The 144,179-nt window shown below is 41.2% G+C and overlaps 1 long non-coding RNA gene across 1 annotated transcript; it reads right to left on the bottom strand.

Moving 5' to 3' along the window:
* Window positions 1-28,256: 28,256 nt before the first annotated feature.
* LOC140211372 (uncharacterized) lies at window positions 28,257-126,786 on the bottom strand. The gene is made up of 3 exons (XR_011889438.1): window positions 126,715-126,786; window positions 125,315-125,474; window positions 28,257-28,368 (listed from the first exon to the last, which is right to left on the bottom strand). It is a non-coding gene; the product is annotated as an uncharacterized lncRNA (long non-coding RNA).
* Window positions 126,787-144,179: the final 17,393 nt, after the last annotated feature.

The raw sequence follows: 144,179 nt of genomic DNA, 5'->3' as shown, positions 1-144,179 counted from the left end.
CCCTTTACTCCACTGTAATACTGATTCATCTGACTTCAGCTTCTCCTTCTCAAATTTCAGGGTGAATTCCATCATATTCTGATCCCTTGTCCCTAAGTGTTCTTCTACTTTAAGCTTTCTGATTAATTCTGGTTCATTGCACAACACCCAATCCAGAGTAGCTGATCCAAGTGGGCTCAACCACAAGTTGCTCTAAAAAGCCATCTTGTAGGCACTCTAGAAATTCCACCTCCTGGAATCCAGTACCAACCTGGCTTTCCCAATATACCAGCATATTTAAATCCCCCATGACTATTGTAATATTTCCTTTTTGGCATGCATTTTCTATCTCCCAATGGAATTTGTAGACCATATCCTTACAACCATTTGGGGGTCTGTATAGAACTCCCATCAGGGTCATTTTACTCTTGCAGTTCCTTAGCTCTATCCACAATTATTCAACAACTTCCAACCCTATATTACCTCTTTCTAATGATATGATTTAATTTTTTACCAATATACCAATGCCGCCTCCTCTGCCATCTTGCCTGACCTTTTGTTATAATGTGTATCAAAGTATTATATGTACATTAGATACATTATGTGTCTCATGGACATTAAGCTCCCAGCTATAATCTTCTTTCAGCCATGGTTTTGTGATGCCTACAACATCATACCTGCCAATCTGCAACAGTGCTGCAAGTTCATCTACCTTATTCCATATACTGCACGCATTCAAATACAACACCTTTAGTCCTGCATTCACCCTTTTCAATTTTGTCCAACTTTACGTTGCAACTGATCCTGTTGACTGCAATTTTGCCCCATCAACAGCCTCTCCTCACTACACAAAGGGCCTGTTCTTGCTTCTAATTCATGTACTTGTGGTGGACCCTATATAATAGCAGAATGGCTCTGTGCTGCCTCTCCCTGTGCTTTCTGAACAGTTGGCATCAGTTACTGAACCCTTGCAAGAAGTGCACTTGGCCTTCTGAGGGTCATGGGGGACACATCTGAAAGTCAGAGCGTCCGGGGCCATGGACCCCAGAGATGGGCCGTCCTGGGATGGAGAGGTGTGTGCGCGAGAGAGAGAGTGTGTATGTGTGTGTGAGTGTGTGTGTGTGTGTGTGTGTGTGTGTGTGAGAGAGTGTGTGTATGTGTGTATGAGTGTGTGTGTGTGTGTGTGTGTGTGTGTGTGTGCATGTGTGTGAGTGTGTGTGTGAGAGTGTGAGTGTGAGTGTGTGTGTGAGAGTGTGTGTATGTGTGTGTGTGGGGGGGGGCAAGGATGGAAAAGGGGCTTATTTTGCTCTGGTTGCTATGCTTTGTTGCTGTGGTTGTTTCCTGTGTTGTTCCACCAGGCATTTTGGGCACGTTATGTCGGCATTAGGATGTGTTGGCAATACTTGCGGGCAGCCCCCAGCACATCCTCTACTATATTGGTCATTGATGCAACTAACACATTTCACTGAATGTTTAATGTTTCAATGGACATGTGATAAATCTTTACATCTTTAATTTTTTTTTCACTAAGGATTCGGTGAACCTCTGGAATCCTCACCCTGAGGGAACATCAGTCAATGATTATGTTGAAAACAAATATTGATGGATTGTTAAATAATAAAAGAGAGAAGGGCTATGGGGAAAAGGCAATAAAACTGCCTTTGAGGTAGAGCAGAGGTTCCCATCGTGGGTCCCTAGACCCCTTGGTTAATGGTAGAGGTCCACTGCATAAAAAAGTTAGGAACCCCTTCGGTAGAGGATAAGCTGTAATTTTGCTGAATGTTGGAGGAAGCTACAGGGGATAAATGAGAACACTCCTATTCCTTATGATCTTATACCTTGACTTCTCTCTATGCAGGTAAAGTCACGTAGAAATTTAACTTCTTCGCCTTAAGAACATACGACTGACCAGCAGACGATCTCTGCCATGTCTTCAGATTTGCTGCTCACTCCTGTTATGTTAAGACTGCTGCCTCTTTAGGCGACACTTCACCTGCGAGTCTGTAAGGGTCATCTACTGTATCTGGTGCTCCTGGTGTGGCCCGCTGTATATTGATGAGGCCCGGCGTAGATTGGGAGACCACTTCATCGAGCGCCTTTTGCTTGGAAAAAAAGTCACAAAAAGCAGGATCACCCGGTGGCCACCAATTTCAATTCTTCCCATTCCCATTCGACCCTAACAGTCCATGGCCTCCTCCACTACCTCGATGAGGCCAAACTCAGGTTGGAGGAGCAACACCTTATATTCCATCTGAGAAGCCTCCAACCTGATGTCATGAACATCAATTTCTTGAATTTCCCTATTCTCCATTCCTGTTTTCCTCTCTCACCTTATCCCCTTGCCTGTCCATCACCTCCCTCCGCTGCTTCCCCCACTTTCCTTTCTTCCACAGTCTTCTGTCTTCTCCTATCAAATTCCCCCTTCTCCAGCTCTTTCACCAATTAACTTCCCAGCTCTTTACCTTAACTTCCTCCTGTCCTTGTTTCGCCTATCCACTGCCATCTTGTATAGTACTTCTTCCTCCCCTCCCCAACCTTCTTAGTCTGATGCCTTCTCCTTTCCTTTCCAGTCCAGATGAAGGGACTTGGTCTGAAACGTCGACTGTTTACTCTTTTCCATAGATGCCGCTGAGTTTCTCCAGTATTCTGTGTGTGTTGCATCTTTAGATACCTTGCCACTTGTTCTTGTTACTGTTATTGAGAAGCCTTCATGGGCAGTCTCTGTAGGACCATAGTAGCTATGGTCGCATGAAGATGTAGAGGTTATCGTGACACTATTAGCTTGGGGATTTGGAGTTTTGAGTTCAATTCCCGTGCCCTCTGTGAGGAATTTGTACATTCTCCCCATGACAGCAGTTTCCTACTGGGTGCTCTGCTTTCCTGTCCAAAGACATACTGTTTGGTAGGTTAATTGCTCATTCTAAATGAGGCTAGTGTTAAATAGGTGGGTTGCTAGGTAGTACGGCTCATTGAGCTAGAAAGGACTGTTCCCTGCTGTTTTCCTAAATAAAATTAAAGAAAATAAACAATGGCTATTTAAAGCTTCTGAAATTTGTATGGATCTATTCAGCATCTCACTGTACAGTCAACCAGACCCTACAGGAGTAAACCACATTATAACATTTGGTAATTCAGCATTCAGTTGGTGGGAAGTGCATTGGGGAAAATACCATTTCAAACCATTGGTCCACAATCATCCTACAATAAGAAATCCTTCCTGGAGATTTCAACTGGTTCGTTACAAATTATCGATCAAAATGACTATGTCGAGGAAGAATACAGACCTGGGTTCTTTGCATGAGTAAATAAAACAACTGCATTGTGTTGTTCCTTCTCTAAGAGTCTCTATGTCACAGATTGAAAGCAATGGAATTTGTGAGAGCATTTGTGAAAAGTGCTGTCTTGTGCAGGAAAACGTCTCATCACATTGAGCAGATCCAATTGCTTTAAGATGAGTGAAATGCAATGCTTCTATCACTGAAACTTTATTACTTCTGCTCTTCTGTCCATCTTGAAATGGTCATTTGGATCAATTTCAGTGTGATTTACTCCAGGTAAAATAGCTTTTAAATTGCACAGCACTTAAAAAAAAACAACTGCAACTTCAGCGTTCTAATCTTTTACCACAACAGAAATAAAGACCTTAAATGTCACTTAAATGTCATCAGATTTCTGAACTGTCAATGATCTATGAACACTACCTCATTATCCTTTTCTTTTGCACTATTTATTTATTTATTTATTTATTATCTAATTCATAGAACATTTATAGAAAAATGAAGGGCTTTGTAGAAGGGATGGGGTAGATTGATCTTAGAGTAGGCTACATCATGGGTCATAGTACTTGTACTATGCTGTAATGATCTATGTTCTATAGTAATTCTACAGTACAGTGCAGAAGTTTTAGGCACATATAATAGCTAGGATGACTAAAACATTTGCATAGTACTATATTTGTCAAAGTGGACTGGAAAGTGAGTTTATAGATCTGGTGAGAGCAAAGGATGTTGGGAATGGTGGGGGTGGAGCACAGTGGGAGGGTGTGGGGAAAGTGGCAGAAACAGAGTGCCAGGGCAGAGGGTGGCACAGGTGCAGACACACCCAGCCCTGAGACACCAGACAAAGTCATTTGATTCCAATTGGTTTATTGATCATTACAGAATGTCTCCCTGGTGCTTCCCATTCCCTTCACTATCCCTTCCCCTTTTCCCAACCTCTCCCTGCCCTCTTCCCATTCTCAGTCCACATTAGAGACCCATATCAGAAGCAGGCTTATAATCACTCATATATGACATGAAATCAGCTTTTTTTTTCAGCTGCTGTACAGTGCAATACATAAATTTACTACAGTACTATGAAGAAGTCTTAGACACCTTAGTTATATACCGTACATGTGCCTAAGATTTTTGCATACTACTGTACATCTTTGTACTGCACTGCTGCTGCAAAACAACAAATTTCATGACATATAACACAGTGATAATAAACCCGGTTCTGAAATTTTGGATACGGAGGCCACCTTGTTCTCCTTTTGAATAAAATTTTTAAATGTTATGATATGTCAAAGTACGTACTGTTTTCACAAGCACATGTGTACAGTATTGCAGTTGGCTGTCAGATCTTTAGCTAAATGTCTTTCAACAGTAGCTGTCAAATGAAATGAGCAATGACATAATACTGGCCTGTACCTGTCTAAAACCCATTGACATGTACCTGTCTAAAACCTATTGACATGTACCTGTCCAAAACCATTGACATGTACCCGTCCAAAATGCATTGATGTGTACCTGTCTGAAACCCATTGACATGTACCTGCCCAAAACCCATTGACGTGTACCTGTTCAAAACCCATTGACGTGTACCTGTCTAAAACCCATTGAGGTGTACCTATCTAAAACCCATTGATGGGTACCTGTCTAAAACCCATTGACGTGTACCTGTCTAAAATCCATTGACGTGTACCTGCCCAAAACCCATTGACGTATACCTATTCAAAACCCATTGACGTGTACCTGTCCAAAGCCCATTGATGTGTACCTGTCTAAAACCCACTGACGTGTACCTGCCCAAAACCCATTGACGTATACCTATCCAAAACCCATTGATGTGTACCTGTCTAAAACCCACTGACGTGTACCTGCCCAAAACCCATTGACGTATACCTATCCAAAACCCATTGATGTGTACCAGTCTAAAACCCACTGACATGTACCTGTCCAAAACCCATTGACGTGTATCTGTCTAAAACCCATTGATGTCTACCTGTCTAAAACCCATTGACATGTACCTGTCCAAAACCCATTAATGTGTGCCTGTCTAAAACCCATTGACATGTACCTGTCTAAAACCCGTTGAGCACCCAGTACTTGTTCAGTTCCATCAGATCCATGAAAAATATACTAGGTAGCAGCACATATAAACATAATATCTTGTCCAAGTTTTAAGAAACTTGTGGGGAAAGAGAAATTGAACTTTTCTGAAATTATCTTTTTTGGGTGTTACAAAAACTCTTTACAAATTAAGTTAACAGAATTGATTTAATTTGAACTATTTGTCTTATTTTGCACATTGGTTGTTTGTCAATCTCTGTTTATGTGTAGATTTTCATAAACTTCCACTGTATTTTTTTCCCTGTAAATATTTGCAAGAGAATGAATCTCAAGTAGTTTATGACAACATATCTATACTTTGATAATAAATTTACTTCGAACTTTGATTGGTCCCAAAAGTAAGTCTATTCTGCTCACACATTACTAAAGCAAAATGTGCCGGGCACAGCCTCAGAATATGATGTCCTTTCAGAACAGAGATGAAGAGGAATGTGCCTTGTGTGAAAAAGGTTAGATGATGTACAGTGAACATTTGACATTAATATGCAGAGCAGACATATCTTAATACTAATCAACTCAATACTTTTACTGGACATCATTCTGAAGATTCCCTCCATTCTTGCTGAACCTTACATAACGATAAGGCACTTCACGGGAAGTTATCAGATAATTTTAAAAAGTTTTAAAGCCAGATAAAGAAACATTAAGCAAATGATCAAAAGATGTAGATTTTAGGGAACACCAAAGGGGGGAAGGACGATGGAGAGATTTAGTCCGGGTTTTCCAGATATTTGAGACCTTGGTAAGACATTCCAGTTCTGGGGTGATTTAAATTGTGAATGAGCAGGAGGCTGAAAGAGATGCTTAGTTATATCAGAGGGATAAGGAACTTAGGGCTTGAAAACAAGAATAAAAGACCATAAGACAATAAGAGATAGAAGCAGAATTAGGTCTATCAGCCCATCAAGTCTGTTTTGCTATTCCATCATGGCTGATTTATTTTCCTTCTCAACCCCATTCTCCTGCCTTCTCCGTAATCTTTGATATTCTTACTAATCCTATCAATCTCCACTTTAAATATACCCAGTGACTTGGCCTCCACTGTCATCTATGGCAATGAATTCCATAAATTCACCACTCTCTGACTAAATAAATTCCTCCTCATATCTATTCTAAAGGAAAGCCCTTCTATACAGAGGCTGTGCCCTCTTTAAAAATCTATGCTCTACTTCTCCAGGAGATAATATAGATCACCAAGCATGGGGACAAAGATATAGATATGGTTATACACCAATCATAGACGTCCAGACTTGATATAAGTTTGAACACAGGTAAGAACTGGAGATTTGGATTACCTCAGAATTTTGGTTGTCCAACATATCCAACAGTGACAGGAGATCTGTGCAAAAGAGTTTTTAAAGTGGAAAAGTCCTTGCACTGGGGCAGTTCTACTCTCTCAGGCTCAGAAATCCAGTTCCAGTGATACGAGCAAACATCACAAACTGGTGTTTTCTTTGTTTGCAGTAGATGATCATGACCTCTGTGCCTTGTCGTGCCCTTCGCTCTCCACAAAGCTTTGCACAACCGCCTTCCTGGACATTGAATCTCACTGCTGATCTGGTCTGCCCAGTCTGCCAGAGATGACTTCACCTGCTGGGACAGGCATGTCCCCATTTCACCAGGGTATGAGACCCACCAACTACCTTCACATGGTCAAGGTGGTACACCTGTCAAAGTGGTGTACCGGGGAGTGGCCACTATCACATGCAGACATGCATGGTGAGAGCTGAGTGTCCTGGCGACCAAACATTTTAATACCGTTCCCGTTCTGACGTGTCAATCCATGGCCTCCTCTAGTGCCTCAGGGTGGAGGAGTAACACCTTATATTTGGCTGGGTACCCTCCAACCTGATGGGATGAATATCAATTTCTCCTTCCAGTGAACAAAAATAGGCCCCCCACCCCATTCCGCACCTTTTACTTTTTCTCACCTGCCTATCCTTCCCCCTCCCCTTTCTCCTATGGCTCACTCTCCCTTCCTACCAGATTCTTTCTTCTCCAGCCCTTAAATTTCCCACACACCTGGTTGCACCACTTGTGAAGGGGCTTGTCATGTCCACTGTGGGGCAGTTCAGTCACCTTTGGTCCCCACCTTCCTACCACCCTCATTCCCCTCCCCCCTAATTCAGGCATCGCATCCTTTCCCTCTCAGTCCTGGAGAAGGGTCTCGGCCCGAAACGTCAATTATTCACTCTTTTCCTCGGAGACTGCCTGGCCTGCTGAGTTCCTCCAGCATTTCATGCATGTTGCTTTCGATTTCCAGTATCTGCAGATTTTCTTGCATTTGCATAATAATTTTAGTTGTTTTGAGGGTAGAGAAAGGCAGCTGGTTAGGCAGATCTGTCTCTGCTGGTGAACAGAGGGCGAAAGACTGTCCCATTGATATGTTAAAAAGGATATGTAAGTGAACAGGGAGGGAGCTTTGTACAGTGTGAAGATACAGAGAGAAGTAGAACTGCACAAGTAGATGAGTGGAGTGCAACATAAGGAAATAGTCACAGATGAGATACCAATATGTGCATCTTAAGCAGAATGAAAGGCATGTCATGTGTTATTTAAAGGGATTATTAATAATTTCCAGTTTTGTTGTTCATTTATTTGCTCTGCTGTTCCTACAACTGAATAAAGGTTCTGGCACTTTCAATAATTGCATTAACTTTCAAAATTCTATAAGGAATGGCTTTTCAATGGGATGTGGATGTTGGCCAGTATTTACAGTCCATGCCCTGCTTCCTCCCAATCAAATAACTTAGCAGACAGTTGAGTAAACCTTATTGCAATGGGTCAACGGCAGCACATAGGCGAGACTACAGAATCAGGTTTATTAACACTGGCATATGTCATGATATTTGTTAAGTCAGTGGCAGCAGTACAATGCAATATATGATAACATAGAAAGAAAAAAATAAATAAGTAAATTAATTACAGTAAGTACATATTTGTATATATTCTAAAATGAAGAAAGGAAAGGCAGCAGGTCCTGATGAATTAGTAATAGAACAAATTATCACCCTTGAAGATTATGGAATTGAAAAACTTACTGATTTAATCAATGACATTTTTGAGACTGGAATAATACCAGAAGAGATGAAAAAATCAGTACTTATCACTCCTCCTAAGAAACCTGGAGCAATAAAATGTGAATTACATAGGATCATAAGTTTAATGAGTCATATCACCAAGATACTTCTAAGAATTTTAATGACAAGAGCTAAAAGTAAGATACAAGCTGAAAGAGGCAAAGAACAATGTGGTTTTGTGAAAGACAAAGGTACAAGAAACGCAATATTGATGTTAAGGATACTATCAGAATGAGCTATTTAAGTGCAAAAAGATTTGTTTGTTTGTTTAATCGACTACACAAAAGCATTTGATAAAGTGAAGCACAATAAGTTATTTGAAATATTACAGAAAACTCAAATCTAGATTCGAAAGACCTCCGCTTAATCAGAAATCTGTACTGGGAACAAACTGCCTCTGTAAGAATAGATGGAGAAGTGAGTCAGTTTACGAAAATCAAGAGAGGCGTTAGACAAGGGTGTGTTTTCTCCGCTGATTTATTTAATGTGTACAGTGAAACAATATTACAAAAAAATAAGAGACATCTTGGGAATCAAAGTTGGCGGTGAAAACATCAATAATTTCAGATATGCAGATGACACTGTGTTAATTGCAAGTACGGAGGAAGAACTACAAAACTTAATTGATATAATTGTTGAAGTGCAAAACTGGGTCTATTTATCAATTGCAAAAAGACAGAATGTATGGTGATATCCAAAAAGAAGGAGAATCCTATCTGCAGGCTGAGAATAAATGGAGAAGACATAAAACAAGTTCAGAACTCTTGCTACTTAGGAAGCTGGGTGACATCAGATGGCAGGTGCGACCTGGACATCAAAAGAAGAATAGGGATGGCAAAAGACACCTTTACAAGAATGAAGATTATACTGACCAATACTAAACTAGGCATGACAATCCAACTCAGAGGACTGAAATGTTACGTTTATCCAGTTATGTTATATGGCTCAGAATGTTGGACAATATCTAGTAACATGAGGATACGAATTGAAGCAACAGAGATGTGGTTTTTGAGGAGGATGCAAAGAATATCATGGACAAAACGAATATCTAATGAGGATGTCATGAACAGAGCAAACACAAAAAGAGAAATCATGTATGAAATCATGAAAAGGTAACGTAACTTCATTGGACATGTGATTAGGAAAGAAGAGTTAGAATGCACGGTAATTATGGGAAAGATTGAAGGGAAGAAAGCAAGAGGAAGACAAAGACAAATGATGATGGAGACAGCAGCCAGAGAACTGGAAATGAACACCAATGAATTGATCCACTTGACCCGAAACAGGAGTGTGTGGGCCATGGCAGTCAAAGCTCAAACTGGGCATGGTACCTGATGATGGTGATGATGATATATTTGTAAATTAAATAGTCAGATAAAAATATTGCAAAACAGAAATAATATATTAAAAAGAGTGAGATAGTGTTCATGGGCTCAATGTCCATTTAGGAATCAGATGGCAGAGGGGAAGAAGCTGTTCCTGAGTTTCTGAGTGTGTGCCTTTAGGTTCCTGTACCTCTTTCTTGACAATAACAATGAGAAGAGGGAATATCCTGCATGATGGGTGTCCTTTCTCAGGCACCACTCCCTGAAAGTGTCTTGGATACTCTGGATACCCAAGATGGAGCTGACTAATTTTACAACTTCCTGTAGCTTCCTTCTGTCCTGTGCAGTAGCTTCCACCCTAATCCAGACAGTGATGAAGGATATCAGAATGCCCTCCATGATACACCTATAGAAGTTTTTGAGTGTTTTAATTGACAAGTCAAATCTCTTCAAAACTCCTAATGAAATATAGCCACTGTCTTGTCTTCTTTATAGCTGCATCAACATGTTAGAACCAAATTAGATCTTCAGAGATATTGACAGTCAGGAAGTTGAAATTGCTCACTCTCTCCACTTCTGATCCCTCTACGAGGATTCGCTCATTTTCCCTCATCTAACCCTTCCTGAAGTCCACAATCAGCTCTTTCATCTTACTGACATTGAATGCAAGGTTGTTGCAGCGACACCACTCATCTAGCTGGTATATCTTGCTCCTGTATGCCCTCTCATCTCCGTCTGAGATTCTACCAACAATGGTTGTATCATCAGCAAATTTATAGATGGTATTTGAGCTATACCTAGCCACACAGTCATGGGTTTAGAGACAGTAGAGCAGTGGGCTAAACATACACCCCTGAGGTGCGCCAGTGGTGACCATCAGCGAGGAGGAGATATTATTACCAATCTGTACTGACATTTAGGAAGTCGAGGATCCAATTGCAGAGGGAGGTACAGATGACCATGTTCTGTAGCTTATTGATCAGGACTGTGGGAATGATGGTGTCAAACGCTGAGCTATAGTCAATCAACAGCATCCTGACATGGGTGTCTGTATTGTCCAAGTTACTTAAGGCCGTGTGAAGAGCCTTTGAAATTGCGTCTGCCGTAGACTGATTGTGGCGATAGGCAAATTACAGTTGATCCAGGTCCTTGCTGAGGCAGGAATTGCTTCTTGCCTTGACCAACCTGTCAATACATTTCATCACTGTAGATGTGAGTGTCACTGGACGATAGTCATTAGAGTAGTTCACACTATCCTTCTTAGGCACTGGTAAAACTGTTGCCTTTCTGAAGCAAGTAGGAACTTCTGACTGGAGCAGTGGGAGGTTGAAAAAGCCCTTGCATATTCTCGCCAGTTGGCTGGCACAAGTTTTCAGAGCCTTATCTGGTACTCCATTGGGGGCCACCTCGCAAGTGTTCACCCTCCTGAATGACAGCCTGACATCAGCCTCTGTGATAGAGATCACATGGTCTCAGGGGGCAGCAGGGAGCTTCAGAGCTGTAGTTATATTATCTCTTTCAGAGCAGGCACGGAAGGCATTAAGCTCATCTGGCAGTGAAGCATCGTTGCCATTCATGCTATTGGGTTTTGCTTTATAGGAAGTAATGGCCTGAAAACCCAGCCAGAGTTGTTGTGCATCCGATGTTGCCTCCAACCTCGCTTGGATTTTTTTCTTCGCTCTTGAAATCGCCCTCTGAAAATCATACCTAGTTTTCTTGTTCAGACCTGATCTAGCCCTCAGCAGACGAAGAACCTCTTAGTTCATCCAGAGCTTTTGGTCTGGGAATTTACAGCCAGTTTTCTGAGGTACACACTCATGTAAACAGGTTTTAATGAAGTCAGTAACAACTGGGGCATACTCATCCCGATTCGAAGACAAATCGATGAATACGGCCCAGGGATTTGTAAAAATAACTTCGGAATAGCATGTTTTACAAAGTTCAAAGTCCAAAGTCAATTTATTATCAAAATACATATATATCACCATATACAATCCCAAGATTCATTTTCTTGCAGGTGTTCACAGTAAATACAAGAAACATAATAGAATTAATGAAAGACCACACCCAACAGGATGGACAGACAATGAAGTGTACAAATACAAAAAGAAAGAGAGAAAGAAAAAAAATAAAAGATAGACAGACAGACAAGCGATAAATATCAAGAATCTGAGATGAAGAGACCTCAAAAGTGAGGCCATAGCTGGTGGGAACAGTTCAACGATGGGACAAGTTATCCCCATTGGTTCAAGAGCCTGATGGTTGAGGGATAATAACTGTTCCTGAAGCTGGTGGTGTGGGCCCTGAGGCTCTTGTACTTTCTTCCTTCTGGCAGCAGCAAGAATCAAGTTCTAAATTGGGCCTGGGTGGTGAGGGTTGTTGATAATGGGTGCTGCATTCCTGCAACAGCGCTGGGTGTAGGTGTTCTCAATGGTGGCCAATCCTGAGATGGACTGGGCCATATCCACTATTGTTTGTAAGCTCTTCTATTCAGTGGCATTGGTGTGTCCATTTTGGAGCCATATCCACCAGTCAATATGCTCTCCACCACACATCATTGGAAGCTTGTCAAAGCATGAGATGACATTCCAAATCTTCATAAACTTCCAGGTAGATGAGCTGCTGTGCTTTTCTCATAATGCCACTTACGTGCTGGATACAGGACAAATCCTTTGAAATGAAAACACTGAGGAACAGTAAGGGAGGGAGGAGAAGATGGTGGTGCGACACAGTGCGCGCGGCCTCTCCGGTGAATGATATCATATCTATAAGTAGGATGCCGTGCACAATTCTGATTTGATGGAGACAGACGTGAGAAGCACGGAGGAACATCTGGAGAAACTTCTGAAATGTCTGGTTCGATGCCGCTGCCACTGTGCGATCAAGAATCTCCAGAGGGGAAGGCCACAAATCCTTGGCTTTGCTGGTGGCCGGGGATGGGGTCGAAGCACTCGGCAGAGATGGTGCTCGGTGTTCGGTGTCAGAGGGCTGGTCGGATGCTCAAAGTTTTCGGACGGACTCAGAGTCGGACTGTGGTCGGGTGCTTCCAGGATGCTGCATCGGCAAGTTTGCGGTGCTGGAAGCTCATGGCAGGAAGGGTTTTCTTCCTTCAACCGTCTGTGTGAGATGTTGGGACTTTCGAGAGACTTTGAGACTTTTTTTTACCGCGCCCATAGTCTGTTCTTCATCAAATTATCCTATTGCTTGCACTGTTGTAACTATATGTTATAATTATGTGGTTTTTGTCAGTTCTTCAGTCTTGGTCTGTCCTGTGTTTCTGTGATATCACACTGGAGGAACATTGTATCATTTCTTAATACATGTATTACTAAATGACAATAAAAGAGGACTGCGTGTCCTCATAATCTAATCTAATCTAATTTAAAGTTGCTAACCTCTGATCTCCTGGTGACAACTGGCTCATGGTCTTCCGGTTTCCTCCTCCAGAAGTTAATAATCAACTCCTTGGTCTTGTGAGAGGTTGTTGGTGTGGCATCACTCGGCTACAATCTCCCTTCTATTTGCTGATTCAGCACCACCTTTGATTTGGCCCACGACAGTGGTGTGATCCGAAAGCATAAACATGGCATTGGAGTTGAGCTTAGCCTCACATTCATAAGCATATAGTGAGTAGAGGAGAGGGTTAAGCACATAACTTTGTGGTGCACCTGTGGTAATGGCCATTGCGCAGGTACTTAAGTATTCTTTTATTAACTTCAAGACTGTTCATGAACCAGTTGCTCTCAGACAGGGTACTTCTGTTTGCATTAGATTGGAACACAGCGTTGCTGGTGAATATGCCCAGGAGACCAAGAGTAGACCAAGCTGTGAAAGATCATAAACACAAGAAATTCTGCAGTTGCTGGAAATCCAAAGCAAAACAGACAAATTGCTGGAGGAACTCAACAGGTCAGGCAGCATCCATGGAAGTGAACAGTTGACGTTTCTGGCCAAGACCCTTCTTCAAGCCCAGTCATAATTCTACTAAATATAGAACAGGTAGAAATGACAACTCCTGATTTTATTTCCTATCTCCTCATTAACAATTAGTACATGTGTGCATATATGTCCTTCTTCAGTCAGCTCTTGTCTCTCTCATCTTTTTCTGGGGAGGGAATTGTATCACTGAGCATTGGGCAAAACATTTGGATGATGTATACAGAACTGAGATAGCTCTAGTAATAATATGCTTGAAATAGTAACACTGACTGTAACGGTTTTAGTGCTAAGGGATTCAATAGGGCAGAATTTATTAAGTGTATCCAAGGAAGTTTCTTCAAGCAATATGTAGACAGCCCACTATAAAGGGGACAGCACTCAAACGTGTCTTGGGAAATGGGGTTGACAAAGTTGGGAACACTTTTGGACCAGTGCCTAATTCTATTACTTTTTAAATAGCTATGAAAGTAGATGGGACTGGTTCACAAGTTAAAGTTCTAAATTGAGGCAAGGCTAATTTTGATGATAGTAGTCAGAGTCACAAAGGTTGGATGGGAGAGACTTTTGAAAGGCAAAAGGACATTTGGCAAGTGGGAGGCTTTTAAAAGTGAGATAGAGATATGTCAAGACAAATATGTTCCTGTTAGCATGAAGGGCAGTAAGTTGAGGAGGGATATTGAGACTGATTGGGAAAAAGAAGGCATATGTCAGGTATGAAGGGTGGCAGGGTGGAGATCCATCTCTATTAAAGGAGGTATAAAACAGTCCTTCCCTCTGCTAGCCTGCAGGTCACTCTTGGGCAAGGTGTAGCACAAATTTAGCTGCTGATCAAGGTCACGTGAAGTCATGGGAGCAAGTGGTGGCTGGTCGTACGAGCAGCTGGTGCATATCTCAACTCCTGATTATGAGACCACTGACACCAACTGGACAATCTCTGAAGAGTATTGATAATGGCTGAGGTCACCTGTTTTGTAAAGAGACAGCCCAGAAGAAGGCAATGGCAAACCAATTCTGTAGAAAAATTTGCCAAGAATGATCATGGTCAAGATCATGAATGCCTACATCATATGACATGACACATAATGATGACGATGACAATGATGTCAGGAATACGCACCTGGGATCAATTGAGTCCCTTGAGATGTATAAGGAATATTGAAGTATATTTTAGTAGGAATTCGAGAAAGCAAAAATAAGAATAAGAATTCTAACAGATTCAGTAAGTATATTAAGGGAAAAAAGGTAACTGGGAGAGAATAGGTCCTCTTAAGTATCAACATAGTTATCTACATGTCGACATCGTAGTAGTAGCATCTACATGTGGAGCCACAGAAGATGTGGAAGGCCTTAAATGAATATTTATCATCTGTATTTACCATGAAGATTATTGAAAAGAAGGAATTCAGAGAACAGTGATATCATGAAACATATCAACAGTTCAAAAGAGGTGACATTGGCAGTTTTGAGGCACATAAAGGTAGATAAATCTTTGTGCCTATTCAAGTGTATCCTAGGATTTTGTGGAAAGCAAAGAAAGACATTCCTGGAGCCTTGGCAGAGATTCTGGTACCTTCCTTAGGTACTGAAGGACTGGAGGGTGGGTAAAATTATGTCTTCATTCGAAGAAGGGCTGCAAAGACAGGCTGGGGAACTACAGGCTGTTGAGCTGAACAGTGGTGGTAACTGGAGGAGATTCAAAGAGTCAGAATCAATCTGCATTTTGGAAGGCAAGGACTGATTAGGGACAGTCAGTACGACTCTGTGTGTGGGTTTTTGTGTCTCACAAATTTAATTTGATTTTGTTTTGAAGAGGTGACCAGGAGGATTGACAAGGGCAGGACAGTGGATAAACTAGGTCTGGAAGGTTAGATCTTGTGGGATTTAGGGTGAGCTAGCCAATTAGATATACAGCTGGATTGGTGGAAGGAGCCAGGGGGAAGTGAAGGATTGTTTTTCAGACTGGAGGCCTGTGACTACTAATGTGCCTCGGGGATCGTTGCTGGTTTCCCTGTTGTTTGAATCAGAATCAGGTTTAAGGCATTGACATATGCCTTGAAATTTGTTCAATACATTAAAGTTACCGTAAGTTAAAATAAACAAATAAATGATGTAAAGGTGGAATAGCAGGGTAAATGTTTATGGACCATTCAGAAATCTGATATCATACTTATATTGATAACTTTAATTCCCTACCAGAATAATAAATTTAGCTTTAAGGTAGAATGTGAACCATTACTTAACATTTTAACTTGTTAAGATTTGAGTGCTACAGTGAGTACTTTGTGCATCTAACAGCAGGCAGATGAGAACATATGAAGAATAACACCCATTGATCCATCTGCCTCCCCATAATATGGACCAATGAACACTTTACAATAACTCCTTGATGTTTTCCGCTAAAAGCACTCTCCAGAGTTACTGCAGTTCAAATATACTAAACTCAGAATTCATTAAAGTTTAATGTATTTGAAACAAATAAGAAAGAAAACACAGGATATCTGGATGAGAGGTAATATCTACTTTCTTAGAGGATGAGACCACATTAAATCCACTGCTGACTATTATTGCCAATAGTTTATGTACCATCACAGCATTAGCACCTTCTACAGAGGGTCTGTCTTAAAGTGATTGCACTTATTAATACAGTTCTCAGGAGATTAAGTGTTTGCATTATTTCTTCTATAGAGTCACAGCATACAAACAATGATTGCACAAAGATGGACTGATAAAAGAAATTGTATTTGCATGCAATTATGTCTTTTCCTGAATTTTAAAACCTCAAACTTTTCTTAATTCTGATAGAAGGCTATCAGCCTGAAACAGTTGTTTCTCCAGGGCAAGGACTCCTCCCGCTACCACCACTGCTTAGGAGATACACAAGCCTTTGGTCCCACACTAATTTTTTTTTAGATTATTTAGATTATGAGGACGCTCAGTCCTCGTTTATTGTCATGTAGAAATGCATGCATTAAGAAATGATACAATGTTCCTCCAGAGTGATATCACGAAAAAAAACAGGACAAACCAAAGACTAACACTGACAAGACCACATAATTATAACATATAGTTACAGCAGTGCAAAGCAATACCATAATTTGATGAAGAGCAGACCATGGGCATGGTAAAAAAAAGTCTCAAACTTCCGACTGACTCCTGATAGTCCCCGATAGCAGGCGGCAAAAGGGAGAAACTCTCCCTGCCATAAACCTCCAGGCACCGACAACTGCCGATGCATTGGAAGCACCTGACCACAGCCAACTCCTTGTCCGTCCGAAAACTTCGAGCCTCCAACCAGCCCTCTGACACCAAGCACTGAGCACCATCTCTGCCCAGTGCTTTGACTCCGTCTCGGCTGCCAAGCAACAGGCAAAGCCGAGGACTTGGGGCCTTCCCCTCCAGAAATTCTGGATCGCACAGTAGCAGCGGCAGCGAACCAGGCATTTCAGAAGTTTCTCCAGTGTTCCTCTGCTTCTCACGTCTGTCTCCAACAAATCAGGATTGTGCACAGCACCCTACTTGATAGATTACAGATATCATTCACCGGAGTGGCCGCTGCGCACTGTGTCGCGCCACCATCTTCTCCTCTTCCTCCTCACTCCTAACTCTTGAATGCCCTGACACTGCAGCACTAGCTCAATACACCTCTCACTTCTCACGTTCCAGCCACTGCCCATGTTCCACTTCCCCCACACCCATAATCTCTTCTGTTTTATAAGAAACAGATGGTTTAAACATGCCCATTATGTCAGCCAATAGTCCCTCAACAAAATTAAATTTAATGGAATGTTCGCTTTCATATATAGATGACTGGAGCAGAAAACGTCACTGTTACATCTACACACTGTAGTGGTCAGGCAATAGTGGAGTGCTGTGAACAGCTTTGGGCATCCCAGTGCCTCAGATATATTGACTTTAGAGGGACTGAAACATTAATTTACAAAATGATACCCAAATTGCAAAGGTTGAACTACAACAATAAGATACCCCAGGGGTCCCCAACTTTTTTTGCACCGCTGACTGGGACCGGTTTAATATTGTCAATATTCTTGCGGACCGGCCGACCGGAGGGGGGTGGAGGAGGGAGGGGAAGGTTGCCAACGGAGAAGAGTAGCAGTCAAATACGTTGTGTTTACCCCGAGAAAGACTACCATGACCATGAAGCCTTGCACAGGCACCAGTGCGCAAGCGTGTACATGCTGGTTTTTTTCTACAAACCGTTTTTGGTGATTCTGTTCGGTGAAACTACACTGTACATACATTATTTCTACTTTATATAGGCTGTGTACTTATCATATCATTCCTGCTTCTACTATATGTTAGTGTTATTTTAGCGGAAGTTAGAGAAGTCGATGTTCATGCCACCTTATGCCCCACCTCCCCCTCGTACCCCATCTGTTATTTATTTTTATACACACATTCTTTCTCTCACTCTCCTTTTTCTCCCTCTGTTCCTCTGAATATACCCCTTGCCCATCCTCTGTTCCCCCCTCCCCCCCTTGTCTTTCTTCCCGGACCTCCTGTCCCATGATCCTCTCGTATCCCCTTTTGCCAATCACCTGTCCAGCTCTTGGCTCCATCCCTCCCCCTCCTGTCTTCTCCTATCATTTTGGATCTCCCCCTCCCCCTCCCACTTTCAAATCTCTTACTCACTCTTCCTTCAGTTAGTCCTGACGAAGGGTCTCGGCCTGAAACGTCAACTGCACCTCTTCCTACAGATGCTGCCTGGCCTGCTGCGTTCACCAGCGACTTTGATGTGTGTTGCTTGAATTTCCAGCATCTGCAGAATTCCTGTTGTTTGAGGTGGAATTTAATCTTGAGAAATGTGAGGTGAGGCATTTCGAGAAACTTCATTAGGTCAGGACATACATCGAGGAGTCCATGGATATTTGTGCCCAAGCCCAAGTATTCCTGAAAGCAGCGGCTCAGGGTGTTAAGGATGCATGCACAGCAACACAAGGGACTAGGATGTCCCAGTGAATCGATAGCCTGCCGCCAGGGCAAGGAGTAGTTCACAGGGCACCTTCCTGAGAAGTTCTGTTGCAGAGCGGTCAGATGAGGACTTGGATGAACCAGTTGACAGAAGAATCGATACGTAAATCAATCAGAATCAGGGTGGGGTTTATCATCACTATTCATACGTCATGAAATTTGATGCTTTGACACAGCAGTACAGTACAAGACAAAACTGTTACAAGTCACAGAAACAAATAATGTAAAAGATGAATAATGAGGAAGTATTTGTAGGTTCATGGACCATTCAAAAACCTGATGGCAGAGGGGAAGAATCTGTTCATAAAACACTGAGTGTGGTTATTCTGACTCCTATAGCTCCTCTCCAATGGCAGTAATATGAAGAATGCGTGTCCCAGAGGATGAGGGTCCTTAATGATGAATGTCTCCTACTAAGGCACCATTGCTTGAAGATGTTCTTGATGGTGGGGAGGGTTGTGCCCATGGTGGCGTACACTGAGTCTACAATCCTCTGCAGATCTTCTTGATCCTGTGAATTGTTGGCTCCATGCCAGGTGATGATGTAACCCGTTAGAATGCCCTCCACCCGATACCTGTAGAAATTTACAAGATTCCCGGAGCAATGACAAACCTGGCAGGCGGCTTGCATAAGATATCAACGTGCTCCAGTATGCCCATAGCATTCTTCCGGGCTCGGAGCCCATCCACCTCAGCAGAAGCAGTAGTACGATGTTGACATTTGTGTTCCTCACCTGAGTGCAGCGTGTAATGAATGCATTGTTCTCTATTTAGATTTTTTTTTAGATTATGAGGACATGCAGTCCTCTTTTATTATCATTTAGTAATGCATGCATTAAGAAATGATACAATTTGTTCCTCCAGAATGATATCACAGAAACACATGACAAACCAAGACTAAAAAAAAACTGACAAAAACCACATAATTATAACACATAGTTACAACAGTGCAAAGCAATACCGTAATTTGATGAAGAACAGACCATGGGCACAGTAAAAAAAAGGCCTCAAAGTCTCTCGAAAGTCCCATCATCTCATGCAGACGGTTGAAGGGAGAAACTCTCCCTGCCATGAGCTTCCAGCGCCGCAAACTTGCCAACGCAGCATCCTGGAAGCACCCGACCACAGTCCGACTCTGAGTCTGTCCGAAAACTTTGAGCCTCCGACCAGTCCTCTGACACCGAGCACCATCTCTGCCGAGTGCTTTGACCCCAGCCCCAGCAACAGGCAATAGGCAAAGCCGAGGATGTGGGGCCTTCCCCTCCGGAGATTCTCGATCGCACGGTAGCAGCGGCAGCGAAGCAGGCATTTCAGAAGTTTCTCCAGATGTTCCTCAGTGCTTCTCACGTCTGTCTCCATCAAATCAGGATTGTGCATGGCCCCTATTTAACAAATACGATATCATTTCGGAGCAGCCACGTGCGCTGCATCGCATCGCGCCGCCATCTTCTCCTCCCCTCCAGTGAATATATTACTCCCTTCATTTCCAATGAAGCATGGGAGTAATGTATTAGAGGATCAGAGTACTGCTGCCTGGATGCTAGGCTTCAATATATAAAGGGTCAGTCAGTGTCCTTTTCACTACAGCAGGCGATCTCATCTTGGGGTCCATGGACCCCTTGGTTACTGGTATAAAAAAGGATGGGAACCCCTACACTGTAGTTTAGAAGATGGAGAGGAAACATCATAGAAACCTACAACAATCTAATAGGCCTAGACAGATTACAGACATCCCACCCTGCAAAAACTCATTTCAGGGAGGTAGCACCATCAATTTGCAGGAGACTTCCGGGAGAAGTGGGATGTCTGCAATAGAGTAGCTCCTTAGCAGCTGGCCACTTAGTTTAAATAACGTTAGCTATGCTAATGAACGAATGACACCTGTTAGACTCACCTCAACATGTCTTTTACACTCTTAACCCACCATGGGCAATAGAAAAGTCACTGTTGCAAACAGTGCAGCGAGCAACACTGTCATTATTTTTGACCCCTATTAGGCAGGGGTACACTTTAGTGTAGTCTGGGGTGACGTACGTTTTATATTTTTTTGGAACACTCTGCCATGGCGCGCTCTCGCTCTCGCACTCTCGCTTGCTTTCTCTCTTGTTCTCTCGCGCTCTCTCTCTTGGGCTCTCTCGCTCGCGCACTCTCACTTGCTTTCTCTCTCTCGCTCACTCTCAAAAAAATTGATTTCCGTGATATTGTATATAACTTGCGGGCATCAGGGAGCCGCTATTCATATGCGGGAGACTCCCGGAACTTCCAGGAGAGGTGGGATGTCTGAGATTAGATGTCCCCAATACTGGGAGCCCAGGCCCAAGAGAATAAAAGGGCAAGGGATTAGCCATTTAAGTCTGAAATGAGGAGAAATTTCTTCCTTCAACAAGTAGTGAACCTGTGGCATTCCCTGCAACAGGAAGCAGCTAAGGACACATCATTAAATTTATTCCAGAGGGAACTGACTGTTTCTCCAAGAAGGATATAGGGAGATAATGTAATAGGATACTAAATTTGGCTGATCAACTACAATCATATTAAATGAAAGAACAGGCTAGAATGGCTAAATGCCCTACACTTTTTCCTATTTTCTATGTTTCAATGTTAAGTTTATCAATTTTCTACTACTTGCAGTGTGTGCAAACAGCCTAGAGTGAGTATTTCCAACCCCAATCTATTGGCCTGCTGTTTCATAAGCCCTGCCCAGTTCTATTTTTTATTACAAAATCTGTTAAAAAGTATCAGGGCAATGCTGATTTATATGTAACTGCTAATCAGAACTCTGACATTTGCACAATCTCTTACCCTTAATATAAAGGGGAACACAATGATTTTCAGATAAAAGAGCAATGAAATGTTGTTTACAGAGTGCATCTCAATACCTGAAATGGAAATATTCATTAAGCAGGCAAATAGACTTAGACTTATAACATTATATATAAGGTCAACATTTTTAAGCTTTCTCTATTTGTTTTTGAGTGTCTATTTAGTTATGTAAATGCCTGTTCTCTGTCTGACTAAATATTTCAACATTTGCTGACAGTTTAATCCACACTTGATAAACTACACGCATTGCCAAATCACTGATAAATGTAGTAAACTGCAGCATTATAATAATATTAAGGATGAAGAAATTTGCTCTATAAACTGAAAGAGCTAGATTAGCAAGGGAATACGTTCTAATCTTTCTGCCCCTCTGCTTATCTGTGCTGGCTTCTAATTACTCAAATGACCCGGTTTATTTACTGTTGAACACACGCTTGCATAAGAATTGTATCAATGGAAACATGGAGATACATAGTCATAAAGAAATTCTGAAATTGTGATAGGCTTTAAATTTTAAAAAAGAATGAGGAATTATTGATGAAATCAAATACATCATGACCAGTAAGTCTTAAGTTGCTGTATATAAAGGAATGAGATTGAAACAAATTGTGCAATAAACAATTTAAAAATAAAATTAGGAAGAACTGTTTAAAAGCATGTTAAATTTTTTTTGTCTTGTGCGGTAAATACATTGTATCGTTGATTTGAGTACAAATTTTACCAAGACTGTACAATTTCAGATTAAGTGAGTTGAGAAAAGTGGGAAGGGAGCAAAAATTATTCCTTATCTTATCACAGGGAATCATGCTCCTTGTAGGCTTTCCAGACAATGTAACTTTTGAAATCTCTTTATATCTAATAGAAAACTTATGAGTTTAACTATAATCAAATGGGTTGTGTAAAGAATCTGATGGATAATCTAAAGAAAAAAAACACTTCGTAGTTTTGTAGCTGTGATCTGCAATGAGGAAAGATTCAAACAGCTAAATTACTATAATGAAAACATTGCAAAGTTGTTTACTGAACTGCTTGGAATTGGAACTTCAATATCTGTGAGGAACATGTAAGTGAAATTAAATAAGCTTTACTTCTTATTCAGCAGTGGTTGAGGCACTAAGGCCTAGGAAATGACAGAATGAAGACAGTCCTAATTACAATATGGGATATGGTTAGTATGGCTGCCTTAGATGATGGATCTACAACTCTGGGACATCTTTAGTCTACAGAATTTTGATTGGTTATCAGTAAAACTCTTCTGCCAGCCACCAAAGTAGCATCATCCACAAGTGAATGAATGAATGAATTTATGAGATCCAGCACGGTAACAAGCCCGTGTTGTCCAAATACACCAATGTGACCTATTAACCTACTAACCTGCACAGCTTTCAATGTGGGAGAAAACCTGAGTAAACCCACACAGTCATGAGTAGAATACACAATCTCCTCACAGACAAAGACAGGAACTGAACCCTGGTCACTGGTGCTGTAATAGTGAATTGAACCCAGGTCACTAGGTTGTAATAGTGAATTGAACCCAGGTCACCGGTGCTGTAATAGTGAATTGAACCCGGGTCACTGGCAGTTTAATAGTGAATTGAACCCGGATCACTGGTGCTGTGACAGTGAATTGAACCTGGGTCACTGCTGTAATAGTGAATTGAACCCGGGTCACCGGTGCTGTGATAGTGAATTGAACCCAGGTCACTAGGTTGTAATCGTGAATTGAACCCGGGTCACTAGTGCTGTGATAGTGAATTGAACCCGGGTCACCGGTGCTGTGACAGTGAATTGAACTCAGGTCACTGCTGCTGTAATAGCGAATTGAACCCAGGTCACTGGCACTTTAATAGTGAATTGAACCCGGGTCACCGGTGCTGTGATAGTGAATTGAACCCGGGTCACTGGTGCTGTGATAGTGAATTGAACCCGGGTCACTGGCACCTTAATAGTGAATTGAACCCGGGTCACCGGTGCCGTGATAGTGAATTGAACCCAGGTCACCGGCACCTTAATAGTGAATTGAACCCGGGTCACCGGTGCTGTGACAGTGAATTGAACCCGAGTTACTGGCATTTTAATAGTGAATTGAACCCGGGTCACCGGTGCTGTGACAGTGAATTAAACCCGGGTCACCGGGGCTGTGATAGTGAATTGAACCCGGGTCACCGGTGCCGTGATAGTGAATTGAACCCAGGTCACTGCTGTAATAGTGAATTGAACCCGGGTCACCGGTGCTGTAACAGTGAATTGAACCCGGGTCACCGGTGCTGTAACAGTGAATTGAACCCGGGTCACTGGTGCTGTGATAGTGAATTGAACCCAGGTCACTGCTGTAATAGTGAATTGAACCCGGGTCACTGGTGCTGTGATAGTGAATTGAACCCGGGTCACTGGCACTTTAATAGTGAATTGAACCCGGGTCACCGGTGCTGTGACAGTGAATTGAACCCGGGTCACCGGTGCTGTGACAGTGGATTGAACCCGGGTCACCGGGGCTGTGATAGTGAATTGAACCCGGGTCACCGGCACTTTAATAGTGAATTGAACCCGGGTCACCGGGGCTATGATAGTGAATTGAACCCGGGTCACTGGTGCTGTGATAGTGAATTGAACCTGGGTCACTGGCACTTTAATAGTGAATTGAACCCGGGTCACCGGTGCTGTGACAGTGAATTGAACCCGGGTCACTGGTGCTGTGACAGTGAATTAAACCCGGGTCACCGGTGCTGTGACAGTGAATTGAACCCGGGTCACCGGTGCTGTGATAGTGAATTGAACCCGGGTCACTGGTGCTGTGACAGTGAATTAAACCCGGGTCACTGGCACCTTAATAGTGAATTGAACCCAGGTCACCGGGGCTGTGATAGTGAATTGAACCCGGGTCACCGGTGCTGTGATAGTGAATTGAACCCGGGTCACTGGCACTTTAATAGTGAATTGAACCCGGGTCACCGGTGCTGTGATAGTGAATTGAACCCAGGTCACTGCTGTAATAGTGAATTGAACCCAGGTCACCGGTGCTGTAACAGTGAATTGAACCCGGGTCACTGGTGCTGTGATAGTGAATTGAACCCAGGTCACTGCTGTAATAGTGAATTGAACCCGGGTCACCGGTGCTGTGACAGTGAATTGAACCCGGGTCACCGGTGCTGTAATAGTGAATTGAACCCGGGTCACCGGTGCTGTGATAGTGAATTGAACCCGGGTCACCGGTGCTGTGATAGTGAATTGAACCCGGGTCACTGGCACTTTAATAGTGAATTGAACCCGGGTCACCGGTGCCGTGATAGTGAATTGAACCCAGGTCACTGCTGTAATAGTGAATTGAACCCGGGTCACCGGTGCTGTAACAGTGAATTGAACCAGGGTCACTGGTGCTGTGATAGTGAATTGAACCCAGGTCACTGCTGTAATAGTGAATTGAACCCGGGTCACCGGTGCTGTGATAGTGAATTGAACCCGGGTCACTGGCACTTTAATAGTGAATTGAACCCGGGTCACCGGTGCCGTGATAGTGAATTGAACCCAGGTCACTGCTGTAATAGTGAATTGAACCCGGGTCACCGGTGCTGTAACAGTGAATTGAACCCGGGTCACTGGTGCTGTGATAGTGAATTGAACCCGGGTCACTGCTGTAATAGTGAATTGAACCCGGGTCACCGGTGCTGTGACAGTGAATTGAACCCGGGTCACTGCTGTAATAGTGAATTGAACCCGGGTCACCGGTGCTGTGATAGTGAATTGAACCCGGGTCACCGGTGCTGTGATAGTGAATTGAACCCGGTCACTGGCACTTTAATAGTGTTTCACTGATTGCTATGCTACCATATAAGAACTGTTCTTAGTATTAATGGGGACATATAATCCATTGGCATAATAACTTTTTGCCAGTCTTTCAGAGGAAGAAAATCTACAATACTTCACCAGTATGTTAATTGAAATACACTATTATGCATCTTAAATGCCCTATGAAACCGTTTAGCAAGCCTGTCTGTTGTGGGGCAATTTCAGATTGCAATAAATGCTGGCCACGCTGGGAATGTCCAGGTTCCTCCAAAAAGGAATAAATAAAAGAAACAAAAAATGGAAACTCTCCAACGCGGTGTCATCTCTGATGGAGAGATATAATAGAAAGAGAAGTTTACCTAAAAAGGATAACAGGCTGGAAGTACTTCTCTCTAATTGGCAGCTCCTGAGAGACCTGCTGGAAATGTGTTCGTTGTGGGTCATTTTGCTGCTAACTTCCACAACATGGAAGCTGCCAGTGTATCTGACCTCCCACTCTGTTACTGGACTCAGTTCTGAGCACAACGGTAAAGCTCCGATTTTCTGGACTGAAGAGCCAGGGCTAACTGATCACCCCTGTGAATAATTTCAAACGGAACTCACATTATAATCCGCACCTTCTGGGCCAATTACAGTTAGACCTTACCTCTGCTGAACTGTAAGCTGCACTACCTTTCTTCTTCTTTTCTGCACCATTATTTCTTGAATTCATAAAGAGCTAATCAGTGGAACACTTGTACAACAAGATGGACTCTAGACCTCACAATCTGCCTCGTTATGATCTTGCACCTTATTGTCTACCTGTTCTGCATATTCTCTGTAAATGCTACCCTTTGTTCTGCATAATTATGGTTTTACCTTGTTCTACCTCAGTGTACTGTGTAAGGAATTGATCAGTATGATCAGCATGCAGGACAAGCTTTTCACTGTATCTTTGAGCATGTGACAATATTAAACCAATACCAATACCAAAGACTATTGGCTTGAAAGGTTAAATCTATCTCACTTTCCACCGATGCTGCCAACACTGTTGAGTGTTTGCTACATTTCTGCTATTCGGACATCCAGGAGCCTGCAGATTTTTGCTTTCATGTCCTTGTTATTCAGGCATGGTAGCAAGTTGGCTTGCACAACTACTTTAAGAAAATATCAACACCATCAGTCACCCATCGGGGTTGACTTCTCACTGCTGATTTACAGGTTAGGAGTAGTAAATTGTGGGCATGCAAAGTTGGTGCTGGAAGTGTGGTGGCACTTCCAGGCTGCCCAGCACAATCCTCACTGATTTGATTTCATGCAAAAAACATGCTTCACTGTATGTTTCAATGTGCCAAATAAAGCTAATCTTATCTTAAAATCTCAATCTTCTTTATAAGGCCTAGTTGCTGCCCTGACTTTGTAAAATAACAAGGAACCCGTATTTAAGCTGATGGTAGCCAGCCCGCCTTCACCAGTTTTTGTGACTCAATATGGAATTTGCAGAATTATGTTTCAACCCCAATATCACAAAGACTGAAGACAAAAGTCTATTTACCATTGACTCCATCCAAACCTCAGGCAACAGACCGATCATTCTCGGCATCAAGGTTATCCTTGATTCCAAGATCAGCTCAAGTTTGTCTCTTTTGATTACCACTGAAACACTGAAGCAGACCTATCTTATCTCTAACATGAGGAAATCTGCAGATGCTGGAATTTCAAGCAACACACATAAAAGTTGCTGGTGAACGCAGCAGGCCAGGTAGCATCTATTGGAAGAGGTATAGTCGATGTTTCAGGCCGAGACCCTTCGTCAGGACTAACTGAAAGAAGAGCTAGTAAGAGATTTGAAAGTGGGAGGGGGAGGGGGAGGGGGAGATCCAAAATGATAGGAGAAGACAGGAGGGGGAGGGATGGAGCCAAGAGCTGGACAGATGATTGAAAAAAGGGATGTGAGAGGATCATGGGACAGGAGGCCCAGGGAGAAAGAAAAGTGGGAGGGGGGGGAAACCCAGAGGATGGGCAAGGGGTATAGTGAGAGGGACAGAGGAAGAAAAAGGAGAGAGAGAAAAAGAATGTGTGTATATAAATAAATAACGGATGGGGTACGGGGGCGGTGGGGTATTAGTGGAAGTTTGAGAAGTCAATGTTCATGCCATCAGGTTGGAGGCTACCCAGACAGAATATAAGGTGTTGTTCCTCCAACCTGAGTGTGGCTTCATCTTTACAGTAGAGGAGGCCGTGGATAGACATGTCAGAAAGGGAATGGGACTCCCCCTCCCCCTCCCACTTTCAAATCTCTTACTAGCTCTTCTTTCAGTTAGTCCTGATGAAGGGTCTCGGCCCAAAACGTCAACTGTACCTCCTCCAATAGATGCTGCCTGGCCTGCTGCGTTCACCAGCAACTTTTATGTGTGTTGCTATCTTATCTCTATGTATGTTTACTCCTGCACAGTTCTGGTTGGCCTCCCAGATTTAAGTCAGGATTCTGCTGCCAGTGAAACTTCAACTTAAATGAAGCAGAAAATGTATGTGTAGTAAAATTCATACTTGATTACATACAAGTTCACAGTAGAAAAATGAGTAACATAAAAAGAGACAAATAGTAAATTCAGTAATAAAGTGGGCAATATTCTTTGGTGACCATAAAACATGAAGAATTCAGCACATCCATAAGGAGCATGGCCACAAGAAAGCAGAATCCATCATCAAGGACCCCCACCATCCAGCCCATGTTCTCTTCTCACTGCTGCCATTGGGAAAGAGGTACAAGAACCTTAGGTCTCACACAACTAGGTTCAGGAACAGTTTCGACCATCAGGCTCCTGAACCAACATAGTTAACTTCACTCACCTCAACACGGAACTGATTTCACAACCAATGGACTCACGTTCAAGGTCTCTACAACTCATGTTCTCAAATTATATATTATTTATTTCTTTTTTTAAATTTTGTATTTACACAGTTTCTGTTGCTTGCACATTACACGTTGTGTCTTTTGCAAATTGGTTGTTTGTCCATCTTTGTGCATAGATTTTCATTGATTCCCTTGTGTTTCTTTGTATCTACTGTGAATGCCTGCAAAAAAATGAATATCAGGTTAGTATATGGTGACATATACGTACTTAGATATTTTTTTAAGTGCCTAAGATATCGGTGCACTTGGACACAACAGCTTCAATGGGGCCAACCAACGGTGTTATATTCTTAATTAATGTATATTTTATGATTGCAAGACCCTGCTGGACATTAAGAACTTAAAGTACTGCAGGTTTACCACATCAGCGAGTTGCTTGTTGGTGGAGAAAGTGAAGGAGCTGGATTTGGTGCAGACCATCGAGCAGAGCCATCAGAGTCGATGCAGTTTTGTCTCAGCCGCTTTTCTTGTGATCGCAAGACCATGCTGGACATTGGTCATGTGGAATGCTGCAAATCCAATTAGCTGGCTTTTTGGCAAATGGTGGGTGGGGATAGAGAGGGAGAGCTGCATGGCCTTGGTCATAGTGAAGCCTGGACCTCAAGCCGTGATGATGCTTGTTTGCAGCCTTATTTTTGCATTTTAGTTCTCTCAAAATGAATGCTAACATTGCCTTTGCCTTCCTCAATCACCCAATCAACCTGCAAGGTATTCTTTAGGGAATCCTGCACAATGACTCCAAGTCCCCTTGCATCTCAGAGTTTTGAATTTTTTCCCTGTTTATAAGATAGTCTATGCTTTTAACCTTCTACCACAGTGTGTATCAGACACAACCTGACACTGTATTCCATCTGCCACCTTTTTACCCATTCTCCCAATCTGTCTCCGCCCTTCTGTAGTTTCCCTGCTTCCTCAATACAACCTGTCCCTCCACCTATCTTCATACCGTCTGCAAAGTTTGCCACACTTCATTCCTTCATCCAAATCGTTGGCATACAATGTAAAAAGAAGTGGTCCTGACACTAATCCCTGTGGAACAGCGCTGGTCGCCAGCCATCAATCAGAAAAGGCTTCCTTTATTCCCACTTCTGACTTTCACCTATTTTATCATGTGCCTCCAAGTACCCTGAAACCTCATCCTTAACAATTGACTCCTACATCTTCCCAAGCACTGTGGTCAGGCTAACTGGCCTATAATTTCCTTTCTTCTGCCTCTCTCCCTTCTTGAAGAGTGGAGTGACATTTGGATTTTGCAGTCCTCCAAAACTTTGCCAGAATCTCGATTCTTGAAAGATCATTTCTCATTCCTCTACAATCTCTTCAGCTACCACTTTCAGAACCCTGAGGTGTAGTCTATCTGGTCCAGATGACTTATCTACCTTCAGACCTTTCAGCTTTCCATCCACCTACTCCCTAGTAGTAGCAACTGCACTCACTTTTACCCCTTGATACTCTCCAACGTCCAGCATACTGCTAGTGTCTTCCACAGTGAAGACCGATGCAAAATATTTATGCAGTTCATATGCAAATTCCTTGTCCACCAGTATGACCTCTCTAGCATCATTTTCCAGTGTTCTGATATCTACTCTTGCCTCTTTTACTGTTTATGTATCTGCAAATCTTTTGGTATCCTCCTTAATATTTCATCTTTTCACTTGTCATTGCTTTTTAGTTGCCTTCTGTTGATTTTTATAAGTTTCCCAGTCCTCTAACTTCCCATTAATTTTTGCTCCATTATATGCCCTCTCATTTGCTTTTATGTTGGCTTTGACTTACTGTTAGATCATACTCTCTTCTTCGTATTATCCTGGACCTTCCAAATTGCTCCTAGAAACTCCAGCCATTACTGCTTTTCCATCATCTCTGCTAGCGTCCCTTTCCAAACAACTTTGGCCAGTTCCTCTCTCATGCCTTTGTAATTCCCTTTACTGTACCGTAATACTGAAACATTTGACTTTAGCTTCCCTCACTCAAAGTTGCAGGGTGAATTCTATCATATTATGATCACTGCCTCCTAAGGCTCCCTTTACTTTAAGCCCTCTAATCAAATCCAGTTCATAACACAATATCCAATGCAGAATAGCTGATCCACTCGTAGGCTCAATTACGAGCTGCTCTAAAAAGCCATCTTGCAGGCATTCTACAAATAAAGCCCTTTGGGATCCAAAATCAGCACCAACCCAATTTTCCAAATCTACCTGCATATTGAAATCCCCCATGATTATCAGAATATTGCCCTTTTGACACACTTTTTATATCTCCTGTTGTAATTTGTAACCCATATCTTGGCTATTGTTTAGAGGTCTGTATATAACTCCTATCAGGGTCTTTTTACCTTTGCAGTTTCTTAACTCTACCCACAAGGATTCTACATCTTCTGATCCTATGTCTTCGAAGGATTAGGTTTCATTTTTTACTAACAGAGCCGCACCTTCCCCTCTGCCAGCTGCCTGTCCTTTCGATACAATAATATCCTTGGTTGTTACGCTCCCAACTAGGATCTTCTTTCAGCCACAACTCAGTGATGCCCACAACGTCATACCTGCCAGTCTCTAACTGCACTACAAGATCATCGACTTTATTCTGTATACTGCGTGCATTCAAATATAACACCTACAGTACTTTATTTGTCACCCTTTTTGATTGTGTCTCCTTATCACACTGATACCAACTGCCCCATTCCTATTTCTCCAGTTTCCATCCCACTGCTAAATAACTTTAAACCCTCTCTAACAGTTCCAGTAAACCTGCCTGCAAGGATATTGTCTTCCTCCCCTTCCCCTACACTTCCCTAGGTTCAGATGCAACCCATCCTTTTCGTACAGGTCATACCTTCCCCACTAGAGATCCCAGTGATCAAGAAAACTAAAGCTTTGGTCCCTACACCAGTTCCTTAGCCACACATTCATTTTCCTGGAGGTCCTGCTTTACAGCTTTCTACCTTGCTCCTTGAATTCTCTCAATACCTCCTTTCTATCCCTATCTATGTCACTTCTGCCAATATGTACCAAGACTTTGGGCTGTTCACTCTCCCCCTTTAGAATGCTGTGGACCCAGTCTGAGACATCCCAGACTCTGGTACCTGGGAGGTAACATACCAGTCCCTATTGGCATTAGAGGTGTGGTGTGGGCTGGAAGATTACTACCCAGTTCAGAAATGAATCCTTGTTCCCCAACCCTAACTATATCTGGGGATTTAGTAACACACAGGTAGTCTCTGAAAAAACAGAAGCTTTGATTCCTGAATCATTTAAGCAATGCAATGCTTAAATTGCATAACTTGAAGGTTAATTTATTTAAACTTTAAATAAATTGTTGTGTAAATAAGTTGTGGCAGGTTTATGATCAAATGTCACAATAGAGAGTGCCACAGCTACTAGCTATAGTGTGGGGCACTTAAAGCTGTTACTTTAATGTAATTGCTTGATGGGATGGCAATCGGCCTCGGAGTTCCCAACTCATAAATCTTATAATTATTTATGTCCATATCTCCCATTTATTTCATACCATCTAGCACCATTGCAAATTTATGATCAACTTTCCTCTAGATGCTGTGACAAGCACATCAACCACAACTGTATTTTTAAAACAACCAAAAAGGATTTGCATTAAAACTTCCTCTAGAAGGAGATGACTGATAAGCTCATCTTTCTTTCTTCCGGCACTGGAGCCTTAGAGTCGCAATTTCTAATGTTATCCCTTCTGAGAAAGGGTGTTGCACAAAGGAATATAACTATGTGACACATTATACATTGCCAGCTGGTGGTGTAGTGGCATCAGCGCTGGACTTCGGAGCGAAGGCTCCCAAGTTCGAATCCAGCCAGCTCCCTTGCACGCTTTCCATCCATGCTGGGTTGAGCGTCGAGCTAGCAACTCAGCCTCATAAAAATAAGAAAGCCTGCTAAAAAAAACGCCATCATGACGGCGTCCCGATGACTCCACTTGGAGTTAAGGGCTTTCTTCTTTCTTCTTCACATATTGTACATTGATAAGAGCAAGGTTTCTCCTCAAAAAGTGAGCATTCATCCATCTTAAGTACACTGTTGCCACTTGATCAGGTATTTCCTAGATCTGATAAAGTAGCCACTAAGTGTATGTTCGTGGTCTTCTGTTGTTGTAGATCATCCACCTCAAAGTTTGAGGTGTTGTATGTTCAGGGATGCTCTTCTGCACACCACTATTGTAACACATGATTATTTGAGTTACTGTCGCTTTCCTGTCAGCTTGAACCAGTCTGGCCATTCTGACTTCTCTCATTAACAAGGCACTTTCACCCGTAGAACTGCCACTCACTGAATGTTCTTCTTGTTTTTCACACCAGTCTCTGTAAACTCTAGAGACTGCTGTGTGTGAAAATGCCAGGAGATCAGCATTTTCTCAGATACTATGCCATCTGGCACCAACAATCTTTCCACGGTCAGTCACTAAGATCACATTTCTTCCCCATTTTGATGTTTCGTCTGAGCAACAACTGAACCTCTTGACCATTTCTGCATGCTTTTATGCATTGAGTTACTGCCACATGATTGGCTGATTAGATATTTGCATTAATGAAGTGTACAGTTGTATCTAATAAAGTGGCCACTGAGTGTAAGTGCGCAATAGTCTTTATTGGCATGGATGTCATAACATGTAACGTATTTGGTTCCTTGTGTGACTTTCTAATCAAAGTTATGGCATTGAATACAAATTATCAATTTCTTCATTCCAATCAGGGTCTTGATGACATATAGGATGTTAACTTCAGCAATGCATCACATTTCTTGATTATTTTGTATCTATCTCAGCAATACATTATAGAGCTACTGATTAAAAGCCAAGCAGTTTTCTGGCAGGTGGAAATGGACCTGTTAACATTATTTACTCACTCCACCTACAGCCACTAACAAGTCTCAGAGAGGAAGACTATATAATCATTTATCTTTGATGAATAGCCACCCTCAGGGCAAAATAGGCACACTGTAGCATCAGCAGTCCAGCAACAGACATTAATCAAAAATGCTGACTTCTCCACCATCTTCTAATCAGCACTTAAGTTCCATTTTATTTTGCATTTAAATTTGCTCTGATAGGTTTGTGCATCTGTCTAAAAGCAAATTAGTTTTCACCTTCTCGGGATATCCTGATACCCTTGATAGTTAGTGAGGTATGTTTGAAATGTTGTAATTAGGCAAACACACTGCGGTTGACTGTATGGGAATGAGTGGGGTCCTACACCATCAGGATGAGAAACAGCTACTTTCCTACAACCACTACTTCCTGAACTGATCTGTACAACCCTAAACCTACAGTTGACCGCACCTTCCATACCATGGACTTAACTTCATGTCTATTTTTGCACTAAGGTCTTGGTTCTGCCAAGTCTTTTTTCTCTCTTTTCACTGTCTTGGATAAACCATGAATAATTTATATGCAGTGCTGCCTGTATCTCTGTGATGCTGCTAAAAGCTAGCTTTTCATTGTACCCCCACATCACCATACTTGAACACATGACAATAAACTTGATTTGATGTGACCAATTTTAGCAATTTAGATGAATGATGAAAATATACTCCCAATCATTTTCAAATATTGCCATGACATACATTATCTTTACTAGAGAAGACAGAGTATTGCTTTAATTCCATATCCGTGTTGACATCTGAACCAACTAGATAAACAGCCTCTTCAAAGATGACACACATCTTGTCTTTGGAGCTCCTGACTTCAAAGCTTTGCCTTTTATAATTTAAAATGAGCCATCTGCCTTGGCACATTAGAACTAGTCTCAGCTCTGGATCAGAGGACCCTGGGTTTCAGCCTCACTGCAAAGACATGAGCATCTGTACTGGGATCATCAATCCATGACACACTGAACAAGTGCTGCGCCATCTTTCAGATGGGCTGTCAAATTAAAGTCCTGCCTGACTTCTCAGATAAGGTACCAGAGAACTATTCAAAAAGAGAACTGCTGATTTTGCTGATGGGAGTCTCCACTCTACATTAAACCTTCAATTAATTTCACTATAAATATATTAATTGTTGCTGTTTTTTCTCTTTATTAATAGTCTATGTTGCTTCTGGAAAATCACCCACTGGTTTTCTGCATATTACTGTGGTGAAAAACCACTCTTCATAATAACTTCACATTCCGTGTGATGATTTGGGATGCCCTGATATTATTCACTGTGTATCAGATTCCACTCTATTAACATATGATCAGTCTGCGGCTATAGGAACAAAATCCTGCTGATCACTACCTTCATCCCCCAAGTGAAGACTGTCCAAAGGGAGAAACCCTAGCTCACTCAATATTTCCCCATAAGACATGCTCTCTAATCCAGGCAGCAACCTGCTAAATCTCCTCCACACCCTCTGTTAAGACTCCTCATCCTTCCTATAATGAGACGACCAGAACTGAACACAATCTTCCAAGTGTGGTCTAACCAGACTTTTACAGAGCGGGAACATTACCTCGCACTTCTTGAACTCAATCAATATTATCCTTTGAAAATCAGGTGGCACAGGTGTAAGGTGTGATACGGAAAGTTTAAAGGAGATTTGCGAGGCAAGAGTTTTTTTTATGGAGCAGTCGGTTCCTGGAATGCACTTGGCCTGGTAGAAGCAGAGACAGTATCAACGTTCAAAAGGTATTTAGATAGACACATGAACAGGTAGGGAATGTTGAGGTGGAAACTACGTGTAGGCAGATGGGATTGGCTAGTCTGGCATCATGGCTGGACAGATATGGTGGGCCATAAGGCCTGCTCCTTCCTGGTACTGCTCTTTATTCTATGTCACTGCATTGTCCAACTTCTTAGCTACTGCATCCATTTAAATGTCTCTAGCTTGATTCTACAGAAAATGTGAAAAGTCTAATCTTTGGGATACAGCCCTACACAGTTCTCCACTTCTTGGTTTAGGCAACATTCTCCTCAAAAGAAGTGAGGAAAATCATTGGAATTATTTTTAGCATTGCTTGCTATCCATAGCAATCTCCAATAATATAGTCCCATCCATGTAGCTGGTAAGGCCCTATCACTAAGTCTATATACTGCTTGTATTGACATGATGCCATTCTCCTGTCACTGTCAAGCATGTTACATCAAATCAAGCCCCTATCCATCAAAGGATAACAGGGCGTTTTGCTTTTCCCTTCTGTCACTCCCAAGTTCTGATTAAAATTTGATGCAACTTACCTCCCTCTTGTCTTTTGAAATGCTAGTCAGCTCCCACCTCTATCCCCACAGCCCTCCCTACCCTGAGACAAGATAAATGCACGTCCCTTGCAAGGTGCCACTAATCTTTAATTCCAGAGGCGACGTTCAATTTGACAATCCCTAATAGATGGCCTGTCTATCTCAGTCTGCTCTAATGACCACGATTTACCCACAAAATGTCATGAAGTGAGAAAATGGAAACATCACCTCATTAACCTCTGCACTCCTAAAATGATATCCTGTCCACCAGCCGCTTATCTCAATCAACTTCAATTCAGTTCCGCATAAGCTGATTTGCCTAGTCAAAACTGACAGCTACAAAGCGGAAGGCTGGATACCCATATAATAGAACAGAATCAGTCAAGCAAATGAAATTATCTCCCAGAGGGAAATTAATAAATAAGAACAGGATGTGGCACTATCGTTGTTACCATCATGCTCATTAATGAGCAAATTTTTTTTTACATGTTATAGACTGCATGAGTTTCAGCTGTAGTTCAGTTAGCAGTAATCCTGCCGATACAATAGAAAGCTCAGGGTTCAAATTCTGGTCCAGAAACTTGAGTAGAGAAGTCTGGACTTGAGCAGAAGAGTCAAGGCTAGAAAAGTCTTGGCGTCACTGGTAGATAGGGTAGTAAGGAGAAATTTTTGGCAGATGGCTCTCATTCAATCAGGGGATTGAATACAGGACAACACACAAAATATTACAAGAACTCAGGAGGTCAAGCAGCATCCATGGAAATGAACAAACAGTCAACATTTCAGGTCGAGCCCCTTCTTCAGGAATGGAAAGGAAAGGGGAAGATGCCAGAATAAAAAGGTGTGGAGAGGGGAAGGAGGATAGCTAGGTGATAGGTGAAGCTAGGTGGGTAGGAAAAATAAAGGGCTGGAGAGGAAGGAATCTGATAGACGAGGACAGTGGACAATAGGAGGAAAGGAAGGAGGGGGGAACCCGGGGGAGGTTCATTTCCATAGATGCTACCTGATCTACTGAGATCCTCCAGTATTTTGTGTGTGTTTCTTTGGATTTCCAGCATCTGACACCTCCCCTTAGGTGGTTGCAAACAGGTGACACTGCGGCTTGAGGCCTAGTCCTTGCTACCACTGAGGTTACTCAACTCCACTGCTTGCCAATAACCCAATGAATTGGACTTGCAACATTTCATACCACCAATCTCCAACAGGGTCTTGTGATCACAAGAAAAGCGACTAAGGCAGATATTGCAACACAGGTATCCCACCACAGTTTAATTTCATCTCAACTTCCACACCTCTTTTGATTATTTTGGTAAGTTGAATATAGAATAACGTAACTTCCAATAAATTTTTCTGTTGGACTCCTCTCAAAAGTATACTCAGTGGCCATTTTATTAGGTCCAGGAGCGGAACCCGGTGTGGTCTTCTACTACTGTTAGCTATCCACCTCAACGTTCAACATGTTGTACGCTCAGAGATGCCCTTCTGCACACCACTGTTGTAATGTGTGGTTGTTTGAGTTATTGTCCTCTTCCTGTCAGCTTGAATGCATACTGCTCAATTTTTTTTTTGTTTTTCTGCACCATTTTCTGTGAACTCTAGAGATTGTTGTATATGAAATTTCCAGGATATCAACAGTTTCTGAGACACTCAAACCACCCTGTCTGGCATGAATAATCATTTCACAATCAAATTCACTTTGATCTCCTTTCTTCTCCATTCTGATGCTTGGTCTATACAACAATTGAACCTCTTTGCTATGTCTCCATGTTTTTATGGACTGTAAAAACGGACTGTAAAAGCTTTTATAGATATGTAAAAAGGAAAAGACTGGTAAAGACAAATGTAGGTCCCCTGCAGGCAGAAACAGGTGAGTTGATTATGGGGAGCAAGGACATGGCAGACCAATTGAATAATTACTTTGGTTCTGTCTTCACTAAGGAGGACATAAATAATCTTCCAGAAATAGTAGGGGACAGAGGGTCCAGTGAGATGGAGGAACTGAGCGAAATACATGTTAGTAGGGAAGTGGTGTTAGGTAAATTGAAGGGATTGAAGGCAGATAAATCCCCAGGGCCAGATGGTCTGCATCCCAGGGTGCTTAAGGAAGTAGCCCAAGAAATAGTGGATGCATTAGTGATAATTTTTCAAAACTCGTTAGATTCTGGACTAGTTCCTGAGGATTGGAGGGTGGCTAATGTAACTCCACTTTTTAAAAAAGGAGGGAGAGAGAAACCGGGGAATTATAGACCGGTTAGCCTAACGTCGGTGGTGGGGAAACTGCTGGAGTCAGTTATCAAGGATGTGATAACAGCACATTTGGAAAGTGGTGAAATGATCGGACAAAGTCAGCATGGATTTGTGAAAGGAAAATCATGTCTGACGAATCTCATAGAATTTTTTGAGGATGTAACTAGTAGAGTGGATAGGGGAGAACCAATGGATGTGGTATATTTGGATTTTCAGAAGGCTTTTGACAAGGTCCCACACAGGAGATTAGTGTGCAAACTTAAAGCACACGGTATTGGGGGTAAGGTATTGGTATGGGTGGAGAGTTGGTTAGCAGACAGGAAGCAAAGAGTGGGAATAAACGGGACCTTTTCAGAATGGCAGGCGGTGACTAGTGGGGTACCGCAAGGCTCAGTGCTGGGACCCCAGTTGTTTACAATATATATTAATGACTTGGATGAGGGAATTAAATGCAGCATCTCCAAGTTTGCGGATGACACGAAGCTGGGTGGCAGTGTTAGCTGTGAGGAGGATGCTAAGAGGATGCAGGGTGACTTGGATAGGTTGGGTGAGTGGGCAAATTCATGGCAGATGCAATTTAATGTGGATAAATGTGAAGTTATCCACTTTGGTGGCAAAAATAGGAAAACAGATTATTATCTGAATGGTGGCCGATTAGGAAAAGGGGAGGTGCAACGTGACTTGGGTGTCATTATACACCAGTCATTGAAAGTGGGCATGCAGGTACAGCAGGCGGTGAAAAAGGCGAATGGTATGCTGGCATTTATAGCGAGAGGATTTGAGTACAGGAGCAGGGAGGTACTACTGCAGTTGTACAAGGCCTTGGTGAGACCACACCTGGAGTATTGTGTGCAGTTTTGGTCCCCTAATCTGAGGAAAGACATCCTTGCCATAGAGGGAGTACAGAGAAGGTTCACCAGATTGATTCCTGGGATGGCAGGACTTTCATATGAAGAAAGAACGGATGAACTGGGCTTGTACTCGTTGGAATTTAGAAGATTGAGGGGGGATCTGATTGAAACGTATAAGATCCTAAAGGGATTGGACAGGCTAGATGCAGGAAGATTGTTCCCGTTGTTGGGGAAGTCCAGAACAAGGGGTCACAGTTTGAGGATAAAGGGGAAGCCTTTTAGGACCGAGATTAGGAAAAACTTCTTCACACAGAGAGTGGTGAATCTGTGGAATTCTCTGCCACAGGAAACAGTTGAGGCCAGTTCATTGGCTATATTTAAGAGGGAGTTAGATATGGCCCTTGTGGCTACGGGGGTCAGGGGGTATGGAGGGAAGGCTGGGGCGGTGTTCTGAGTTGGATGATCAGCCATGATCATAATAAATGGCGGTGCAGGCTCGAAGGGCCGAATGGCCTACTCCTGCACCTATTTTCTATGTTTCTATGTTTCTATGTTTATCCATTGGGCTGCTACCACATGATTGGCTAATTAGATATTTGCATTAACGAGCAGGTGTACAGTTGTACCTAATAAAGTGGCCACCTAGTGTATATCACAAACAAGAGAAAATCTGCAGATGCTAGAAATCCAAGCAACACGCCTAAAATACTGGAGGAAGTCAGCAGGCCGGCTAGCATCTATGGAAAAAAGTATAGTTGACATTTCCGGGCCTGAAACGTCGAGTGCATTTTCTTCCGTAGATGCTGCTTGGCTTCATGAGTTCCTCCTGCATTTTAAGTGTGTTACTGAGTGTATATGTGTGATGCGGTCCTGAATTACCCCTATGAACTGTGCTTGAATACCCCTATGGACTGTGTTTTGGAAAAGAAAGAGAGAGAGAGAGAGAGAGAGAGAGACAAAGACAGCTCATGGGTTGTTTATACTTTCTTCAAGGACATCACCTGTTTGCATTTCGTACACAGACAAAGGAAGGAGGAGTTATTTGAGTGACAATTGATGCTCAGCACAGGAAGATAAAATAGAAGGTCAGATGATAGACCTCAGACACATGTTCTGGGACACTAAATGAGCTTTGTTGTGCCCGCAGAAAAGTGGGTTTTTGGAGGGTCGATCAGGCAGATCGATCAGTGGCTCTTGCAGTGAAAAGGAAAGGGGTTGACTGGTGGGGAGTTGTCCATGTGTCCACCCTTGCCTGGGGTGATTGCTCCACCACAGAAAACCGGTCCCCTTTGTTGAAGTCACAGTCGGTGACTTTCAAAGGATTTCAGAGGACAACGAGAAGATCGATGGCGTCAGCTCACCTGAAGACTCAAATCTCTCCCTCTTTCTCTCTCCATCACTACTCAACTCAATACCACAAACTGAACTGAACTGAACTTTACTCATTATCGTAAGACTATCTGTTTACCCCTAGACTTGAAGAAGCTTGGTTTTCATATATATTCCACACTTACTTATATATAATCATTGCTAACCTGTTTGATTTATCTACATTTATATTACTGTATTGTGTAGTTACTAATAAATATTATTAGTTAATAGCAATACTGAACTCCAAAGTGTTTTCCATCTCTGCTGGTTCTTTATTCCCGTCACAGGGTACGTGACAAAATGTTATTGCCAATCTTTTCTGTTGATGTGGATCAGTCACCACTTGTGAAGGGAAAATTTACATCTGCATCTCTCCAACACTTTTTTTTGATCAAAATAAAAATGCTGTGATCTACATGCCAAGAATTTTTAAAGGGACTGCATTGTCTCCCTGCTATCATTTAATTTTCCTATGAGAATACAGTGAAAATTAGAATCTCTTTGACATTTAATCTGATTTTCTCAACACAAAAATGAATCCTCCAGGGAATGAATGTCCCTGAACATTCTGATTTCATTAGCCAATTGCAGGTTTCATAGTTTACGCTTCCTTACTTGCACCTTTAACCTAAGACAGACTGATATCATTTTAAAGCCCACAATTCAGGTCTTCTGGGAAATTTTAGACAGAATAATGATACGCCCTTCATAGCCTAATATTTCATGCACTACTTTTAAATATTTTAAGCATATGCTTTCACAAGCATCTTCTTGGTGTGTTCCAGCCATCAGATTTGAAAGCCAGCATTCTCGAAGGAATAAAAATATTTTAAATCCAATTTTGTTTTGTGAATAAAATAATGTGAATATCTTAATATATATTATGTTAAAAAGGCTAGGACAGCCAGTGTAAGAGTTATGCTGTTCATTAAAGTTGAGAGGGAAAAAATATTGCAACCTTAAGATAACGTTAATTGCAGTCAACTTTGAGATTTAATAATATTGTCCAAAATATTATATTAGTAATGAGAAAATGCTGGAAGTACACAGCAGGTTAGGCGCCAACTATGGAGAGGGCAACAGAAGTCAATGTTTTCAAGTCAAAAACTCTGCATGGACATTTTTTTTAATATTTTCATTTACACTGGTTAATTCATTAAGTTGAGGGGCAGGTTGGACAATGCTGCACACAATCAGTGAAATATGTTCTGTTCTGGACAAACTCATCATGACACATTTTGTAATCACAGCATTTAGATGAAGATTAGTTTTATTTGTCACATGTACAGTACTTTGAAACATACAGTCAAATGCGTTATTTGTGTCAATGACGATCACAGTCCGAGGTTGTAGCAGTCGCCACACTTCTGGCACCACCACTGCAAGCCCACAACTTACTAACCTTGTAGTCCATACATCTTTGGAACATGGGAGGAAACAGGGGCATGCGGAGGAAACCCATGTGGTCATGGGGTTTGGGGGGAAATGTAAAAAAAACTCTTTACAGACAGCAATGGGAATTGAACCCAGATTACTAGCGCTGTAAAGCATTACGCTAACCATAGAAGAATGTAAGAGATCAGATGCCAACAGATGTACAGTATTGTACAAAATCCTTAAGCACATATATACAGATAGGGTGCCCAAGACTTTAGCACTTCATACTCCTGAGCTAATGTAAAGCTAAGTACTCTTATTTCTGTGTCCCAACCACCTTCCTACAGTATACGGTACTGTGCAAAGGTCTTAGGTATCCTAGCTATATGGTACATAAGACCATAAGACCTTAAGATATAGGAGCAGAAGTAGACCATTTGCCCCATCGAATCTGCTCCGTCATTCAATCATGGGCTAATCCAATTCTTCCAGTCATCCCCACTCCCCTGCCTTCACCCCATACCCTTTGATGCCCTGGCTAATCAAGAACATATCTATCCCTGCCTTAAATACACCCAATGACTTGGCCCCCACAGCTGCTCGTGGCAACAAATTCCACAGAATTACCACCCTCTGACTAAAGTAATTTCTTCACATCTCTGTTCTAAATGGACATCCTTCAATCCTGAAGTCGTGCCCTCTTGTCCTAGACCCTCCTACCATGGGAAATAACTTTGCCATATCTAATCTGTTCAGGCCTTTTAACATTTGGAATGTTTCTGTGAGATCCCCCCTCATTCTCCTGAACTTCAGGGAATACAGCCCAAGAGCTGCCAGACGTTCCTCATACCCTTTCATTCCTGGAATCATTCTTGTGAATATGTGCCTAAGATTTGTGCACAGTACTTGACATGCCCATATTTTCTGTTATATCACCAACCATATCACCAGTAGCCATCTTTAAATGCTTTGTTACTGATGAAGCAAATGCAGAAGTGTTGTAAATGACACAGAAGACTGGTGCCAACCTCCTCTGCTATTAATACTGCTGCCTTTTAAGTGAACAATGCAATATAGTTTTCTGCTCTATTAAAGTGTATCAGCCATCTGACTGAAATATTATTAAACAAGGTCAACACTTGCTCTACTAAGTACCATCAGATGTGTAAAAGGTTGGTCAGTTTGACAGCACTACTCAATATCCCTAAGCACAGAGAACATCACTGATACATCGTGTGGGCTTCCAGCCTGTAGCCTGCGACACTCCCACTTCCTTCTCTACATCTGTGCGCCATGACGTACTTCATGCAATCTCCTCAGGCTGCACTGATGTCTACAAAGATTGATGAGATTAATAAGGAATTCTGAGAGATGATGATTTGCCCAAAGCCATCGACAGCATTGGGAACTTTATGCCTTTGGCATATGTATAGATCATGTTGCTTTCTGAGAGGTTGTGCAGATTCGGTATCTTATCTAAAACTTTGACAAACTTTCATGGATACTAAGTGGAGAGTATCCTAACCGGTTGCATCATGGCCTGGTATGGAAACTCCAATGGCCTTAAATGGAAGAGTCTACAAAAAGTAATGGTTACAGCCATCACAGGAAAATCTCTCCCCACTATTGAGCACAGCCATATGGAGTGCTGCCATAAGAAAGCAGCAGCCATCATCAAAGACCTCCACCATCCAGGTCATGCTCCTTTCTAGCTGCTGCCATTGGGAATGAGGTACAGGAGCCTTAGGTCAGGAAGTTAGTACCCTTCAACCACAGGGCACCTGAATCAGTGTGGATAACTTTGCTCACCTCAACACTGAACTGATTCTACAACCTATGGACACACATTCAAAAACTCCACAACTCATGATCTTAATATTTTTTTTGTATTTACACAGTTTGTCGTTTGCATATTGGTTGTTTGACCATCTTTGTGTGAAGTTTTTCATTGATTCTATTCTGTTTCTTTATACTTACTGTGAATGCTAGCAAGAAAATGAATCTCAGGGTACTATATGGTGACATATACATACTTTGCTAAGAGATTTACTTTAAACTTTGAACTTAGTTTGAACATAGAACATAAAATAGTACAGCACAGTACAGGCCCTTCGGCCCACAATGTTGCGCTGACCCTCAAACCCTACCTCCCATATAACCCCCCACCTTAAATGCTTCCATACACCTGTCTAGTAGTCTCTTAAATTTCACTAGTGTATCTGCCTCCATCACTGACTCAGGCAGTCCATTCCACGCACCAACCACTCTCTGAGTAAAAAACCTTCCTCTAATATCCCCCTTGAACTTCCCACCCCTTACCTTAAAGCTATGTCCTTTTGTATTGAGCAGTGGTGCCCTGGGGAAGAGGCACTGGCTGTCCACTCTATCTATTCCTCTTAATATCTTATATACCTCTATCATGTCTCCTCTCATCTTCCTTCTCTCCAAAGAGTAAAGCCCTAGCTCCCTTAATCCCTGATCATAATCCATACTCTCTAAACCAGGCAGCATCCTGGTAAATCTCCTCTGTACCCTTTCCAATACTTCCACATCCTTCTTATAGTGAGGTGACCAGAACTGGACACAGTACTCCAAGTGTGGCCTAACCAGAGTTTTATAGAGCTGCATCATTACCTCGCGACTCTTAAACTCCATCCCTCGACTTATGAAAGCTAACACCCCATAAGCTTTCTTAACTACCCTTTCTACCTGTGAGGTAATTTTCAGGGATCTGTGGACATGTACCCCCAGATCCCTTTGCTCCTCCACACTACCAAGTATCCTGCCATTTACTTTGTACTCTGCCTTGGAGTTTGTCCTTCCAAAGTGTACCACCTCACACTTCTCGGGGTTGAACTCCATCTGCCACTTGTCAGCCCACTTCTGCATCCTATCAATGTCTCTCTGCAATCTTTGACAATCCTCTACACTATCTACAACACCACCAACCTTTGTGTCGTCTGCAAACCTGCCAACCCACCCTTCTACCCCCACATCCAGGTCGTTAATAAAAATCACGAAAAGTAGAGGTCCCAGAACCGATCCTTGTGTTCCACTAGTCACAACCCTCCAATCCGAATGTACTCCCTCCACTACGACCCTCTGCCTTCTGCAGGCAAGCCAATTCTGAATCCACCTGGCCAAACTTCCCCGGATCCCATGCCTTCTGACTTTCTGAATAAGCCTACCGTGTGGAACCTTGTCAAATGCCTTACTAAAATCCATGTAGATCACATCCACTGCACTACCCTCATCTATATGCCTGCTCACCTCCTCAAAGAACTCTATTAGGCTTGTTAGACACGATCTGGCCTTCACAAAGCCATGCTGACTGTCCCTGATCAGACCATGATTCTCTAAATGCCCATAGATCCTATCTTTAAGAACCTTTTCCAACAGCTTTCCCACCACAGACGTAAGGCTCACTGGTCTATAATTACCCGAACTATCCCTACTACCTTTGTTGAACAAGGGGACAACATTCGCTTCCCTCCAATCCTCTGGTACCCGCCAGAGGCTCAGCAATCTCTTCCCTCGCCTCGTGGAGCAGCCTAGGGAATATTCCATCAGGCCCCGGGGACTTACCTGTCCTAATGTATTTTAACAACTCCAACACCTCCTCTCCCTTAATATCAACATGCTCCAGAATATCAACCTCACTCATATTGTCCTCACCGTCATCAAGTTCCCTCTCACTGCTGAATACCGAAGAGAAGTATTAGTTGAGGACCTCGCTCACTTCCACAGAATTCAGGCATATCTTCCCACCTTTATCTCTAATCAGTCCTACTTTCATTCCTGCCATCCTTTTGTTCTTCAAATAATTGAAGAATGCCTTGGGGTTTTCCTTTACCCTACTCGCCAAGGCCTTCTCATGCCCCCTTCTTGCTCTCCTCAGCCCCTTCTTAAGCTCCTTTCTTGCTACCCTATATTCCTCAATAGACCCATCTGATCCTTGCTTCCTAAACCTCATGTATGCTGCCTTCTTCCACCTGACTAGATTTTCCAGCTCACTTGTCAACCATGGTTCCTTCACCCTACCATTCTTTATCTTCCTCACCAGGACAAACTTATCCCTAGTATCCAGCAAGAGATCCCTAAACCTTGACCACATGTCCATAGTACATTTCCCTGCAAAAACATTATCCCAATTCACACCCACAAATTCTAGCCTTATAGCCCCATAATTTGTCCATAAATGTTTCATCATAACGTTTGTGCACATGAGAAAACTTCCAACAGAGTCAGAGCACTGCAGCATGGAAACGGGACCTTGAGCCTTCCAGTTCATGCCGAAGTATTATTCTGCCTAGTTCCCTCGATCTGCACCTGGATGAGATGGTGCAACCAAATAGTTTAATGAAACGTTGCATGTGCCTGAGTGGAGAGCGAAAGACCAGGTGAGAGCAGATTCTGCTTTGAATTGGGAAAGGCCGTCGGCTTTGCCTTTCTCTGCTGTTTTCTAAGCCACATCCTTAAAGAGCAGCCATATACACCATTTTAAGGGGTTACCAAGAGGGATCACCACAGGCCTATGGTCACAAACCTTTCAGTCTTACATTCTGTGCTTATATACCACCCTCTGCTACCACAGAGAATGGGGATGTCCCTTCCATTAAATACTGATCACCTAGCATCTATTACGGGTAGCTGTGGTTCGAATACGTTCAATCAGGTCTGTTGCTTGTAGGCTTGTTTCACTCTGCCCACCGTTTATCATGTCTTTCACTCTCTGCCACAAGTCCATCAGAGTAATGTCATTTTCAGTTAGATCTAATCCTTCTTTGTACCACTCATGATAAATACTTGATGCTGCGTCTGCGCATTTGAAAATCTGCATCTGTATCAAAATATTTTACTTGAAAATATGAAGTCTTTTAAAAAAACCTTTTAATGTGATATTTTCTCCTGCTCCTTGATCTACATTATGCTCTTTGTCCTGCAGTCCAATCATTCCTATGTATGTACTCTCCCTCAATCATACTTTAAACAAAGACACCTGGCAAATTGCATGAACACCACCCGTCCCCACCTGTCACTGTCCTTTCTCTGTGCTCCTTCAGCAATAATGTAGTGATGTCTGTTTCTGATGGGGATTACCTACCTTGATGAGGATAGAAGATATCATGAGGCTACAGATTCCAGTGGAATGCAATTCAGCTGTTGCCAAAGGTCTTCAGCACCTCACAGATAGATATTTGAGTTTCACGATCCATGTTTGATTTCTCCTTCCAGTTGAAAAAATCCCTCCCCCTCCCCTCTTCTTCTATTCCCCACTATGGTCTCTTACCTTCCTCTGTGTCCCCTCCTCCTTCCCTTTCTCCTGCGGTCCACTCTCCTCTCCGATCAGATTCCTTCCTCTCCAGCCACTTTAACTTTCCTACCCTCCTGGTTTCACCTATCACCTTCAACCCATCCTCCTTCCCCTCTCCAACCACCTTATTCTGGCATCTCCCCCTTTGCTTTCCAGTCCTGAAGAAGGGTCTCGGCCTGAAGCGCCGAGTGTTTATTCATGTCAATAGACGCTGTCGGACCTGCTGAGTTCCTTCAGCATTTTGTGTGTGTTGCTTTGGATTTCCAGCAGCTGAAGACTTTATGTTTATGTTTTGATTTGCTTTATTGATGATCACTTATGAAGTTGAGCTGGATGTTGCTGAGACTCCGTGGCATTTATTTTTGGAAATTGACCCTTGGATTTTTCATAGGGATCTAATGATTCCAGTGGTGATTGTAGACTGTAGTGTAGTGGAAGGCAAATTCCATTTATTAATTATATTTTCTTTTCTGGTTTCAGTTCTTTAAAATATTTATGAGGTAAATAATAATGCATCTATAATGTTTGGAACACCATACAAGTGAATTGTACTTTAAGAACAGCTACATTTTTGTCTATAAAGTTTGCATTCTGCTTTATGTATATTAGTGGATTCAGATGGGTAGTGTTTTTATGGAAGAAAATACCATGGAATTAGTGTGTGTGTGTGTGTGTGTGTGTGTGTGTGTGTGTGTGTGTTGCTCTGGATTTTCAACATCTGCAGAACGTCTAGTGTTTGTGACCAGGGAAATGGTGTCTAACACATCAATATAACTCTTGTAGACTGTAGATCAAAGTTCAAAAGTTCAACATTCAACATACATTTATTATCAAAGTGTGTATAAATTATGCAACCTTTAGATTTATTTTCCTTATGGGCAGCCACAAGACAAGCAACCCGAAAGAACCCATTAAAAAAAAGAGCAACTAAGCACCCAATGCACAGAGAGAAATAAACACAAATCGTGCCAACAGTAAAAGCAAGCAACATCATTCAGAATGCAAGTGAGTCCACAGACATGAAGCCCATCTGACATAATACTTTTATTCAGAACAGAATTGTATTGACGTGTTAAACACCAGCACCATGTCTTTTCTCTCATGAAAAATATCCAAATCCACTGAAATACATAATAATACAAGAATGTAAATTATCTGGACAAGAATGAAGTCTTCATTGAAGTACAAGCTTTTTCATCTGTATGGTGTCCCAGATATCCTGACATAATTTTATTTGAGGTACACAGAAATTTATAGAAAATAATTTGAAATGTTACCAGGACTAAATGAGTTTACAAAATGACATTATTGCTTAAATACATTTTATCAACTTCATGCAGAGAACAGATGTGCACCTTTCAACAACAATCCCTGCAATACAAGTTAAAATTGGCTAGGTGCAAATGTTTTTCACTCACAGGTTGAGGCACCTTTAAATATTCATATTTCATACTCAATATTCATATTTTGCTTCATTCCACATTCAGTTCTCTGCTTTCCATTTTGCTGCACATAAGTAAAAGTAAATGCCATTTTTGTCCAAAGCAATTTTGATCAAGCACGATATGGACAGTTTTACTTACTGCAGTATTCCCCGCTCCCCCAAGTGTTCTTTAAAACAAATAGGAGCTGGGAATCCAGCTTCCAATATCATTGAACAGTTCAATGGCTGCAGAGTGTACTTTGATACATCAGTTTGTGGGATATGCTGGATATGTTTTAGATTAATGAATGTGCTTTGAAGATGGTAATTATGTATTGTTATCTACATTTGTTTGTTTTGCACAGTAATTTCTGAGCATATTTTTGTTCTGGATGATTGGACAAACTAATGGACTGAAATTGATTGACAAAACAACATGGAACTATTAACGAGAGAAAGTCTGCAGATGCTGGAAATCCAAAGCAACACACTCAAAATGCTGGAGGAACCCAGCAGGTCAGGCAGCATCTATGGACGTGAATAAACAGTCGACGTTTCAGAGTGCGACCCTTCCTTGGGGCCGGAAAGGAAGGGGGAAGGTGCCAGAATAAAAAGATGGTGGAAGGGGAAGGAGGGTAGCTAGAAGGTGATAGGTGAAGCCAGGTGGGTGGGGAAGGTCAAGGGCTGGAGAAGAAGGAATCTGATAGAGAGGAGAGCAGATCACAGGAGAAAGGGAAGGAGGGGAACCAGGAGGACATGATAGACAGGTGAGAAGAGGGGTAAAAGGCCAGGGTGGGGAATAGAAGAAGAGGAGAGGGGAGGGACAGTTTTTTACTAGAAGAGGAATTGACATGGATGCCATTAGGTTGGAGGCTACCCATATAAATAGATAGATAGATATACTTTATTGATCCCAAGGGAAATTGGGTTTCGTTACAGCTGCACCAACCAAGAATAGGGCATAAATATAGCAATACTAAAACCACAAACAATCAAACAACAATATGCAAACTATGCCAGATGGAAATAAGTCCAGGATCAGCCTATTGGCTCAGGGTGTCTGACCCTCCACAGGAGGAGCTGCAAAGTTCGATGGCCACAGGCAGGAACAACCTCCCGTGACGCCCAGTGTTGTATCTCGGTGGAATATGGCCGGAGTCCAACAGCAAAAAGTTCAATACCCGGTCTACAAACACGTTCCTCGATTGTAATATGACCAGGATTGCACCATCCATTGTTAACCAGAACAGTAAGCCCCAACTCCTTTATGCTTACTGCTCTCAGTGCACTTCCGGTCAGCCCGAACGGTCTGGAAGCCGTCCATGGAGAAGTTTTGATCGGGTATGTCCTCGTGCAGCCTCGTTCCGGTGAAACACATAACACTGCACTCCCGAAATGTTCTCTGATGTCTGGCTAGCGCCGTCAACTCGTCCATTTTATTACCCACCGAACTCCTCTTCTCCGTAAGTCTCTGTTGTCTCGACCCAGTCCTTTTTCCTCGACTTTGTGATCCCCCTCTGCATCCTCTGTGTGTTTTCCTCCAGATTTCAGCAGGGGTGTCCGCCACTCTGCTCGCTAAACCGGCCGGCATAAGCGAAATTAGCTGATCCTTGGAATAAACAATGCGACCATACTGCTGCCCCGCTAATGAGACGTGTCGGAATGTAACTATTTCCAGCACTAAAAACCCAAATGAAAAGGCCAGGGTGGGGAATAGAAGAAGAGGAGAGGGGGAGGGACCGTTTTTTACTGGAAGGAGAAATTGACATGGATGCCATTAGGTTGGAGGCTACCCATATGAAATGCAAGGTGTTGCTACTTCACGCTGAGGCTGGTCTCATCTTGACACAAGGGGAGGCCATGGAATGACATGTCGGAATGGGAGTGGGAATCGAACTTAAAATGTTTGGCCACCAGAAAGTTCCTCTTTTGGCAGATGGAGCAGAGGAGCTTGACCATGAAGCAGTCCCCCAATTTACGACGGTTCTCACCAGTGAAACTATTTACATGAAGAACAGCTTCAGTCAAAACATGAACCCAGAAAAAAATATCTTTGCTGATACATAATCACATACAAAAAATGCCAGACTTATAACTTGATGGCCCAGTGAACTTTTGTCTCAAGTCTACCTTTCTAGGTCTTCAAGAATTTTTGAAGGCTTCACACTGTTCCTATATCAATGATGTCACAAGGATCATTTTTATATATACTTCTTATTGTAATGTATAATATTTGTTATTTATTCCACTCTACTGCTGCTGCGAACAACAAATTTCACAGCATATGCCAGTGATGTTGAACCTGATTCTGATCACATATAAAAGTTGCTCGTGGAACACAGCAGGCCAGGCAGCATCTATAGGAAGAGGTACAGTCGACGTTTCGGGCCAAGACCCTTCGTCCTGATGAAGGATAACTTGATGTGGATAAATTGTGCCTTAGCTGAAAGATCTGGCCAAACTTAATTCTTTCAATCCCAACACTGAAATTTTCAAATAATTTTGACTCAGGTACCTTACCAAATTAATATATTAAAATAAATCAAAAAAGCAAAAATATTGAGGCCACTAGAATCTGAAATAAAGGCAAAATACTATTACGGAATGAACAGCCCTTTTGAAATGTGAAAGACATTTCAAAAGGGGAGGGTGGGGGGGAAGAAGTTTAAGGTGATAGGATTAGGCAGAAGTGGCAGTGATAAGTGAGTAAACTGGTATAGCTGATGTTAAAAATCAGGAGAACTTCACAGAAAATGGGAGAGTCTTTTATTTAGGAAGGTTATAGTTTTGACTTGTGTTTAATAAATCAAATTACATGCAGGAAATCATAAGAATGTGCACACCTAGGAATGTGTAAAATTCTGAGAGGCAGAGATCCAGAACTGGATGACATAGACTTAGGGAGAGAGGGGAATGATTTAGCAGGAACCTGAGGGCCAAATTCATCAGGGTATATTCATGTAAGCATATGGAACGAGCTGCTAGAAGTGGTTGAAGCAGGTATAATAGTATAATTTAACGGCATTTGGATAGGTACATAGGGCCAGGGCCTAGGGGAATATGGGCCGAAGACAGGAAATTAGGACTAGCTGGGTGGGCAGCATGCCTTCTGGGCCTAGTGGCCTGTATATGTGCTGTACTGCTTTATGACTCTTTAGGAATACTGACCTACGAAAGGTAGTGGATTCATCCCAGTACATCACGGGTAAAGCCCTCCCAACCTTTGAGCACAGCGACATGAAACACTGTCATAGGAAGGCGACATCTATCATCAGAAATCCCTACCACCCAGGCCTTGCTTTGTTCTCTGCCATCAGGTAGAAGGTACAGGAGCCTCAGGACTCACACCATTAGGTTTAAGAACAGTTACTAACCCTCAACCAACAGGCTTTTGAATAAATGGGGATAACTACACTCACTTGCTCCATCATTGAAATGTTCCCACAACTAATGATCTCACTTTAAGGGCTCATTATCTTGTGTTCTCGTTATGTATTGCTATTTATTTATATTTGCATTTGCACCATCTGTTGTCTTCTGCACCCTGGTTGATTTGTTATGGTTGCTATTCTATAGATAATTTATTTTACAGGACCCAGGCTGTAAAAATAGGGGACAAGCTCTCCTCTACAATCACTCTGAGCACCGGTGCCCCACAAAGCTGTGTACTCAGCCCCCTGCTGTACTCACTGTACACCTATGATTGTGTAGCCAAGTTTCCATCGAACTCAATATATAAGTTTGCTGATGACACAACAATTGTAGGCCGAATCTTAGGTAATGATGAGTTTGAGTACAGAGAGGAAATTAAGAACCTGGTGGCATGGTGCGAAGGCAATAACCTATCCCTCAACGTCAGCAAGACGAAGGAATTGGTTGTTGACTTCAGAAGGAGTACCAGACCGCACGACCCAATTTACATTGGTGGTGCGCAAGTGGAACAGGTCAAAAGCTTTAAGTTCCTCGGGGTCAATATCACAAATGACCTGACTTGGTCCAACCAAGCAGAGTTCACTGCCAAGAAGGCCCACCAACGCCTTTACTTCCTGAGAAAACTAAAGAAGTTTGGTCGTCCCCTAAAACCCTCACTAATTTTTATAGATGCACCATAGAAAGCATTCTTCCAGGCTGCATCACAACCTGGTATGGAAGTTGTCCTGTCCAGGACCAAAAGAAGCTGCAGAAGATCATGAACACGGCACAGCACATCACACAAACCAATCTTCCGTCCGTGGACTCACTTTACACCGCACGCTGTCGGAGCAGTGCTGCCAGGATAATCAAGGACAAGACTCACCCAGCCAACACACTTTTCGTCCCTCTTCCCTCCGGGAGAGGGTTCGGGAGCTTGAAGACTCATACGGCCAGATTTGGGAACAGCTTCTTTCCAACTGTGATAAGACTGCTGAATGGATCCTGACCCGGATCTGGGCCGTACCCTCTAAATATCCGGACCTGCCTCTCGGTTTTTTTGCACCACCTTACTTCCCATTTTTCTATTTATGATTTATAATTTAAATTTTTAATATTTACTAATTTTAACTATTTTTAATATTTAATATTCATAATCCAGGGAGTGTGAAGCGCAGAATCAAATATCGCTGTGATGATTGTACATTCTCATACAAATTGTTTGGCGACAATAAAGTATAAAGTATAAAGTAGATTTGCTGAGTCTGCCCACAAAAAAATGAATCTCAGAGTTGTATATGATGACATACATGTACTTTAAAGTACAATTTTCTTTGAACTTTGAAAAACTATTCAAAATGAAGAATTCAGCAAAGCCCCGAACACCTCGAGTCTTCATGATGAAACTTTGTTGGGGTCCACGATCAGGCAGTGGAAGAAGTGTACAAAAATCCAGCTGCTAATACTCACCCATCCTGTCAAGCACCATCTATCTACACGACTCATGACAGAGTCTCTCAGTCTTACAGTGGCCTCATCTATCACCCAGAACTAACAGTGAAAGCAAGTCATCCCCAACCCCAAGGGACTTTCCAGGAAGAGCATACAGAACACCTAGAACCACTCAATGATATTAAATATACAATTATGTCAGATGATATGATTTAACACCAGACACGTGAGCACACAGGGCATTTCTAAAGCAACACAGGATTAAAATATCTGCTAATTTGCCTTAACAGAATTCAGTTTATTATCACTATCATACGGTATGTCATGAAACTTGTTGTTTTGCAACAGCAGTACAGTGCAATACACAAAAAAATACTTGAAGTTACAATAAGGACTAAAAAATAAATTGGTGTTAAAACAGAGCAAAGTGGTGAGATAGTGTTCATAGGATCATGGACCATGCAGAAATCTGATGGTGAAAGGGAAGAAGCTGTTCTTAAAATGTTGAGTGTGTGCCTTCAGGCTCCTGTACGTCCTCCCTGGTGGAGACAATGAGAAGAGGACATGTCCTGGGTGGTAGGAGTCCTTAATGATGGATGCCACTTTTTCAAGGCATCACCTTTTGTCAAGATGTTCTCAATGGTGGGGAAGCTAGTGCCCATGATAGAACTGCCCGAGTTTACAACCCTCTGATGCTTTTTCCAATCCTGTTTGTTAGCCCCTCCACACCAGATTACCATATTTCTCCTTAAGATTTCATGAGCCAGTTTACATCTATTTAAATGAATTATTGCTTCATATCATATGTATATATTCAGACACATGAACTCTGTGATATGCTTATATATATAAAACCATAATAAGCAGCATCTATATGTTTATTAATGGGTCTAGGTGCAAACACTTACTGAGCATAGAATCAGTTTTACCTTAAACATTATGAAATAAAGCCCAAAGACTGAACTTTGCACCATTAAAATTGTGAGCCTTGCTCACAATTCATGTCTCTGGATAAAGTCACTTCCGATGTGCTATAAGTACAGAGCTAACAATGATGATCAATGTTAATTTTAAACAGCATAAATGTCATCTGCAGGCATTTTCTGATGATTCAGCAACAGTCAGGGGTATAAAGGAAGGACCCTGTGGAGGACTTTGTCGAATGGTGCAAGCGGAATCGTCTGCAGCTCAACATTAGTAAGACGAAGGAGATGGTTTTGGACCTTAGGGTGACCAAGTTTGCACTGCTTCCTGATGGTGAGGACGTGGATGTGGTGAGGACCTACAACTACATGGGGGTGCACCTGAATGACAGACTTGAGTGGAGCACCAACACAGAGGGTGTGCACAAGAAGGGCCAGAGTCGCCTCTACTTCCTGAGGAGACTGAGGTCCTTTGGAGTATGCAGGCCTCTCCTTCACATGTTCTACCAGTCTGTTGTCACCAGTGCAATCTTCTATGCACTGGAGCAATGGCATCAACTCGGGTGATGCTGACAGGCTCAATAAACTGATTAGAAAGGGTGGCTCTGTTATAGGAGTTAAACTGGAGGCTGTGGTAGAACAAACGACCCTACAGAAAATTCTGGCAATTCTGGACGTTTCTCATCCTCTGCATGCCATCTTGGCTGAACAAAGGAGTACTTTCAGTAATAAACTAAAGCAACTACACTGCTCCAAAGAACACTACATGAGGTCATTCTTGTCCTCAGCCATTAGGCTCTAAAATGAGTCAACCTATAGCTGGGAAGTGATGACCCCTCCTGTTAGACTCTTTAAAATAACTTATTTTTACTAATTCTTCTTACTTCTCTTCCAGTATTGTATATCTGTGAACTTGTAATGCTACTCTGACACTGTAATTTCCTTTGGGATCAATAAAGTACCCATCTATCTATCTAAAGTAACACTCAGATATACCCAAAGGGTATGCTAAGTGCCAGTTTCAACGCACAATTTGGATACAATTAAAGAGACTACCTTTGGACCCTTATATAGCAAATCCATTTCAATCAACATTTCTATGTTATGAGGATTTTATTCGGCAGTCCATCCATGGCCCCATATCAAATCTCACATGACAACTCCATTTCCAGCTCTTTCTATGACTCTTTCCTTGAAGAAAACCCTGTCGAATTACCTTCAGCATATAACTTGAAGCAACAGGAGGTCCCTATACACTAGACCACCGATATACTAAAATATTAGATTAGATTACATAGAAACATAGAGTAGGCCATTCGGCCCTTCGAGCCTGCACCACCATTCAGTATGATCATGGCTGATCATCCAACTCAGAACCCTGTACCAGCCTTCCCTCCATACCCCCTGATCCCTTTAGCCACAAGGGCCATATCTAATTCCCTCTTAAATATAGCCAATGAACTGGCCTCAACTGTTTCCTGTGGCAGGGAATTCCACAGATTCACCACTCTCTGTGTGAAGAAGTTTTTCCTAATCTCGGTCCTAAAAGGCTTCCCCTTTATCCTCAAACTGTGACCCCCCTTTTTGGATATCCTCAAACTGTGACCCTTCGTTCGTTGAGGACACTCAGTCCTCGTTTATTGTCATTTAGAAATGCATGCATTAAGAAATGATACAATGTTCCTCCAGAGTGATATCACAAAAAAAAAGACAACCAAAGACTAACACTGACAAGACCACATAATTATAACATATAATTACAGCAGTGCAAAGCAATGCCATAATTTGATGAAGAGCAGACCATGGGCACGGTAAAAATGTCTCAAAGTTCCGATCGACTTCCGATAGTCCCAATAGCAGGCGGCAAAAGGGAGAAGCTCTCCCTGCCATAAACCTCTAGGTGCCGACAACTGCTCATGCATTGAAAGCACCCGACCACAGCCGACTCTGAGTCCGTCGGAAAACTTTGAGCCTCCGACCAGCCCTCCGACACCGAGCACCGAGCACCATCCCTGCCGAGTGCTTCGACCCCGCCCCGGCCGCCAGGCAACAAGCAAAGCCGAGGACTTGGGGCCTTCCCCTCCGGATACTTTGGATCACACAGTAGTAGCGGCCGCGAAGAAGGCATTTCAGAAGTTTCTCCAGATGTTCCTCCGTTCTCTCACGTCTGTCTCCATCAAATCAGGATTGTGCACGGCACCCTACTTGACAGATAACAGATATTCATCACCGGAGTGGCCACTGTGTGCTGCATCGTGCCACCATCTTCTCCTCCAAATATAATACTAAGATAAGGAATGACTACTGTTCCATGCCCAGACTGCATTTCAGCTGGCTCTCCTTCTCCTACCTGCATACAGGCAGAGGCTAAAGAACAAAGCTCCAGAGATTAGGACAACAAAGAGGCTCCAATGGAGTAGCTAGGGGATTGCTTCGAGCTGGTGGACTGGGCTATTTCAAGGAATGAATACAGCACAGACTTCATAAAAACAGTCGTAAACAGGTGTGCCCCCACAAAATCATTCAGTGTTTTGCCCAACCAGAAGCCCTGGATGAATCATGAGATCTGCAGTTTGCTGAGAGACATTCAAGTCTGGTGACCAAGCCAAGAAAGTTACAAGAGGTCCAGGTATGATCTCCAGAAAGCCATTTCGTGAATGAAATGGTAATTCTGGACTAAACTTGAATCAACAAAGGATGCTCGGCAGTTGTAGAGGGCTTGAATGCTATCACTTCTTATAAAGTTAAATCAAGTGACAACAGGGCTTTGCTTCCAGATGAACTCAAATGCCTTCTATGCTTGCTTTGACTGTCAAAACATGGAGGAGCCATCACTGACTCCCTCAGACCCTGATGATCCTGTGATTTCAGTCTCTGAGGCTGACATGTGATCTGCCTTCAGGAGGATGAACCCTCACAAAGTATTCGGCCCAGGCAGGGTCCTGGCCAAGTACTAAAGGCCTGAGCTGATCAACTGGCTGGAGTTTTCACTGAGATCTTTAATCTCTCTCTTTGGCAGTATGAGGTTCCCTTCTGCTTCAAACAGATTTCACTTATACCAGTGCCTAAGGATGTGCTGACCTGCCTCAATGACTATTATCCAGTAGCACTTACATCCACAGTGATGAAGTGTTTTGAGAGGTTGGTGATGACACAGATAAACTCCAGCCTGAGAAGCAACTTGGACCCGCTCCAACTTGCCTACAGCAGCAACAGGTCCACAGCAGATCCCACCCCACTGGTTCTTCACTCCATCATGGAACATCTGGACAGCAAAGATGCATACAACAGGGTGCTCTTTATTGATTACAGCTCAGCATTTAATACCATCATCCCCTCAAAACTAATCGATAAGCTTCATCACCTTGGCCTCAATACCTCCTTGTGCAATTGGATCCTCAATTTCCTCACTTTCATACCCCAGTCAGTTCGGATTGGCAACGGCATCTCCTCCATGATCTCCATCAGCACAGGTGCACCACTAGGCTGTTGCTTAGCCCCCTGCTCTACTCGCTTTACACTTGTGACCGTGAGGCTAAGTACAGCTTCAGCACCATATTGAAATCTGCTGACAACACCGCTGTCATAGACTGAATCAAAGGTGTGACAAAGCAGCATATAGGAGGGGGATTGAAAATCTGGCTGTGTGGTGCCATCACAATAACCTCTTAATGTCAGCATGACCAAGGAACTGATTATTGACCTCAAGAGGAGGAAAACAGAGGTCCATGAGTCAGTCCTCATCAGCAGATCAGAGGTGGAGAGCGTCAGCAACTTTACATTCCTCAGTGTTATTATTTCAAAGGATCTGTGCTGGACCCAGAGCATGTAAGTGCAATTACAAAGAAAACATGGCAGTTCCTCTACTTCCCTAGGAGTTTGCAAAGATTCAGCATGGCATCTAAAACTTTGACAAACTCCTATAGACATGTAGTGGAGAGTATATTGACTGGCTGCATCACAACCTTGTATGGAAACACCAATAACCTTGAATGGAAAATCCTACAATAAGTAGTGGATATGGCCCAGTCCATCATGGATAAAGTCTGAGTATATCTACACAAAGCATTGCTGCAGGAAAGCAGCATCCATCATTAGGGATCCTCACCACCCAGGACATGCCCTCTTCTCGCTGCTGCCGTCAGGTAGGAAGTACAGGAGTCTCAGGACTCACACCACCAGGTTCAGGAACAGTTATTACCCCTCAACCATCAGGCTCTTGAATCAAAGGGCATAACTTCTCTCAACTTCACTTGCCCCATCACTGAACTGTTCCCACAGCCTGTGAACTCATTTTCAAGGACTCTCCATCTCATGTTCTCAATATTTATTGCTTAATTATTTATATTATTTTTCTTTCTTTTTGTATCTGCACAGTTTGTTGTCTCTTGCAGACTGGTTGAATGCCCAAGTTGGTGCGGTCTTTCATTGATTCTATAATGGTTATTATTCTGTTATGGATTTATTGAGTATGCTCGCAAATAAATGAATCTCAGAGTATTAGATGATGACATTTATGTACTTTGATGATAAATTTACTTTGAACTTTGAAAAACAGCAGTTCCGTCTACCTGCCGGTTTGTGCAACTCTGCAAGTTATTGGAGAGCCCTTTTTAGGAACGTTTCAGGAACAGCTTCTTCCCCTCCGCCATCAGATTTCTGGATGGTCCATGAACACTACCTCACTATTCCTCTTTTGCACTATTTATCTACTTATTGAAACTTAGATGATTTTTTAATGTTTCCACTGTAGTTCTACTGCAAAATATATATCAATGTAATAAACCTGATTCTGATCATCTCACATAGCAGTGCTTCTCATGTTCTCTTCCATTTTAACAGTTCTCAGCAGTCACCAGGAAACCTAAGGTATGTTAAGTCTTATGTCTGTTACGCTTCATGCACTGCACAAATCCTACCGAGAACGTGGTAAAAATACCATCACGCAGACACAGAAGTCTATTTTCTGCACATCCTTCAAAACACAGAGATTCTGGCAGTCACAACAGACTACTAAAAGTTGAGTTATTTTATACAGATTTTTTTTCCTTCAGCATCCCAGCTTGTTGCAGTTAAAGAATTCTGGTTTAATTCCAGGCTCCATCCCGGGCTTTAATTAAGCTGGTTGTGCACCAGACTGTGAGGAAAGGAAAACAAGCTCTCCAGGGTGCAGAGAAGTCCTGTTGCTCTTCATTTTACCTTACAGGTCACAACTAAAGCCAGATACATGTTATGCACTATGCTCTGTACGACGAGCTAGACCATTGTTTCAGCAATCTCCTCTGCGGAACTAGTGAAACTTATGACCCTACAATTTACTCTAAATCAGAACAAATGTACAATGGTCATTGGCGCATAAACCCTTACCCCTGGAAGCTTTAGGTGAGGTCAAGCACAAGACCCCATGGAACTTGTTAGATTGTTTAAGCTAGGAAATGCGAAGGCATCTACAGTGCTTGATTGGTGATGAGCACTAATGACTGCTGTACTGACCATTGCTTTATCCACTCTGCACGCAATGGCCACTTTGTTAGGTACTTCTTATACCTAATAAAGTGACACTGAGTATATGTTCCTGGTCTTCTGCTGCTGTAATCCATCCACTTCCTGGCTCGACATGTGCATCCAAAGATGCTCTTCTGCACACCATTGTTGTAGTGCATGCTTCTCTGAGTTACTGTTACTTTCCTGTCAGCTTTAGTCAGTCTGGCCGTTCTGCTCTGACCTCTCTCATTAACAAGGCATTTTCACTGTTCATTAGATTTTTTTTTGTTTTTTTGCACCATTCTCTGTAAACTCAAGAGACTGTTGTGTGTGAAAATCCCAGGAGAACAGCAGTTTCCAAGGTACTCAAATCATCTCATCTGGCACAAGCAATTATTCCATGGTCAAAGTCACTTGGATCGCACTTCTTCAGCATTCTGACGTTTGGTCTGAATAACAACCGAACATCCTGACCATGTCCAGCTGTTTTTACGCCTTGAGCTGCTGCCACATGATTGGCTGCCAAGATTAGTGGGCAGGTATACAGGTGTACTTAATACAGTGGCCATTGAGTGCATGATCTCTATGGATTTGGCCCCACAATATCACATTTGACCGAAGCAAGGAGTTAAATGTCAAAATTCTCAAAGACCTCACTAAGCTGCCTCTTTCCAGTGTCTCACAAACAGCTTGTTGCCCCCCCCCCCCATGTGTCCAGACCCTGTGGGCTGTTGTAGAATCTGGTCTGTTTGATGTAAACGATTGAGATCAAGAAAGTACATAGCAAGTAATGTAAGGCAAACCTGGACTGCAAGCTCCATCATCCTTCAATCAGTTCCTCAATGGAGATAAGTGAGATTTCGGAATCCACCAGCAGATTTTAGTAATGTCACAATGTGATCAACTATGAGTTATCTTGTGGTTGTCTACTATAATGCAAAACATCACATGGATTCTCCCTAATTGTCGCATCCAGGTGGATGAAGAACTTCTCCCCAAACCTCTGGGTGATTTCCACAAATACAGTGGACATCATCTTCTCCATGCAACAACTCTGAAGCACCAATCATCATTTTATTTACCTCACTAAACTATCCACCAACTGGGAGGGCAAATCTTCAAATACACACGTGTGCCTAAGACCTTAACACAGTACTGTAGTAATTTTTAATATTGCACTGTACTGCAGCCACAAAAGAAAACAAATTTCATGACACGTGTGAGCGATGATGATAAAACTAGTTCTGATATGGGTCTCTATTGTGGACTGAGAGTGGAAAAGGGGCAGGGAGAGGGGAATCAGGATTGGGAAAAGGGGAAGGAAGAGCGAAAGCAGCGGGAAGCACCAGAGAGACATTCTGTATTGGACAATAAACCAATTGTTTGGAGGCCTGGTGTCTCGGAGATGACTCTGCAACTGCACCACCTCCAGCCCCGGCACTCCTTCTCTGCCATCTGTCCCACACCCTTGCCGCACAGCACACCACCCTCACCATTCCTAACATTCTTTGCTCCCACCAGACTTACAAACTTGCGTTTTGCTTCACGTTGACAAATACAGTACTGTACTGTGCAAAGGTCTTGGGCACCATAGCCATATGAGTATGCCTAAGACTTTTGCACAGTGCTGTACAACTGTAAACGAAGGAAAACATGCTAAGGATCTGCACAATAAGGGGCAGCACGATAGAGCAATTAACTCCAGTCTCCGGGTTCAGTCCTGACCTCTAGTGCTGTTTCTGTGGGAGTTGTCTTTTCTTTTCCTTTGATGGTCCACTTTCCTCCCTCAACCCAAGAGCATGTGGGTTGGACATGGCAAACTGTCCCTGATGAGTAGATCAGTGGTAGAATCTGAGGGAAGTTAACAGGAATGTGGACAGAAATAAATTGTATTCACGTCCCCTCTGTCCATCAGATTTCTGAACGGTACACGGACACAACCTTAATAAATCCTCCTTTGCACTATTTATTTTTATTGTAACTTCTATAGTAATTTGTTATGCCTGAACTGTACTGCTGTCACAAAACAACAGATTTCACCACTTACACCAGTGACAATAAACCCGATTCTGATTAATGTAAATGAGCATGTAACACTTTATAGTGCCAGCAACCTGTGTTCAATTCCTGTCACTGCCTGGGTGCTCTGGTTTCCTCACACATACTATGGGTATGTCTTTGGAATGTAAGTTGTGGGCATGCTATGTTGGCACTGGAATTACGGCGGCACTTGCAGATTGTCCTCAGTGCATCCTTGGAATGTGGTGGCTGTTGATGCAAGCGCCATACATCACTATATATTTCAATGTACATCTGACAAATAAAGCTAATGACTTCAGTTCTTTTGAATCCGTGGGCTCCAATATTAAATGGATAACAAACACAAGATTCTGGAGGAACTCAGCAGGTCAAGCAGCATCTATGGAGAGGAATGAAGAGTCAATGCTGTGGGTCAAGACTCTTCATCAGGATTTCTGATGCTGAGATGACAAATTTTAGAAAACACAATGTATACTTGAATGTACGTAGTCCTGGAAGTCCTAAAGAAGGGTCATGGCCTGAAATGTCGACTCTTTACTCTTTGCCTCAGATGCTGCCTGACCTATTGAGTTCCTCAAGTGTTTTGTGTGTTTTGAACTTAAATTAACACTACCTACGACAGAAGGAGAAAGAGGAATAACAGACGTGAAGAATTTACACGACAATCAGATAAACATCCAAGGATATATTTCCATTAATGAAAACAGGATTCAGCACTCTACGTGAGCAAATGCAGTTCTGATGAGAAGTACACACCACTAAACTGAAATGAAAGCACTACCCAGAAAAATGAAGAAGTTATCACTACAGAAGAAAAAGTTAACCAAAGGAAGGTGAATTGCCAGAAGGACCCCCTCCTGTTTCTGGGAAGAGGTCTCCAACTCTAAGCCAGGTGTTCAATGCTTCCTTGGCAACATCTAGTCTGCTCAGGTCATGAAGATGTCTTCCATGGAGGGTCATGCTCAATGGTGGTGCAGCTCCTGTATCTTCTTCCTGATGGCTGCAGTGAGGAGAGAGCATGGCCTGGGTGTTAGGGATCCCTTATCGTCCATGCTTCCTTCCCGAGGGCAGGGAGGAAGAGAAAAACATTTTTTTTTTTCTGTTAGCTCAAGCTTTGAAAAATGCACCTGTCAGAAATCTGGAAGATCAGGGAGCAAACCAATTTATCAATAATTACTCTTGCTAAAACTGACAATTGCAAATTGGATGAGGTAAATTTTGCAAACATGAGAATCTACACTTAACAAGAGAGAGAAGTCTATAACATATTACAATAGGTAGTTCAGAACTCAGCAAGTTTACACCTGCTGGTTAAAGCACACTTGGAAGATTCAGTTCAGTTCTGGTCAACTAATTATAGGAAGAATGTGGAAGCTTTAGAGAGAGTGCAGAGGAGATGTAGCAGGATGCTCCCTGGATTAGAGAGTATGTCCTTTGCAGATAGGTTGAGCTCTTAGGAATGAAGGAGGATGAGAGGTAACTTGATAGAGTTGTTCAAGATGATAAGAGGCATAGATTGACTGGATATCTAGAGATCTTTCCTAGGATGGAAATGGCTAATACAAGGAGGCATAGTTTGAAGGTGACTGGAGAAAAGTAAAGGGAAGATGTCAGAGGTAAGTTATTTACAGAGGGAGTGGTGAGTATGTGGAACACCCTGCCAGGGTATTGATAGAGGCAGATACATTAATTAGGGGCATTTAAGAAAGTCATAGATAGGAACCTGGATGACAGAAAAATGGAAGGCTATGTAGGATGGAAGCGTTAGATTGATCTTCGAGTAAGTTAAAGAGTTGGCATATCATTGTGGGCTGAGGAGCCTGCATTGTGCTGTAATGTTCGATGTTCTATGTCCCAAATATGTGCTGTGGAGAATATGCCATATCTACTCTCCAGAGCAACTGGAATTAATAACAACTGGAGCAACTACTAATAATATTAGCTATCAAATATGCTTTGTTCCCATGAAAGCCACCACACAGTTATGAAATCTATAATGATGCGGAATGATTTCCAGAGTCTTAAAGGACATCTGTAACCTAATGGTTCAACATGTGTGGTTCGTGAAGAAGAGAATGGACTTGGCAATGATTCCTCACAAGTTTTAAACAGACTCCTAACACTCACCATATTGGCACTCACACAAAAGATGACCACTTGGTTAGGTGCCATAGAGACAAATTGAAACCATTATTAATGTATAACATGACTACCAACATAGCAGAAGACAATGAGATTAATTTCTTTTTTCCCCAGCAGGTACAGTCTATCTGCAAGTTAAATGGATGAGAAATCAACTGGAATCTGTTATGGATTTATAAACATCCAAGTTTGATTTACCTCCGCATGTTACTCCCCTCTACGCTGATTCAATGCTGAGCCCCAAGTGGAGTGGGGAGAGAATGAGACGACTGAAAAATCAACAGGAGAAAATAAATCTCATCTGTATATTAACTTAACTGACTTGTCACTGCTATCTGACACTGTCTAAATACCATCAACAGAGAACCAAAAAAAAATGCTGCAGGGACATGCTGATCTGGTAAAGAGTATTAAGTATGACACAGCGAAGAGGCTTTCTTTTGTAAGTTACTTCAGAAGAAAGTCCATTTATCTGAGCTTTTATGTTGAAAATGCCCAGATGCTTGTTTATGAGCTAGTTTATCATATTGTAATTTTACTTACAGTAGTTCAAAATACCGCTGAAATAAAATTTAGACGTAAAGAAATAACAAGGGAAATCGATCTCCATGGTTTTTAAACAGAGCTAGCATTCACTTTTTCAACTAGTGAGGCACTTTGAGAATTAAACTGACTTTATTTTAAACTTAAGCTAACACTAACATTGTTGTCTCATTCAATTCACGAAGGTCAACAGTTTTCGTGCTGTTGTATTTTCAGTAAGTTGTTTATAGCTCAGCAGCTTCTCAGAATGAGGTTCTGATATATCAAGGCCTTGAATAAAACAAACACTGTTTGGAGAGCTGTCACTAATGTGGAAATGAAATAAAATACCCTCTGTAAAACTCTCTCAGGCTGCAACATGCCTTTTTTTATAACTCCCAAAGTAAGCACTACAGAGAGTCGTGACTGTACATCATAATGTACAAATAGAAGCAGCTCAACAACTTTTCGTTTTAAAGCACTAGTGCGGCTGGAATTAATTTTAGCTCATAAACAAGTGTATTCCCTTCACAAACAATTATTTCAACCCATAAAAATGAGAAGCAAATTTGATATGATTGCAAAATTTCCAGTGTTAAATGGTCTAAAAAGCAGTGAGAGGAACTTTCAGTTGAACTGAACTACGAGGTGAAATATCTGCATATTTATATATCCAGATCAGAATCCACCAATTTTCAGAAAAAGAAGTTTCATTGCAGATTTTGTTTTTAAGGTCAAAGCAAATTATCTATGCTGGTTCAGGAGCCTGATGGTTGAAGGGCAATAACGGTTCCTGAATTTATGGTGTGGGACTTGAGGCTCCTGTTCCGCTTGCCCAATGGCAGTAGCAAGAAGGAGGGCATGGTCTGGATGGTGGGGGTCCTTGATGATGGATGCTGCTTTGTTGTAGCAGTGCTCTATAGATGTGTTCAATGGTGGAGACGGCTTTTCTTGTGACGGACAGGCCTGTATCCACCACGCTCTTAGGCGCTGGTACAAAGTTCAAAGTACATTTATCAAAGTATGTATACCTTGAGACTTGTCTCCTTACAGGCAGCCACAAAACAAAGAAACCCAATGGAACCCATTAAAAAGAAGACTGTCAAACACACAATGTGCAGAAAAGTGTACGGCAGATATGTGGCAAATGTTCAGGGGATATTTGTGTGGTGTTCTGCATAGGTATGTTCCAGTTAAACAGGGAAAGGATGGTGGGGTACAGGAACCGTAGTGTACAAAGGTTGTTGAAACTCCATTCAAGAAGAAAAGAAAACCTGACAAAAAGTTCAAATCACTAGGTAATGGTAGAGATCTAGAAGATTATAAGGCTAGCATGAAAGAGCTTAAGCATAAAATAAGGAGAGCCAGAAGGGGCCATGAGAAGGCCTTGGCGAGCAGGATTAGAGAAAACCCCAAGGCATTCTACAAATATGTGAAGACCAAGAGGATAAGGCGTGAAAGAATAGGACCAATCAAGCGTGACAGTGTTAAAGTGTGTCTGGACCGGAGGAGATAGCTGAGGTACTTAGTGAGTATTCTGCTTCAGTATTCACTACAGAAAAGGATCTTGGCAATTGTAGGGATGACTTGCAGTGGATTGAAAAGCTTGAACATATAGACATTAAGAAAGAGGATGTGCTGGAGCTTTCGGAAGGCATCAAGTTAGATATGTCTCTAGGACTGGACGAGATGTACCCCAGGCTACTGTGGGAGGCGAGGGAGGAGATTGCTGAGCCTCTGGCAATGTTCTTTGCACCATCAATGGGGACGAGGGAGGTTCGAGAGGATTGGAGGGTTGCAGATGTTGTTCCCTTATTCAAGAAAGGGAGTAGAGATAGCCCAGGAAATTATGGACCAGCGAGTCTTACATCAGTGGTTGGTAAGCTGATGGGAAAGATCATAAGTGGCAGGATTTATGAACATTTGGAGAGGCATGATGTGATTAGGAATAGTCAGCAATGGCTTTGTCAAAGGCAGGTCGTGCCTTATGAGCCTGATTGAATTTTTTGAGGATGTGACTAAACACATTGATGAAGGAAAAGCAGTAGATGTAGTGTATATGGATTTCAGCAAGGCATTTGACAAGGTACCCCATGCAAAGCTTATTGAGGAAGTGAGCAGGCATGGGATCCAAGGGGACATTGCTTTGTGGATCCAGAACTGGCTTGCCCACAGAAGGCAAAGAGTGATTGTAGATGGGTCATATTCTGTATAGACGTTGATGACCAGTGGTGTGCCTCAAGGATCTGTTCTGGGACCCCTTCTCTTCATGATTTTTATACATGACCTGGATGAGGAAGTGAGGGATGGGTTAGTAAGTTTACTGATGACACAAAGGTTGGAGGTGTTGTGGATAGTGTGGAGGGCGGTCAGAGGTTACAACGGGACATTGATAGGATGCAAAACTGGGCTGAGAAATGGCAGATGGAGTTCAACCCAGATAAGTGTGAGGTGGTTCATTTTGGTAGGTCAAATATGATGGCAGAATATAATATTAATGGTAAGACTCTTGGCAGTGTGGAGGATCAGCAGGAACTTGGGGTCCAAGTCCATAGGACACTCAAAGCAGCTGCGCAGGTTCACTGTGCTTAAGAAGGCATACAGTGCATTGGCCTTCATCAACCATGGGATTAAGAGCCGAAAGGTAATGTTACAGCTATATAGGACACTGGTCAGGCCCCACTTGGAGTACTGTGCTCAGTTTTGGTCACCTCACTACAGGAAGAATGTGGAACTATAGAAAGGATACAGAGGAGGTTTACAAGGATGTTGCCTGGATTGGGGAGCATGCCTTACGAGAATAGGTTGAGTGAACTCGGCCTTTTCTCCTTGGAACAGCGGAGGATGAGAGGTGACCTGATTGAGGTGTATAAGATGATGAAAGGCAATGATCATGTGGAGAGTCAGAGGCTTTTTCCCCAGGGCTGAAATGGCTAACAAGAGAGGGCACACTTCTAAGGTGCTTGGAAGTAGGTACAGAAGAGAGGTGAGGGGTAAGTTTTTTACTCAGAGAGTGGTGAGTGTGTGGAATGGGCTGCCGGCAACGGTGGAGGCGGGAACGATAGGGTCTTTTAAGAGACTCCTGGATGGCTACATGGAGCTCAGAAAAATAGAGGGCTATGGGTAACCCTGGGTAATTTCTAAAGTAAGTACATGTTCGGCAAAGCATTATGGGCCAAAGGGCCTGTACTGTGCTGTAGTTTTTCTATGTTCCTATGTTTATGTGTTTCTAAAAAACAAAGAACAAGTCGTCCAAGCAGGTCAGGCGACATCTGTAGAGATAGAACCAGCCCAAGCAATTATTTCTCATGAGGAAATAACTTCAACTCAGAATTAAGCTTTTCTTAATTGCAAGTATATCCTCCCCCGATAAGGATTCTAGGAGCAATACCTATGTAGTTTTGTGCTCTTGTACTCCACCTCTTTTGTGATGAAAGTTTACATTTCACTTGCCTTTTATAGTCTTTGCTGTCCTTGTATGAAAGCTTGCTCCACATGAACCCCACCATATAGGGCCAAAACATTAACGTACGGACTGCTGTGGAAATGCCACAGCTGTGACTGGCTTCATGGCAGTGAAGTCACTTTCGTGAACTTTAGGTCCGAATATTATTTGCTTCTCGTCTTCCAATACAAAATGGAAGTGTGCAATTTTCAGTATTTTCAATGAAAACAAAAAAGTAGATTAAACTTTAAATTTAAATAATTTCTTCCAAAAACTTCTTGCTTTGTGGTATTAGACCATGACATAAGAACATAATTTTGCTATTCAGTCCATCGAGTCTACTCTGCCACTCTGCCTTGACTGATACATTTTCCCCTCTCCACTCCAATCACCTGCCTGCTTCCTATTACTTTTGACACCCTTATTAATCAACAACCTATCAATCTCTGCTTTAAATATACCTAGTGACTTGGCCTCCACAGCCACCTGTGGGAATGAATTCCACAGATTCCCCACCCTCTGACTGAAGAAATTCCTCCTCATCTCTGTTCTAAGTGCACGCCTTTCTATTCTGAGGCTGTGCCCTCTGGTCCTAGACTCCCTCAATACAGGAAACATCTTCCCCATATTTACTTTATCAAAGCCTTTTAGTATTCCGTAGGTTTCCAACACACAAATACATAACAATTCTATTTTACTTTTATTTTCAGATTTTACAGGTCAAACATCATGCTTCATGGAAACTCAACAGAATTTAAAAGTTATTTGTCTGTGGAACCAATTCCAACAACTGTCCACATGCTATTTCCAGTACATATGCTTCAGGTCCAAGAAAGAATAAGAAACTTGTGTGTTGAGCTCAGTTACGGCACCTCCCCAGATCAACGCCTTCGATTTCAGCACAGCCGGAGGGGCTTTCAACATTACTATTCAGATTCGTATCAGTTATTAACTGGGAAAAGTGGAGTTCAACATTATGGAAACATTTCTCTCCATGGTCTTCATTGTTCGTGAGGTCAGGCACGAAAAATATTAATTGTAAATAAAAAGCCCATGATTACTAACGTTAAGATTCCCTTCCCCATCCTGGACCATTTTTACACAACTCTCCAAAAAAAACCAAAAATTATGTAAAAACTGGCCACTTACTAACATGATATCCACACCACCAATGAAAAGTACAGCTCTCATCACTAATATTGCTTGAATTATTTGTCCAGTTCAAATAAAGTGCTAGGGATAAGAACAGATCAGTAGCCTAGCTGCATTTTGACACTAAAATTGAGCATTTTGACAAGTTGCTGATTTTTCCCCTCACATAGTAACCATTTAATACTGATACGTTTTCCACTTTATGAACAGCTAACATGAGATAAATTAAGTTAACTTCCCACTTTTCAGGCCATTTACAAAGACAGGTGTGTAAAAAGGGTCCGAAGGATCACTGGGGACCAGAGTCACCCCAACCACAAACTATTCCAGCTGCTACCATCCGGGAAACAGTACCAAAGCATAAAAACCAGGACAGCTTGGGGCTCAGGGACAGCTTCTTCCACCAGGCCATCAGACTGATTAATTCATGCTGACACAACTGTATTTCTATGTTATATTGTCTGTCTGTTGTACATACTATTTATTATAAATTACTATAAATTGCACATTGCACATTTAGGTGGAGATGTAACATAAAGATTTTTTACTCCTCACGTATATGAAGGATGTAAGTAATAAATGAGTGTAGTAAGTTATAAACATATTTAAACATGTTAAGCAATGTTTATTTTTCCAGAGTTTAGGGACATATAATTGGATCATAATTTTATTAGTGCCTAAAGAGCTGCAAAGCTCCCCTGGCAAATCTTTGCAAGGCTCCATGGACCTGGATTCTAGTAACAGATAATCTAGGGCACAATCCACAATAGAAAATAATTTATGGATGAAAGCCTGAAAGTCTGAAAGCCCTTACCTTGACTAACTTCACAATTGTAGAGGTAGCACAGACTGTCTGGAAGGAGATGTATTGCCAGAGGTTGGGGGTATAGAGCCAAGAATGGATGGAGGGCAGGAAGATTCAATTTGGAGTCAAGGATTTTCAAGGATGAAGTAGTATCGGATAAAGGAACATCAGCAAATCAGGACAATTAGCCATGAATTCAAGTGATACTCGATTTTGGTCAGCTCAAGAAGCTTAAGGGTCAATTGCACCAGGGTCCAAGGGGATGAGGTGAGTATTTGATATATGAGTGAGAATTTGAAGAACATGAACAGGAAAATAGTTGGGATATGCAGGAGCAAACGTATGGAAGAAGATTGACCTGTCAGAGCCATGGCAGCAGACTGGGTAAAGGTGAATGTCAAAACAATCTTCCATTTTCCAGTTATGGCCTGTTTCTGAGAGAGAAGAATGTACTGTTTTAAATGTCTCCAAGTCCTGAAGAAGGATCTCGGGCTGAAGTGTCAACTGTTTGTTCTCTTCCATGGATGCTGCCTGAGCTGGGGAGTTCCTACAGCATCTTGTGTATGTTGCTTTTCATGCCTCTACCGTATAAAGCAATTTTGGACAAGATGAGCATTGTATACCATTCGATGCCCACAAGATTACGGGACACAGGAGCGGAATAACGTTATTGGCCCATCAAATCTGCTCTGTCATTCCATCATGCTGATTTATTATCCCTCTCAACCCCATTCTCCTGCCTTCTACTTGTAACCATCGATGCCCTGACTAATGAAGAACCATTCAAAATCTACATTAAATATACTCAATGACTTGACTCCACAGCCACCTGTGGCAATGAATTCTACCGATTCACTACCCTTTGCCTAAAGAAATTCCTCTTCATCTCCATTCTAAATGGACGTCCCTCGAGTCTGAGGCTGTGCCCTCTGATCCTAGACTCACCCACTATAGGAAACATCAAAGTACATATATGTCACCATATACAAACCTGAGATTCGTTTATTTGCAGGCATACTCAATAAATCCATCACAGATTAATAACCATAATAGAATCAACGGAAGACCATACCAACTTGGCGGTTCAACCAATGTCACCAACAAACTGTGCAAACACTAAAAGAAAGAAATAATAATAACAATAATAAGTAAATAAGCAATAAATATCAAGAACCTGAGATGAAGAATCTTTGAAAGGTAGTTAGTAGGTTGCGGGAACATTTCAGTGATGGGGCAAGTGAAGCTGGGTGAAGCTCTGGTTCAAGAGCCTGATGGTCAAGGCGTAATAAACATTCCTCAGCTGGGTGCTGGGAGTCATGAGGCTCCTGTACCTTCTTCCTGATGGCAGCAGTGATGTGGGTGGTGGGGTCCCTGAAGATAGATGCTGCTTTCCTGCGATAACGCTTCATATTGATGTGCTCAATGGCGGGGAGGGTTTTACCTGGAATGGATTGAGCCATGTCCACTACTTTTTGTAGGAAAATCACAAAATCACACACTATTAAGGAGGCGGGAGAAGAAGATGGCGGCGCGAGGCAGCGCGCGCAGCTCTCCGGTGAAATGATATTGTATTTGTAAGTAGGATGCCGTGCACAATTCTGATCTGATGGAGACAGACGTGAGAAGCACAGAGGAACATCTGGAGAAACTTCTGAAATGCCTGGTTCGCTGCCGCTGCTACTGTGCGATCAAGAATCTCTGGAGGGTAGGCCCCAAAATCCCCGGCTTTGCCTGCTGCTGGTGACCAAGGTTGGGGTCGAAGCGTTCGGCAGAGATAGTGCTTGGTACTCGGTGTCGGAGGCTCGAAGTTTTCGGACGATTCAGAGTCAGACTGTGGTCGGGTATGGCAGGGAGAGTTTTCTTCCTTCTCCCGTCTGCGTGAGATGTGGGACTTCCGAGAGACTTTGAACTTTTTTACTGTGCCCATGGCCTGTTCTTCATCAATTAATGGTTTTGTTGCTCTGTTGTAACTATATGTTATAATTATGTGGTTTTTTTTAGTTTTCCAGTTTTGGTCTGTCCTGTGTTTCTGTGACATCACACCAGAGGAATATTGTATCATTTCTTAATGCATGCATTACTAAATGACAATAAAAGAGGACCGTGTGTCCTCATAATCTAAAAAAAAACACGAGAAAGTCTGCAGAAGCTGGAAATCCAAAGCAACAGACACAATACTCTTGAGGAACTCAGCAGATCAGGAGGCATCTATGGAGAGGAACAAACAGTCGACATTTCGGACCAAGACCCTTCTTCAGGCCTGAGAGGGAAGGGGGAAGATGCCAGAATAAAAATGTGGTGGTGGGGGAGGGTGGGGGGGGGGTGGCAGGGGAAGACGCTAGCTGAAAAGTGATAGGTGAAGCCAGGTGGGTGTGAAAGCCAAGGGCAGGAGAAGAAAGAAAGAGAGGAGAGTGGACCATAGGTGAAAGGGAGGGAGGATGGGATCTGGTGGGGAGTAATTGGCAGGTGAGAAGTAGTAAAGGCTCAGAGTGAGAAATAGAAGAATCAGCGGGGGTGGAGGGGCAAATGTGGGATTTGTTCACCGGAAGGAGAAACCGATACTCATGCCATCAGGTTGGAGGGTACCCTGACGGAATACAAGGTGATGCTCCTCCACCCTGAGGGTGGCCTCATCTTGGTTCAAGAGGAGGCCGTGGATTGATGTGTTGGAATGGGAGTGGGAATTAAAGTATTTGTAGGATTTTCTGTTCAAAAGCTTTGGTGTTTCCATACCAGGCTTATGCAGCCAGTCAATATACTCTCCTCCACACATGTATAGAAGTTTGTCACCTAATGTACGGCTGTTATGCACATGGAAAATTTTCCAGCACTAGTCGTTTAATCCAAATTCATGCCTCATTTGTAACCACTGGGATATGGCAGGGATCTACATTCCACCGGTAGTGTTGATGGTGCTTGACTACATCAGCTCACTCAAGGATTTACAACAGAAGTTCAAAAATAGATGATGTTATTGAAAAAAAGATCTTCGCAATTGCTCTAGAGTGTCAATAGCCAACCTGCATGAAACGGTTCCTTTTACTAAGATTGTAATTAAAGGTACTAACAGCTGGCTGCAAAATCATCTCTTGGAGCATAATACTATTCAAACATCTGCTTGTGTGCAAGTTAACAGATCTAGCTAAATTCACTGATGTAATCACCTCAAAGTGTTGTGTAATGAGTCAGAGTTTGATACCAGCAGCCAGCTGACCTGAGAGGTTTGTTGAAAGTTGTAAAGTGTGTGGATGTAGGATATCTGCGGCTTTTCAAAATGTAAGCCCTAAAGCCTCTTATGAAATACTTCTGTGCAGTGCGAGGTTAATATGCTTTGAACTGGATTATAGAAGTAGGATTTATATTCGCAAAACATCCAAGTTACAGCTATTGAAGTGTGGTACATCATAACCAATTTATGGAGGCTGAATAGGTGTCAATGTATATTAGAGACACCCAGCAGTTAAATAGTAATAGGCTGATCACTCAAGTTGAGTATGACACTCTCTCCTAAGTGGTTGTCAGTTGGTTAGTCCTCAAGTAACGGCAGCTGCCAATCCGGGATCCACATATTCTGGTGTATCATGGGCAAGAGTAAGTGACGACTGTGATTAGTGGTTGGCCCTTTTGGTTGTTTATTCTCTTCTTTTGCTACTCTCTGCGGCACAGTGAAGGTTGTTCTCGTACAGCACAACTCCCTCTTGAATAGATTTCCTCCAGGTATATCTACTGGGTGCAATGTCTTCACAGTTTTTAGATGAAATGCTCAATTTCTTCAGGCTGATTTTGACGTTATTTTACCGAAGCAGCTACAGGCAGTTTGGAATACTTACTCCAGAAACCTAAAGGCATTAGCAAGATATTAACCACCATTGTTTCCTTCAAATTAACTGGAAGGAAGAGTGAACCAATATCAGTGTCTCCTCTCTTCCAGTAAGACATCCACAACAATGATGCAGTGGTTACAAATAAGCAGTTATATACCAGATTTCCAAAAAAGACTCTCTATTCCAACTCTGTCCTGCACAGGGTTTACTAAGAAGGCAGAGATTCAAGGATATGCTTTAAAAAATGTACCAGTCGCACTGTTTCCTGGGAATCAACAGCCCATGGCCACTCAAATTTGGGAAGGAGAACTCACTCTCATTGCAAAGTTCAAGTCTATGTGCTGGGAACTCAAACAAGCCCCGCATACTGATGGCAAGAGTACATCGACTCACAATCTACCTACTCTCCACACTGTCAGACACCTCCTGTCCCATCTATGGAAAATTCTGTGGTTCCCACATTGGAAGAGCAAATTTATTGGCCAAGATTTTAATTGGTTAACCCTTCCCTAACAGTTTAACAATCTTATAGGCACTTCCAAACCTATTAAAGGTTAGTTTTAATTTTCATGTGTATATCAAAACATACAGTGAAATACATTGTTTATATCAATGATCAACACAGTCGAGGATGACTGCAAGTGTCACCATGCTTCTGACACAAACATAGCATACCCACAAGTCTGGTTTAAGATTGTGCCTCTGAAGATGGGTGACAACTTACCTGTGGTTCAGAAAATAAGAAATAAAACTAAATACTTTATCGGTATTACTTTTTCTGTGAAAACGATCACTGCAAACAAAGAGGTGAGCGAAGGCGAGGCTGACTCGAGGGTCAAGGCGTGCAAAGTTGGAGCGAAGTCGAGGCATGTTTGAGGAGAAGTGGTCAGAGTGAGGTCGAAGCTTGTTTGAGATGGAGTCGGGGCATGCGAAGCAGAGAAACGTCAGAGTGGAGGAAATTCAGAAATTCAGATCTAAGTGAAGAGTGATTTTTGATCGATCTAGGCTGATTTGGAGAGGTTGGGTATGGGCCAGGATGCAGCAGCAGGGTCCAGATTCAGAGCAGAATAATACAGTAATAATATAAATGTGTTGCAATGCAATTTGCTGCTGAACAATGAAAGAGAATGGGCCTCTAACAGAAGAAGCAACCTTAATAGAAAGGAGCAGATCTCTTCAAACCCTGAACTGTTTTTGGGAAACAATGATCAGCGCTTTTCAGATGCTATGATAAATCAGATGTCTCGCTATTTTAAGCATAACCTCATCTATATTATGGGGCAACACATAGTGTGGTGGATAGCATAACAGATTATAGCACCAGTGTTTGGAAGATTGGGGTTCAATTCCCTCTACTGGACTATGCTCTCCCTATGACCACATGAGCTTCTTCTCGAAGCTCCAGTTTCCTCCCACATTCCAAACACGTACATTAAGGTTAACAGGTTGCCTGTAAGAAGTTTGTACGCTCTCCCATGACTGCATAAGTTTCCTCCCGGCGCAACGGTTTCTGCCCACATTCCAAAGACACACAATAGGGGTTAGTAGATTGTCAGCATGCTACGTTGGCGCTGGAAGCATGGCGACACTTACAGGCTCCACCCTGTACATGGTATTCAGGCACCAACATAGCATGCCCACAATGCTCAGCAGAACAACACAGATCACAAAACAGACTATAACAAGCAACAAACAACACTTTAATAAACCCCATTCCTCTCTCCCACCCACTCACCTACTCGCACACATAGACAGCCTTCCAACCCCAGGACAGGTCGTCTCCAGCCTCCAGTGGACTCAATGATTTGAAGACATTGGGCTTTGAGTTCCCTAGTGAACTCACAGTAGCTTCAGGATACCAAAGTACCACGATATTTGTAGATCTTCCTTATAATTCTGAAGCACAATTTTTGCAGGACAAAAATATAAAATTTACTAATTTAATATGGTGTCTTCCCAACACATTTATTTTTCTACAAGGATTAATACAATTTATATTGCCTAGCAAAACTGTAGAGATTGTTCATTTTTACATGCATTTGGACGCAAGACGTAATCTTAAAATGTGTGTTGTGTTTACATTTTAGGAAGTCATTAGCAGATTATGTGCCTGTAAATAAACAACTTACAGGACATTATATTAAAAATAAAAGGAGAATAATTAGTGTTAGCTGGATCCAAAGGAAATTACTGGAAGAAAGCCATCTACATGTGAAAGCAGCTAATAAATTAAGTTTATAAATTATTCACAGCTAACTATGGAATTTCAGAGACAAAGTCTTTTAAAAATTAAGTAAGAGCCCCTGGCAGAAAAAAAACTCAAAAGAGGTTTTTTGAGCTGCCAAAAAGAAGAATGCACCAATCACAGCATAATGAATTTCAGTTGCACAGCTGTCTGTGAAAGGAGGCCCATATAACTCAAAAGCAAATCAGTGACAAATCACACTGTCACTTGTTTCAGCTCAAGCTGTCCTGCTGATGAGCCTGCTGTTTATATTGTCTCCTGAGGCTAGGGATACAGAGAACATGAGGAAGAAATGCTCAGGGGAAAATAACAGAGGCTGTGCTCAGCATCTTTCTCAAGATTTGCAGCATTGTTTCTCTTATTCTATGAAGGTTTCAAAAGCGAAGGGACGTATAAAGAATCCTCAGTTCAAGTATCCTTTATTTTCTATTTCCAACATGTATTGTATAATGATTTACTGTATCATTATAGTAATGATACATTATATGCCTAAAGATGATCTTGTGAAGATCTGAATTACCTAATGTTATAAAAAAGGTATAAGCATCGGCAGATTGCTTACCTTATTAATTTTGATGTTTGCCTTGCAAGAATAGACTGTGCATGTGCCAGACACATTAGGCACAGTTCCATGTAACTCTACATAAACACCACAAGCAAAGCAACCTAACTCATAGCCACCTTCTTTTACAAGTATTTATTTTATTTTTTATAAGTAGATGTTTCTTTAGGGCCTGGGGTCCACGGACCACTTGCTTAGTGGTATTGGTCCATGACATAAAACAGGTTGGGAACCCCTGCTCTAGAGAAATATTTGTGGCTATGCTTCATAAGACAAAGGAGCAGAATTAGTCCACTCGGCCTATCAAGTTTGCTTTGCCATTCCATCATGGTTGATTTATAGTCCCTCTCAACCCCATTCTTCTGCCTTCTCCCTGTAACCTTTGACACCCTTTCTAATCAAGATTCTATCAATCTCCACTTTAAATGTACCCAGTGGCTTGGCCTCCGTGGCCATCTGTGGCAATGAATTACTCAGATTCACCACCTAAAGGAATTCAATCTAATAACGATCATATGAAGTAAAGTTTTAAAAGACTTAAATATTAATATTCAAATACTGTAGATAAGGAAAGGTATGTAGCTACTTACAGATTTTATTTGGCACAATTTAGCTGAAGCAAAAGATTTCTGAGCAGCCACTTATCTTTTCACTAAAAACATTAAATAGTTCCAAAAAAGATGAAAAGCCCCATTTGCTCTTTCTGAGAAGCATCCTTCATTACATTAGGTAGAATAAAATGAATGAGGAAATAATGTATGATTGAGGAGCATCTAGCATATCAATCATAAGATAAGGTCTTGCATGAAAAAACGACCTACAAGTCTCACACCAAACCTATTAACAGCAATAGTTTTGAATACATGTGGCAATTTCTTTTAGCTCAAGGGCATTTTGGAGGAGAAAGAAGGATTCCCTGGGTCATTTTGTGAAGGATGAGGTATGTGTTTGTTGCCATGTTTGAACAGAGATAAAGCGGTTTGAGAATGGGTTGTACATGAACTTTTGACAGGCCAAATGAGCTTTTCTGGAACTATCAATGATTGTTATCAATAACTGGTCTTGGAGGTTAGAATAACAAATGAGGTTTTTTTTTAAAAGGTATAAAGGGGAAGATTGAGGGAACGATCCACAGAGGAAGCAAGCTCAATTATCTTGTGCTGAATGAAGATTTACAACAGGGTCATGGATGCATCTACATGGCCGTTATCAATGAATACGACATCAGTTGAAAAACGAGAACAAAATATAAAATGAGCTGAGAAAGCATTTTTAAGATGCCTATATTCAAGTGTTTCTGGGAATTAAGCAATTTTCAGAAAATTATTTTAACTTACACGAGCAACCTAAGTTTAATTCCCACTGCTGCCTGTAAAGAGCTTGTACATTCTCTATATGACTGCATTGGTTTCCTCCAAGTGCTCCCACATTCCAAAGATGTATGGGTTAGTAGGTTAATTGGTCATATGGTTGCGATGGTGGCATGGGCTCGTTGGGCTGGAAGGGCCGGTAACCGTGCTGTACTTCTAAATAAGATTAATAACAATCAATTTAAGGTTTATTTAATAAAATGGTAGATAAGCTCCCATTTGGAAGTATTAAAGTTGTAAGTTTTGTTTTGTGTGGAATTGTGTGGAATTAACTCACCTAATTATTAGTTATGCCCACTGTCAAATGTGGATGAAGTAGATACAAGAAACCTGGTAATGCGTTATGCTATCCACTACACTATCGTGTCGCCCCATAATATAGACAAGGTCATGCTTAAAATAGTGAGACATCTGATTTATCATAGCATCTGAAAAGCGCTGATCATTGTTGCCCAAAAACAGTTCAGGGTTTGAAGAGATCTTCTCCTTTCTATTAAGGTTGCTTCTTCTGTTAGAGGCCCATTCTCTTTCATTGTTCAGCAGCAAATTGCATTGCAACACATCTATATTATTACTGTATTATTCTGCTCTGAGTCTGGACCCTGCTGCTCCATTCTGGCTCATACCCGCCAGCTCCAAATCAGCCTAGATCAATCAAAAATCGCTCTTGATATAGATCTGAATTTCTGAATTTCCTCCACTCTGACTTTTCTCTGCTTCGCATGCCCCGACTCCATCTCAAACAAGCCTCGATCTCACTCTGACCACTTCTCCTCAAGCATGCCTCGACTTCACTCCAACTTTGCACACCTTGACCCTCGAGTCAGCCTCGCCTTCGCTCACCTCCTTGTTTGCAGTGCTTGTTTTCACAGAAAAAGTATTATTAATAAAGTATTTAGTTTTATTTCTTGGTAATATCCTTTCTGTCGTCTCACTGTATGTGCTGGATCAATGGTATGCAGAAATAATGGTGTGGAAAGATCTCTAGAATTATACTGTAACACCATTAAGAACGGTGGTCCTCTAAATAAATGCAATACATTGGCCAAGGAAAACCGTGGCTTAACAAATATGGTGTGAAAAAAAGTAGTGTTTTTAAGAGATACGTCACAGTAACAGGCCCTTCTAGCCCAATGAGCCCACGTCACCCAATTACACCCATGTGGTGCAAATCACATGGGTGGAAGGGTGGAGATACGTCTCTACCAAAGGAGGTGTAAAGTGCTCCTTCCCTCCGCTAGCCTGCAGGTCACCCTTGGGCAAGGTGTAGCACCTGCTTAGCAACACCCCCCCCCCCCACACCGATCAGGGTCATCGGAGCAGGTGGCGGATGGTTGTACGAGAGCTGGTGCATAACACAACTCCCGATTATGCGACCACTGATGCCAGGTAGACAGTCTCCGAAGAGTATTGATAATGGCTGGGATCACTTGTCTTGTAAAGATACTGCCCAGAAGGCAGCAATGACAACCCACTTCTGAAGAATTTGCCAAAAACAATCATGGTCACAGACCAGCATCACCCACATCATATGACACAGCCCATGATGACGATGATGATGACCTATTAACCTGTTCATCTCTGAGGTGGGAGGAAATTGGAGCATCTGGAGGAAACCCTTGCAGTCACAGGGAGAACATTAAAGTTCCTTACAGGGACAGGTGGAAAACGAACTCCATCAGTGAGCAATCTTTGTGATGCGATGGTGGGGGTAAACTTGGAAGCACAAAGGTGTTTACGAGCCTGTTAGATGCATGAATGTGCAGATTTGTTTATCTATCGCACATAGATTGAAACATACAGGGAAATGCACCACTTGCATTAACAACCAACACAACCCAAGTACTGTATGTGCTGGTGCAGTTCGCAAAGGTAGCCACACATTTCCACAATGCTCAGAAGAACAACACAAAACACAAAAATCAACCAAAAAAAAAGCAACAGCAAAACAAGTTCCCTTCCCACCTACACACACGGACATATGCAGGGATATGGAAGAATACGGATCACGTGCAGGCAAAAGGGTTTACTTCAATTTGGCATCATGCATAGTACAGATATCATGGGTCAAAGAGCCTGTTCGTGTACTGTACTATTCTTCCATGATTCTGCTTAGATGATGAATTGCTTTTGATCTTTAGTACGTTTCCTCTTACTTTTAAGGGAGAATGGATAATCAATCAATCATACCTCATCAACACTAGGAACTTTCCAGTAGCCAAACATCTTAATTCTCATTCCCATTCCCATATGTCAGTCCATGACTTCCTCTTGTGCCAAGATGAGGCCACCCTCAGGCTGGAAGAACAACACATTATGCTCTCCCTGGGTACCCTCCAACCTGATGGTATGAACATCAATTTCTCCTACCAGTAAAAAAAATCTCCCTCCCTCTTCCCCTTTACCTCCTCTCACCTGCCTATCACCTCCCCCTGGATCCCCTCTTCCTTCCCTTTCTTCCATGGTCCACTCTCCTGTCAGACTCCTTCTTCTCCAGACTTTTCCTTTTCCACCCACCTGTCTTCACCTATAACCTTCCAGCTAGCCTTCTTCTCCTTCCCCCTTTCTTCTCAGTCCTGAAGAAGGGTCTCATCCCAAAACGTCAACATCATTTCCATAGATGCTGCATGACTTGCAGAGTTCCTCCAGTATTTTGTGTGTGTTGCATCAAATTTTCCTTATGGGAAGCCTTGTTATCTCTGAGCTAAGTTTACAGAGTCAACACACTCCTTTGATAATTTGAAGCACATTCAGGAAAGATGCTTTCTCTTTCAATATTTTTATTAAAATTATATAAATTGCATAAATACAAATACAAAATTCATAAGGATACAAGTAATACAAATTACATTACATTTAAATCACAGTAATATGATCACAGTATCCCATATTCCAAATCAATCATGTAGAAAAAAAGATTAAATTATAAAATGAAATGAAATAAAATAATTGTATTTTATTTAAAAAGATCTACCCCCACTACCAAAATGAGCTCGTTGGTAAAAAAAAAGAGAGAAAAAAAGAAATACCTTACCATATACAGTAATATTATAATAATAATGGCTCAGATCCATTCTTTAACAACAGTCCAAAGATTATGAAAATAACTCAGAAAGGGTCCCCATAACATTAGAAAATCATGTTTAGAATCAGAAATCGATCAATGAATCTTCTCTAGATCAAGGCATAACATAACATCAGATAACCATTGAACATGAAAAAGATGCTTTCCAAATTTTCCGGTATTTTAAGGGTATAGAATTGACTTTAATTGATTGTGTATTATGAAGATAACGAATGAAGTTTTCATTCAGAATTGATGAAAGATTTTGAAATGCATGGAGATTCAAGCTCTGTTTAATTCAACTTAAAGTCATATTCTTGGCTTATATTTTACTGTACTGATTGCTAATTCATTTCATAGCTAATGTTGTCATTGAAGGTTAGAGAAGATAAACCACATTACTCATGGGATTTCATTCTGCTTATGACTTCATTTTCAAATTTTAGCAACGCCTAACCCATTAATTGCTCTGTAATTATTCAGTCAAAGGATAATTGATATGCAAAGTAATTAAAAACTATAAATGACATGAATTATTTTAATTCACTGAAATTACAATATGAATAATATATTTATTTTCAAACATCAGTCCATCACCAAAGGTCTGATGATTACAGTTGCTTTCTTCCCAACAGAGGCTCAGCAAAGCACTAGCCCTTAAACTCATGTACGAGCAGACCTTCTTCTGCCTGTGGAGGTTTCCACATAGATGCAGGCACTCACAGCAGTCTGTAAAAATCTTAGCTACACATATATGGCTAGTGTGTCCAAGACTTGTGCAGAGTACTGCAGTAATTTTATGTATTGCACAATTTCATGACATATGTGAGTGATGATAAACCTGATTGTGATATGGGTCTGTATTATGGACTGAGAGTGAAAGGATGGGTGGAAGAAGGGGATCATGGTTAGGAAAAGGGGAAGCAAGAGGGGAGGGAGCAGGAAGCATCAGAGAGACATCCCCTAATGATCAATAAACCAATTGTTTCGAATCAAATGACCTTGCCTGGTGATTTAGGGTTGGGTGTGTCTGCACCTGTACCACCCCCCACCCCTGCTACGTGGAGCTTGGAAAAATAGAGGGCTAGGCACTCGGGAAATTCTAGGCAGTCTCCAGAGTAGGTTACATGGTTGGCACAACATTGTGGACCGAAGAGCCTGTAATGTGCTGTAAATTTCTACGTTCTATGTTCTTCCTCCACCACTTTTTCCTCACCCCTGCCACAGTGCTCCACCCTCGCCATTCCCAACACCCTGTGCTCCCGCTACACAAACATGCTCTCCGCTCCATGGCGACAAATGCAGCTATACATATGTGCCTAAGATGTTTGCACAGGATTGTATGTTGTACTGGTAATGTAAATTTGCATTACATCTGCAAGCAGCAGTGTCCCTACTTCCTTAGAAGATTGTGAAGATTTGGCATGTCATCTAAAATGTCTATAGATGTGCTGAGGACAGTACACTGAGCATGGGAACACCAATGCCCTTAAATTAAAAAAGCCTACAAGATTCTGTGGGTACAGCCCAGTCCATCACGGATAAAGCCCTCCCCACCAATGAGTACATCTACATGGGGCGCTGTCACAGGAAAACAGCATCCGTCATCAAGGGCCCCCCACCATCGAGCCCATGCTCTCTTCTCGCTGCTGCATTGGGGAAGGAGATCCAGGAGCCTCAGGATCCACAAACTGAGGAGCAGTTATTACCTCTCAACCATCAGACTCTTGAACCAGAGGGGAGAACCTCACTCAGCTTCACTCACTGAGCTACTCCCATAACCTATGGATTTACTTTCAGGGAATCTTCATTTCATGTTCTAGATACTTATTGCTTATTTATTTATTATTAATTTTTTTTTCCTTTTGTATCTGCATAGTTTGTCTTTTGCACATTGGTTGTTTGACCATTTTATTCTGAGTGGTTTTTCATTGATTCTATTGTGTTCCTTTGCATTCACTGTGAATGCCCACAAGAAAATGAATTTCAGGGTGGTATATCATGACATATGTGTACTTTGATGATACATTTACTTTGAACTTTCAACACGTCAACTTTCACCGCTGTATTCTGAGCAGCCTGTTACTAACTATATCACAAATAATGGGGCAGAGATGAAATTTCCAGCAAGGAAGCTCTGATCACATTTAGTAATCATATTTACTCACATGGCTCAGTAAAAGCATGCACAAACATTAGAACTTCTCCTAAAAGTTTTGATTGGCAGTTATCGCTGTCTATCAGAATTAATTAAGGTTTTTATCCTTTTAGGTCAGACTAGTTAAAATTACAACTGATTTGCCAACTTTATAATTAATAAGTATCTATTTTTATTAGTGCTAATCTATTAGGTTTGAGGAATATAAAGATTACAACATTCAGGAGAAGGTATGGAGCTGACTAAAGCTGAAATACAATTCAAATCAACCTGTATTTGATTAAGTGGCATGTAGAATTCCACCACTGCAAAGTGCAAAAATAGTTACCTTTTGGCAAAAAGCAGTTTTGTTTCAGTTAACTGTAATAATTACTTTCACTTTGAGGTATTACTTTGTATAGTAATTAACTTCACATAGGACATCTGGGCTATTTCGAACAAAGAGACATTTTTTTCCCCCTCAAGGAATCTCAGATAAGGTGAATTTTGTACTGTGACTGAAGCAACGTGAAAAGAATAAACTGAACAAACACAAACCCTGGAGTAATTTTGCAGCAATGGTAGGATCTCCCAGTCACTACCCAATTCAATTCAACTTTCCATTCCAACACGTCTATCCACAGGCTCCTCTACTGCCACGATGATGCCACTATCAGGTTTAAGGAACAACACCTCATATTCTACCTGGGTAGCCTCCAATCAACCTGACAGCATGAACACCGCTTTCTCTAACTACTAGTAATTTCTCCACCCCCCTTCTCAATTCCTCATCGAGGAACCCCTCTCACCCCTTCTCTTCTCCTTCCCTGCCCATCACCTCACTCTAGCACCTTCCTCCTTCACAGTCTTCCATGGTCCATTGTCCTCTCCCATTAGGTTCTCTTCAGCCCTTTACCTCTTCCACCTATCATCTCCCAGCTTCTTACATAAACTCTCCTCCCCACCCACTTGGTCTCACCTATCTCCTGCCAGCTTGTTCTCCTTCCCCTCCTCCTGCCTTCTTATTCTGGCGTCTGCCCTCTTCCAATCCAGTCCTGTCGAAGGGTCTTGTTCAAAGCTTCGCCTGCTTATTCCTCTCCATAGATTTTGCCTGGCTTGTTGAGTTCCTCCAGAATTTTGTGCGAGCTCCTCAAAGTTTTACAGCATCTGCAGGAATCTCTTGTGTTTATGTTTTTTTTAGTATTTTAGTTTCATCTTCTCTCATCCTGCTGGGGCCAAGTGGATCAAGTCTTCGACCCACCTACAGTATATGAAAATTGGACAACCCAGTCTCACTTTTCCATGACAAAAAGAGAAAATTCTGGAAACTCTCAGCAGGCCAGGCTGCATTTGCTTGATGTGCTGTGGCCTGCTGAGCAGTTCCAGCATTATTCTGCTTTTGCTTTAGATTTCCCACAGCTGCTTTTTTTTTTAAACGTCTCTCCTTCCTGTGGTCCACCTAGTTAGTTTTGCAGGGTGAGTTAGGAATTGAGCAATAATTGCTAATTAGAGTCCAACACCTGTGGACTTCAAAATCCCATGGTGGGACCATGGAAACCGGAGAAAACAAGGTATCACATCAGTGAGATGTATCGTGGGAGGGAGGGAAGTATTGCACAGCCCCAGTATTTAAAATGCTGCAGCTGTTTTTTTTTAAATGGCAAATCAATAGTGAATGGCTGACATACTGATGAATAGTAACTGGCCACTGGAGAAATCTCCAGATTGTCAGAATCATTATGGAATGTACTCGGGGATGAGTGGAGTGTATGCACTGGAGGCTGGAGGAGGAATGGGCAGAAGAGGTTACAAACCGAAGCAGGATATTGTCACAGATTTAAACACAAGAAGGGCCAGCCTAATGGTACAGCTAAGGGAGCTGCTGCTTCACAACTCTAGAAATACAGGTTCATTCTTGATTTCCAGCACCATCTGCATGGAGACATGCACATTTGTAGGTTAATTGGTCACTATAAATTGCCCCTTTTCCAGGTCCCTTCTGAAGATTCCAGATTCAAATGTAGTTATCACATGCACAGTTCATTGAAACATACAGTAAAACTTGTCATTTGCGTAAACAACCAACACAGCTGAGGGTGTGCTGGGAGCAGCCCCTAGGTGTTGCCACACATTCTGACGCCAGCAAAGTGTACCCACAATGCTCGGTATAACAAAACAGAACACAACAAGCAACCAAACAACAACAGCAAAACAAGCCTTGTTCCTCCCTCTCACCCACACACATAATCACAATCCTCCAATCCCAGAACAGGCCATCTTCAGCCTCCAGCAGACACGGACTCAAACTCACAAACATTAGGTCTTCAACTTGCCCACTGGACCCACAGCGACTCAGGCTCCAGCCAAGGGGGCACAAATTCCAGGCTTCCAATTCAACCTCAGCATCGACTCCAGAACCCGCCAATCATCAAACACGAGGCCTTGAAGTCCAGACTTGCCAACGACAGGAACCCGAACACAAGGTCTCGAACTCTGGTCTCATCAATTCGCAAACCCAGGGGCTCATTGGAACTCATTCCTCCATAGTTCCAGAAGACTTATAAACAGCATCTACCTCTACTACTAACCCAGCTCATAACAACTATTGACAGAAAAAAAATCATCTCACTTCAGTTCTTTTGACAATGAAATTCATATCATTACACACAATCCTTTGCCCTCTTCCTAAAGGTAATAGTTTTGTCTATTGTCAACAATAATGACTGAAATGTGACCTAACCCCATAAACTCACCATTTCCCCCCATTCCTTCTGATTTAAGATTTTTAAAAACCTGTGAAGATTCAGATTTCAGTTTAGCAGTTCATTTGTTTATAATACGGCGGGAGGAGAAGATGGCAGCGCAATGCAGCTTGCAGCAGTCACTCCGGTGGTGATGTCTGTTATTTGTCAAGTAGGGTGCCGTGCACAATCCTGATTTGATGGAGACGGACGTGAGAACACGGAGGAACATCTGGTGAAACTTCTTAAATACCTGCTTCACTGCTGCTGCTACTGTGTGGTCCAGAATCTCTGGAGGAGAAGGCCCTGAGTCCTCGGCTTTCCTTGTTGCTTGGAGGCCGGGGAGGGGTTGAAGTGCTCGACAGAGGATGGTGCTCGGAGAGGCTGTGTCAGAGGGGCTGGTCGGAGGCTCGAAGTTTTCGGACAGACTCAGAGTCTGCTGCGGTCGGGTGCTTCCAATGGTGCTTCATTGGCGAGTTGGCGGCGCTTGGAGGTTCATGGCAGGGAGAGTTTCTCCCTTCTGCCGGCTGCGTGAGATGATGAGTCTATCGGAACTTTGAGACTTTTTTTTTACCGTGCCCATGGTCTGCTCTTTATCAAATTATGGTATTGCTTTGCACTGTTGTAACTATATGTTATAATTATGTGGTTTTGTCAGTTTTAGTCTTGGTTTGTCCTGTGTTTTCTTGTGATATCATTCTGGAGGAACGTTGTATCAATGAGGACTGAGTGTCCTCATAATCTAATCTAATCTAATCTAATATTTCACCACTCTGGCTTTTGAAAATCCTGCTTCAAATATTTTGATTATACTCTAGGTCCTAGATTCCTCAACAAGTGAAAATAGCTTCTATCTATGCTTTCCATTCTTAAACGTTTCAATGAATTAATGCCTTGACATTCTAAAATGAAGGGAATGCAATCTTAACTTCTGGAACCTTCCGTTATAATTTAACTCTTAGAGTCTTCTTCACTCAGAGGAAGCTGTTCTAAGGGACATCCTTGTATTGAGGCTGTGTCCTTTGGTGCTAAACCCCTGCTTTAGGAAATATTCTCTCCACATCCACCCTATCTAAACCTTTCAGAACAAAGATGACGAGGGATTTCTTTAGTCAGAGGGTGGTGAATCTATGGAATTCATTGCTACAGACAGCTGTGGAGGCCATGTCATTGGGTATATATAAAGCAGAAGTTGATAGGTTCTTGATTAATAAAAGCGTCAAAGGTTACAGGGACAAAGCAGGAGAATGGGGATGTGAGGGATGATGAACCAACAATGATGGGATGGCAGAGCAGGCTCAATAGGCCGAAAGATCTTCTGGGATGAAACAGGGGCTTAAAGGAACCAAGGTAATAATTGAATTGACTTTACTACTTACATCCTTCATATACATGAGGAGTAAAAATCTTTGCATTATGTCTCCTTTTAAATGTGCAATATGCAATTTATAGTATGCAATAAATAGTATGTACAACAGGATAGTCAATATAGCATAGAAATATAATTGTATCAGCATGAATTAATCAGTCTGATGGCCTGGTGGAAGAAGCTGTCCTGGAGCCTGTTGGTCCTGGCTTTTGTGCTGCGGTACCGTTTCCCGGATGGTAGCAGCTGGAATAGTTTGTGGTTGAGGTGATTTGGGTCCCCAACAATCCTTCAGGCCCTTTTTACACACCTGTCTTTGTAAACGTCCTGAATAGTGGGAAGTTCACATCTACAGATGTGCAGGGCTGTCCGCACCACTCTCTGTAGAGTCCTGCGATTGAGGGAAGTACAGTTCCCGTACCAGGCAGTTATGCAGGCAGTCAGGATGCTCTCAATTGTGCCCCTGTAGAAAGTTCTTAGGATTTGGGAGCCCATATCAAACTTCTTCAACCGTCTGAGGTGAAAGAGGCGCTGTTGTGCTTTTTTCATCACACAGCCGGTATGTACAGACCACGTGAGATCCTCGGTGATGTTTATGCCAAGGAACTTAAAGCTGTTCACCCTCTCAACCCCAGATCTATTGATGTCAATAGGGGTTAGCCTGTCTTCATTCCCCTTGTGGTCCACAACCAGCTCCTTTGTTTTCGCGACATTGAGGGAGAGGTTGTTTTCTTGACACCATTGTCTCAGGGTGATGACTTCCTCTCTGTAGGCTGCCTCATTATTATTTGAGATGAGGCCAATCAACGTAGTATCATCAGCGAATTTAATTAGCAGATTGGAGCTGTGGGTGGCAACACCGTGGTTTAGGACACAGCCCTGAGAGGCACAGAGGAGCAGAGGTATTCTCACCACCTGTTGACATTCTGACAGGAAGTCTAGGATCCAGCTACACAAAGCAGGGTGAAGGCTAAGGTCTCTGAGCTTCTTGTCAAGCCTGGATGGAATTATGGTGTTAAATGCTGAACTGTAGTCCAAGAACAGCATTCTCACATAAGCATCCATCTTCTCCAGATGTGTAAGGGCGGTATGTAGAGCTGCGGCTATTGCGTCATCTGTCGATCAGTTAACTAACAGAGTTCTATTGGAGTTACTTTGATCCTGATCAGGGAGAAGCCCTTGAAATGGTATTGAAGAGAAAGAAACACTATTTAATCAGTTGAAAGTGCCCAGCCATTTGCACCAACATCTCCCAGACATGCTCTAACTTAGTGCTGTGCAGTGAATAACATTCTTGTATGTGCAACTGACATACAGTACCAAACTATTTGCATAATTACAGTTCGTGACATGATATGTCAAACTATATTTCCAGATAATGCAATTCAACTTCGACCCCGTTTCCATCACAACCCTTTCCAGAAAAACCTACTTCATAAGCATTGTGCAGAAAAAAATTCAATGAATGTGATCAGGTCTAAACCTTTAGTTCAAAGTGGTTTACATATTGTAAGTATTGTTGCAATTGTCCTATGTTTATTAATATTAGTTGTAAGTTCCTTTAATTTTAAGTTGATATTTCTTGGTCTTACATTACAATATTTATATTACAATTCATATTAGTAAATTGAAATTAACTATAATATTTATATTACAGTATTAGAATAATCACATTTTACTAATTTTTCATAATTTAGAAATTTTATGACAAGCATTGTAATCATTGCAGGTTTACACCAAAGACTTCAAATAAATGTGCTTTATTATTTACATATTACTGTGGTTTTAGACAATCGTGGAGCAGAATATTTAATATACACAAAATAAATCTTAATTTATGTAAAATCTATGCATACACAAGAGAACACAAAATATCTGCGCAATCCAGCCTGTCAGAAAGCAAGTATTAATACTGATGTGAAGTGATTCCCACAATTAGAATGCTGAATGCAGAAAAATACCCTTTGAAAGTACAGACTCAACTCACATTTGTAACCTTTTAGATTTTTAAACTATGTACAAAATTCTAAGTGACACCAGAAACACACACAAAATGCTGGAACTCAGCAGGTCCAGAAACAAGCTCATCAGAGTACGATACAACTGCAGTAAGATATCTCTGGCAATAGAGGCAACATTTGATGTCCTCCTAAATGATTATTGTACCAGCATGTTAACTCTCAGTAATTCATGAAAAAGGACACCAATGCCCTTCTGAATATCAGTACCTTTTTATCTTACACTTTTCTTGAATAAAAATACTCTGCCTTTCTATTTTCCATATTTTCTTACACCATAGAAATGCACCACTTCAGCCTACTGAATGATATATAGATACAGATAGAGTAGAAGATGTAAATGAACATAAGGCATGGCAAAACGGGAAGCTAGAAGAGGACCAAGACCTCTTTCAGAGTCGATGCCTCCAGAAGACACGGTAAATCATTAAAGACCCCTCACACCGTCTCCATGAACTGTTTGTTCTTCTGCCATCAGGCAAACGTTACAGGAGCATCAAACCACAAGGCTACTAAACAGCTTCCTCCCACAGGCAGTCAGATGCTAAATAGCTGCTCCACCTGACTCTGCTTTGGACACTTTGAACTTGCACTGGACACTTATAACTTGATTTTAACTGTCATGTGGCTGTTGTGTTTTACTATTTATTGTTATGTTTATTATTTAGTGTTGTATTTGTTATGTCATGATTGCACTGGCCCTGAGAAACGCTGTCTCATTCTGCCCTGCAGAGCTGATGTACGGCTAGAATGACAATGAAGTTTTTTGAATCTTGAATCTTGAATCTATGTCAGCCTTCAGAGCAATCCCCCTCTAATTTTTGTTTGTGACCCATTCTCCCAAAGTGAATAGCTTCCCATTTTGCCATGCCATATGTTCATTTACATCTTCCACTCTATCCGTATCAATGTATCATGTGTATCATTCAAAGCATTTCTAGATCTTGCCAAAATTCTTTTATGGATATATTACGCTTGGTCCCCTCATTTCAATCATTGATTTGGACCGTAAACAGCTGTGGTCCCAACATCCCACTAGACAGTCTCCAACCCGAATATTACCTATTTATTCTTCCCCAATTTTCTGTCCATTACCCTATCCTTAATTAAAGCCAGTAGAATGTCCAGAGCTTCATGCGTTCTAATTGTTTAATAGCTTTTTGTGTGGCACCTTTTCAAAAATCTTCTGAAGAGAAAAAATACATCACAGCTCCCATCTATCCTGTTAGTTATAACATCAAAATATGTGCTTATTCATTCATAAGTCCATTTTGATACCACCTAGTTTTCTGAGTTCCCTATTATCATTCCTTATTGCAGTTGACCTCCATATTATGGAAGTATGTGTTCCTAGCTACAAATCCATATTAACCATCTTCCAACTCGCAAAGCTAAGCCATCTGTACACACATCAAGATTCACAAGAGTAAAAAGAAAATTATTTACTTTTTTAAAATCAATGCACCACAGAAAGCATCCTATCTGGATGCATACAGATTGGTATGGGAAATGCTCTGCACGTGACCACAAGAATCTGCAGAGAATTGTTATCACAACTCAACAGCTCACAGAAACCAATCTCCCCTTTATGGATTCATCATTCCCTTTTCAGATGACATTTTCAATCCTGTCTTAAAGTTAATGAATGCACGTGGTTAATTACAGAATTTTTATGGGTGAGTTTACTACTCATTTTGGTAAGAGATTTTAGCAAGGAAGCTCATATGAGGTTCTTATGCTTATAAACTTGTATCAAAATGAAATGTCCACTTGTAATATTTTATTGTGATTAAAAACTAACTCAGTACCAGCATTCAACTAAGATCACAGATCAGCCAGTAATAATCAGCTTAATTTTGTAAAATATTATCTAAACACAACAAAAGCAGTGTTGGTGGTTTTGAGGATACCTTGCAATGTTTTTCACTTGCAACTGTTTTACCCACAAGTTTGCGGTTTAAAAATAACTACCAAATGATCATCAGTTATTCTTCTAATTAGTTAACAATCATTATTCATTATTGATAGTAACTTCATTATTTTAATAGCTTCCAGATTTTGGAAATTAGTAAGTATGATGGCCAAGATTAACAGCTGTACTGTTCACCTGGCAAGAAAAGAACTTGTTAAGGAAAAAGTAGAGAAAATAACATAGAGTGGTGTTTGTAAATTAAATGATAATATTTCATTCCATCACCTATAAAATGTCCAAAAATTTATCATTGCTTCCTTGAATATATATTTCCGTATCCTTGCAGTATTGCACAGGAGTGTTTTTGAATGTGCTGCAAAGTGCAAGTTGCAAACTGGTGAAGACTCAACACTTTGTTGCTCAAGGGAACTATAAAACTGAAGAGTGTTAAATAGGAAACACTTATCGAATTAGAATAAATTAACATGGTGTATTTTTAAGGATGTGATGCAGGGAAAAAACCCAGCATTTTTGGTTATAGATGGGAGCTTCAATTTTTTTCTTAATTCCTTTATTATTTTTAGGTTTATTTTAGCTAGGCAGCCACTGTAAGTGAGAATTTAAATAAAAAATACACCTCCCATCTCTGCCCCCTGGGCCAACTGTGAGGTGGTGAATGTACGTGACCTTGGAATAAGTGTCTGCCTTCACTCCTAGTCTGTGTTTGTACTTGAAACTCATGAGACACAAGATGTCTTCTGAATATCACTATGAGCATAGGCGAGGGCAAGAGGCCTATCATCTACACACTCCTGGTATTACTGAGTGCATGGTCAGTTGAGCTGTAGATTCTTTCACAGGGTGTGTGTGAGAAAGGCAGTGAAACTTGTGGGGTTGCTGAATTAAGATAAAATAGGGGATGGACAAAGACTGGATTGTGGAGGATTTAGAAGGAATCAAGTATGCAGAGAGTTCAGAGAAAATTGTGCAAAATGGGTTGAGGAGTAGATTAGGCCAGGGTGTTGGGGGAATGATTGGGTGAACTAGTGCGGGAGTGGGAAGGTGGGAGTGATCAGTGTGGAGGGATTGAGGTTAATCAGTGTGGTAGGCGCTGGAGTGGTGAGAAGGGTTGAGATCAATTGGGGAAAAGGTCCAGAGAAAATGAGTAACATTGTAAAATGATACCCTGTATCCACTTCACATCACTACCAAAAGGTCTGATGGTCTTTATGTTCTTGTGTATCATAGGCATCAGGGAACTGTGGCAAAATCGCCACGTGCTCTGAAAACTACATTAAGTTCCATTGTGTATCCCTCTGTTCTTCCTCATTCTGACAATTCTGTATTATAACATATAATATTTCTTTCAAAAATTAAATATGTAAAATACTTCAAACCAATTTTCCCTCTAAGATGTGTACATACATCTTTTGCTACTAGCGCACAAAGGAATTTAAACTGCGCGTGAGAGGTTGTCACCCTTTACCTCATTGGCATGCTAAGAACATTTCACGATCGTACTCAATCACAATTCCTTTTCTGGTTTCTGATGCGGTTGGTGTTGACGACATGGAATTTGCGATGATTTGTCTACAGATTTTAGAACTGGCTGATTTGAAATTATTCAGTGCACACATATTGTTGTCACTGGGTAAAAAAAAATCACACAGCACAAGATTTTTGCACACACTGGTTATAAGCCTTCATGTTGAACAGCCTTGCAGACAAAGAACTGGATGGAGTTAAATGAATCGGGTTTCATTATGAGATTCAGAATCAGGTTTAATATCACTGACATACATCATGAAATTAGGTGTTTTGTGGCAGCATGGCCGTGTAGCCATGTGGTAACTTGGGAATAGTATTGCTCGGAGCATGAAGGTTTGGAAGTATTTAAGACAAACTGGGGATGGATGGGTTGTATATCAAATAGGTGCATGCATTCTCTCTGCTAGTTTTCAGAAATTCAAAACTTGTTTTATTTGTAATTCTTCCCATTTCTGATGTAGTTAACCTGAAAGGTTAACTGTCTTATTCTCTCCACGGATGGTGTCAAAATTGCTGAATACTATCAGCACTTACTACTTTTTTTTTAAAAAAGTGTTATTTGCTCCCATCCAAAACCAATCATTCTACTTTTGTTTGCAGTTTTTAAAGTTGATGTCAGTATTTAACAACCTCTCAACAATGAATTCAGATTCATTCCATTAATCTTTCTTGATTAATGAAAGCCCTAATTTACATAGGTCCAGCACCACCAGGGTCAGGAGCAGTTATGACCCTACAACCATCAGGCTTCTGAACCGGCATGGAAACTTCAGTCACTCCAAACCTGAACTAGCCCCACCTCCTACAGAATCACTTTCCAGAATTCTGCAACTCATGCTCTCAGTATTATTTATTTTTTTTAATTACTTGCATGATTTTGCACATTAGTTGTTTGTCAAGCTTTGTTATTTATAGCTTTTCAGAAATTCTATTGCATTTCTTTGTTAACCTGTAAATGCCTGCATGAAAATTAATCTCAAAGTAGTAGACAGCGACAAATACGTACTCTGATAATAATTTTACTTTGAACTTGGGTAATACTTCATTCATTTTATCCACCTGGATGTTGATTTACTACAAATTATATCATTCTGTTCTGAAAATGTTGATTTAAATATTGAATTTACATATATCTATTGGTAAAGCTTAATTAACAAATTCTCAGGACCTTATATCATTTCCTGAAGCAGTAGAAATAGCTGGCATAGGTAATGGAATTAGTTCATGGATATCTTCAGCTTCAGAAACTGGAAATTTTTTCTATACAAAGCCTGCATACGAATAAAGCTTTGAGATCAGCACTGACTGATTATGCCATCTATCACTATGCCAAACAGTCTGCCTACACAATTTAGGCGTCTTTGAAGAACGATGAAATGATATATTGAAATCCCTAGTTTGATGAGCATGAAGCAACTATGAAAATAATGGATTCTTCAGGCGCCATTACAGCAAACCTTACCTATAGGATCAGAGACTGCAGGGAGGCCAGTTGCACCACAGTTTCTACTGCCTTTAAGTCAGAGATATTGAGTTAATCCACACTTCCCCCATTCCCTCCAAGCCATGAAAATACTTTTCTTTTCATTACATATCCTAACCTCTTCTGAATAATACATCTGAATCTGTCTCAATGTTGTCCTCGGTAGTGCATTCAGTTCTCCAACAATTCACTTTGGAGAAAGATTTTCCTCATGTCACTTTTACCAGTCATCTCATTTCATATCCCCTAGTTCTTGACTGCACTACCAGTGGGGAAGGCTTTTCTTTCCATCTGAGCTGTTCATACCCATCATTATTTTAAATATTACTAATCACCTTCTCAGCTGTAGAGTGCTTTGGACAATATGAGATACTCTAGTTTATTCCTTTTTAAAGGCACCCTGTTGAAAGGGCTTAAACAGTACATAATCCATGTAGTGCAATACTAACAGGCGTGATTAGCGCTGGTTGCAGAAGTTTGAGAATGATTTCATCCTCCTCAATTTTAAAATTAAGATTAAAAATTGGCTTTGTCACATGCACATCAAAACATAAAAACATAGTGAAATGTGTCCTTTGCAACACCAAACAACACAGTCCGAAGATGCACTGGGGGCAGCCCACAAGTGTTGCCATGCTTCTGGCACCAATGTGTCAGGCCCACAATTTACTAACAATAACTTGTATGTCTCTAGAACGTGAGGGGAACTAGAGGACCCAGAGGAAACCCACGTGGTCACGAGGAGAACATACAGACTCCTTACAGACAACAGCGGGAACTCAGCTCAAATCTTCTGATTGCTTGACACTGTAAACTGTTATGTTACCATGCTGCCCACGGGGAAACAAAGATTATCGCATCACACTTTCCAAAGTAACCCTGGTTTTAATTTAATTTCAAAAATGCTTTTCGTGAAGAGATTAGCATTTGTACTTATTTGTTGTACAGAAATGACTTCCAAAAAAATATTCTTTTAAGAGGTCTGGGTAGAAGTATATTGTCAATGATTTACTCAAATGCTATTTCAGAACAATATAGTGTTCTACATGATTTAACAAACTTTGGAATTGATTCCTGCAATCATTATACAGCAAAGGTAACAAACAAAACAAACTCACTCACTCAAAGGGCAGAAGGCACATTCAGTGTGAAGGTCAACACATCTATTCGGCTCACTCCCAGTGACTGATTACACCTGATCACATGACTTAGCAGGCAAGGCCAGGAAGGAGGTTGCAAATCTGATCATAGTATCACCGAACTGGTGCTAAATTAGGAGTCAATATGTGCTAAATTGCATTTAGATGCCTGCATAAATTGCAGACTTTTGATTCCAGAATATACTGCAACATACAGAATTAAAAATAATGTTTAGGAGATCAATGAAGTTCAAAGTACAGTATTGTTGGAAAGTTCTGATGAAGATTCCTGGACCTAAGGTGTTACCTGTGACTATTTCCACAGATGCTGCCTAATGTGCTGTACTCCAAACATTTTTGGTCTTTTTTTTTGTCTCAGATCACATAATTTGACTCTGTGACAGGGGTTCCCAACCTGGGATCCACAGACCCCCCTTAACTACCAGTAGGGGTCCATGGCATAAAAAAAATGTTGGGAACCACTGTTCTATGGAGATAAGGCTTCATTTACCAAGTCTCTGCAGGTGCTTATAGTGATTGTTCCCATCAATAATCAGTCAAGAGGCTGTTCTAGTAATTAGTCATGAGGATGAATAATTACTTATCCACATAAAGCCATGGGAGCTGCAATCTTGGTTGAACAGCAGAGCAGACTCAGGAAGGGCAAATGGTCTTCTGTTTCTTATTTACACTGCTAAGAAACAGATGTGTATGTTTCCTATGGTAGAAGAGTCTTAGACCAGAGGCCACAGCCTCAGAATAGAGGGATGTCCATGTAGAATGGAAATGAGGAGGAATTTCTTTAGCCAGAGAGTGGTGAACTTGTTGAATTCATTGTGCAGTGGCTGTGGAGGCCAGGTCAATGGCTATATTTAAGGCAGAGGTTGATGGATTCTTGAGTGGTCAGGGCATGAAGGGATACAGGGAGAATTCAGGATGTTGATGTAGATCAGCCATGATAAAAATGGACTAAATGGCCTAGTTCTGCTCCTATATCTTATGGTTACATGGTCTTATATTTGAGTTGAATCAATCAAACCCAAAACATTATTCAAGCCTCCCTCAATCCTTCTGCATCTAACCAATCAGTACATATAACCAATCTAATCAATCAGCACATTTGAACAATCAGCAAATGGCTTTATTATCTTATTAATTTCATTTGTACTACTGTATTCCTCGCTGGGTGGTGGGGTGAAGATATGACTCCACCAAAGGAGGTGTGAGGCACTCTTTTCCTCCACTGGCCTACAGGTCACCATTGGGCAAGGTGTAGCACCTGCTTAATCCCCCTGATCACAGTCATGTGAAGCCACAGGAGCAGGTGGTGGATGGTTGTACGAGCAGCTGGTGATGCTAGCAGACAATCTCTGAAGGGTATTGATAATGACTGGGATCACCCGTCTTGTAAAGACTCTGCCCAGAAGGAGGCAATGGCAAACAGCTTCTATAGAAAAATTTGCCAAGAACAATCATAGTCATGAGACCATGGTAGCCTACCTCATATGACGTGGCACATAACGAACAAGCAAACTATTCCCCTCAGTCACTGTTTGAGGTAGATAATTCCACATCATCACATTGGGTAAATCATATTTTTGACTTGACTTTGTGCTGATTGCTGTATATTGATGGTCTTCCCAACATGTGCTTTCTATACTGAGCATCAAAGCTTTATACAACTTTGAAAATATCTGAGGCCACCACCAGAGCCATTCCCCCCCCGCCAACACACACAGATGAACGATTTACATCTAAGAGTAAAGAGACCAATCATCTATATTCGAGATCTGTTTGAAACTGCAAACATTTCTTAAAAGTGAAATGTACCTTTCTTAACCTGGTATTACTTTGAAACCTCAAATACTATTTGAGGGAACAGTGTAATTATTTCTTGGTCATGGAATCATTTTCTATTAGTAGCACTATAATAACCAAAAAGGGAAATGGCAAGATAGCAAGTTAGAACAGTACAGCACAGTTATGATGGCGCTAAACGGCAACTCCTTTGTTTGCATCTTCGGAAACAGCTCTATTTCCATCCTAAATATCTCTATTTTTCCCTTTCAGGGTTATTTTGAAGACCTTGACCTGGAGTTACATGCTGACTTTGGTTCTTTGCAGGAATGGGACCTGCTCTCGGGATTTCATGACTGGCCGTCATTTGACGTGCCAAGGATGTGGTCTAAGAGCTTGGCTCGCCTTCAGAGCTCCGAGATCTCGTGGCTCTGGAGGCGGGTGGATCGAAGGTCGGTGTCCTGGCAGGAGATGGGTGTGTCGTGGGGGTCGGAAGATCTCTGGCTATGTGCCTAGAGACCAGAGTTCTTTGGGCACAGAGCTCAGAAAAAGGCAACGCAACAGACTTTTGACATCGTAAACTAGCGAGTTGCTTGTTATCTCTCCCCCCTCGCTGTGAAACAGAGATCTCTCTTTCTTCCTTATTGGGGATATTAGGGAGAGACAGAGAGCCAAATACTGGGTGAACAAGTTGTCTTTGGGGTACTGCAAGGCTCTGTCTTTGCTATTGCTTTGCTGCACACTTGAGTGCTCAGTGATGGGTGCCGATGCTTTTTTTTGCTGGTGGTGGGGTGGGGAGGATTGTTGCTTTGCTGCTGCTTACACATGGGAGGGAGAAGAGCTGGGGCGGACTTGGTGGTTCTAACATTTGACTGTCATTCATTCTTTGGGGGCACTCCTCAGTTTTCGTGGATGGTTGCAAAGAAAAGGCATTTCAGGATGTATATTGTATACATTTCTCTGACATTAAATGGGCCTTTGAAACAATGCAAGCCCTTCGGCCCACAATGTTGTGCCAACCCTTTAACCTACTCTAAGATCAAACTAACCCTTCCCTCCCACATAGGTCTCCATTTATTTTTCATCCATATGTCTATCTAAGGGTTTCTCAAATGTCCATAATATATCTGCCTCTACCATCACCCCTGGCAGTGTGTTACTCGCACCTACCAATCTATATAAAAAACCTGTCACTGATATTCCTCCCCCCCCATATTTTCTTCCAAATACCTTAAAGTTATGCCCCCTCATATAAATATCATGAATAGCATCTTTAAAAATATTGTCAAGTAAAAATTCATTATGTTCAACACACTTTTATTCATTTCTTACACTCTAATGCATTTCTTTTCAACTAAAACGGAGCTCTGTTAAGTCCATTTTGATTAACAGTGAAGGAGACAGTTTTCAAGGCTATGACTTTGCATCAATCACTGTTGGCTCTGCTCCCTCTCTCCTTCCCTTCAGAGGAAACAAACCCCTGTCATTCATTGAATGTGTCAAACAGGCATACAGGAATTTAATGAACTCAACATCTGTTCTTACTGGGTTGTAGAATGTTTTCAGTTATAAAATGGGCATCAGTCCCAGTTAAACATAGCAGTAAAGTATGCTGCTGTACAGCAACATATGTTTTATTGTGGCTTTCTTTCAAACAGAATAACATGACAATACACACAGAGGTAAAATCAGGTATAACTTTCAGTTCAAGAAGTGTAAAGGATGGAAGTCAATTGTCCCACAGTTCACAAACAAGAGAAAATCTGCAGATGCTGGGAATCCAGTCCCACCAAAGGGGTTCACCTTGAAACATCGACTGTACTTTTTTCCAGAGATGCTGCCTGACCAGCTGAGTCCCTCCAGTATTTTGTGTGTGTTGTCCCACAGTTTGTAGGTTTAATCTAAAGCTCTGATTTTAAATTCAATCTGCACTCAATGTCCACTTTATTAGGTACACCTGTATCCCTGCTTGTTAATGCAATTCATCTGGCAGTAACCCAATGCATAAAAGCATGCAGACCTGGTCAAGCACTTCAGTGGTTGCTCAGACCAACATCAGAACAGGGAAAAAAATATGATGTAAGTGACTTTGACCATGGTTGGTGTTAGAAGGGGTGGTTTGAGAATCTTAGAAGCTGCTGATCTCCTGGGATTTTCACACACAGCAGTCTATTGTGCTTACAGAGGATGGTGCGAGAAACAAAAATGCATCCAGTTAGCACTTGCTCTGGGCAAAAGTGCCTTAATAATTAGAGAGGTGATGGGAGAATGGCCAGAATGGTTCGAGCTGGCAGGAAAATGATAGTAATTCAAATAACCACACATTAAACAACAGTGGTGTGCAAAAGAGCATCTCTGAACACACAACATGTGGAATCTTGAAGTGGATGGGCTATAGTAGCAGAAGACCTCATTAGGCTCCACTCCTGTACCTAATAAAGTAGCCACTGTGTATATCTCTATGTTATAAACATCAATATTGTTGATTCTAGTTAAATAGTAAAATTTAGTTCAATTTAAATCTGAGGGGAGACTTTGCTAGAATGAGGAAGCCCAAGTTATGGAATGGGGCTGTTTTAGCCTAGTGAAAGGCAAATCATAATAACTGGTATGTCCTCGGTGCTCAGACTGCAGATAGTGAGGGGGAGGTCAGTCAGTAATGAGAGAAGGTTAAAGTAAGTACCTACCAAAGGGAAGATGGATAGCCTGGACTTTTGGACTCTCCAGCAGTGGTCCGCCTAGGGTAAAGGCAAATTGAACAACACCAACACAGGTTTCAAACCTTACTTTATTTATTCTAATGGCCTCATATATGTGCTGGAATTCTGTATAATTATTATTATACAGCAATTCATGTCAATGTGCAAGCCTAGTAGGAAGTTGACTGAATTTTGGACATATTGACAACATAGTCACCTTTCTGATATTAAACGAAACCTTTAAGCCCAAAGTCCAGGTATCATTAGCTTAGATTAAGGCAATGTCTTTGCAAAAGTGGTACATTACAGCATTACAAATGGAAAGATGGTGTGCACACTTTGTGGCTCTGTCCAAGCATGTAATGCTGAGGCTTTGTAAGGCATTGGTCAGACCCTACTTGGAGTATTGTGAGCAGTTTTGGGCCCCATGTCTGAGAAAGAATGTGCTTGTATTGGGGAGGTTCAGAGATTATTCATGAGAAGGATCCAGAGAAAGAAAGGGTTAAAGTATGAGGAGTTTTTGATGGCTCTGGGCCTGTACTTGCTGGAGTTTAGAAGAATGTGAGGGATCTCATTGAAACCTATCAAATATTGAAAGGACGAGATAGAGTGGATATAGTGGGAGAGTTTAGGATCCGAGGGCACAACCTCAGAACAGGGGTACATCCACTTAGAACAGAGATGAAGAGGAATTTCTTTAGCCAGAGGGTAGTGAATCTATGGATTCATTAGCACAGATGGTTATGGAGGCCAAGTCATTGGCATATTTAAAGCAAAGGTTAACAGGTTCTTAACTAGTCAAGGCATCAAACGTTATGGGGAGAATGCAGGAGAATGAGGTTGAGATAGATATTCTAATAGTTATGATGGTCTGGCAGAGCAGACTCAATGTGCTGAGTGGCCTAATTCTGCTCCAATGTCTTATAAATGTGTACTTGAAATATTCAAAGGCATTATCTAATGACTGGTCACTTTGCTTTAGAGGAACACAGAAGGAAGTGAGAAAAATATGGGGCCCCTAGGTAATTTTCTGTAGGATCATTGTCAACTAATTGCTGTTACAATATTTAAAGAACTATGGAGTTCATCATAGACAGGTAAATCCCTTTTATTCTTTACTTAATCCTTGGTTTTCATGCCCATAGAGCCCTTCTCACTATACTCATCCTTCAGGCAAACCTGATCTCAATTTTGTCCCCAGTTTCATCCCCAATTGCCGTGATATTAGAGATCCGTTTCCACCTCTCCAAAGCAAGGCACACAAGATGCTGGAGGAACTCAGCAGGTCAGGCAGCATCTATGGAGATGAACGAACAGTCCTTCTTCAGGACTGAGATGGAAAGGCAAGGACACCAGAATAAAAAGGTGGGGGGAGGGGAAGGAGGACAGCTCGAAGGTGAAGCTGGGTGGGTAGAAAAGGTAAAGAATGGAGAGGAAGGAATCCGATAGAAGAGGAGAGTGGACCATAGGAGAAAGGGAAGGAGGAGGGGCACCAGGGGAGGTGATAGGCAGGTGGGAAGGGGCAAGAAGCCAGACTGGGGAATTGAAGAACAGAGGAGGGGTGGGATGTTTTTTTTAACCGGAAGGAGAAATCGACATTCCTACCATCAGGTTGGAGGCTACACAGGTGGAATAAAAGGTGTAGCTTCTCCACACTGAGCACAAGAGGAGGCCATGGACTGACATGTCAGAACAGGAATTAGAATCAGAATTAAAATATTTGGCCACCAGAAAGTTCTGCTTTTGACAGAAGGAGCAGAGGTGCTTGATGAAGCAGTCCCCCAATTTACAATGGGTCTCACTAATGTAAACAAGGCTGCATCAGAAGTACAATAGATGAACCCAGCAGATTTGCAGGTGAAGTACTGCCTCACCTGGAAGGTCTGTTTAGGGCCCTGAATGGAGGTAAGGGAGGAGGTGAATAGGTAGATGTAGCAATTTGACCACTTGCAGGGATACCTTTCTCCATCTTTCCACCCTGTCTGTGGACAGATAGACCTCTGAGCCACAATCTACCTGTTTTTTTCTGCTACTAGTGGGGATAATGAATGAAAATAAAAATCTTTGTGTATAATTTTGCAAAAAGTAACCTGTTCAACCTTGTACATATTAGAGTATGACTGTGTGGCCCTTGTACACATTTCCCAGTTTAAAGCAGCTTTCAAGATATTAAACAATTTCAATGCTCACATGTTAAGTTTTCTTTACTATTTGTGTTTAGTTTTATAAAGAATTGACAGGGTTTTACCCTTTCTTCATATTGGGCAACATTCACCCTGTTCCCTATAACAGGCATGCTCAATGCTTAATAAGAAAGCATTACTGAACCAACTTTCATAACAGGCAGAACACTAATTAGCAATTGTTCAGCTTCAGACTAACACCACATGCAATAACTATTACATAATCAAAGTATATTCAGTCTTCAAAAAACATTAAAAGCAAGGATTTAATGCATGATTTAACAGAAACCATTTTTTTGGACTAAATTATGAACCCCACAGCATAGTGTAAAAGTTTAACCTCTTTGCTTTCAACTAATTAAGTTGCACATTATTTAGGTCATTCAGTTAACTTGACACCCTGAACTTCTCAATCTGGCCTGCCGCTTAACTCTTCATTCAAAAATTAGGTTCTGCCGCTTTGAGCAGTGATCTGAATTGGCTCGCTTCTCATCACCCTGACCTTTTCAATCTGGTTTGGCACTTAAATCTCCACCCGGATTCTGCCACTTGATTACACAGCCGGACTTTGCTGCCTCGATTCGGCCTGTCAATCCAAAATTAATTTATTTAATTAATATAGGTTTTGTACAACTCTTGCTTTAAAAAAAATGTTTTCAAGCTCTTGTCAAGGAATCAAGATTGTTTATTTCCATTCTTCAATATATGAGTGTAAAGGAGAATGAAATGATTCTAACTCCAGATCCATGCAGCGCAAAAAAACACAATAAGCATAAGGAACACGAAATACACAATAAAATATCAATATAAATATAAAAGCAATCCTATAAAACACAATGTACAAGTAACTGTTCAAATGTGGCCATATAGACATAAGATGAGCTGATATACATAGAGTGATTGTATACATAAAGTGACAGTAGGTGCAGAAGTATCTGTACATAAGGTGACTGACAGGAAATGATAAAGTAACAATGTGGCTCTTGGCAAGAGGAACTCTTCTAGGTAGCAGCAGGTCACATGAAAATACAGTAGGACAGTGACTGTGTCAGTGTAGGTATGAGGAGTGGAGGGTAAACGTAAACTGGCAACGCATGGGGGGGTCAGAATGAAGGGTACATTTTCAAGAGATTAAGGCAAACAACTTATCCATTCTTTTTTGTCAAATGGTTGTTCTTAAATCAAGCAAAAACCAGTGGATGAAACTTGAGGCATCTTGTCTCCTCTGCTTTTCTTTGGAAAAATATCTGCAGAATGTTCAGAGACCCTTGTGTCCTACTGCTTCAGTCTGTGATGCTTAGCAACAATGTACTGGACAAATGTGACTTATGCAGTTTCTGTAATTAACTCTACTATAATACTAATCAAATTGCAAACTATGGTCATTATGACCAAGTCATAGAAAGAATTGAATCTTCAAAGTGCGATTATTAAAAAATTCCTAACAAACACTGCAGGCTGCAATTTGTATTTTGTAACTTTGATATTTTCATATTAGAACATTTACTTTCCACAAATACCAGATTGGTTTCAAGGACTTATTCCTTCATTTATTTAGCCTCCACAAAGATTGACAGTGCCATTTATATAGGAATATTAATGCATGAATTGACTTCTAACTTATTAAAATGTTCCTATCACCAATTAATGCTGAAGAGCTAAGAAGGAACAGCTGCCATAGTGATGGGCATTCCCCAAGGTATTATCTTTTTATTTCATTATTAAACCAGAGACTAGTTGGAATCTGGTGGGAAGATTTCTGAGACTCATATTAAAGACAAGAATTTTTTCCAGTTAAAGAACATAAATAACAAAACCCTTCACAAAGATTTTGGATTTTACAGCTGTAGTAGAGCTGGCACATATTAATTAAGTTAGTATGTTATTGTGAGTATCTCATCAATACCCTCACTTACAATGTTTCCAAAGCTGTATGTCTCCATCCTTGCTAAACTAAATTTCTGTATCTTTGCCAAAAGCAAATACTGTACTTGCAGGTAATATTCTGAAGTAAGGACATACAGTACTGTGCAAAAGTTTTTATGTATATATATAATTAGAGATGTTATGTTTTGTAACTTCAAAGTATTAATCTAATTCAAACAAAGTCACAGGAGTCTGAAACGCAGGTCTAACATCAAGCTGATTTTAAATGAGGCATGCACATATCACATGATAGTGTGTTGGTGCATGCAATTAATGTATTTTTACATATGACCCATATTAATGATTTAAATGAACAAGCATGCTTAATCAATCAATATATATACAAGATTACTCAAATATTACTTAAATATGAAATATACAACAAGGAGGCCTAAGACTTTTACACAGTACTGTAGTAATTTTATGTATTGCACTGTACTGCTACCGCAAAAAACTAAAACAGAATTCATGACATATGTGAGTGACGATAAACCTGGTTCTGATATGGGTCTCTATTGTGGACTGAGAGTGGGAAGGGGGCAGGGAGAGGGGAATCATGGTTGGGAAAGGGGAAGGGAGAGGGGAGGGAGTGGGAAGCACCAGAGAGACATTTTGTAGTGATCAGTAAACCAATTGTTTGTAGTTAAATAAGCTTGGATGGTGTCACAGGGCTGGGTACGTCTGCATCCACAGCACTCCCACCCCTGGCACTTTTTCTCTGTCGCCTGTCTCACACTCTCATGCAGTCCTCCACAACCGCCATTCCCAACATCCTTTGCTTCCACCAGATTTACAAACTCGCTCTTGGTTCCACGTTGACAAATACAGTACTGTGCAAAAGTCTTAGGCACCCCAGCTATATATACTGTATATCTAACACTTTTGCACAGTCCTGTAATTCTACTGCACACTGGGGATAATTTTGTATTTAAAGCGTAATACAATACTTTTCAAACATCACATGTAGTCGAAGCATCTATATCTGAACTATGAATTCTGTTACATAGTCACCCAGGTGTAAGATGTACTAAGGTGTATTTTATGAATTAGTTAGTGCGAGAATAATTTGCCAGGAATAAGTCAAGCTACATGCTGAAGTAATGCACAAAATTGCAATCTATGAAAACTGAGAACTGTCACTGCAAGTTTATTCCTGTTGGAAACTGACAGTTCAGTTCTGTGACATGAGGGTTAAAAAAACTAAGACATTGCAGAATTTGTTTTGCTATCAGACACTTCAAAGTCACTGCTTCTGAGTTTGAATTGAATACAGAAATGCTTGAAATTTCTATAAAATCAACTGCTACAAAGGTCACAGACACACCTGCACAATTTGAGTTGAATTTTCAGTATTCAATAGCATTCACACCAGCTCTACTCTTACTGATATTGGCTATGTACTATAAATTGCCCATCTAAATGTGATCACGTAGGAAATTCCAGAAATATCCTATCATGCTTAAAGTTGTCAGTATTCTGCAATGTTTAATGAAATAATAATAACTGAGTCTGTGTCTTTGAGAACATACCAGACATACCCAAAACAAAAGCCGTAGATAGACCAAGAGATTCGTAGTCTTCTGAGGGCATTCAAGACCGCTGATCCAGAACTAGACAAGAAGTCCAGGTATGACCTATGGAATGTTATTTTAAGGGCAAATAAACAATTCCGATTGAAGTTAGAGATGCAAATGGATGCATGTCAGCTCTGACACGGTCTGCAGGCCATTACTTCCCACAAAGCAAAACCTAACATCATAAACCTAACTGATGCTTCACTCCCAGATGAGCTCAAAGTCTTTTATGCACACTCTGAAATGGAGAATAAAACTACATGTAATGTGCTGTAAGGTTTCACTGCTAATGTGATGGCCTCTCTGTAATGTTTCACTGCTAATGTAATGGTTTCTCTGTAGCAGCAATATTTGGGTTATGACTGGAGATAATGGGGGCTTTGGAATGTGCGCCATCCAACGAGAGGCATGTTGTTCTTTCTTGTGGGTCTGGGAGAAGGGATTTTGCGGTCTTTTGTCAGGGAGAGTTGAAGAGAGAAGACCTGAGGGGAGAGAGTTTGTAGACCACCAGATGGAGTGGACTGGGAGCGAGGGTCTGAAGGTCAGTGACGCTCGGAGGAGGTTGATGGGAAATGAATGGATGGAACCGTGAGCTCCAAAGTACACATTAGACTTTTTCATTAAAATGGGCCTTCTTTCTTTTTATTTTCTTTACTAACCCTATAGTCAGATTAAGATTTATAAAGTTCAATCACTTAATTCCATATGGTGTACTGTCTGATATTCTGCAGTTCAGATTTGTAACCAGGCAACACATCACGCAGCATCCACACAAACGAGATTTTTCAGTTTGGCGGGGACAGAAGTTGTCTTCCCCTGGGCAAACACATGTTGGCCAAACCTGAGGGTTACATGCATTTATGCGAATCCCTGCAGCATCTGGTGATCCTGTGATCTCTGTCTCAGATGCCAGATGTAGCAAACCCTTACAAAGCATAGCCCTGATAGTGTACCTGGTAGGGCACTGAAAATCCGCGACAACCAACTGGCAGGAGTATTGAAGGACATCTTCGATCTCTCACTGCTGCACTCAAAGGTTCCCACCTGTCTCAAGAGTGTGGCAATCCAGTGCCCAAGTACAGCAGGGTGAGCTGCCTCAATGATTATCACCCAGTTGCACACACATCTACTGTGATGAAGTGCTTTGAGATGTTGGTTATGGCTAGAATCAACTCCTACTGAAGCAACGAGGTGAACAAGCTGCAATTTGCCTGTTGCCACAATAGGTCTACATCAGATGCAATCTCACTGGCTCTCCACACAGCCTTGGATCACCTGGACAATAGTAATATCTATAAAAGGGAAAAAGCTGCAGAAAGCTGCGAACTCAGCCAGATCCATCATGGGCACTAGCCTCCCCAGCAACATTGATCATTGAGGACCTCCTTCACCCAGAGCATGCCCTCTTTGCATTGCTACCATAAGAGACAAGGTACAGGGGCCTGAAGACTCAATATTTTAGTTACAGCTTCTTATGGTTAGTAGCTCATTAATTTTTTTTCCCTTTTTTGCTCTCTTTTTACATTTATTATGAATTATACAGTATATATGTATTCTTATTGTAATTTATAGCTTTTTTTTATTATGTATTGCATTGTATCACACCCGTAAAACAACAAATTTCACGACATGGGTCAATGACATTAAACCTGTTAATAATAAAATCATAAGCCTTAAAGAAGAACTAATATACTTAAGATTTTAATGACTTTATTGATGTGCAAGATCATTTAGTGTTTCTGCTGCAAAGCAGTGGTTTGGCTCTTCTTCCAAAGCATAAACTAAAATTCTTTCATATTATCAATGGGGAAATGTCCATATATTGATACAAATGTGATAGAAAGTTTAATATCAGTAATCTAAATGTGCCTACCATTCACCAAAAATAATAAATTGCATTTATCTAGCACCTTTAACATGGGTAACTTTCTTAAAAAGCTCCAAAATCGTTTTAAAAAAAACATTTTTTGCGAGTACACAAAACCTTGGATATCGAGGTAGACGTTAAAGATATTCTTGAAGGATGGGAGCAAGTTATAGAGAATGAATGGTTTGGGTGGGACTTTTGCAGTCCTCATAAGATATATTCTCAAATCCAGGCAGCATTCTGATAAATCTTCTCTGCATCTTCTCTAAAACTTCCATATCCTTCATATAACAAGGTGACCATAACTAAACAGAATAATCCAAGTGTGGTCTAACCAGAAATGTTTTTTACAGTTGCAAGATTAACTCTTGAAGAACATTATCATCATCTCTTGAGAGTCATTATCATCATCCTTTTGTGCCATATTGTATGATGTGGATGATCATGGTCTGTGACCATGATTGTTCTTGGCAAATTCCACAGAAATGATCTGCCACTACCTTCTTCTGGGCAGTGTCCTTACAAGATGGGTGATAACAACTATTATCAATACTCTTCAGAGATTGTCTGCCTGGTGTCAGTGGTCACATGACCAGCACTTGTGATGTGAACCAGCTGCTCACATGACCATCCACCAACTGTTCCCAAGGTTTTACCTGACCTTGATCCAGGGCTACACTTTGCCCAAGGGCGACCTGCGGGCTAGTGGAGGGAAGAAATGCCTTACACCTCCTTTGGTAGAAACGTATCTCCACCCGGCCTCCCATAGCTAACAGAGTAACACACACAAAATGCTGGAGGAACTCAGCAGGTCAGGCAGCATCTATGGCAATGAATACACAGCCGATGTTTCAGGCCATGACCCTTCATCAGAACTGGAAAAGAAGGGGAAGAAGCCAGAATAAGAAGGCGGGGTTAGGAGAAAGAGTACAAGCTGGAGGGTGAGCCTCGCAAATAGTATGAGAATAATGAAGAATTAATTGTGATACTGGACATCCTTTGTTCATTACTGATGTAACAGTTAGCTTACTTCAGTGTATCATTAAATATTAAACTACAGCTTAACATTGACAAACTAAAATACGGCTTCCATGCTTTTATACTTACTGCTTGCTGAGCATTCAAGTTAGTTATCCTGGTATTGCAAAAGTCACAAGGTGTTTACTGAGATCCCTTTCGGACAGCTTCCATGCCAAGGAAAGCTTGCTATATTTGATGCCGGTAATAAAAGGTTAAATTATATTTGCATTAAATGGTAAGAAATGGATTTGATTTCCAAAAAGAATGAATGATGTAATTAAACGTTCAAATTTGTTGTCCAAACTTGACTAAGACTGTCAAGAGCTCACTTTAAATGTAACCTGAGGGAAAAGTAACCTCCGTCAATCAACCATTATAAAAGTTAAAATAGAGGCAATGCGCCATTTTATATCAGAATCAGGTTTAATATCACTGGCAATATGTCATGAAAATTGTTGTTGTATTGCAGTATATTACAATACGTAATGACAAAAACTGTAAGTTACAGTAAGACATGTATATATATATATATATATATATATATATATATAAAGGTTAAATTAAATAAGTAGCGCAAAAAGAGAAAAAAAAAGTAGTGAGGTCATGTCCATTAGAAATTTGATGGCAAAGGGGGAGAAGATATTTCTGAATCATTGTCTGTGTGCTTTCAGGCTCCTGTACCTCCACCCTGATGAAAGCAATGAGAAGAGGACATGTCCTGGGTGATGACGGTCCTTAATCATGTATGCCGCCTTGTGCCATTTAGAGGAATTATAAAATTAAACTGCCATTGTGCTTTTATAGACTGACAATAACAGGTCAAACTTACCACAGGGATGTTAGTTATCAAAAATGACTAACTAAAACTACAAAATGAGAATGGAGAATCTGCATCTGTTTTCTTGTGTAATGTGAGGTGGATTCTGGTATTGCATACCTACTGGGAAAGCAGTCAGAGTTACAAAGTGACCTGAATTCTTCAGATATGAACCTGGTGTGATGTGATGAAAAATCCTGCTTCTTTGGAATTTCACAGAACCTTCTATGCAAGTTATTCCTAAAATGAAGTAAAGATCTGATGCTCAGGGAACACACACTATTCCATAAGACCGTAAAATGATAAGACATAGGAGCAGAATTTGGTCATTCAACTGATTTATTATCCCCCTCAACCCCACTCTCCTGCTTCCTACCCATAACCTTCAATGCACTGACTAATCAAGAACCTATCGACTTCCACTTTAAATGTACCAAATATCTTGGCCTCCACAGATTAATCACCCTCTGGCTAAAGACATTCCTCCTCATCTCTGTTCTAAAGGGACATCCTTGTATTCTCAGGCTGAGCCCTCTGGTCCTAGACTCCCCCTCTACAGGAAACATCCTCCCCATATGCACTCTATCTAGGCCTTTCAATATTCGAAAGGCTTCAAGAGGATTCCCCCTCATCCTTCTACACTCCAGCAAGTACAGACCCAATGTCATCAAATGGTCCTCATACATTAACCTTTTCATTCCTGGAAACATTCTTGTGAACCCCCTCTGGGTCCTCTCCAATGCAGCACAACTTTTCTTAGATAAAGAGCCCAAACTGCTCACTATATTCCAAGTGTGGTCTGACCAATGCCTTATAAAGCTTCAGTATTACATCCTTGTTTTTGTATTCTACTCCCTCTTGAAATGAATGCTACCATTGCATTTACCTTTGACTTACCACTGATTAAACCTGCAAGTTATCATTTAGGGAATCCCAAGCCCCTTTGCACCTCTGAATTTTGAATTTTAGAAAACAGTTTACGCCTTTATTCCTTTGACCAAAATGCATGACCATAATCTTCCATACATTATATTCCATTTGCCTCTTCTTTGCCCATTCTCTTAATCTTTCTCAGTCCTTCTGCAGCCTCTCTACCTCCTCAACCCCATCTGCCCTTCCACCTATCTTCATATCATCTGCAAACTTTGTAACATAGCCATCAATTCTGTCATCTGAGTCATTGATATATAACGTGAAAAAGAAGAGTTCCCAACACCGACCACTGTGAAACACTACCAGACACTGGCAGCCAACCCGAATAGGCCCCCTTTAGTCCCACTCTTTGTCTCCTGCCAGTTAGCCAAGCTTCTATCCATGCTTGTATCTTTCCTGTAGTACCGTGGGCTTTCATCTTGCTCAGCAGCTTCATGTATGGCACCTTATCAAAAGCCTTCTGAAAATCCAAGCACACAATATCCACTGATTCTCCTTTATCTATTCTGCTTACTATTTCCTCAAAGAATTCCAAGTGATTTATAAGGCAAAATTTCCCCTAAGGAAACCATACTGACTTTGGCCTATTATATCATGTGCCTCCATGTACCCAAAACCTCATCTTTAATAATTTACTCCACTATCTTCCCAAACACTGAAGTCAAGATAACTGACCTATAATTTCCTTTTTACTGCCTCCCTCCCTTCTTAAGGACCAGAGTGACATTTACAATATTCCATTTCTCCCGTACTATTCCAGAATCTAGTGATTCTTGAAAGATCATTACTAATGCCTCCATAATCTCTTCAGCCACCTCTTTCAGAATCCTGGTGTGTAGTCCATCTGGTCTAAGTGACTAAACTACATTCAGATCTTTTAGCTTCCCAATCACTTTTTGTTTAGTAATAGCAACTACACTCATCTCTCACCCCTGACGCTCTCGAATTTCTGGCATACTGCTATTGTCTTTCACAGTGAAGTCTCATGCAAAATACTTATCAAGTTCATTCGCTATTTCTTTGTCCCAATTTGCTTCCTCTCTGGCGTCACTTTCCAGTGGTTCAATATCTACTCTCAACTCTGTTTTACTTTATATACTGTATATCTGAAAAAGACTTTTGGCATCCTCTTTGACATAATTGGCCAGTTTAGCTTCATATTTTGTCTTTTCTCTCTTTATGGCTTTTTTAGTTGTCTTGGATCATCTAGACAATACAAATACCTATGTCAAGATGATATTTATTGACTATAGTTTGGCATTTAATGCCATCATTCTTACAGTCTTGATTAAAAAGCTATAGAACCTGGGCCTCTTGTACCTTCTTCTGCAACTGGATCCTTGATTTCCTAACAGGAAGACCTCAGTCTGTGCAGATTAGTAATAATATCTCCACTTCGCTGGCAATCAACACTGGCGCACCTCAGGGATGTGTGTTAACCCACCACTCTACTCTCTCTACACCCCATGACTGTGTAGCTAGGCACAGCTCAAATGCCATCTATAAATTTGCTGATGAGACAAGCATTGCTGGCAGAACCTCAGATACCCTCTCTTTTGCTTTTATGCTGAACTTGATTTCCCTTGTCATAGGGATAGATCTGCTTTAGCTTCTCCCTCTCAAACTGCAGTGTGAATTTTATCATATTATGATTCCTGCCTCCTAAGAGTTCCTTTACCTTAAGTTCTCTAATCAAATCTGAGTCATTGCAGAACACCCAGTCCAAAATTGCCTTTCCCCTAGTGGGCACAACCAAAAGCTGCTCTGAAATGTCATCTCATATGCATTCTACAAACTCCATCTCTTGCGATCCAGTGCCAACCCAAATTTCCCAATCTACCTGCATATTGAAATCCCCCATGACTATCATAACGTTGCCCTGTTTACATGCCTGTTCTATCACCCACTGAAATCTGTACCCTACATCCTGGCTACTGTTGGGAGATATGCATACAACTCCCATCAGGGTCAGTTTCTTAACTCTACCTACAAAGACTCTACATTTTCCACTCTTATGCCACTTCTTACAGAATCAGAATTAGAATCAGATTTAATATTACTGGCATATGTCGTGAAATATATTGCTCTCCTATCCGTACTGCACTCCTCTTCTGCCCCTTCCCTTCTGAGCCACAGAACCAGACTCAGTGCCAGAGACAATTCAATAGACAATAGACAATAGACAATAGGTGCAGGAGTAGGCCATTCAGCCCTTTGAGCCAGCACCGCCATTCACGGTGATCATGGCTGATCATCCGCAATCAGTACCCCGATCCTGCCTTCTCCCCATACCCCTTGACTCCGCTATCTTTATGAGCTCTATCTAACTCTTTCTTGAAAGCATCCAGAGAATTGGCCTCCACTGCCTTCTGAGGCAGAGCATTCCACAGATCCACAACTCTCTGGGTGAAGAAGTTTTTCCTCAACTCCGTTCTAAATGGCCTACCCCTTATTCTCAAATTGTGGCCTCTGGTTCTGGACTCCCCCAACATCGGGAACATGTTTCCTGCCTCTAGCGTGTCCAATCCCTTAATAATCTTATATGTTTCAATCAGATCCCCTCCCATCCTTCCAAATTCCAGTGTATACAAGCCCAGTCGCTCCAATCTTTCAACATATGACAGTCCCGCCATCCCAGGAATTAACCTCGTGAACCTCCGCTGCACTCCCTCAATAGCAAGAATGTCCTTCCTCAAATTTGGAGACCAAAACTGTACACAATACTCCAAGTGTGGTCTCACCTGGGTCCTGTACAACTGCAAAAGGACCTCTTTGCTCCTATACTCAACTCCCCTTGTTATGAAGGCCAACATGCCATTAGCTTTCTTCACTGCTTGCTGTACCTGCATACTTACTTTCAGTGACTGATGAACAAGGACACCTAGATCTCGTTGTACTTCCCCTTTTCCTAACTTGACACCATTCAAATAGTAATCTGCCTTCCTGTTCTTGCCACCAAAATGGATAACCTCACACTTATCCACATTAAGCTGCATCTGCCATGCATCTGCCCACTCACCCAACGTGTCCAAGTCATCCTGCATTATCTCAACATCCTCCACACATTTCACACTGCCATCCAGCTTTGTGCCATCTGCAAATTTGCGAATGTTACTTTTAATCCCTTCACCTAAATCATTAATGTATATTGTAAATAGCTGCGGTCCCAGCACCGTGCCTTGTGGTACCCCACTAGTCACCGCCTGCCATTCTGAGAGGAACCCGTTAATTCCTACTCTTTGTTTCCTGTTTCACTGCCACTTCCCCCAGCAGGCCATGCCCCCCAACGGTATTGAATGCAGTATACTTAAAATTAAGAGGGATGTCCACAGGAATACTCAGAAAGTAGAGGCATTTGTGAGCTTTCTTGACTGTATAGGATGTGCTCTGCGACCATGAGAGGTTGTGTGTAATCATCTCATTCTCCCATATGAGCCAAAGGTCATTAAACTGCAGCTCCAGTTCCTTAACACGTTCTCCAAGGAGCTGCAGCTCAATGCATTTCATACAGATATTGTTATCAAGGAAATTAGAGGTCTCCCAGAATACCCACATGCCATACAAAGGACGTACTACTAACCCTGGATCCATTCTCACTGCCTTAGTAGACAAAGTAGACAAAGAAAGAGAAAAAAAATAGACAAAGAAAGAGAAAAAAAATTACTAAAAATTTTCTTAAAAGTCTCGCCCTGTTCTTGCAGAAGCCTGTTGAGCCAAAGCCTGATCACTCTAACATTGTCTTCTCCAACAATGGCTACTCATAAAAAGGCTGCTCCACTTATACCTCACTTCTTTTTATTGGGTGCCTAATAGGTTGCTATGATCACAGTCCACCAAAAACTAGTCTAAAAATTTACAAATCTAATGTTCAGATCAATTTCCTTGTTATTTAATGAAGCAAGTAAAATAACAAATCCTCCTGACACTCACTACTTTTACTTTAGCATGGGGACAGACTTAAAGCAACTGTTCAAAATGATTGTTCAGATTGCTAGACAGAGGTAAGAATGATCAATGCATTTTATTTAATAAAACAAAGCCAACACATGTGTTCAGCTATGAACTTAAAAGAAACCATATAATTAATTATGATTTTCCCCTTTAATCCAAACAGAGACTTATGCAGCATGTTGAGTTTCAATTTTTAAATGAATGTTAACCTTTCCATTTAAAAAGTCACTTTGTGGTAGAATGATGAATTCTACTTTTGCTCGAGTTTGAGATTATACATTTGGCATGAAATAAAGGGAATTACTTTTTAACATGATTGTTCTTTAGCCTTCTTCTCCTAAAAGAAGATTCAATCTTTTGCCTCCTCAAAGAACCATGTCAAAATCAATGGAAAGGATTTCCACTTAGAGATAACAGAAAACGGCTATGAAACTAAAGAGTGAATAAATGAATGAAGGGGGACAGACATGTTAAACTCTGTTTTGCATTTTCTCCTTTCAAATTTCACACTTATCACTCAAGCAAGATTATTATCAATCTTTGCTATAGAAATCAACAGGTCAGGCAACATCCATGGAAATGAACAAACAGTCAATGTTTCGGGCTGAGGTCATTCTTTGGGACTGGTAACAAAGGGGGAACGTGAGAATAAAAGGGAAGAGGAAGGAAAGGGGGATAGCTAGAAGGTGATAGGTAAAGGCGGATTTGTGGGAACGGTAAAGGGCTAGAGAGGAAGGAATTAGATAAGAGAGGAGAGTGGTCCAGAAGAGAAAGGGAATGAGGAGGGGCACCAGCGGGAGGTGATAGGCAGATGAGAAGAAGTAAAACCCCAAAACAGAAGAAGCAGGGAAGGGAGAGAATTTTTTTTTACCAGAAGGAGGTATCGATATTCGTGCCATCAGGTTGGAGGGTACCCAGACAGAATATAAGGTGTTCTTTCTCCTCCCTGAGGGTGATCTCATCATGGCACAAAAGGAGCTCATGGTCCAACATGTCGGAACGGGAAAGGGAATCCGAATAAAAATGTTTGGCCGCCAGGAAGTTCCTTTTTTAGCAGATGGAGTGGAGGTGCTCAATAAAGCAATGCTCCAATTTATTATGGGTCTCACCAATGTGGAGAAAGCTGCATTGGGAGCACTGGATAACCCCAGCAGATTCACAAGAAAAGTGTTGCCTCATCCGGAAAGACTGTTTGGGGCCCTAAATGGAGGTGAATTGGCAGGTGCAAGCTTTTTGGCTGCTTGTGGTGATAAGTACCAGGAGGGAGATTAGTGCTGAGGGACAAATGGACAAGGGGATCACAGAGGGGAATAATACTTGTAGAAAGAGGAGAGTCGGGGAAGTAAATATATGTTTGGTGGGAGGTTCCATTTGGAGATGGCAGAAGTTGCAGAGAATGGTGTGTTGGATGGGAAGGCTCATGAGATGGTTGGTAAGGGCAGGAGGAACTCTATCACTGTTACGGTAGCGGGAAGATGGGGTGAGCACAGATATCTAAGAAATAGAGGATGTGTGGGTGAGTCATCATCAATGGTGGAGGAAGGGAAACGCTCTTCTTTGAAGAAAGATAACATCTCTGATGTCCTGGGAAGGAAAGCTTCATCCCGGGGACTGATGCGGCTGAGACAAAGGAACTGAAAAAAGGGAATAGAATTTTTACAGGAGACAGGGTGGGATAAGGTATGGTCAAGATAGCCATAGGAACTGATAGGTTTGTAAAAGATGTCGGTCGACAGTTTGTCTCCAGAGATGGAGTCAGAGAGATTGAGAAAGGGGAGGGAGGTGTCAGAAATGAACAGAGTAAATTTAAGGGCGTGGTGGAAGTTGAAGGCAAAGTAGATGAAACTGACAAGCTCAGCAAGAGTACATGAAGCAGCACCAATGTAGTAGAGAAGAAGTTGGGGAGCATTAGTGGAAAGGCCTGGTACATGGATTGTTCTACGGATCCAACAAAAAGGCAGGCATAGCTGAGGTCCATGTGGATGCCCTAAATTTCTATTCAAGTTTGAAAGCGAGAATTTGGGTTGGAGATTCCCAAAGATAGACGCACATTTTACAGAGAAAGGGTTTAGCTAATGCTTAGGTTATGTCTGTATATGCAAAACTCTGCCAATATTGTTCTGCTATTTAAAAAGGGATCTAAACAGAAACCAGGAAATTATTGTCAAGTCAAGTCAAGTTTATTGTCACTTTGACCATAACTGCTGGTACAGTACACAGTAAAAATGAAACAACATTCCTCCAGGACCATGATGCTACAGGAAACAACACAAAACTACACTAGACTATGTGAGACAGCACAGGGCTACACTAGACTACGTAAAACAACATAACAACTGCACTAGACTACAGACCTGCACAGGACTACATAAAGTGCACAAAACAGTGCAGGGCAGTACAATAAATAATAAGCAAGACAATAGGCACAGTAGAGGACAAATTACAATATAATAATGAATGATGTAGATGTTAGTCTAGACTCTGAGTATTGAGGAGTTTGACGGCTTGGGGGAAGAAACTGTTGCACAGTCTGGTCATGAGAGCCCGAATGCTTCGGTACCTTTTGCCAGATGGCAGGAGGGAGAAGAGTTTGTGTGAGGGGTGCGTGGGGTCCTTCACAATACTGTTAGCTTTTCGGGTGCAGAGTGTGGTGTAAATGTCTGTAATAGCGGGAAGAGAGACCCCGATGATCTTTTCAGCTGACCTCACTATCCGCTGCAGGGTCTTGCGATCCAAGACAGTGCAATTCCCGAACCAGGCAGTGATGCAGCTGCTCAGGATGCTTTTGATACATCCTCTATAGAATGTGGTGAGGATGGGGGGTGGGAGATGGACTTTTCTCAGCCTTCACAGAAAGTGGAGATGCTGTTGGGCTTTCTTGGCTATGGAGCTGGTGTTGAGGTACCAAAGAGAAATTTGGTGCTCTTAACGATCTCAATGGAGGAGCAGTCAATGCTGGGTCTGACATCAGTTGTGGGAAAGTTATTGAAAGGTACTCAAAGGGACTGGATATATAATTATTTGGATAGATATAGACTGATTAAGGATTGTCAGCATGGCTTTGTGTGTGGTAAGTCATGTCTAACCAATCTTACAGAGGTTTTTGAGGAAATTATCAGGAAAGTGGATGAAGGCAAGGCAGCTGACAAGGTCCCGCTTGGGAGGCTGGTCAAAAAGGTTCAGTCACTCGGCATTCAAGATGAGTTAGTAAATTGGACTAGACATTGGTTTTGTGGGAGAAGTCAGAGAGTGGTAGTAGAGGGTTGCCTCTCTGAATGGAGGCCTGTGACTAGTGATGTGCCACAAGGATCGGTGCAGGGTCCCTTGTTGTTTGTCATCTATGTGAATGATCTGGATGATAATATGATTCCCTGGATCAGCAAATTTCCGGACGACACCAAGATTGGGAGGTGTAGTGTACAGTGAGGAAGGCTATTATGGCTTGCAGAGGGATCTGTATCAGCTGGAAAAGTGGGATGAAAAGCAGCAGATGGAACTTAATGCAGGCAAGTACTGTACAAAGTTTTGCACTTCGGTAGGACCAACCAGGGTAGAACTTACACAGTGAACGGTAGGGCACTGAGGAGTGTGGTAGAACAAAGAGATCAGGGAACACTGGTCCATAATTCATTGAAAGTGGTGCCATAGGTAGACAGAGCCATAAAGAAAACTTTTGGAATATTGGCCTTCATAAATCAATGAATTGAGTACAGGAGATGGGATGTTATGTTGAAGTTGTATAAGACATTGGTGGGGTCTAATTTGGAGTGTTGTGTGCAGTTTAGTCACCCGCCTACAGGAAAGATGTAAATAAGATTGAAAGAGTACAGAGAAATTTTACAAGGATGTTGCTGGGACTGAAGGACCTGAGTTATAAGGAAAGGTTCAATAGGTTAGGACTTTATTCTTTAGAACATAGAAGAAAGAGAGGGGATTTGATAGAGGTATACAAAATTATGATGGATATAGATAGGGTAAATGCAAGCAGGCTTTTTCCACTGAGGTTGGGTGGGACTCCAACCAGAGGCCATGGGTTATGGGTTAAGGGTGAAAGGTGAAAAGTTTAAGGGGAACATGAGGGAAGTTTCTTCACTAAGAAGGTGGTGAGAGTGTGGAATGAGCTGCCAGCACAAGTGGTGCATGCTAGCTTAATTTCAAATTTTAAGAGCAGTTTGGATTGGTACATGAATAGTAGGGGTACAGGGGGCTATGGTCCCAGTGCAGGCCAATGGGAGTAGGCAGTCTAAATGGTTTCGGCATAAACTAGATGGCCAAAAGGGCTTGCTTCTGTGCTGTACTTGTCTATGACTCTATGACACTCTATGGCATTTGCTACAAAAGTGATGCTTGTAGAATATGACACAACGCACCCAGTGTGCAATTCCCAGGATTGGTCACACTATTACAAATCATTTGATCACCATTAAGTTTTGCTCATTCAGTATCAAAAAGTGTGAAAACTCGATTATTTCAGCTGAATTGCAATTATTTTTCTACAATTACTAAATTCATATGACAAATTTGTTAAAAGTAAGCTGCTGCAAACCATGATTATTTTACTTAACTGTGAAGTATTCACCATGAAAACATTCTTCTATTAAGAGGAAAAACATTATAAAAATAAACATCATAAAAATGGCCTCGAATTCTATCACACAAAAATATCTTTTCTTTGGGGTTTTATGACATTGCACATTGATTTTTGTTTTAATGAAACACATATTACATCTCATTACATTTGGAAATCTGACCAGGAATTTTTTTTTTTCTGGAGTAATCCCAATACAATATTTGTACAGCCGTCCAGAACAGGATAATACCCTGCAAACACGCATTTTATGAACACATGCAGTGGGAGTTAAAAAAAGGCAACTTGGCTATTCAAACCAGTTCTATAATTGTGTGGAGATCATAGGCCAAAGTATACAGTATATGTCACTATATTCTACTCTAAGATTCACTTCCTTGCAGGCATTCACAGTAAATATAAAGAAACACAATAGAATCGGTGAAAAACTGTATTCAACAAAGATGGACAAACGACCAAAGTGTAAAACACAATAAACTGTTCAATACAGTACAAAGGAAAAAAAAGATAGTAAATAAGTAAGTAATAAATATCAAGAGTTGTAGAGTCCTTAAAAGTGAATCCATAGGTGTGAGGAATCAGTTCAGTGCTGGGGTGAGTGACACTATCCCCTCTTGTTCAAGAACCTGATGTTTAAGGGATAATAACTGTTCCTAAAATAGGTGGTATGGGACCTGAGGCTTCTGTACCTTCTTCCTGATGGCACCAGTGCAAAGAGAGAGCATGACTTGGCTGGTGGGGGTCCCCAGTGATGGATGCTGGCTTCTTGCGACAGTGCTCCCTGTAGGTGTACTTTTTGGTGGGGAGGGCTTTACCTATAACGGACTGAACTGTATCAGTATTACTCTCCACCCACATCTATAGAAGTGTGTCAGAGTTTTAGATGGCATGCTGAATCTTCACAAACTTCTGTGAAAGTAGAGCTGCTGCCATGTCTTTTTTGCAACGGCACCCAAGACAGATGCTCTGAAATGATAATACTGAGGAATTTAAAGTTGCTAACCCTCTCCACCTTTGATCCCCTGATGAGGACTGGCTCATAGATTTTTCCATTTCCTCCTTCTGTAGTCAATGGTCAGCTCTTTGGTTTTGCTGACATTGAGTGACAGGTTGTTGTTGAGGTGCCACTCTGGCAGATTTTCAACCTCCCTCCTATAAGCTGATTTATCACCACTTTTGATTTGGACCACAACAGTGACTTTGTCAGCAAACTTAAATATAGCTTTCGAGCTGTGCCTAGCCACACAGTGATAAATATAGAGTGAGTGGGGGTGGGGGTGGGGGGCTGGTGGTGGTGGCTAAGCACACAGCTTTGTGATGCATCTGTGCTGATCGGTATCGTGGCGGAATGTTGTTGTCAATCCGGACTGACTGGAGCCTGCAAGTGAGGTGAAACCCCCTTTCACTGGGCACCTCTGGAAGTGCGGCTTGTTAGCCCTTCACTAACAGCCACTGAACCCCGCGGTGAGAAACCCACCTTTCTCAGGCTGCGTACCTCTAGGGTGTATATGACTTTGGTCCCACCAAATCCGTGAGGTTGGGATACTTGCCCACCCAAACCCCGGTTTGTGTGAATGCTGTGTGATTTATCGCCCCCTGAAATCGCCCGCCGGCAAGAAATAACTGGTGGTACACTGCATACAATTAATCAGAAGTATATTTAAGAATGTGAACTTAAGCAAACAGTTGTTAAAGGAAAGGAAGAAAAAAACAAAATGGGCCCATTATACTTAAACAGTCACATATGCATGGTGGAGCTCAAATCTTAAACTTGTCTGTAAATCACACGCTGGTCCCTTGGTCTGTGTGAAAGCACACACCACCTTCCAAAGGTCGCCCAAAACTCATTTTGAATAAAGGGACTCTCCCACGGGACTATTGGTCCTTCCTCCTCAAAACCATTCATCGGCACAAAGCACCTTGTGCAACCGGGGCGGCACCTTCCATCATCTTCCCTATCTCCTCCCAGTTCCTGCCAACCAAAACATCCTGGCCCAGCGTTCTCTAGAACCTTCTCCCAATTCTACCATCCTGATTGTCTGACACCACATTCCTAAGTTGAACAACAAGCCTTTTATCTCAGCTCAAACCCAAACAGGCTGAAAGCAGAACAGACTGCTCCTACAGCACTGCTAAAATGAAATACTTACACCATACCAGTAAAAATCCTAACCAGGGCATGACAGGGGAAATCAAGGATCCACATAGTTGCACAAGGAGGTATTGAGGCCAAGATCTTGGAGGTTATTGATTAGTTTTGAGGGGATGAAAGAGTTGAATGCTGAACTGTAGTCAATCAGGAGCATCCTGATGTATGTGCCTTCACTGTCCAGATGTTCCAGGGTTGAGTGAACAGTCAATGAAATGGCATTTGTGACAGTTGGCAAATCAGAGCAGATCCAAGTCACTCCTCAGGCAGGAGTTGATAAGCTTCAACACCAACTTCTCAAAGCTCTTCATCACAGTAGATGTAAGTGCTACTGGATGATAGTTATTGAGGCAGGCTACCATCTTCTTCTTTGGCTGAGTTGGCAGGGGAGCAACTATGGCTGGACCAAAGGAATTCCCAGTACGACCATAGACCATAGATAACAGGAACAAATTGTAGGCTTTCACAAATAAAATGACGTGAGGTGTTTTATGTTTAAGAAAAACTGTATCAACTTCAAAACTATTGAACTCCAAAAAACTGAACATGGACAGTGGTAAAAGTACTTTACGTAATACGTCATCACAGCAGACCACCCTCTTAAAGAAGGGGTGGCATAGTGGCATAGTGGTTAGAACAGCACTTTACAGTACAGGTAACCCAGGTTCAATACCCGCCGCTGCCTGTACATTCTCACTGCAACCATATGGGCTTTCTCCAGGTTCTCCATTTTCAACCCACAGTCCAAAGACTTAATAGTTGGTAGGGAAATTGGTCATTGTAAATTATCGCGTGATTAGGCTAGGATTAAATTGGGGGTTTACAGGACTGCGTGGCTTGAAGGGCTGGAAGGGTCTACTCTATGCTGTATCTCAATAAATAAATAAATAAATAAATAAAGGAATCCCACCTCAATGTCGGTGGTTGTGAATCATATACATTTCCACTAATTGCATTATCCTACACAAATACTGTTGTGTCTACTTCACCACACATTGGAATCCATCCTTCCTTATCCATGTTTCTGCCCTCCCCACTATAACCCTTACTGGTTAGACAACAGACAATAGGTGCAGGAGTAGGCCATTCGGCCCTTCGAGCCAGCACTGCCATTCACTGTGATCATGGCTGATCATCCACAATCAGTATCCAGTTCCTGCCTTATCCCCATAACCTTTGATCCCACTATCTTTAAGAGCTCTTAAAATGGTTCTTAAAACATTACGGCACAGGAACAGGTCCTGCAGCCTATCGTATCGATGCCAACTATCATGCCAATATAAAGTAAATCTGCCTACACATTATCTATATCTCTCCATTCTCTATTCATTTACCTGTTTAAATGCCTCTTAGATATTGCCATCATATCTGCTTCAACCATCTACCCTGGCAGCTACCCACATTCTACCTACTGACCACTGTCTGTGAAAAAAAAACTTGCCTTGTAAGTCTCCTTTAAACATTCTCCCATCCTGCCTTACATCTGAAAGCTATGTCCTCTAATATTTAACTTTAGCATTCTGGAAAAAGACTATCTACCCTATCTATGTCTCCCTTAATTTTATATACTTTAGGTATACAGTTCTGTTCAAAAGTCTTGAGCATATATATAGTAACTGAGAGGGCTCCCCTCACAGCACAGTACTGTATATTGGATAAAATAGGGAGGTGGTTGGAAAACAGAAATAAGAGTACTTAGCTTTGTATTAGCTGAGTAGTATTTAGTGTTATTTGGTAACTGAAAAGACATAACATAGTGTACTGTGCAAGTCTTAGACACCCCATATATATATATATATTTATATATGTGCCTAAGATTTTTACAAAGTACTGTACTTAATATTTTATATTAGATTACCTTCAAATCTCCAGAGGCAACAACCTCTACAGCTAATAATCTGTAATCCAGGCAACATTCTGCTCAACCTCTTGTGTATCCTTTCCAAAGCCTTCACATCCTGCCTGTAATGTAGCAATCAGAACTGCACACAATACGTCATGTGCTGCCTAACTTAAGTTTTACATGGCTGTAAAATTACTTCCCAGCTTTCAGTGCCCTGACTGAGGAAGGTAAGAATGCCATACACCGTCTTTAGTACTCTGTCTACTTCTGTTATCACATTCAGGGAACTATGAATTTGCTCCCCAGTATCCTTCTGTAGCATTAATCCTCCTCAAGGTCCTGCCATTTTCTGTATAATTTCCTCTTACATTAGACAAAAGTCAAAAGTTTCTATATGACAAGCAGCGAGATCCATGGTGACTTGGAGGATTGGATACCTCACACCGGTACCTTTTCTCTGATCATATTTTACAGTCATCTGTTGTATATCATATTTCCTAGTCATTCAAATCTGGTTATATCCTTTGACAACCTTCCTCATTAGTTCAAGTTCAAATTCAAGTTTGATTGTCATTCAACCATATATAAATACAGCCAAACAAAACAGTGTTCCTCCTGGGTCAGGGTGCAAAACACAGTACCAACAGCACACGGCACATAGCACATATAATTACGATAGTAGAAGAACATACAGTCACAAAAAATATATACAGTACTGTGCAGAAGTCTTAAGTGTGTGTATATATATATAGTTAGGGTGCCTAAGACTTTTGCACATTACCGTAGTAATTCCATGTAATGCACTGTACTGCTGCCGCCAAAAAAAAAAACAAACTTCAGGACATATGTGAATGATGATAAAACTGATTCTGATATGGGTGTCTGTGTGAACTGAGAATGGGAAGGGGGCATCGAGAGGGGAATCATGGTTGGGAAAAGGAGAAGGGAGAGGGGAAGGGAGAGGGAAGGGAGCAGGATGCACCAGAGAGACATTCTATAATGATCGATAAACCAATTGCTCGAATAAAATGACTTTGCCTGCTTCTCTGGGCAGGGTGTGTCTGCAACCATGCATTCCTTCTCTGCCACTTGCCACACACCCTCCCACAGTGCCCCACACTCTCCATTCCTAAAATCCCTTACTCCCACCAGATTTACAATCTCGCTCTCCAGTCCATGTTGACAAGTACAACACTGTGCAAAAGTCTTAGGCACCCTCACTATATATATGTGCCTAAGACTTTTGCACAGTACTGTATCCTGAACGGACCTCTTGTATGATAAGATGGACTCTTGGCAGTAACTTTGTGGTGTACTACAAAGGCTAGGCTAATATACTCTCTGAAGGTACTTTATGAGGTACAAGAGTAGAATACGATGTGCTCTTCTGCTGTAGCCCATTCACTTTAAGGTTTGATGTGCTGTGCTTTCAGAGATGCTCTTCTGCATACCACTATTGTAACGTGTGATTGCCTTACAGCTCCAGTGATCCAGGTTCAGTGCCATAGACAACGCCAGACTTGCTAAGTTGCTCCAGTATTTTGTGAGTTTTGCTCAAGCCATCCAGCATCTGCAGAATCTCTGCCGTTTATAAGATCATAAGACGTAGGAGCAAAATTAGGCCATTCTGTCCATCGAGTCATTTCCACTTTTCCATCGTGGTTGATTTATTATGCCTCTCAACCCCATTCTCCCCATAGCCTTTGATACCCTGACTAATAGGATAAGGATAGACAGATATTAAGGTCCCGCATTAGAGGAAGGCTGATTTTGATGTCTTAAGACAGGACCTGACAAAAGTGAATTGGGGACTGCTACTTGCAGATAAGTCTACATCTAACATGTAGGATTCATTCACAAGTGAAATAGTGAGTTTAATGCTGATCAGTTCTAAAGGGTTGAAAGGTGAGGACAATAAGTCCAAGAAGAAGGGATTCAAGAGCTTGATGGAAAAAAAAATAAGGAATCACGTAAGGTGAGTGGAGGAAAGTTTTTAATGGGGGATGTCTGGGGTAGATCTTTTACACACAGTCTGTTGGATGCCTGGAATGCACGTAGAGGCTGATTCAACAGGGATATTTAAAAGACTCATAGGTAGATGCTAAGAGTCTGCTCCACCATTCCATCATGGCTGATTTATTATCCCTCTCAACCCCATTCTCCTGCCTTCTCCCCATAACCTTTGACACCCTTACTAATTGAAAACCTATCAACCTCCGTTTTAAATATACACAATGTCTTGGCATCTGCAGCCGTCTGTGGCAATAAATTCCACAGATTTACCACCCTCTGGCTAAAGAAATTCATCAATGCTAGGTTCGGTTTTGACCTTTGATGCTGTCCACGTAGATCAACTCCTCCATGTGACCATGTGGGGCTCCTGCAACCACACTTTATTCCCACATTCTGAGGACATTAGGCTGCTAGGTCAACTGGCCACTCTAAATTTCTCCCAGTGTTGGGGTGAGTGGAGGGGTTTGATAGAAATGTGGGGAAGAATGAAATCTAATTAGTGCAGGATTAGTGTCAACGGGTGTTTGTTGGTCAAGGCTGACAATGAACTGAAGGTTCTGTTTCGGTGCTGTATGTCTCCGACTCCGCTTCCAAGATTATTTTCCACATGTGTATAGTCAGTGGGAAACATTGCTTACAATATAAATTAGAAACAGGGCCTGTTCTCTGCAATTTTCTAATTACTTGTGGTTGAAAGACTGCACACAGGACATCTGTAAATTTTCAATTTGTTCTACTAACTGAGAGAGCTCCCCTAGCAACAGAGTACAAGATACAGTACTGTGCAAAAGTCTTAAATACATATATATAGCCGGGGTGCCTAAGACTTTTGCACAATACTCTATATTGGTTAAAATAGGAAGGTGATTGGGAAACTTAGCTTTGCGTTGGCTCAGTGGTATTAAGTGTTATTTAGTAACTGGAAAAACATAGTATACAGTTCTCTGCAAAAATCTTATGGACCCTAGCTATATATATGTGCTTAAGACTTAGGCACAGTACCGTATATTCCCCTTACATTAAAAAAATCCATCAGTAAAGTGAACAAAGCCTCGTTCTCAAGATGGCCTTGAAATCAAAACATAGGAAGCTGCTATTTCCTTTCTTCTGAAGCATGTAAACTGTAATAGATGATCGCTTGATTCAAATTGTCTCTATTCCAAAGCATGTCCTGCTGCCAAGATCACCATCTGGTACGTACCTCTGCAATGAGCTGGAACTCCTCGGGAGACTCATTTCCTGAACTCCTGCTCCCAGCAGGGAAAAGATGCACCAGAAACCTGTCAACTTACTGCTGGAGAATCTTTTTGATGTCACCTGGCAATCACGACCTTCACCTTTCATTTGACTTCAACACTACACTTAACAAACAATTGTATGAAAGGAAAATAGTACAAGGTTCAAATTTGAAATGAAGAGATTCATATCTTTTCCTTATAACAGTACTAAATTTATAAATAACTATTGTTTTTTATTTGCTGTTTGATTTTAAAATGTACCAAACAATATTCCCACTTCACTTTAAGACAGAAGTGTTTTACGCTATTGAGTCTGTATTGTCCTTTATTACTGCACCAACCTTTGTTTTATTTAACATCATTAACAAAGGATTATATAATGACCAGACTGTCAACAAAACTCATATCTACATTAAGTGCTAGAAAAACTTAAGAAATAGGAATATGCCAGGTCATACAGTAGTTCACACTTGAGCTATCATTAATAAGATTATTGGGCTCAACTATCCTGTCCATTTTCCATAATCTTTGGTTCCCCTATTCTAAAGTTTCACAGCCCTCTTAGAGAACAAAGTCCTCCTCTTCCCTTAGTCATAGATTTATAGAGTAATATAGCAGATAAATAGGCCCTTTGGCCCAACTTGTCTATGCTGACCAATAAATCCATTTAAACTAGTCACATCTGTTTGCGTTTGGCCCATGTCCCTCTCAACCTTTTCATCTCAATGTACTTGTCCAAATTACTCTTAAATGTTGGTATTGTCCTTGACTCACCCATTTCCTCTGGGAGTTTAGATCATAAAGTAGTTGTCCCTCATGTCCCTTTTAAATCTCCCTCCCCCCAATCCATTTTAAAGCTGTGCTCTCTAGTTTGTCATTCCCTTTCCCTGGGAAAAAGACTGTACTCAATGCCCTGACTTACGCAAACTAGTGTACCATCTGCCTTCTTCACCACCTCTGACACCAAAAGAGATTGACACCCAAAAGTCTCTGAATGACAACATGTCTTGCACTATTTAAATATTATTCTGCTTTTTTATCCTTCATATCAGAGGAGATAGTAACCGCACTTCTCAGAACATAAAAGTTGAATTACTTTCACATGGTCCATTTATGACTCTTCCTTTGCCTTCCCTTGACTTTACTATTTCAACTTCATAAGTTGTGATCTATTATGCATTATGTATCTTAGTATTAAAGAAGCTACACGTGGAAGTCGTGGAAGCTTTGCTAATTAAGTTCCAGTATACATTGCCATTCAAATGATATTGATTTGTTTCTCTTCCATTATTCTCTCACTTTTGCTTGCATGATAGTTACTTAATTTCATTCACTTCGCAGACTATCACCAATTTTCACCTACCTCTTTCCATTCATTCACAATTTTTCTGCATCTTCAAACATTTTTGCACAGCATTTTCATTTCATAAACACAAGAAATCCTACAGATGCTGCAAGTCTTTGGCAAAACACACAAAATGCTGGAGGAACTCAGCAGGTCAGGCAGCATCTATGGAAATGAATAAACAGTTGATGTTTCAGGTCGAGACCCTTCTTCAGGATTGCATTTCATATCTTCCATATTTTACACAGGAAAAATCATATTTCACTTCATATCTTGTTTACATCCTTTGCCTCTATGAGTAGGTTTCTACATTGGTTGCGATTGATCCAAAGTCTGTTTGTTCACCCAGTTCAGGTAAAAAAAAAGACTTGGGTTCATGTTTTTTGTTAACTGTTTATCTACCTTCACATTCTAAATCTTTTTCCTTCTCCTGGTTCAGAGCATGCCTCACAGTTAATACGGGTGTAACAGGTAATTGGAATGGCTAATGGAATGCCAACATCTATTCCAAAAGCACTGGAATATAAAAGTAGGGAAGTCTTACTATAACCCTACAATTTTAATTACAGCTCCAACTGTTTCAATAGTTTCAATTGCAGACTGAGAGTGGGAAGGGGGCAGGGAGAGGGGAATCATAGTCGGTAAAAGGGTAAGGGAGAGAGTAGGGAGAGGGAAGCACCAGAGAGACATTCTGTAATGGTCAATAAACCAATTGTTGGAATCAAATGACCTTGCCTGGTGTCTCAGGGCTGGGTGTGTCTGCGCCCTTGCCACTACCCCACCCACCCCATCCACCCCATCCCTGGCACTCCTTCTCTGTCACCCATCCCACACCCATCCTGCTGCACTCCACCCTCGCCATTCACAAAGTCCTTTGCTCCCACCAGATTTACAAAGTTGCTCTGTGTTTCACATTGACATACAGAGTACTGTCCAAAAGTCTTAGGCACCCTAACTATATACACCTGCCTAAAACTTTTGCACATCGCTGTACACAGATGCCACTTATTCTGCATCGGTTTACAGAATTTGAAGAGGCTAGCATTTTTAATTTATCTTTAACTCTCTCCTAATTAATGTCTTACTATGTCACTTTCAGAGAGCAGTTGATGAATATAGAATCAAAATTAAGAGCATTGGGAAGGTTGGTAGATTTCCTTTTCTGAAGGACATGAGTGAATCAGATGAATTTGTGTAATTTTATTATTGAGTTCAATTTATCCTTCCAAATTTAGTTAATTACTTGATCTTAAATTCCCAAGCTGTCATGTTGGGATTCAAACTAATGTCACTGGATCAATAATCCTAGCATCTAGCCAGTACTCCAGTAATAAAGCCATTATTGACCACCAAAACTACCTCATTATGCACTCTCTCCCTAGCTGTTACAGTTTATTCTGTATTATTATTGTTTTAAGCTTGTTCGACCTCAAGACAGTGTAAAATTCTGAACTGTATAAGCAGTACGCAGAACAAGCTTTTCCCTGGGTCTCGATATGACAATAATAAACCAATTCCAGCTCCAGTTTGGATATGTTCACTGCAGCTTTCCAAAGATACTACTCTTCCACTGAAACTGGTGTAGATTCACTGGAATGGTTCAAAGGCCATGAGTTGTCTTGTGAGACCGTGCTTCAGAGATTTGATTTATTTTTCCCTGAGTACGTAAAATTAAGGAGGTATCTCGTTATAGTGTTTAAGTTGATTAAATAAATTAATATGGGAGGTTAAAACTACAGCGGCTGTCCAGAATAAGTGAACATAACCTTACTATGTGCTATTTATGTGTAATGTCAAAAAGGGTCTTTCCAACATAAAGGGTTTTGGATATGCTTCAACTCTCCATTAAAAAAAACTGTTAAGGAAACATCATCTGAACATTAGAAAATGATAGAGGAAAACAGAATATTAAATATTATGGAATCACAGAAAGTAAATGGAAATGAGATTTTGATCAGTCGGAAGCTAACTGAATGGTGGAATAAGTTCCAGAGGTTGAATGGCTTACTTTGACGGAGCAGGATTCAAGTTTACGTAGGTAGATACTGACAGAAATAATCAAACAAGGTTTTTTTTTTGCTCATGGAGCTGAAGTATTTGGGTTTTTTCATGAAGGTTAGACTGCAGGAGATAGTAGGGATATGGAGATGGAAAGTTGTTCTGAGTTTTCATGCATTATCTTGGGGGATTGTCAAGAAGAGGTGCAGAATTTCCTCAAGATGAAATATACAGAACAAATAAGGAAACATTCTGAATAAGCTGAATTATCTATTCTTATTTAATACCAATGTTTAATGATAGTATTATGATCCGATAGGCAATAAATTAGTTTGGACATAAAATGATTTTCATAATGGCATTAAAAATTACCACTTTCTGTCAAAGTAAAACTTCTTTTTACTCTATATGCCATGAATTAATAAATTTCATGCATACAACTAGAACTGCAAAATAAGATAAAACTTAAACATATTTACCTCAATTGAAAGGTAACTCCAAAGAATAAAAAAAGATACATGACATTGATGAACTAGTATGAAGTAAAAGAGCTATCTACCATTCATTTGTCACATAGATCACTTGCCACTCAATCAATTAGAGGATATTTTGCTAATAAACATTCAGTGACTAATTTTCTGTGAGTCTTAGTCTACTGGTGGGAGAAATTTTGATGGAATAGAATTTCACCCAATCACTTCCCAAGACATTTAAGGAACTATATCATTTATAAAACAAATCAAATCATGATATTAACAGTTGCCCCAATCCATGTTCTAAAGACAGAGTAGAAGGCAATCTGACAATACTAGGATTTGAATTTTGGCCACGTTATGGAATGTCATAATCACAAAACTTTACAGATTAAAGGACAATTCTAATTATCAGAATTAATAGCAAGAATTTTTGTCAGCAAAGGACCCATCTGACTACCACTTTGTAATCATTATCTTTTTGATTTTTTTAATTTCACTTTTATTAGAGCATTGAGTAAGGATTCAATTTGGATTCAGGAATGAAAGGATTATCATATGTAGAACGCTGGATAGTTCTGGGTCTGTACTCGTTGGAAGGATGAGGGGGGATCATATTGAAACCTTTCGAATGTTGAAAGGCCTAGACAGAGTAGATGTGGAAAGGATGTTTCCCGTGGTGGGAGAGTCTAGGACAAGGGAGCACAGCCTCAGGATAGAAGGGTGTCCATTTAAAGCCAAGATGCGTAGAAATTTCTTTAGTCAGAGGGCAGTGAAATTCTGGAATTTATTACCACAGGCAGCTATGTAGGCCAGGTTGTTGGGTGTACTTAAGGCAGAGCTTGATAGGTTCTTGATTGGACACAGCATCAAAAGTTATGGGGAAAAGGCTGGGGAGTGGGGCTGAGGACTGGAAGAAAGGATCAGGCATGACTGAATGGCGGAGCAGACTCGATGGGCGAAATGGCCCAATTCTGCTCCTATGTCTTCTGGTCTTATAGTCTTATGGGTTCAATAATATAGCTTAATTTCTAGAACTGTAAAATTCCCTCTTGAGAAACATTAATATTTTTTCATGAACAAAGAGTAGCTCCAGATATGTAAAGGAAATAAGATGACCATTGAGCAGTACATTTTGAGATAATGGCAAATCGCATTCAACACAGGTACACATAAAAATATATTAAGCTGAATAAAACTGGCAAAAGGTTATGAATACAGAACCGTATCAAAGCCACTGTTATATCCAAAGCTAACTCTTAGTGAGTGGAGCTATAGGGAAGAGGATTCATTCAACGAGTAAACTTTGAATGGCAACAATGGTTTGATGACAATAGCTCAGCGTTTGACACCATCATTCCTAAAGTCCTGATCGATAAGCTACAGAACCTGGGCCTCTGTTCCTCCCTCTGCAACTGGATCCTCAACTTCCTAACCAGAAGATCACAATCTGTGTGGACTGGTAAAAATAATTCCTTGTTAATAATCAACACTGGCGCATCTCAGGGATGAGTGCTTAGCCCGTTACTCTTCTCTCTCTATCCCCATGACTATGTGGCTAGGTATAGCTCAAATACCATCTATAAATTTGCTGATGATACTGATAGAATCTCAGATGGAGACAAGAGGGCGTACAGTGAGAGAGACCAACTAGTGAAATGGTGCTGCAGCAACAACCTTGCACTCAACATCAATAAGACCAAAGAGCTGATTGTGGACTTCAGAAGGGGAATGATGAGGGAACACGAACCAATCCTCATAGAGGGATCAAAAGTGGAGAGAATGAGCAATTTAAGTTCCTGGATGTCAAGATTTCTGAGGATTTAGCCTGGTCCCGACATATCGATACAGCTATAAAGAAGCCAAGACAATGGCCATATTTTATTTGGAGTTTGCAGAGATTTGGTTTGTCACCTAAAACAATCAAAAACTACAGATATACTGTGGACAGCATTCTGACAGAATGCATCACTGTCTGGTATGGCGAGGCTACTGCACGGGACTGAAAGAAGCCACAGAAACTTGTCAAATTAGTTAGCTCCATCATGGGTACTTTCCTTTGTAGTATCCAAGACATCTTCAAGGACCGGTGCCTCAGAAAGGTGGCGGCCATTTCTACAGCCCTCATCACCCAGAACATGCCCTCTTCTCATTGTTACCATCAAGAAGGAGGTACGAAAGCCTGAAGGCACACACTCATGATTCAAGAACAGTTTCTTCCCCTCTGCCATCCTATTCCTAAATAGACATTGAAACTATGGACACGACCTCATTTCTTATATATTATTTCTGCTTTTGCACTCTTTTTAATTTAACTATTTAATGTACAACTATATACTTACTGCAGTTGATTGATTGATTTTTTTCTATATTATCATGTATTGCATTATACCACTGCTGCTAGGTTAATAAATTTCATGAAATATGCCAATGATATTAAACCAGATTCTGATATTCTGATTCTGCTATTCAACCTGTAATGCTGAGGAGGAAATAGAGAATGGTTTCAGTTTGCATCTTTCTTGACATCCAAAGAAGTCCGTCCAGTTTCAGTATGAAGTAACCAGACATATGGAGGCCACTCATTTTTTTCACTGAGGTATGAAACAGAAGATTGATAACTTGTGAATTCATCATTGGAGTCTAGTTACAGGATTCACTAATTTTCTTATGTTACGTAAAGTGGAAAATATAAGTGAAAGAAAGCCATCAATGCCTATAAATCATCTTTCAATCCTTCAATGACCTAAAATCTTTCAGAGGCAATAACATGCTTCAGAAGAATAACAGCAGTATTTCTGTGTGAGACATAGCAGCTGATTTGTGCACAGTTAATTTGCACAAACAAGAATCTGATACAGAGAAGGTAACCTATTTTAGTGATATTGATTGAGGGATACATCTTTTGTGATCATTCCTACTCTCTTCTTCAAAATAGTATTAAAGGGTCACTTACATCCTTATACCCAACCTCAATTCAATGTCTTATCCACCAACATAGGAATAACTCAGTATTTCCACAGGATTGACAATCTACATTTTTGTGTTTACATAGTTTGTCTGATCACAACCTCAATTTCATAGGTAGTTATACCACAATCTGAGCAACAGCTATCACTGATAAAGTATATTTTATACGTTTGTATATTTCATATAAAACAGTTTACCGGTACTTCACAAGTGGTTTCATTTTAGTAAGAATGATTTCATTTTGCTTTTAAAAGAGTCAAGAGTGCCACATTGTGGCATACAAAAAAAGTATTAGAGATATAATAAAGGATCCATATTAAAGTACCTCTGTTTTGCTATCATTTGTTCATGTAGATATTGTGCTAGTGGGGAAATGAGGTTCCTGACATGAAAGACCAATTTCTCTCAAACTAGCAAAGTATCAAATGTTTATAGGACTGATTCAAAGTTGAGTAGAAAGGCCTTACGTGCAATTTGAGCACAGACTTCTGGACTTTCATTACTGTAGTCAAAGTATGTTGTGGTTGACCCCACCTTTATGACACACTAATTTCTAGCAGACAAGCAAAGTTTTGTTTTCACATCCAATCGGATTTCAGCAGATTATACAGACTCAGAGATTAAGACCAATCACTTTTTTTGACCAGTCAGTCATTTTTTTAAAACAACATTTATTTTACTCAATAATTTTTAGCTATTTCATGAATTATTTCCAAAACCATTTTGCTGTTCCCATAATTAGTAACACAGAACATAGAACAGTACAGTGCAATATAGGAACAAGCCCTTTGCCCCACAATGTTATGCCAAACTAATTAAATTAGTAATCAAATGTGCAACTTAATTAATCCCTTCTCCCTGCACAATGTCCATATCCTTCCATTCTTGCACCTTTATGTTCTTATCTAAGAACCTCTTGAATGCCTCTTTCGTTTATGCTTCCACTGCAACCATAGGCAGTACAATCCAGGCAAACACCATCTCTGTGGAAACGCTTGCCACTCACATCTTCTTTAACCTACCTCCTCTCACATTAAATTCATCCCTTCTGGTATTAGACATGTTGAAAAAAAGACCTTTCTTCTCTTGCTGTTTCTCCTATCTACGCCTCTCGTAATCTGATAACATCAAGTTTTCCATCAGCCTCTGCCACTCCAGAGAAAACAACCCAAGTTTGTCCAATCTGTATTTACAGGACAGACCCTCTAATCCAGGCAGAATCCTGTTAAATTTCTTCAGCACCTTCTCCAAAACTTCAATGCTCTTCCTATAACGGGACAACCAGAATTGAATGCAATACTCCAAATTCTGTTTAACCAGAGCTTTAAAAAGTTGCAACATTGCTTCCCAACTCTTGAACTCAATTCCTCAACTAATAAAACATACAGTTATTCAGCATATATTTACTTATCAATATATTCATGCAGCATTTTTTATTGAAACAGTTGGAGCTATAAATGAAATTCTTTACCACCCCATTAACACTTGATACAATGATTAAAAGGCTCTGAACAGACACAACAAGAGGACAGTTTGGGATGAATAAGATTCATTACAGGTAATATAGAAATAACACAAGCAAAATCAGGAAACAATAACACAGGCTTTTAGTGAAAATGATGCACAAATTAGGGAAAATTGAATGATTATCCTTTTTATCCTGAACTTGTTGGAAAATAAAGTCACTTTCAAAGCTCCAATCATGTAAAATTAGCTAAGTGAGTGGAGCTTTGATGCTTGCTTTGAAAAGGGGAATAAAACTACAGCTTTGTGGGTCCCTGCGGCACCTGGTGACCCTGTGATCTCTGCCTTGAAGCCGATGTCAGGCTGTCTTTCAAGAGGGTGAACTCTCGCAAGGCAACAGGCCCCAATGGAGTGCCTGGTAGGGCTCTGAAAACCTGTGCCAACCAATTGGCAGGGATGTTCGAAAACATGTTCGGTCTCTCATTGCTACAGTCAGAAGTTCCCACCTGCTTCAAAAGGGCAACAATTATACCAGTGCCCAAGAAGGGCAGGGTGAGTTGCCTTAACGAATAACATCCAGTAGCACTCACATCTACGGTGAAAAGTTTTGAGAGGTTGGCTATGGCAAGAATTGACACTTATCTCAGCAAGGACCTGAAACCACTGCAATTTGCTTATTGCCACAATAAGTCTACAGCAGACATGATCTCATTGACTGTTCATGCAGCCTTCGATCACCTGAACAATACAAATACCTATGTCAGGATGCAGTTTATTAATTGCAGCTCAGTGTTTAACACAATCATTACTACAGTTCTGATCAAAAAGCTCCAGAACCTGGGCCTCTGTACCTCCCTCTGCAAATGAATTCTCAACCTCCTAACCAGAAGACCACAATCTGTGCAGATCAGAAACAACATCTCCACCTTATTGATAGTCAACACAGGCCCACCTCAGGGGTGTGTGCTTAGCCCACTGCTCTACTTTCTCTATACCCACGACTGTGTGGCTAGGCATAGCTTAAACGCCATCTGTAAATTTGCTGATGATACAACCATTGTTGGCAGAATTTCAGATGGTGACAAGAGGGTGTACAGAAGTGAGGTATACCAACTAGTGGAGTGGTGTCGCAGCAACAACCTTGCACTCAACGTCAGTAAGACCAAAGAACTGATTATGGACTTCAAAAGGATAAGATGAGGGAACACACACCAGTCCTCATAGAAGGAACAGAAGTGGAAAGAGAGAACAATTTCAAGTTCCTGTGTGTCAATATCTCTGAGTACCTAACCTGGACCAAACATATCGATGCAGCTACAAAGAAGATTTGGTTTGTCACTTAAAGCACTCACAAATTTCTACAGATGTACCATGGACAGCATTCTAACTGGCTGCATCACTGTTTGGTATGGGGGGGAGGGTGGTAGTGGAGATTGGTTACTGTCCAGGATCGAAGTAAGCCGCAGAGAGTTGTAAACTTAGTCAGCTCCATCATGAGCACTAGCCTCCATAGTATCCAGGACATCTTCAAAGAGCGATGCCTCAAAAAGCAGCGTCCATCATTAAGGACCCCCATCTCATGTTACCATCAGGAAGGAGATACAGAAGCCTGAAGGCACACACACAATGATTCAGGAACAGCTGTTTCCCTCTGCCATCTGATTTCTGAATGGATATTAAAACCATAAACACTAGATCACTACTTTTTCATTTTTATTTTTGTGCTACTTATTTAATTTAATTATTTAACTATTTATGTATATATAATTTTATATACTGTATATATAATTTACTGTAATTCACAGTTTTTTTCTCTATTATTATGTATTGCATTGTACCGCTGCCTCAAAGTTAACAAATTTTATGACATGTACTGGTGATATTAATCCTGATTCTGATTCTGAGCTATGATTATAAGGTTCTGACTGCACTGGAACAGTTGAAGAATTAATGCATTAAACTGCTTATAAATTTTACATATGTTCAAACTTTAAACAATAAAAAATGCATGTCTAACTTACGGAAAAAACAACTTATAGTTTTAATGATATTTTGCTTTCACTATATAATTAATCTTACGAAACAAAAACAATTCAACGATACTGTGCAAACACGTTAGACACATATATATAGTTAGGGTGCCTAAGTATTTAGCAATTTTATGTACTGCACAGTACTGCTGCCACAAAAAAAAAATCATGGCATTATGTGAGTGCTGATACAGTACTGTGCAAAAGTCTTAGACACCCTTGCTATGTATATTGCACAATAATGTATCTCAAAAATAGTTGGAAAAATAACAATAATTGTGCATAACAATACTATCAGCTTAAAAATTAAAAGGATATCCTCAACAAAATTAGAAAACAGAACTAAATAAAAATAAGTTATAAGATTACTTATTTAAGAAAATTGTAGTATAAATATATAGTAAATCAATAAAATATTGTCAATCTATTAACTGCATATTTCAAGCAACACACAGAAGCATCTGCAGACCTGCTCTTGTTTGCCACCACATAGGTCAATTCATATTTAGTTAAACATTGAAAAAACTGAAGCCTAAGTAGCCATCTAGTGGAAGTGTAGCAAATAGCAAAAGCACACTGCATCGCTGAAGACAATAAAGTGCAACAGTACCAAATTAAACAATGTTATTATTTCTAATTCAATAGATTATCATTAGCAATTAAAAGTAAAAGATTTAAAATAAACAACTGTGAGGAGGTTTTATACCGTACAATGTTTCAAAACTCATAGGATAATCCATCAAGAAATACAGTATCTATTCTGGGCCCAAAATACCAATGCAATTATAAAGCAGGCACGATAGCAGATGTATTTCATTACGTGTTGGAGGAGAATCGGTATGTCACCAAAGATACTTACAAATTTCTATAGTTGTACTGTGGAGAGCATTCTAACTGGTTGCATCATTGTCTGGCATAGAGGGGCCACTGCACAGGATCGGAAAAAGCTGCGTAAAGTTGTAAAGTCAACCAGCTCCATTAAGGGCACTAGCCTTCCCAGTGTCCAGGCCTCTTTGAAAAGGTGATGCCTCAAAAAGCAGCATCCATCATTAAGGATCTCCATCACCCAGGACATGCCCTCTTCTCATTGCTACCATACGGAGGGGGTGCAGGATTCCGAAGGCACACACTCAATGATTCATGAATAGCTTTTTCCCATCTGTCATCAGATTTCTGAATGGACGTTGAACCCATGAAAACCATCGCAATGCTCCTTTTTTTCTTTGTTTATACTACTTATTTAGTTTAACTTTTTAAATATACGAGGGGTGTTTGATAAGTTTGTGGCCTAAGGTAGAAAGAGTCAATTTTAGAAAACCTGGCACATTTATTTTTCAACATAGTCCCCTCCTATTTACACACTTAGTCCAGCGGTCATGGAGCATATGGATATTGGACCTCCAGAAAATGTCCACAGCAGGGGTGAATGATAAGCTTGTGGCCTAAGGTAGAAGGAGATGAGTTATACATCTCTCGTTACATGCACCTGCAGTTCAAGCCTTTGAGTGATTATGCAGAAAGTTTGAAGTTAATAACTCATCCCCTTCTACCATAGGCCACGAACTTATCAATCACCCCTGATGAGTTATTAACTGATGAGTTATTAACCTCAAACTTTCTGCATAATCACTCAAAGAGTTGAACTGCATGTGCATGTAACGAGAGCTGTATAATTCATCTCCTTCAGTTAGTGCGACACTATTACAGTTCAGGGCATCAGAATTTAGTGTTCAATTTCAGCATCATCTGTAAGGAGTCTGTATGTCCTCCTCATGGAATGCATGGGCTTTCCTCCTACAGTCTAAAAACGTACCAGGAAGCTTAATTGGTCATTGTACATTGTCCCATGATCAGGTTTGGATTAAATCAGGATTGTCAGGCAGTTGCTGACCCAGCATGTCTCGAAGGGCCAGAAGTGCCTATTTCACGCTGTATCGTTAATTAAATAAATAGATTACTATAAACTAGGAAAACTGATTTTGTTGTCAACCAAATGTTTGAATCAATTCATCAATTATGTTTTAAAAATGCATTTAGAAGATCATAATATGATAAGTCAGAATCAACAATTTTACTGGGAGAAAAGTGATAAATTGAACAGAGTTTTTTGAAGAAGTGACTAGTAGAGTAGGAAAGTGTGAGTCAGTAGCTCTAATACACTTAGATTTTTAAGACTAATAGAAGCTAATAATTCATAAAAGAGTGTGCTACAGTGTACAAAGGAAAATAGGTAATAAAATAATCCTAGCAACACATACAAAATGCTGGAGGAACTCAGCAGGCCGGGCAGCACCTATGGAAAAAAGTACAGTTGATGTTTCGGGTCAAGACCTTGCTTGGATTTCCAGCATCTGTTTTCTGTTGTCTTGTTTGTGAATAAAATAATCTTACTGATATATTGGCTTATTCATAATGCAGTGAATTTAGTGAATAATGCAGAAGAGCAGAAGACACAGGTAGATATGTGGAAATATAATATTTTAAGTATTCCTTAAATCTTAGGCTAATCACAGATATGGCTGCTTAATGTTCACTGTTACCGGCTTTCAGATGTGATGAAGAGGGTGTTAAAAGAGAGTTAGGCATGCCAATACACTCAGCAGGTCAGATTCCTCCAGCGTTTTGTGTGTGTTGCTTGGATTTCCAGCATCTGCAGATTTTCTCTTGTTCGGTATGCCAATCTTGGATGAAAATAACCATCACAGTTTTGGAAAGGTATGTAAGAAGACTCATCAAATGAGATAGTATGAGTTGAAATAAAGAAGACAAAGGAGCAATCACATTGCTGGAGGTGTACTAAGAACCCCGAACAGTCAAGGAGTCACAGTTATACAGCATTGAAAGAAGTCCTTCAACCAAGCTCCTCGCTGCTATCCAAGGTGTCTAGCTGAGCTTTCTCTATCTGCTTGCTTTTAGCTCTTATACCTCTAAAGCAGTGGTTCCTAACACTGGGTCCACGACCCCTTGGTTAACGGTAGAGGTCCATGGCATAAAAAAGGGTTGGGAATCCCTATTCTAAATCTTCCTTATCCGTATACCTGTCTAAATGCCCTTTAAACATTGTAATTGTATCTCAACAACTCTCTGGCAGCTTGTTCTACATATCCACCACCTCCTGTGTGAAAAGGCTTCCCCTTGGTTCCTTTCTAATCTTTCTCCTCTCAGTTTTCTCCAGTTGTCAACTCTCCAGCCCTAGGGAAAATACCGTGACCATCCACCTTATCTCATGTTTCATGCTTCTCACATTTTCATCATTATGTGCTGTGTGGTATGACGTGGGCAATCATGGTCTATCCATGACCAAATTTGTCCTTGGCCTATTCTTCTTCGGTAGTGGCTTGCCATTACCTTCTTCTGAGCTGTGACTTTACAAGTTGGGTGACCCCAGCCATTATCAATACTCTTCAGAGATTATCTGTCTGGCATCAATGATCACATAACCAGGACTTGTGATATGCACCACACAACCATCCACCACCTGCTCCCATGACTACACGTGACCTTAATCGGGGGGGGGGGGGGGGTGCTAAGCAGGTACTACACCTCGCCCAAAGGTGACCTACAAGCTAGCAAAGGGAAGGAGCACCTGACACCTCCTCTGGTGGAAACGTATTCTCACCACATCACCCACATGTTTTAATATACCTCTATAATGTCAGCCCTCAGTCTATGATACTTCAGGGGAAAATGTCCCAGCCTATTCATCCTCTCCTTGTAACTCATGCCCTCTCGTCCTCGCACCCTCTTATGAATTTTTTTCCTACAAACTTTCCAGCTTAATGACATCCTTTCCTACAGTTAGATGACATGTTGTATTTTGAGAAGCTGAACCAAGACAGGACATACACAGTGAATGGTAGAACCACAGAAAGTGTTGCAGAGCAGAGAGGCCAAGGGGGTACAAATACATACAGTATTTCCCTGAAAGTAGCAACGGAAGTAGGTAAAGTGGTAAAGTGATGAAGAAGGTTTCTGGCATGCTTACCTTCATCATTTCTGGGTGGGGGGTGGAGGGGCAAAGATTACAGTGTTGGTTCATTCCACACTAACGTATGGAAGCAACTGTTAGACAATATCAAAGCAAAATGAGGGAAGGCTCGAAGCTGCAGAAACGTGGTTTTTGAGAAGAATGATGAAAATACCATGGAAGGACAGTGTAACAAATGAGGAATTGTGGCAAAAAGCTGGAATAAGAAGAGAGCGGATATCATCAATCAGGAAACGGCAAATAGAATTTTTGGGACATGTACTGAGGAAAGAGAAACTCGAACATCTTGCAGTACCTGGGAAAACTGATGGAAGAAAAAGTCAGAGTCAACAGTGCATGACATTCACGAGTTACATCGAGGAATGGACAGGCAAAAGTTCTGAAGAGCTTATTAGAACATCTGAGCAGGGTTGCAAACTCAGCCATCTCCCATCACCAAGACAATGCCATCCAGTACATGCCCTCTTCTCACTACTACCATCAGGGAGGAAGAAAAGGACCCAAAAAACCCAGACTCAACAATTCAGAAACAGCTTCTTCCTCTCCATCACCATATTTATGGATGGTCTATAAACCTGCCTTATTATTCCTTTTTTGCCCTATTTATTTATTTTGTAATTTATGATAATTTTATGTCTTTGCACTGTACTGTTACTGCAAAACTATCAATTTCATAATAGTGATAATTAACCTGATTCTGATTCTGAAAAGTGGATTGGAAACAGTTCTTTGAAAGTAAGTAAGTCAGTGCTAAGCAATGACAGGTACTTAAAAAAGATAGTCAGAGGTTTTGGAGTAGGTACTACAGTATTCCACAAGGAAAACAGGTTGAAAAAAAAGATTGAAGATTCAAGATTGTTTAACCGTCATTCCCAGTACACAAGTGTAAAGGAGAATGAAACGATTGTTACTCTGGATCCAATGCAGCACAAAGAAAAACAAAATAAGATAAAGAACACAATAATAATAATAATAATAAAAGCATACTAAGTACTAATACATAAAATAGTTTATATACATAGATTGATTAAGTCTATGCTGTGACACTAGTCACAGGAGTGTCTGTACATCGGGCGACTGACAAGAGATGATAAAGTATTGGTGGTTGGGGTTGTTTTGTTGGGTGGGTTAGTTGGGGGGGGGGTTTGTTGACCAACACTACTGCTTTAGAAAATAATTGTTTTTGAATCTGGTGGTCTTGCAATGGATACTACGTAGCCCCCTCCCTGATGGGAGTGAGACAAACAGCCCATGAGCAGGGTGAGTGGGATCCTTCACGAGGTCACTGGCCCTTTTCTGGCAGCTTTCTGTATATATATCCATGATGGTGGTAGGCTAGCTCCAATAATGTGTTTGGCAGTTTTGATTACCCATTGTAGAGCCTTCCTGACTGCTACAGAGCAGTTTCGGTACCATGCAGTGATGAAACTTATTAGGATGCTCGCTACTGCATATCTGTAGTAGGATGTGAGTATAGGTGTGCAGAGTGCCGCTCTCTTCAGCCTTCTCAGTAAGTAGAGGTGTTGGTGAGTACTCCTGACTGCGTCGAATGTGTTCTGGGACCCTAAGAGGTTATGTGAGATGTGCACTCCCTGGAATTTGAAACTGCTTGCAGTGTTCACTGCTGTTCCACCAATGTGAAAGGGAGTGTGAGTGGTGCGAGTTCTCCTGAAGTTGATAACCATCTCCTTTGTCTTGTTGACATTGAGGAAGAGGTTATTTGCATGGCACCAGGCCTTGAGTTTTTCCACCTCCTCTCTGAAGATCATCTCATCATTGTTGGCGGTTAGCCCCACCAATGTGAACTAGACAATGTGATTACTTGGGTGCTTGGCCATGCAGTCAGGTATGAGCAGGTTGTACAGCAACGGACTCAGCACACAGCCTTCAGGGGCATCCATGTTGAGGAAAATGGGGAGAGTTGATCAGATGTGCAGCTTAACTATGAGGTCTCTTGATTAGGAAGTCCAACAACTGCAGTAGTTGCACAGTGTGTATTTAAACTGAGGAGTAGAAGTTTGTTCTCTATGGTCTTTGGGACAATAGTGTTGAATGAGGAACTGAAATCCAAAAACTGCAATCTTACATAAGTGTCCTTGTTTTCTAGGTGTGTCAGGGCCAGGTGCATGGCAGATGCTATGGCAGCTGTTGTAGAACAATTCTGTTGGTAAGTATAATGGTGATTGTCCAATATGGCAAGAACAGTGTGCCAGCTGTTCAAATTATTTCTTGATGATTGGCAACTGTACTATCAGAAAAGACTGAAAATAATCAGCAGATCATACAGCATCCAAGAAACATAATTAATATTCAGGTCAATTTTACCATGAACAGTTTGGGACTGCCAAATGTAGGAAGCCCAGCATGACAAAGGTATGTTAAAGCAAAAAATGAAAACTGCACAAAATATTGTATGGGTATAGAAAGTGTATAATTAAATTAGAAAAGAGATTAGTTAAGCAGAAAGGGATAAGAAGATAGCAGCAAGTAAAAACAAAGCAAATCCAAAACTGCATTATTATTACACAAATGGTTGAGAATTATGCAGGAAAGAGTAGAGTCTCCTGGAGATCAAAAATGAACACCATTTGTGGATGAAGAGGATTTTGGTAAATTGCTTAACGAATACTTTACGGATTTCCTCACAAAAGAAGGTGATGCTGATGTTGCAGTTCAGGAGGAAAATGTAAAACGATGTGTTAAACATAGTTTATTTAAGAGCAGATGCATTTAAGGATTTAGCTTACTTGAAAGTGGATAAATCTCCATGCCTGAATAAAATATATCCTAGGCTGTTAAAAATGCAAGTGACATAATTGCAAAGGCTCTGACCATTATTTTTAAATTCTCCATAGTCATGAAATGGTCCTAAGGGAATGATTGGAGAACAGCTAAGTTGTAAAAAGGGAAGAAACTATAAAATATAGGCCAGTTACTTTAACGTCAAGCAAATAAATCAATTATTGGCACAGATTAATTAAGGACAATTAGCACATTACGTTTTGCATTTTGATAGGATGAACTGAAAGCAAAATATTTTAAAAAGTGAGCAACAGTAAATGTTGGCACACAAAGGAATCTTAGTGAGATGATGTATCAAACACAGGCTGTAAACTTACTAGTACAGCAGCCAATTAGAAAGGAAAATGTAACGTTAGCCTTCAGAGTATGGACAAAAGTAAAGAAGTCTTGCTGAGATTGTCCATTGAAAGAACATCAACTTGAAACTTTAACTCTTTTCTTTCTTCACTGATATTGATACCTACTGAGTTGTCCTAGCTTCTTGTTTCTATTGCTTAAATCGTACAGGACTTGATGAGATCTCATTTAGTTACTTAATGCTATACTGTGGGTGGTGTGGTGGAGATATGCTTCTTCCAAAGGGAGGTGTAGGTGCTCCTTTCCTCATCAGCCTTCAGGTCACCCTTGGGCAAGGTGTAGCACCTGCTTAGCCCCTTAATCAGGGACTCGTGAAGCCATGTGAGCAGGTGGTGGATATCGCAAGTCCTGGTTTTGTGATCACTGACACCAGGTATGCAATCTCTGGAGAGTATTGATAATGGCTGGGGTCACCTGTCCGGAAAAGGCACTGCCCAGAAGAAGGCAATGGTGAACTACTTCTGTCAAAAAATTTTCCAAAAACAGTCATGGTTACATGACCATGATCGTCCACGTCATACGACCCAGCACATAATGATGATGATGATGAATACTATACTGGTCTCCATAGCTAAAGAAGAATATACCTGCCTTAAGATTAGTGCAGTGTAAATTCAGCAGCTTAATTCCTGGAATGAAATGTACTTGCCATGATACACAATTGCCCTTCAATCAGTGGAGCTTTAAAGAATGGCGAGTGAAGTTAAGATATACTGTACTTGAAATATCTGAATCAGAATCGGGTTTAGTATCACTGACATGTGCTGTGAATTGTTTTGTGGCAGCAGTACATTGCAATACATAAAATATACAAAAAATTATAATAAGAAATATATACAGTATTCTGGTTAATTGAGAGACATCAGGACCAGTACATTTTGCCCCGATTAAGTGGCTGCCCCAATTTGCCATAGTTTTATGGAAATAGTTAAAAAGGTATGAAAAAGGCAAACTACCATCTTACTGAGTAACAAATTATGTATTTAAATGAAATTCAGAACAAATTAGAATACCACAACAAGTACTAAGGTACAATAAAACTGTGTATTAGTTCCTAATAGTTATTAACTATTCATTCTTTCAGTGTACGCTGCTGTGTTCTTTTGATTGACTGTAAATGGACAAAATCAGTACAGACACCTAGTGGACTGTCTTCAAACAGTGCTTTCAACAAGTGCATCTTCTGAATCTTAATTTTCATTGTAACATTGAAGATGATTGTTTATACCCTCAAATTCTTCATAGCTCCTAACTGGTTGACGTAGTGATATCATTTCATTTTCACTCCCGCCCATTTCTAGCATTTCCAAGCCTGAATACTTGAAGCCCCAGTGAGCAAAACAGTTCTGAATTGTCTTACTGTTTATTACTTGCCAATTATTAGTGATAAAAATCACTGCT

The sequence above is a fragment of the Mobula birostris genome, chromosome 17 (genome assembly GCF_030028105.1).
Source record: "Mobula birostris isolate sMobBir1 chromosome 17, sMobBir1.hap1, whole genome shotgun sequence".
Lineage (NCBI taxonomy): Eukaryota > Metazoa > Chordata > Chondrichthyes > Myliobatiformes > Myliobatidae > Mobula > Mobula birostris.
This window is presented reverse-complemented; position numbering and strand designations above follow the sequence as displayed.